Source organism: Pieris rapae, chromosome Z (assembly GCF_905147795.1).
Source record: "Pieris rapae chromosome Z, ilPieRapa1.1, whole genome shotgun sequence".
Classification (NCBI taxonomy): domain Eukaryota; kingdom Metazoa; phylum Arthropoda; class Insecta; order Lepidoptera; family Pieridae; genus Pieris; species Pieris rapae.
The window spans coordinates 765165-907834 of record NC_059534.1 but is presented as its reverse complement, the minus strand read 5'-3'; the positions used below and the strand labels follow the sequence as shown (position 1 = coordinate 907834).

The following is a 142670-nucleotide window of genomic DNA, read 5'->3' as shown; positions in this document are numbered from 1 at the left end:
ATCGATGCGTCTGAAAAATGAACACAATATTTAAATCTAACCTTTTCTGACAGTTTCGATAAACAAATAAAGATACTTATTTTTTTTCAGTCCAGTTTTTGCTTTCTCAATTAGAACATGAAGACCGTCGACGAGCCATTATCAGCCGAAGCTATTCTTCATCATCATCACCTATTTTATGTTTTTTCCGATGACGCAACATTTTACTCTCATCGGCGCATTTATTTGTGATAGCAGTTCTGAAAAGATAAAATTAATTTATGGTACTTATTATTATATTAATTTCTTGACAGTTTCGTTCGTAGAACTACCATGAGGCCATGAAAAGAACGGGCAAGATATACTCCATAACAATTTTTCAAATACTAATTTAGTATAGTTAAATCGCGTAAAGAATGTATGAAACACAAAGTTTACCTCACAATATTTTCTGCTACACCACACTTGTCCACGACAGTTTTTATGATGTCATTAACAAGCTTGGAGTCCAATTTCTCTTTCGCAGGTCTATTGGGGAACGCCGGAGACCGCTTCCCAGTAAGAGAATGTGTTGCCAGAATGCTGCAATATAAGGTAATATAAATTATCTCACGTCACTTTTTTAATTACATTTTATGCACAGATTATAAGTACTTACTGTCGAGGAAATACCGCTGCCAGTAGTTTTCTGGTTGCCATTGTGTATGATTCCCACTTTATGGATGTGTAAATTTCTAACGGGACATTGGCGTTTCCGTCGCCGATTCTCATCTAGAACATTATTATTTCAAAATATTTTAAGTTTTCATCCTTACACAAGCATAAATCAATTATTTATTGAATATTATCACCGAGTATATTCTGGCATTGATTTTACACCTACTAACCAAAGTAATGAAGAAAAATCGGAAATGTCAAATATTTAATAATAATTACCACATTATTTCCAGAGGTCTCCAGGGTCTGTAAAATCTCGTCACTGCTGCTCTGGTCTGATGATTCCTGATGTAAAGAGATTTAATGATATTTCAAAAAGCTTTCCTATTTAGTTTGCTCATGGTATACGAATATTTGAGTTATTTTTATGTGAAAAATTAAAGTAATTTTCGTAGCAAAGACTACTACTTAATATACCTACTCTATCATTGAATATATTAGTTATACTAGTATTATTATTAAACTTACTGAACTGCAACTGCGAGTCCTTTTACGACTCGTCGTTGGGCTCTCTTCCTCCATCGTCATTGATGAACTGCTCTCGTCCATTGTCTCCGAAGGAAGTCCCGATGACATACCCAGATCTTCCGTCTCCTGAAACATTCCTGGCATACCACCATTTTGAATTACTATTAGCAGGCATCGGGTTGTTGGAACACGGGGTACAGTTATAGAGAGTGAATTGTCTTGTCTAATGCGAGAGCTTTATTAACACCCGGCCAAGCGAATCAATTATATATTATGCGAAACTATAAGTCATTTACCAACAAACTGATTTCGATTCCAGTATGACCCAATAAGATATATAAAATGGAAATAAAAATATAATCATCACAGTAAGTACTTACGAGAACATTGATTCCCGGTTCCCCGAAGATGTAACAAGGCTTCTGCGGCGAGAATTTCGGCGATTCCCATCTCTACATTAAAATGATATTATTATATAATATATATATATAATATATTAAAAAGTTCTTGTATTTAAACTTGAGAATAGATATTTCTTTGCAACCTCCCGTAACTATTTCGTTTCGACATTTTAGAAAAACTTTTCAGTTAGTGCATAGATTTAAGTGAACTGGTATCATTGGTCTTCATCAACAGTTTGCCCATAGACTTACCACTCAAAGGAGACAAGCTCATCGATCCCTGCAGCGCCAACAGGCCTTGGATGGCGGCGATTTCAAGCGTTACCAGAGACATTCTAAGAAGACAAATAGTAAAATATTTGTAAATTTAGGAACACTAAATTAAAGATTATTACTGCAAAAACAGTTTGACATTTATAATATATAAATGATTATTAAAAATACTGTTGTTTATACATAGCCAATGTTGCTTATTTACAAGTAACACCGATCAATGAAATCGACTTAAAAAAATATTTAGGAAATTTGGACTATTCCCCAATTCTCTTTTAATCAAAATTATCTCCAACATAAAACATACATGTCAAAGTTAGCTTACCGCTTAGTTGGCATATATTGCTAATATTTTGTATTAAATAGAGAGTACTTTGGGACCTCATATGGTAAGCTACAACTATGTAAGATACAACAAATAAGTTACAAGTACGAGAAAAAATATGCGACTTTTGAAAAACACTATATTGTTAAAACTAAAAATTATAAAATTTCTTATAATTGTTAGTTTTAACAATATAGCGCTTAGAACTTTTTGTGAGAGTAACGTTTTTCATTTATGAGTTAAAATATAATTAAGTCCCGTGAATTTACTTCGAATAACCGAATATTTTCATATGATATCTTATAATAAAATTTTCAATCAAACGTTATAAAATACCTAAACTACTCTACACTATCATAAAATAATTAAACTTTATGAATACAAATTATTAATAAAAATATTTATTAATAAAATTCATATACTTACTTTAAAATGTAATCACACACAAACAACTGACTGACACAGATAATTTCGAGATCTTGCCACTCCAATAAGCTAAAAGCCACTGATCGAATTTGCAAAAATATTAAAATCCAAAACTATGTAACGGGGATGATCATAGTCAAATATAGCGTCTTTTGTATCTCCCCACCTCTTTTTTACCTGATAGAAAAGAGCGAGATGCAAGACATTATGATACCATTGTCTTTAATTCTTTGAAATGACTTAATCCCTCTTCCAATAAGCTTATTTTTCAAAAGCATTTCGTTTATTATTACAATTGAAAGTACCGTCTAATAGGAGGTTTATGACTCCAGATTGCATTGATGCCATTTCTATGAATTGGGATCTATTTAACTTTAGCCGTGGAATATTTTAAATTAACGATTACTTAGATATCTTTTTAACTCGAAAGAATATGATTGCAATTTGTTTTCAAAGAAAACATTGAGTCTATGTGTATCATGTATTATGACGAAAAATCCAAGTCAAAACATGGTTATCAAAAAAATTATCTACTATGCAACTTTACAGAAATTGGCTATATAAAGTAAATACAAAATTAACAAAAGGTTTTATGATCATAGACATGAATACAAATAATACAATTATTTCATTTCACCTTATCACTACTAAGATTATTACAGAATTTCATTTATTGTAATTGAATTTTTACTATCATTGTTATCGTTATAATTTATTTTTGTTATTATGACTAATGGTAACTGAGATATAATATACAATGCACCCTAGTATTTACCTAATTACATATATTAGGTAACACTGAAAATGTTTAGAAAATGAAAAACGGCTTAGTTACCAATACTTTTATTGTTTTTCGAAGTAATCTCCGTTCCTCTCACATCGTCGTATTCGATGGAACCACTGAGAAAAGCAGTGGGCTCATTCTTCCTAAGGGATCTCTTCTTATCATTTTCATTCGCTTTCACCGCATCTTAAGGGCTCTTAAAGCAAATACCTCGAATTTTACCTTTAGTTCTTGGGAATAAATAAAAGTAGCATCTCGACACCTGATGGTCAAATATTCAACAGTCCTGTTTGCGGAGTGCGCTAAAACATTCTCATGATGAAGATGGATCCTTCTATGAGGGCTCTGCTGTCGAATTTTATACAAGGCAAGAGGCAAACAGCGATTGACATACCAGTCTGCAGTAACTGTCCATCTTCCAGCACAACTGTCGCGTAATGACTTTTCCCACCTTTTTAATGGTACAATGAGCCTATCAACTCTTTTTCTTGACTGCTTCCTTTTAGGAATCACACTGAGCTGATTATTTCGTTTCGGGTTCCTAGCAATATATCCAGCTTTCATCACCTGTGACGTTGTCAAAAACATTTGAATTACCGCCGTTGAACTCATATCTTATTTAGCGAAACCAGTCCTCGGTCATCGGTTAAATATAGGGAACCCATCAGGTACTAAGCTACATAACGCCTAAATATTTGTATAATATTTTTTAATACAGTTGCTCAAAAAGTGGCATATTGCAGGGAGGTATAGCGTTCGGAAAGAGGGCTATTACACACTCGTGCTTTTTCTTTGCCAACTGTCAAAATAATGTGTATTAAAAAGAAAAAAACAACCACGAAGGTTTTATTAAAAAGATTCACAGAAGTTTTTATGATATATGATTTCTAAATATTATAATAATTGGATTCAATAAGTTTGGTTAGGTTTCTATTAATTTCATATCAATTAAAAAAATATTAAAAAGAATTTTATAATATATTATGCAAATACGTATTTCTAAAAAGTTTACTAAAAATTGGATTCAATAAGTTAGGTTAGGTTTCTTTTATTTCATATCAATAAAAAAATATTAAAAAGAAAAAACCAACCATGAAGGTTTTACTAAAAAAAATCACAGAAGTTTTTATGATTCATGCAAATATTTAAAAAGAAGCTACTAATTTGTTTCAATATCAGATTTAATGATTGGATTCATTGACTTCTTTCAATAAAAATAGTTTACTGAAGAATTGGCTGTATGGGAGAGTTCCCTTTGCCTACCCAGAATGGGTGAAGAAAAGAAAAAAAAGGATTGCTCATATTCTTTGACGGTTGGCGTCATTTTCCACAAATGTTCTTGCGAGTTGAGTTATTTGTTGCACAAAACGAGTAATTTCGACGATATTTTATTTGAATGAATACCACCCGAACTCAGTATAATTGCACAAAATGCTTCGGAGAACAATTTTCCGGAAACATACTACTGTCTACATATCTACGTGCAACAAATTTATTCCGTAGAGAGAAGAGAAAAAAAGCAATTAGTTTATTTAAATTGCTAATTTAGTTAAACAGTAAATAGTGGCACGAGATGGGGCTTCATTTATAATGTCAGCATAATGTCAGCAGTCTATCATAGCTGTGTTGTTGAGTAAGGCCTGAACGAAAGTTATAATAAATGTGTAACAAGAGTTTAAGATTTGCCGCCAATTCACAAAAACAAATGACAGAAGAATGCAATATACCTCATTAGGTTACCAAAGAGTTCTAAATTTGAAATTCAAAAAGTTTTCATTCGCAACGTTTCTCACTGGCCAGATATAAACATTTTCAGTGTTACACGTAGCTTCGAAATAAAAATTTCCAACGTTACATTAAAGTTGCCACAATAATAAAAAAAAAATAATAAAATATTATCCGCCATCATCGTGAATTTAGACGCAATTAGTTCCTGGACGCTACGCTGGGCGTAGTAAGAAGACTAAATTTGACAAAATCATTTAAACTGTTGAATTTGTGTTAGTGCACCTGAGTTTAAGTGCTAAGGTAAGTGAAAATATAAAAAAAGAACAGACTGTCTTTAATAGAGGCTATTAGTCACTTTAATATGATGAAATTTTTATAAATAAATTAGGATGAATTAATATTACTTGTTGGTTATAAGTTTGGCTTGTTCCATATTTGATTACAGACAAATTGTATAAAAATAAATCGAAAGAAATTAAAAGTAAGTTCTCTAGAAAACTTAAAGATTTTGATATCTTAATTTTGCGGGATTTATTAAAATTGTAATTTTAAGATATATACTATTTTAAGAAAGAATTTATGAAGGTTATGCAAAGAATAATTCATTTATCACGCCCTAACCTTTGTTTTACATGAATAGTTTATAACCAGCTGTTGGAAAGAAAGCTTTATTTTGCAACTGTACTAAGATAATGACGCCGCAGTTTTTATTACCTGATATCGGCAAGTTATAGGCATAGTTTAATTCTGTTTTATGATTTGGGCTTTCAATAATCATACAATCAATAGATATACAAAGAATAAGAAAAATACATATTTTTTCGAAACAGCTGATTTTAAACTATATACCATGGGTTAATTAATGAATTATAATTAGCGATACCTTCCCAGTCACAGTAATCTTAAACCTAAGTTATAACTACTAATTACATATGCAGTCAAAATGTGTTATAACGATATCAAAGGTGTGGTCGGAAATGCGTAGCAGCAGATAACGTTATTAAGAACCTTATACAATGGAATTCAGCCGCGGTCTTTCATTCTGGACAATATATGTTGATCTAAACAATGTTATAACGGGTTTTGACTGTGTTATGAACTAAAAAAATACATAAAATTTGAAGATCTAAATGACTAAGTTACACTTTTTACGACTTGTTGTTGCAAATTATGTATTTATATAAATCCTTATAATTAATGAGTATTTGATGGTTCAGTGGTATTTGGTGTTTTTTTTTATATAGAACACGGAAACTGGCAGGAGGCTCACCTGATGTTAAGTGATACCGCCGCCCATGGACACTCAATGCCAGAGGGCTCGCGAGTGCATACGGTTCGTTTGTTTAGTGGTATTCTTATCAAAAATGATCAATCTAACTGTTATCAGTATTTATGATTTGGGCTTACAATTACTGTCGGTAGACATTATGAAATAATTAAAGGAAATAAGATTTTGTTGTTAATGTTAATAATGTTTATATGTTTATTTGATAACAAAGTTCTGGTTTGGCTTTTTCGTCTTGAATAATACATGACTCACATTGGCTCAATGTTTCTTTTAAGACAAATTCTAGATTTCAACTTATAAATCTAAGTAACCGCCAATTTAAAATATTCCACGGCTTTGAATAAATCCCAATTCATAGAAAAAACATCGATGTAATCTGGAGTCATAAGCCCTTCTTCGTTATTATCAATTGTAATAATGAACAATGTTTTTATAAAAATAAGCTTATTGGAAGAGGGATTAAGTACTTCAAAGAATTAAAGACAATCTTATAATTATGTCTTGCATCTCGCTCTTTTCTATCAGGTAAGAAAGAGGTGAGGAGATACAAAAGAGGCTATATTATCATCCCTGTTACATAATTTTGGATTTTAATATTTTTGCGACTTCCATCAGTGGCGATTAGCTTATTGGAGTAGAAAGAACTCGAAATTACCTGTGTCAATTACCTGTGTTGTTTGTGTGTGTTTTAACATTTTAATGTAAATATTTGAATTGTTTAGAACAATTTTTCATAACGCTCTGGTATTCATATTGAATTTGGTAGTATTATATGGAATCCACTATATGCAATCCATTTGCAACGCGTTGGAAGCATTCAAAAATCTTTTACGCGACACCTAGCTTTCATAAGAGGTTTTTCACATAGACTCACATTCACTCACTCACATAGACTTCATATTATATACATACGGGTGTATCGTCAGCGACTTAAAAAATGTAATATGACATCATTGTACGATCGGAGAACTTCAGCCGGTGTCACCTTCTTACATAAATGACTAAATAATCATATCCAGAGCTGTAACCTCTTACATGTTTACGGGCGGCGGTATCACTTAACATCAGATGAGCCTCCTGCCCGTTTGCCCCCTGTTCTATAAAAAAAACAGGATGTTAATATTTTCGTCTCTTATTCATTCCTTAGGTCTAAAATCAGCCAATTTTTCCAAATTCCTACTGCCGAAACCATAAATTGGTTTTGGTCGGGTATATTAGAAGATTTTGTAAAATTATTCGTAGATGATGTCGTAAACTTTATAAATAAATAAATTAATTAGCAATATGTGCCAACTATGTGGTAAGCCAGCTTTGCGTTGAAAATTATTTTAAATAAAAGAGAATTGGGGAATAGTCCAAATTTCCTCAATACTTTTTTAAAGTCGATTTCATTGATCGGTGTTACTTGTAAATAAGCAACATTGGCTTTATATAAACAATACTATTTTTAATAATCTTTTATATATTAGATATAAGTAATGCAAGTCCAATTGTATTTGCAGTAATATATATCTTTAATTTAGTGTTCCTAAATTTACAAATATTTTTCTATTTGTCTTCTTAGAATGTCTCTGGTAACTCTTGAAATCGCCGCCGTCCAAGGCCTGTTGGCGCTGCAGGGATCGATGAGCTCGTCTCCGTTGAGTGGTAAGTCTATGGGCAAACTGTTGATGGAAAACACTGACCCCTTTTCACTTAAATCTGTGCACTGGCGGAAAAGTTTTTCTAAAATGTTGAAACGAAATAGTTACGGAAGGTTGCAAAGAAATATCTATTCTCATGTTTAAATACAAGAACTTTGTAATAGCTCTTTTTGGAAGAAGGAACTCATATTTATAATTTTAATGTAGAGATGGGAATCGCCGAAATTCTCGCCGCAGAAGCCTTGTTACATCTTCGGGGAACCGGGATTCAATGTCCTCCAAAGCCTCGTAAGTACTTACTGTGATTATTATATTTTTATTTCCATTTTATATATCTTATTGGGTCATACTGGAATCGAAATCAGTTTGTTGCTAAATGACTTATAGTTTCGCATAATATATAATTGATTCGCTTGGCCAGCTCTTAATAAACCTCTGGCTTTAGACAAGACAATACACTCTGTATAACTGTACCCCGTGTTCCAACAAACCGATGCCTGCTAATAGTAATTCAAAATGGTGGTATGCCAGGAATGTTTCAGGAGACGGAAGATCTGGGTATGTCATCGGGACTTCCTTCGGAGACAATGGACGAGAGCAGTTCATCAATGACGATGGAGGAAGAGAACCCAACGACGAGTCGTAAAAGGACTCGCAGTTGCAGTTCAGTAAGTTTAATAATAATACTAGTATAACTAAAATATTCAATGATAGAGTAGGTATATTAAGTATTAGTCTTTGCTAAGAAAATTATTTTAATTTTACACATAAAAATAACTCAAATATTCGTATACCATGAGCAAACTAAATAGGAAAGCTTTTTGAAATATCATTAAATCTCTTTACATCAGGAATCATCAGACGAGAGCAGCAGTGACGAGTTTTTACAGACCCTGAAGACCTCTGGAAAAAAAGTGGTAATTATTATTAAATATTTGAGATTTCCGATTTTTCTTCATTACTTTGTTAAGTAGGTGTAAAATCGATGTCAGAGTATACTCGGTGATAATATTCAATAATTAATAATATGATTTACGCTTGTGTAAGGATGAAACACTTTAAATGTATTTTGAAATAATAATGTTATAGAAGATCGGCGACGGAAACGCCAATGTCCCATTAGAAATTTACACATCCATAAAGTGGGTATCATACACAACGGCAACCAGGAAACTACTGACAGCCGTATTTCCTCGACGGTAAGTACTTATAATCTGTGCATAAGAATGTAATGAAAAAAGTAATGTGAGATAATTTGTATTACTTTTTATTTCAGCATTCTGGCAACACATTGTTTAAGTGGAAAACCATCCCCTGCGTTCCCCGGCAAAGTTCCCAAAGGGCAATTGGACCCCAAACTAGTCAACGACATCATAAAAACTGTTGTTCGGAAGTTTGGTGTACCGGAAAATGTCGTGAGGTAAATATTTTATTTATTCATTTCCCGGGTTCTCTCGCTTATACAATTTATTTATATTATTTATTACAATTATTCGAGTCATTATAATAAAAATTGACTTTAATCTAAGTTTATTCACATTAATTATAGTTTATATTTATTTCACTTACTTGTTATGCAGCTACTATTAAATACATTTATCTTTTCAGAAAAGCTATAACAACCAAATGCGCCGATGAGGGCAAAATGTTACGACATCGGAGAAAACATAAAATAGAAGATGATGAAGATTAGGCATTCGGTATGGCGAGCCCTTGTCAACGGTCGAAGGTATTTATTTATTTATTTATCCTTTATTGTCTTATACAAAAACACAAAAAAAACAGTTACAAAAGATATAAGGCATAGGGCGGCTAACTAATTGTGAAAGAAAAAACTAGTCGGAAAAAGTATCTTTGTTTGTTGAAACTGTTAAACAAATTAGATTCTTACAATGTGATAATTTTTCAGATGCATGGATTTAGCTCCGATTGGACTGTTCCGGCGATGGTAGATCTCTTCCCAAAAAGACAACGAGGGCTAACGGCTACTGTATGAGAATTAAAGAAATTGAGAAGCTCTTTGATTGAAGCTTTAAGAATGATTAATGAATGAATGCTTAGTACACCTTTGATTGAAAATGTATATAAACAAATCAAGAATTTGTATTGTGAAAACAATCTCGTTTCATCCATCAATATGAACAATTAACGAAATTTATATGATCTAAAATAAAATGAATATTATAACATAATTTAGTAATTTTCCATGAGTAATTATTAATCAACAAGATTTAACATGAAAATACATATTTTCTAACTTACTAGCTGCCCCTGCGCATTTTATTTCTCCTTAATGCCTAGCCTGCCTTTTTAGTACTTACCAACATAGAACATTCTGTCATAGCTTAGGAAAGCCTGATACATTGGTTTCCGTAAGAGACCCTAGCATCGAGAGTGTCCATGGGCGGCGGTATCACTTAACATCAGGTGAGCCTCCTGCCCGTTTGCCCCTTTTCTATAAAAAAAGAGACCCAGAAGTAGCTGATGGAGTATTTGTGGTTACATCAATCACTTTGATTTTAAGCAGCAGAAGTGGTAATTTGATTCTGACAATTAAGTCAATTAGTTAGTCTCAATCTTCGTTTATTCAGTCATGACATCTTTTTGAAACTAATAACTCGCCCGTATCAATGGGATAAATTCCAGTCCCTCTTAACCTGCTAAAATCTTTGCTTATGTTGGCTTTTTATAAGCATTTGTTTGTATGATCGATATTTAGGGGGCCCTTACTTCAAAATTCAAAATCATTTATTCACGTAGGTAACATAATGTACAGTTATGAACGTCAAAAAAAGAAATATATATTAAATGCTTCTAATTTTACATTAATTACTGCCTGTTCTCAAATCAAGGGCGTAGAACGAAATAGAAGAACTGGCAATAAACTCTCCGCCTCGCCAATTTTTTTTATTTCTTTTACACAACGCTTGTAAGGAGCTCCAACCATTACACCATGTTCCATAGGACATCTTGAGTAATAAACCATAATAAAAATAAAAACAAAAATTTGTCCTCCATCAGCAGGAGGCATGGTGAAATAGGAACACGCACTTACATACCTACTCGTGAGAACAACACGCAAATACGTAGTAGAAACAACTAATATCACCGCATACATGAATTCAAGTACAAACAGCCATAATATCAATCTTGTCAATTTTAATATTATTTTATCACTATATCTTATACATAAAATTCTCGTGTCGCGGTGTTTGTGATTAAACTCCTCCGCAACGGCTTTCCCGATTCTCATGAAATTTTGTGTGCATATTGGTTAGGTCTGAGAATCGGACATCTACTTTTCATCCCCCTAAATGTTAAGGGTAATCCACCCCTAATTTTTTTTTCAATTTTAGATTTAAAAAAAATTATATGATACAGCATTAGTAAATACATATAACCCTGAATTTTCAACCCTTTACAATCAACCCCTATTTTTTATTATAAATGATATACATGGCTCCCGTCTCCCCTTGCAAACGAATGTGTATTAGCGAGGAATACCGCCAGCGATGAGACTTTTTAAAATTGTTTTAATTTATTTTAAATAACTTCAATTACTTCTTTCTTCGAACATTGTTATTACTAATAAATGTCCTCCTTCGTTATACTCAGACGTATAAGTTTTTATCATACATAATTAATTTTGCAATCAACCTGCAATTATATTCACAATTAATAATATCAAACAATAGTTTAATTACCAGAGAAAGGCAATATATAGCAGGAAATTAATGTATAAATTCATTAAAAGATACATATTTTAATAACAATATATATTTAAAACCTAAAACTAAGATAGGGTCTCATGTACACAACACATATTGTGTTGCACTCCGAGCAACAAATCATGGATATTATATGAGAATTTTTTGGATTATTGATATCGTATCTTTTGCAATCTGCTACTCTGATATATTTATAATATATAAATGATACAATATTTCTTCTATTATCTCGTATCAAACAGGTCTTTGTGAAAATGTCATTTAATCTATAAGAATAGAAAATTGCTCCCAATTTACGCAACGAAATATTGAAAATAACAATAAAATATTAACAAATGTTTCATGGTGACATTTAGTCGCACCAAATTGTCTCGTCATCATGAGTACAACGTATCAGGGGTGAAACTCAAGCGGGAAACGTCTGTAAGAGACTTAGGAGTGCGAGTGGATGCCCAACTGAATTTCCGAGATCATGTAGTGGACATTTGCAAGAAAGCATACGCAAGGATGGGATTCGTGCTTCGAAGGGCAACTACGTTCACAAATATTAAAACCATCTCAAGCTTGTACAACGCTCTGGTTAGGAGTATATTGGAGTGTAACTCGTCTGTTTGAGCTCCGCATGAAGCTTAATACTGTCTTATGTTGGAGCGCATACAGAATAAATTTGCACGACTCCTCTATAACAGACTGTAGGGCGTCTTTCCTTACTATCCTTTAATGTACCCAACATTATTTGTATTAGGGATGGTGGGGTACAACAAATTGGAAACCAGATGTATTTTAATATTAATTTAATATTGTAATAAATAAATAAATAACTCCAGTACAAGGAACTTAACATACAGGCGTGTGGCCCATCACCTCTCATTCTAACGAAAGTTTTTGGCATGGAGTTTATATGACAATGATACTTTATAAGTGATATGAGATAATCTAGCACCTAATGAATAATTAAATCCGCATTGTGAACACACCATTACTTATGCAATTTGTATATAATTCGAGAATTTCTATAGTTTAAGCACACTCTGAAAAATGTCTCTGAGGAACTATTTCCTAGTTGGTTTCGTGCTTTGCGGAGCTCTTGGTAAGTATTTTTTAATTCATATTTATTTTAAATTAAATCTAAATTCAAATAATATAATTTAAAAAAAGGATCAGTCTCTATTGGGTAGCATAGCGAAATGTTCTATAATATATTCGTTATAAGCAACTACTAAAAAGATATGAAAAGAAAAATATTAAAGCGAAACACAGATTGCGGGGCAGCTACTTAGTAATAATTACCAGTCATATTCATATTCAATCATACTTTCGAGGAGAAAAATAATTCCCAATTTTCATTGTAAAGCCGCAGAAATATCAAAGAGCGATATTGATGAAAAATCGGGGAGGGACGGGGTAGGACGCGTCGTGGGTGGGAAAAATGCATCAGATGGGGATGTCCCATACCAAGTATCTCTACAGTTTACAAATCAAAACAACTTCGCCTTCTGTGGTGGTGCCATCATTGCTGACAGATGGATCCTCACTGCAGCACATTGCCTCCAAAAGTAAGCGTAGCAAAATGAAGATTGCTTAGCTACTGGATTTGTGTTGAACAGTTTCAGTAAATTCTTGATTAAACTGAAAAATCGACAATATTTCGAATTAATAATTATTCATATTTATAAAAATATTTTCAGTGAAAAGGCAAAAGACTTGAGTGTTTTGGCGGGAACTAACAACAAAAAGTCTGGAGGTACCAGATACAAAATTGACAAAATTGTAAATCATGAAAAATATACCCATAGACCGAATTTAAATGATATTGCTTTGTTGAGAACCAAAGAGAAGATTAAATTTACAGAAAAAGTTAAACCTATCGAAATAGCCACGGAAAAGCCCAAACCAGGGGATATGTGTAAATTATCCGGATGGGGATACACCACCGTAAGTTAAATCTAGGGAATAAAGAAGCATCGTAATTTCCCTCAACACATGACACAGATAATGTGCGATAAAGCCAGAATAAGTTGCATTATCTGACGTCGAGGCAGAAACGAAAACAGAAACCCGTATCACCTCGGAGTCTGTTCCAAATCTGAGCGTTTTGAAGGCAACTTTGCCGCACGTATTGAACTACAAACAATATATATATATATATATATATAATCCGGCAACGCACTCGCGAGCCCTCTAGCATCGAGAGTGTCCATGGGCGGCGGTATCATTAACATCAGGTGAGCAGGCAGCAGGGCAGGGGCCCGTTTTCCGCCTGTTCTATAAAAAAAAATAGATAAATATCCTTGAACCCAAAATAACAATTTACTATGGTAACAGCATGAATTACAGCTTCATGTCTTGATAATTTTTATCAATTTTTTCCAGCAAGATCAAAGAAACTTTCCCGACATATTGCAAGTGTTGGACGTAAAAGTTATATCGGAGAAAGAATGTAAAAATGATTATTTACGGCACTATGAAAAGAGTTTCCCAGTTACTGAAAACCACATCTGTACTTTTAACAAGCCGCAAGAAGGTACTTGCCAAGTAAGTATTATTCTTCTTAAAATAAAATTAATATGAAATACGTTTATTATGGAACATAGGATAGAAAGGTATCACTTAACCCGTACGCATCCCTTCTCATCGGCAAAGAAGACAGAGGGTGTAGGCCGAGAGAAAAAGCCGGCGTAAAAAAAACTCTCGGAACTCTTTTAAAAAAGCTTATCATCAAACAATAATTATTTTTAAACAAATATAGCAAATTAATTAGTAGGAGCCTGCCCAGCACTTAACTTTGTAGTAAGCCTTTTGTACTTTTATTAAAATTTAGCAATATATTAAAAGAGTCTCTGGGACTTTATTAAAGAAGAGTATCCTTTTTCCCAAAAACTCCTCAAACTTCTCTGGGGGCAGTGTTCCGAAGTCGCGCAAATAAGTACATTATCCTTTTCTTCAAACATAAACTTTTCGACTGTGTTGTGGGTGAAATTAGAATTATTAGCGTAACAGAGCAGATGTTGTATAAGCATGGTAGGTATATTTAAAATTAATTCAATTTAACAAGTATTTTAAGAATTAAAACTAGTCAAACTTCCTTAACTTTGTCATTCACTGGCAAAATCTCAATATGTACTCTTCTATCTTCAATACTCTTAGGCACTTCTAGCAGAAATCTAGCAGCCAGCTTCACATTTATAATTCAATTAGAGTTTGGTTTTTAAAACATGTATTCAGGGTCTATAAGAAGACTATAAGAAGTTATTAGGTTAGGTAATACGTACGTAATAACTAAAGACAGAAGGTCCCTGAGTAGGGACTAAATTAACATTGAATTAACTGACTGAGTTGGTATTACATAGACCTCACAACTGTTAAACAAAGATCTAACTGAACACGATTCCAGGGTGATTCCGGTGGAAGTTTGGCCTGCAACAACAAATCTTCTGGTATCGTCTCATGGAACATTCCGTGTGCTCGAGGACAACCTGATGTCTACACGAGTACCAGCAACTACTCCGAATGGATTAAGAAGAACATGGAGGCTAATAAGCCCTAATTAAGCCCCGACAATTGATGTTTTTCAAGAATTTCATAAACTTATTAAATATATGGGAGGCAATGTGTTTGTTATTTTTTAAGTTCGATCATGTTTTGATATCGATAAGTTTGATTTGATCACAGTCTTAGGTATTGGAACTGTGATAATAATATATTTCAATCAAATACGTTCTTAAATCTGACTTAGAATCGACGCAAAGAATATTCAATTTTTGACAGTTACATACAGAGACAGAGACATAGTCACGTCTCCATCTCTTATGCTGGCATTAAATTAATTGTCGATTTTTAAATGCTTGGGAAAATTCTCACGATTCTATTGGAGTTTTTTCTAAATGCTTTTAACAATGTCCATCACTTAATCCTAATTAAAAACCTTCAACACAATGGAACGACATCCTGGGGATCGCCTGTTACTGTGGGTGCACCGCAAGGCTCCATACTTGGTCCTTTCTTATTCCTCGTACTCTTTGCTTATGACACTTCGCTCACTTGAGAATGTAAACAGTGCCATCTCCAGTATAGGCCACTGGTTTGATACAAATAATCTTAAACTAAACGAAAAGAAGTCCAAGTATATAAATTTGTAACTACAAATGTAAAAAGTAATTGTTAAGTTATGCTCAAAAAATGATTAAAGATGAGGAAGTAGGCTTTGTTGATAATGCGGTGTTCTTGGCAATTGCTTTAGATAGTAATCTCCAGTGGGGACTAAACATTAAAGGTTTCTCGAATAGGAAAGTTTTACAATTGCAGAAAAAAAGATACATGTTTATCAATAGAGCAAAGCAGGGCTATAAGAGCGATCTGTGGATTATCTCCACGGGATTCAGTCCGGAGGAATCTTAAAGGGTTACATATTTTGACATTGGCAAGTTAATACATATATGGGAATATTTTTTATGCGCGTTGATATCTTTAAAAAGAATAGTAGGTTCCATAATTATAATACTTTTAAAAAAGACAAAATTAACGGAACAACCACGAGGCTGCACAAAACGAGTAATTCCCGATGAGCCCAGTTTAGCTTTAGGCCGGCCCACTCGTGCTTCCATCAAGTCCATCAAACAACAACAACAACAAAAAATCATTTATTTAAAGGTAACATAATGCACACTTATGAACGTCTAAAAAAAGAAATACACATTAAATTAAATGATTCTAATTTTACATTTACTGCCAGTTCTCAAATCAAGGGCGTAGAACGAAAGAGAAGAACTGGCAAAAATAAACCCTCCGCCACTCTTTTTAAGGGCCAATTTTTTTTTACACAATGTTTGTAAGGAGCTGCAACCATTACACCATGTTCCATATGACATCTTGAGTAATAAAGAATAATAAAATAAATTAAAAACAAAGATTTGTTCACTATCAGCAGGAGGCATGGTCAAGGATCACGGAGCACATCCTTTCCGCGATGAACAGCTCCCTGAAACCGAGAGTCACGGGTGCGCTCTTCTTCGACATAGCGAAAGCTTTCGACAAGGTGTGGCACAACGCTTTTGTTTACAAGCTCTACCACCTTCAAGTGCCACTAAGACTCGTGCGTATCGTACACGACTTCTTGTCCGACCGTTCAATGCGTTATCGCCCCCTTGACCAATCAGGGTCGGAGTCCTCTCGCCCCTTCTCTTCATGCTGTATACCGGCGACATACCCAGGATTCCCAATGTGTAGCTAGCCCTCTATGCCGATTACACCGCTCTCTATACCACTCACAAAGACAGAATTGTCATCGTGGACAGACTCCAGACCGCAACCACGTCGCTAGGCGAATGTAATAAAGCCATAAACAACAGATTAAAAAACCGCCTTCACCGGGGAATGCGAGGACCTTTCCTGCTTACTTCGCTCACTCCAGTGAGCTTCCGTCCTGCTCTTCAGGCGATTGACCATCCGCGACCAAGCCGAGGTTCGAGTCTCACAGGAGACGCCCTTGCGCGAGTCGCGGGAACCCCACCCATTCAGGCTGAGCTAAGCTGTAAAGGCCCTTAAGAATTCCTTTAAAAAACTAGTCTGTATTTAACGCAGTCTGTATTTGCTTCAACATAAGACAGTATTTACTTTCATGCGGTGCATGATCATAATCTAACTTATTAATAATAAAATCTTTATATACCATATATTAATAACATAATACTTAAAAATATACCAAATAACTAACCTTAAAATTTAATAATTGAAAAAAAAACACAGGAGACCGAAGAGCTAGCAGCTACCTCGCACAAAGAATTATTAATTACATCAGCTCTAGTTTAAAACGATGTAAGCCAGTTGAGATCCAGCTTCAACCATTGAGTTTCATTTAACATAATAATATAATATTTGAATATGTCTTGAGAGTTAGCTATTTTCAAGTTGTGTTTTTAATGGCATTAATTTTACTTTATAATCAAACATTTTTAGCCATTATCGCAATTTAGGTTAAGAATATTGTAAATACTTTATAATTAATGCATATTAATATTTATCTGTAAATTAAGTGTTTATAAAAATACATACGTAGAAGAAATGCTGCCAGCACATACTGCCAACACATGCAAACTTTTTGCATTTGTTATAATTGTAATTGACTTCTATTACTTCTAAGTATATTATATATTAAGAAAATTTGTAAATACTGTATATTTGATTCTTACGATTACTACTAAACGTAACAGAAGTAGGTTATATTATTAGTAACTATTTTATCATAATCTCAGCTCATCAGTTACAATGTAGGTATTATAGTATTACGTACAGTAACAGACCTATTTTTTATACAGGGCTTTACAGGGCATCTAGGCTCCGAAGATGATTTTGTCCTATTCGGTGTCGAGACCCTTGGTCCGTGGGGTCCTAGCGCATTAAAGCTTTTTAGTGAAATATCAAAAAGGTTAGTCGACATCACAGGAGACCGAAGAGCTGGCAGCTACCTCGCACAAAGAATTAGTCTAGCTATTCAAAGCGGGAACGCTGCCATTATCTTCGGAACCTTGCCTAAAAGGACTCCTATTAATTATATATTTTAGTTATTACATTTTCTGTAAAGCTATTATTTATTTTTTTGGGATGTTTCGAACAAAGAGAAAGAAGAAGTGTTAAATCAGAAGAGAACTAAGACCAGCTTCTCGTACACTGACTTACTGCGTAGAAAGGGACCACCAGTTAAGCTATTATATTAGAAACATTATATTCTTATAGAACAATAATTAAAACATAGTTTGTCCTTTATTTTTATTAGTGATTAATACATTTATTATATAATGTATTAATTAGGCAAAAAACCTGATATAGTTTTCATAATAAATAATTTAAAGCAATACACGTGCACAAGAAAATGAGAGGATTCAACTGGGTCAATGTTATATAATAATTATTTATATGAAAAATCATAACATAACTTTCAATTTTTTTTTGAGAAATCCTATATTATTGATAGCATTTATCGTTGTATACTGGTCCTAATACAATCTGCAACCTGCAATTTTGAAAATCCAAATCTTTACGTTGTGGTTGTCTGTCTTGTATCAACCGGGCTCTCTATTTAAGCAACTCTAGTTCAAGTAACTTGGTCTCTGTCTGTCTCTCTGGTCTGTGTCTCATCACCTCATATGCTAAAGAAAGTTACCGTCTGTGCTGCGAATTCTGAAACGATTCTGAATAACCCCCAGGAATTGCAAATATCGTAATAGAGAATTATACATATACTCTAATGTGCGATATAAGGTTACCAATAGCTAACAAACTATTTACTTTCAACAATTATAATTATTCTATCCTCATTGTGAACACACCTTTACTCATATAATTTGTATATAATTCGAGAATTTCCATAGTTTAAGCACATTCTGAAAAATGTCTCTGAGGAACTATTTCCTAGCTGGTATTCTGCTCTGCGGGGCCCTTGGTAAGTATCTTTTTAATAATTCTTCTAAATTAAATCTAATCAAAAGCGTCACTTTCGGGTGGCATAGCAAAATGTTCAATATTTTAGTATGAAGCTACCGAAAAGATAGAATAACAATAAAAAGTAATTAATGCGAAACACAGATCGCGGGGCAGCTACTAAGTAATAATTATAAGTCTTAAACTGTGCCTGTTTCCTCTGTATCATTACATCATCATGGTCATACCATGTTGGTCGGTTAAATCCTTCTAAAGTGTGATGCTATTATTAAAATTAAAATAATTATTAAAATATTTCACTATATTCATTTTAAAGCTGCAGAAATATCAAAGAGCGATGGGGACGCAGCCGAACGCGTCGTGGGTGGGACAGACGCCCCAGATGGGGCTTTGCCACACCAAGTATCTCTACAGCTTGCAAATTACAACAATGAGGCCTTCTGTGGTGGCGCCATCATTGCTGACAGGTGGATCCTCACTGCAGCACATTGCCTCCAAAAGTAAGCGTAGTAAAAAACATTGATTGCTTAGCGACTGGTTTTGTGTTAAATTTTTAAAGAATTTTTTATGAATCGTTTCAGTAAATTCTTGATTAAATGTTGGCAATATTTCGAATTAAATTATTTCTGTTGACGAAAAATATTTTCAGTGTAAAGTCAAAAGACGTGAGCGTTTTGGCGGGAACTAACAACAAAAAGTCTGGAGGTACCAGGTACAAAATTGACAAAATTGTGAAACATGAAAAATATAGCTATAAACCGAACGTAAATGATATTGCTCTGTTAAGAACCAAAGGGAAGATTAAATTTACAGAAAAAATTAAGGCCATCGAAATAGCCACGGAAGACCCTAATGTAGGGGACACGTGTAAATTATCTGGATGGGGATTCACCACCGTAAGTTAAAGCTCGGGGATGAATGAGCTTTAGCTTTTTAACTTTCTTAATTTCTTTCTTAGCATGAATCAGATAATTTAGATTTTCAAAAGTTCACCCGTATCACCTCGATGTCCATTCCACAAATGAGCGTTTTTAAGGTAGTTTTTGCCACGCACCACAACTATGTTCGAATCCATTGTGTTTTTACTACATACATTATGTTATTTTTGGTAAAAACGAACAAAAACTTGTGACCAAACGGCTTATACGTTATACTCGTTGAATTATATCCTAAATAATCACTTAACATCAGGTAATCCTTCTAGGATTTTCCCGCCTGATATAAAAAAAAAGATTTTGCAGCTTCAAGTCTATATATATATATATAATCTTAATATATATATTTCTTGTGTGCGTGTGTATGTGACTGAACTCCTCTTAAACGACTGGACCAATTTTGATGAAATTTTTTGTGTGTGTTCGTGGAGATTCGAGAATGGTTTAGATTCACAATTTTGTCCGCTGGACAATGTTTTTTTTAATTAATTAGTAGTTGTTGATTTTGGAATGTTTTACATTGGATCCGACAGACGGCGCTACCATCGCACTGTCAAATTTTAAATAATATTCGAATTTTAATTTTAGTCTGTCCCGACAGTTAGCGCTGCGATCAAATTAAAAAAAAGTTTTGTTATCATTGTGTTATTGTAGACCATGTGCTGGATCGTTAGATATTGTCATAACATTTGAATAATAATTTTCATCAAAATTGTCAAGAATGTTTTAGCTTATTAAAAAAAGTTTGAAATTTTCAAATTAAAGACGTATAGACAGGACAACGTCTGTCGGATTCGCTAGTATATATACATAAGTTCAAATCAATTTTTCCAGCAAAGTCAAACTAACAGTCCCGACAAATTGCAATGGTTGGATGTAAAAATTATATCCGAGAAAGCCTGTAAAACCGATTATATACAACGCTATGAAAAGTATTTCCCTATTACGAAAAACCACATCTGTACTTATAACAAGAGCGGCGAAGGTACGTGCCAAGTAAGTAATTATTCTTCTTGTCTGGGGCATTGTCCCCACCAACCTTCGTAGAAGCAAGACCAAAAAATAACCTTTTAACTTCGTAAGTATATTCTAAAATATCATTCAATTTGAACTAGTAGTTTATGAATTATAACTACTGAAACTTTCTTTAAAAAAAGAAAAGCGAATAGTATTATTATTAGTATTTCTTGAATATAAATAAAAATGTTCTGTGGTTTAATGAAACCACGGTAAAAGTGAATTTTTTTTTTCCCATTATAGACATTTAACTAAAAATTTTTGGAATAATATTCCATTTGGGTATAAAAACGCTTTATCAGACTTAATTTTATACTTGGAAAATTGGAATGATAATGGGACTAATAAAAGTAGACTAGAATAAGGCTCCAACTGATATTTTTATTAAATTATGTGTCTTAGTGAGTACGACATACATAATACTTAACAATATACTAAAATGTTTGAAACGATGTAATAAAAGTTTCACTTTAAAACATAAAAAACTGTTTATCTATATTAAAAATCTCTTTAATCGATGTATAAAACTTTACATATGTAAATCAAAGATAATCTTCTAAGAAAAATCTGTAATTATATTTGGAGTTTCCATCTTTAACTCTCTGTTAAACAAAGATCTAACTGAACACGATTTCAGGGTGATTCTGGTGGATCTTTGGTCTGCAACAACAAGTCTGCTGGTATCGTCTCATGGAATCTTCCGTGTGCTCGAGGACAACCTGATGCCTACACCAGGACCAGCAGCTACTCCAAGTGGATTAAGGAGAAAATGAAAGCTAATAAATAATCCCAAATTAAGCCCCAACAATTGATCCTATAGAACCATTTCTAACACTTATTAAGTATATAGAAGGCAATGTGTTTGTAATTTTTGAAGTTTATCACGATTTGGTATCGATTATGTATATCATATTAATCAATAAATTGTATATTTCTATATTTAAATAATTCTCTTCAAAAAATTTGGGGGTTTTACAAAAAATTTGATCAAAGCCGCTGTGCCTGAACTAATGTATAGTAAAACCGCGTGGTTCAAATTATACGGAACCAGTCGTTATTGCAGGTTGCTACGACTTAGAGGCTTTCAAGTCAAAGTTACGAAACCCTTCTTCAGTTACAGCTGTTGCCTTCAATTGAAGACACCCATAATAGCTGTCAAATCAGTTACAAACCCCCTGGTGTGTCGGTGAACTTTAAGTTTCCTTTGCCTCCAAAAAAATGTGCATCCATGCAATATGAGTATTTAGTAGTAAGCTGCAAAAGATAGCTAAAAGAGAGGGTGACGCCGAAAATAATTAACGGCTTGGAGGAATCTTCGCCATTTTGTGATGCAGCCTGAGAAATGAATAAGACAATATTCAAATTTGATTTACTGTTTTAAAGCTAACAAATACACGGGGGCCGAATTGAACAGAGTGTTCAAAATTAATAATTAATATATAATACTATTGCTTTCTTTGGGACAAATCAAGGCCGAAATAGTTTTAAGTATTCTTAAACTTTATTAACATGAATATTCTGAAACAGCCGCCGACCTTTACGACCAACATTTTTAACATAAATACATAGTGATCAAACCTACGACCGCAGGAATAAGAGACACTCGCGGAAGCCACTAGGCCAACACTGTAAAATAACTAATATAGATAAAAAATGGTATAGGGTAAATTACTCGTGTGATTTAGAAAAACACTTCTAATTATTCAAGTTTTATTAAATTCTTTATTAAAATTCTTAATAAAGAATTTTATAATAATAAACCTCACTTTATACTTAATACGAGTTTAAGAGTCTGTGTTTTTTTTTGTTTATTCATAAATACTGAAATTTGCTATATTCGTAAGGAGCACCAGTTTTAAATGGATTCGTAATTTATTTTTATAAATGTGTGCGTGCACTATAGTGTACACACGTAAGGGTGCGTCCACATCACATGTGCAGCTCGCGAGTCGTTTGTTCGCCGCTCCTTGCGAGGAACATCCTCCTTTTTTACAGCTCTATATTGTTGCATTCGCTCTGCAGCTGTTTTGTATAACCACGGTAGATTCAATTCAATTCAATTCTTTATATTAACGTACGTACATTATAAAAAATACGTAGGCCATTGATGCTATCAATATCTGACGCGCTCCAGGATGTCCATGCAACAGATTTTTTTTACATATTTAAAAATCTATACCCGCTTCCCCCACCGATGAAAAGGTATATATCATATAACATTTTCTTCTTCCTATCATCTAAGCTTTGCAACTCAGTAGGTTTCTACGACGCTCCAGTAAATCCCCCCCCCCCCCCCCGTGGGCTCCCCTACTATTAATATAGGCATATTGCTATAAAGGTGTTGTTTTAGCTTCCAAAAAGAAGCGTTATTACTCAAGTCTGTAGTAGTGATTTCATACTATTGACACAATTCAAGTTCGAATTTCAAGGATCGCGCTTAAATATCATTGCTTGTAGTGGTATCCCTGAGTCGTAGTCGGGTCGACCCTCTCCCTCAAATATGGCGAGGGGGGCGATGTCTGGCCATGCGTCATACTCGTGAACGGGTGCTTCTTGTGGTGACTGGTCGTACTTGAATTCATGTATGCGGTGATATTAGTTCTTTCCACTGCGTATTTGCGTGTTGTTTTCACGAGTATGTAATTGACAGGAGTTTCAAATACTACATCAAAATCACATATTATTAAAACGTAAATATTCATTATTTACTTGTATTAAAGTAAATAATGAATATTTAGCCCATCAACGTGGCGAAATATAACAGGGACAAATTTTATATTACGAATTTATTTTCAAATTACCTATGTATTTCTAATTTCATTTATCAGGGCAACCTTGAAGTTGAATTATATGAACACGTGCTTTAAAATACCTTAACCTTGGTTAAAAAATTATTTAAAAAGCAGTACAATTTTTCGTACGTGATGGATAATGTCGTAACTGAAAAACACTCTGCGATCACATACAAAGATATCAATAGTTTCAGAGTCATCATACATTAGAGAGCACCTGTGTTGGTCACCACTAACCACAATACTTAAGTATACAGTAGACCAACTGTAAGTCCCATCTTGTATCTAACGTTTGTATACAAATACTGTTGGCTACTTTAAAGGATAGTATGCCGTACAGTCCGTGATAAAGGAAACGTGTAAACTCTCTCTCTATATGCGCATCAACATAAGACAGTAGTTTTTTCTCGATAGTTTTAGATTTGCCGCCAATTCACAAAAACAAATGACAAATGAATGTTATATACTACATTGAGTGACCAAAGAGTTTTATATTGTAATTAAAAAAAAAGATTTCATTAGTAATGTTTCTAACTGGCCAGTTCTGAACTTTTTCAGAGGTACCCACATAACATATCATACATATAATGATTTTATTAGTAAATAAATCGATAAAACTATATTTTTATATATATATATATATATATATATATATATATATATATAGATTATAATTTCGAGAATATTGGTCAATGAATTTTTATGACTTTCTACTGGGCTTACTCAACATCAATGCTATGATAGGCTGCCTTTAGCATTTCTTAATGAAGCCCCATCTCGTACCACTATTTACATTTATATAAATACTTCATTTACAGATAAATAAATATTAATGCATTAACTAGATAGTATTTACAATATTCTTAACCTAAATTGTAAAATAAATTCCACTAACAAATAATAAATAGCAATCTCAGTGATGATCCCTGTGAGGCGTCCTTTAATAGCGACTACTGAAGATAGCATCAGTGCTGTGTGACGCATGATAGAGGAGATGAGAGAGTGACCTGTCAGCAGATACGGGCAAGTCTAGGCAATAGTATGAGTCAAATTCAAAAAATATTACATGAACATTTATATCAATCTGGAAGCTTTGTACCAGATGGATTCCCTATATTTTAAATGACGACCAGAAACACCTTCCCAAGGAGTGGTGTCACAAAATGTGAGATAAGTTCAACGGCGGTGACTCATACCGTATTTGACATCGTCACAGCTGATGACAGCTGGAAATATTGCTACGATACCGAAACCAAAAGACCATCAGCTCAGTGGGTGTTTTGTTTGTTTCCTTTCTAGGTTCGGCCAACTAAGAAAAGAAAGGAAGAAGGCAAGGAAAAGCATGATTACCTCATTCTTTGAGAGGAAAGGTCATTTCGCGACAGTTGTGCTGGAAGATGGATGAATAGCACAAATGCACTGTAACAACTGCACACTGGTTGTCAATCGCTGTTGTGTTGGAAAAATCAACAGTGCCCTCAAAGCAGGATCCTCCTTCAGCATGATAATGCGTCAGCAAAATCCGCTAAACGGACTGTTGAATATTTGACTATGGCGGATGACTGATTATTTCCATAGATAATGAGTCTTTCGCTGTACCGTCCTGGCCCTAGCGCTTTGCGGATTTCGGTATTTTTATAAAATACGAGGATTTTTTTCGGTGAAAGCGAACGAAAATGCGATAGAAGAGACCCCTAAGGAAGAATGGGCCCACTGCTTTTCTATGTGGTTCCATCGAATACGACGATGTGTAGAGAGGAACGGAGATTACTTCGAAAACCAATAAAAGTATTGGCATCTTCTTATATTAAGCCGTTTTCATTTTCTAATTATTTTCAGAGTTACCTAATGCATTTAAGTATTTTTAATAATCGCTGTTTTATAAGTTAAATAAAACTACACAACAGTTCTAACTGACTATATTATATTAATCTCTCTGATTAGTTACAATATATTAGAAGCGAGATATCGTTTTCCAAATTACTAATTTAACACAATACACGTAATAGGTAATTATTACAGAAAGACAATTAAATAGTAGAAAAAAAAAAGATAAGATTTTTAATTACAAAATTTTTCATGCTGTTATTATTTTTAAGCCTATTTATAACTAATATAGGGGCTTATGTACAACAGATTTTGTAAAACAAAAAAATTTATATTACGAATTTATTTTCAAATTACCTATGTATTTCTAATTTCATTTATCAGGGCAACCTTGAAGTTGAATTATATGAACACGTGCTTTAAAATACCTTAACCTTGGTTAAAAAATTATTTAAAAAGCAGTACAATTTTTCGTACGTGATGGATAATGTCGTAACTGAAAAACACTCTGCGATCACATACAAAGATATCAATAGTTTCAGAGTCATCATACATTAGAGAGCACCTGTGTTGGTCACCACTAACCACAATACTTAAGTATACAGTAGACCAACTGTAAGTCCCATCTTGTATCTAACGTTTGTATACAAATACTGTTGGCTACTTTAAAGGATAGTATGCCGTACAGTCCGTGATAAAGGAAACGTGTAAACTCTCTCTCTATATGCGCATCAACATAAGACAGTAGTTTTTTCTCGATAGTTTTAGATTTGCCGCCAATTCACAAAAACAAATGACAAATGAATGTTATATACTACATTGAGTGACCAAAGAGTTTTATATTGTAATTAAAAAAAAAGATTTCATTAGTAATGTTTCTAACTGGCCAGTTCTGAACTTTTTCAGAGGTACCCACATAACATATCATACATATAATGATTTTATTAGTAAATAAATCGATAAAACTATATTTATATATATATATATATATATATAGATTATAATTTCGAGAATATTGGTCAATGAATTTTTATGACTTTCTACTGGGCTTACTCAACATCAATGCTATGATAGGCTGCCTTTAGCATTTCTTAATGAAGCCCCATCTCGTACCACTATTTACATTTATATAAATACTTCATTTACAGATAAATAAATATTAATGCATTAACTAGATAGTATTTACAATATTCTTAACCTAAATTGTAAAATAAATTCCACTAACAAATAATAAATAGCAATCTCAGTGATGATCCCTGTGAGGCGTCCTTTAATAGCGACTACTGAAGATAGCATCAGTGCTGTGTGACGCATGATAGAGGAGATGAGAGAGTGACCTGTCAGCAGATACGGGCAAGTCTAGGCAATAGTATGAGTCAAATTCAAAAAATATTACATGAACATTTATATCAATCTGGAAGCGTTGTACCAGATGGATTCCCTATATTTTAAATGACGCCTTCCCAAGGAGTGGTGTCACAAAATGTGAGATAAGTTCAACGGCGGTGACTCATACCGTATTTGACATCGTCACAGCTGATGACAGCTGGAAATATTGCTACGATGCCGAAACCAAAAGACCATCAGCTCAGTGGGTGTTTTGTTTGTTTCCTTTCTAGGTTCGGCCAACTAAGAAAAGAAAGGAAGAAGGTAAGGAAAAGCATGATTACCTCATTCTTTGGTAGGAAAGGTCATTTGAGCGTCAAAACTTGAGCGTAGAATATGGGACACCTTAAATATCCCCAATTGATATTATCAATTACATTCAAACAACAAAACAGTGAGAGGATCCAACTTGGTTTACGTTTTTAAACATATTTTTTTTAATATGGCATTGCGTCTGGTGGATATCTTTTATATATTTTTATCGAAACAATATTTTTCTATTATCTTGTATCAAGCAGGTGTTTGTGAAAAGCTCGCATATAAATAACGAAAGCTTCCGCTCGTGCTTTAATACCTGAAACGATTCTAGACCCCTAGAAGTGCAAATGTTGTAATAGTAAAAATGATACAGTAATATGCAATATGAGATTAGCCATAGCTAACAAACTACATACTAACATACAATGATTAATTATATCCGCATTGTGAACGCACCATTACTTATGTAATTTGTATATAATTCGAGAATTTCTACAGTTTAAGCACACTCTGAAAAATGTCTCTGAGGAACTATTTCCTAGTTGGTTTCGTGCTTTGCGGAGCTCTTGGTAAGTATTTTTTAATTAATATTTATTTTAAATAAAATCTAAATACATATAATATAATTCAAAAAAAGGATCAGTCTCTATGGGGTAGCATAGCGAAATGCTCTATAATATATTCGTTTTAAGCTACTACTAAAAAGATAAGAAAAGAAAAATATTAAAGCGAAACACATATTGCGGGGGCAGCTACTTAGTAATAATTACCAGTCATATTCATATTCAATCATTCTTTCGAGGAGAAAAATAATTCCCAATTTTCATTGTAAAGCCGCAGAAATATCAAAGAGCGATATTAATGAAGAATCGCTGGGTAACAGCGATATTAATGAAGAATCGCTGGGTAACAGCGATATTAATGAAGAATCGCTGGGTAACAGCGATATTAATGAAGAATCGCTGGGTAACAGCGATATTAATGAAGAATCGCTGGGTAACAGCGATATTAATGAAGAATCGGCGGGTAACGCGGACGGACGCGTCGTGGGTGGAAAAGATGCACCAGATGGGGCTCTGCCATACCAAGTTTCTGTACAAAATCAAAATAAATTTCCCTTCTGTGGTGGTGCAATCATTGCTGACAGATGGATCCTCACTGCAGCACATTGCCTCACAAAGTAAGCGTAGCAAAATGAAAAGATTGCTTAGCTACTGGATTTGTGTTAATTATATTTTTAAATAAATTTATATAAACTGTTTTAGTAAATTCTTGATAAAACTGAATAATTGACAATATTTCGAACGAAATTATTTATATTTATGATAAATATTTTCAGTAAAAAGGCAAAAGACTTGAGTGTTTTGGCGGGAACTAACAACAAAAAGTCTGGAGGTACCAGATACAAAATTGATAAAATTGTAAAACATGAAAAATATACCGATAGACCGAATGTAAATGATATTGCTTTGTTAAGAACTAAAGAGAAGATTAAATTTACAAAAAAAGTTAAAGCCATCGAAGTAGCTACAAAAGACCCCAAAGTAGGGGAGAAGTGTAAATTATCCGGATGGGGATTCACTACCGTAAGTAACAGCTTGGGAGTGAGAAGCATCATAATTTCTCTCTTACCATGATCCAGATAATTTGCGATAAATTCAGAATAAGTTTCATCATTGGACATGGCGGCAGTATACGAAATTTTACCCGTTATCAACTCAGCGTCCCGTCTACAACTGAAAGTTTTGAAGCTACTTTTTTCCGCACACCATCTCCATGTTAAAATTTTTACTACATATAATATGTTATTTATAACAACAAATCTGACCAAACAAACAAACGGCTCATCATGATGATAAATATTGTTGAAATCTAACTAAAAATTTATTACGCTAACGGCATGAATAACATGGAACATCGATCCAGCTTCAAGTTTTAATAATTGTAATAAATTTTTTCCAGCAAAGTCAAAGTAACAGTCCCAACAAATTGCAATGGTTGGACGTAAAAGTTATATCGAATAAAGCCTGTAAAACTAATTATATACGACGCTATGAAAAGAGTTTCCCTGTTACGGAAAAGCACATCTGTACTTATAACAAGAGCGGCGAAGGAACTTGCCAAGTAAGTAATTATTCTTCTTGTCTGGGGCATCTTGTCACCACCAAGTCACTCACTCACTTACCGCCAATACTTGTATTAATTGTACTTTAGTGAATCAAAGAAGAACATAAATATTACGCAATTTTGGTTCTATTTTCTAAATACACCTTTAAAATTTAAATATGATATGGTCACTATAAGAAGTTATTATGTTAGCTAATACGCACGTTACCTATAACTTAAGACCCTTAAGACTGTTTTTGCTTTGTTTGTTTTACAAGTCACATTTTTTAAGGCATATTTATTAACTTAAAATTAATTTTACATACATTTGTCCCTACATAATTACCTGTTTCGACTTAATATTATAATCGGACGTTTCCTTCAAAATAGAACTTCGTAATAAGTATGTCTATAAAACTGTGTAGCGTTTTCCACCTTTCACTCTATATTAAACTAACTGAACACGATTTCAGGGTGATTCTGGTGGTTCTTTGGTCTGCAACAACAAGTCTGCTGGTATCGTCTCATGGAATCTTCCCTGTGCTCGAGGAGAACCTGATGCCTACACCAGAACCAGCAGCTACTCCAAGTGGATTAAGGAGAAAATGAAAGCTAATAAATAATCCCAAATTAAGCCCCGAAAATTGAGTTTTATATATATTATAGTTATATATATTTATACAACAATTTCTTACACTTATTAAATATATGGAAGGCAAGGTGTTTGTGTTTCTTTTAAGTTTGATCACAATTTGGTATCGATTGAGCTTTTATAATTTATCAACAAATGTTATGTAAGTATAATTTGATGACGGAAAAAGTGACACTTTAATTTTTACACTTATTAAGTATGTATATGACAAGTTTTAGGCAATAGTATCGAACCACTTGAGAAGGCAAAGCACATAAGTCTTAAAATAAACCACAGCTCTGATAAGTTAAACGCTACTTGGAAAATTATAAAGGAGGAGACTGGAAGAACCTCCAGAAACCGCCCTTTTATGATTCCAAAAAAAGATCTTTGGGGTGTATCTGTATTCATTTAAAAACCAGTTATCAATGATACCAGTTCAGTCACAGTACACACCAGACCAGTATTCAAAGCTTCTGACCCCACAAATTTTAGACCCATATCTGCCGGTAGAAATTTTGAAACCCTTAATCAATTATAGATACAATTTAATAATAATAAACTTATACATAGCCAACAGTATAGTTTTACAAGATATCACTCCAGAACCGATGCCGGCATTTATTTTATATATATTTATAAAATACATTTATGAGAATATTTTGTATGTAAGGAAAAATATAGATATATTTAAAAAGAATAGTAGCTTCCATAATTATGGTACTCGTAACTAAAACAACGACGTGCTGTCAATAAATAAATTTAAATCAAATAATAATAAAAATAAAAAATAAAATAAGTACATCTGCTTGCCTGGCATAATCAAGGCCTGAATATAATCAACATCTAAACGATCCTAGTGCTAAGATATGATTTCCTCCAGTATAAAGAGGTAACGCGACTGCCTCTGAGGCGATCGTTACATCCACGACTATTTCAATGTAAAGTGGGAATAAACCGTGATCCATGTGGTATCAAGTTGTTTCAGTATAATTCGTATTTTTATTATTTCTTATGTAGCCAAGTTCACATTTCAAGGATCGTCATGCTCGCTTAAATTGGCTGTTGTGGGTTGTCTTTCTCCCTAAAATATGGCAAGGGGGTCGATGGCTGGCCATGCGTCATACTCGTGAATATAACATTTTGGAAATAAAGTAATTAAACACTTTATTGCAGTGAGAATTAGCTAATACAGAAAATCAAAATAAAATAAACGTACAAGCAAGCAGTAAACTTACGTGAAAGTAACAGCTTTAATTTCTGACAAAATCTACGAAACGAACACACACGAAATTAGGTTTATTTCAATGTTAATTATTCTATAACTTTACCATAAAAAAGGAAATAATAGATAAATAAAAAAAACCATTTATTTATTTTCATCAAATTTGTAAAATAGGTGTAGTCTGTAATAATTAAGTTTTAACATCAATCTGTGGCTGTCAAAATGTTAAAGTGCTATTGTCAAATAATAAGCGCCAGGTAAGAAACGTCAAGATCACTAGTATTAAAATTCTTTTCGCTTTGATATTCTTGTGCACAACGTGCTTTTTGGTAATTTTACTTATAATAAAGACATTTAACTGTAAATCAATGTGATTGTGATTAACCATTGTTATTTATTTTAATTTCAGATAGTCAAAATGCAGAACGACGCTGGAGAATTCGTTGACTTGTACTGTCCCCGAAAATGGTTAGTACACGCATCTTTGAGGTTATATTTAATGTTACACTTTAACAACCGTGTTTCAACATCTTGTTAACTTTGTTTTAAAATATGCTTGCGTTCTATCTATCAATTTAATACGTGTATGCAATTGCAATGACAATTATCAAAATATATTGAAGCGGTATGGTGGCAGCTTAAAAACTGATATGGCATGTGTTCGTTCACTTCGATTTTATTGTGTTACTTCAAAATTTCACGCATAGAAATGAAAAATCACAGTTCTACACAAATTCGTGTTATTATTTTTCTAATTTTTGCTTTTAACGATATTTTGGTGGACGTGTTCATTTAAGAAGGAAGTGTTAAATTAATGAATCAACTAACTTGATTAAAAAAAATCCTAGACCAACACAAATTGAACAAAATGCGAAAACAATAATTTTAATCCAATATTAAAGAAACTTGTGATTGCTTAGTGTGTGCACATAGCTTTTATTATTGATTGATTAGCAAAAGATTGCTTAATATTGATATGTTAAACAAGTTATTTTTGTGGACTAAGTATACATTGAAGGATGTATCGTTGCCTAACAGTTAGATCTGTATCTTTACAGAATTTTTCTGTGGAATATTGTTTACCCTTGCAAAAGCCCTTGCACTTGATATTTAAATTATTGACCTATTTTTCTTGTTCTGGTTTCTTCATAAACTTAGTGCTCATGCTTAATATAGACAAGATAATAAGACTTCACAATTTTTATACATCAATTTTACGAGCCCCGATGCAAAATTATTTGTCTAGTGTGAAATTTACTAACTTCATTATTTTTATACATGTATCTATAAAATATTATGCTGTTCTACTATCACATGTCACATTACTTTTGCCATTTCTTAACTAACTATTTTAGGTTATATTTATAAATATCCTGTTTTAAATTCGAAGATGTTATAAGTTTTACTTAGTAGTTTGCCTAATTGTTAATTGATGTAAAAGAGTTCATCTATCTCTGATTTAAATAAGATTATTCCTTCTTTGTACAATTATGTTGCATTATTTAAATTATACATTCTGAATTCTGAAAATTTCAGTGGTTTTCATTAGTTTTCAAATAATATCATAACAAATATTTCAAATGTGCAAAAGGATAACTAAATAGAAACTGAACCCGCATAACACCTCTATAAATAAGAGTGAGTTGTGAAATAGAACACACACACCTTACTGTTTCCACAGAAGAGTATCGGGTGTGGTGACCCATATTAGTCTTAGTAGTTAGTACACCAAAATTGCAGAGTTTCTTCTCGGTTCTCCTTGTCTCCTTCTATCGTCATGGCTGGCCACGCATTGCACTCATGAAAGATGCTAATTGGAATTAGTTGAATTAGATTATAAATTGTGTTGGATATTTTTAATTGAATTTTGAATGTTAAACATATTCAGCTCGGCCAGCAACCGTCTCATCCACGCGAAAGACCACGCCTCCGTGCAGCTGGTGATCGCCGATGTGGACCCGGTCACGGGCAGAGCGGCCGACACTTCCAAAATGTACGTCATCTGCGGAGCCATCAGGCGGATGGGGGAGTCGGATGATTGTATCGTCAGACTCACCAAGAAAGATGGGATTCTCGTTAAGTAAGTCAGTTAATTAAAACGATCAGCGTTCGCATCACGCCGAAAAATCAATAAAAGTTATGAAATACAAACATAAACAATATACAGATAATTTATTTAATTAAATGAGTTGGGAGATGGTTCGGTGGCGCTTGACTATTTAATTAAGAAATAGAATAATCAATAGTAGTCTTGACAGAAAATAGAGGCGAGGCTTATTTTAATTTGTTTAATAATTAGACACATGGACTTCGTTTTAAGTCATTTTTTTCTGTTCCAGGAACTACTGATGTAGATGGAGCTATTTAAGGAAAAAATAAAAATCTACAAAAAAAGAAAAAGTTTTATTTAATATCCTAAAAACTATTCTGTACCTTTAAATTAAGTTTTTTTGATGACGCCCAACTTTGAATAATCTCAGTATTCTATTTAGTCCTAAACATTTATACATTGCATAGTTCGGCCATTACTATTCACTTTGAACACATTTTCATTGTAAACTAATTCTTAATTTTTGATATTGAGACCATATTAATCATAAGTTAACACTGATAGTGAGTTAAATCCTGTTCACGAGAACTTAAAGCTATTTTGAAGCAGGCGTATAAATAATTTTTCAATTGAATACATAACGTCACGCTCATTGCCTGTATTCTTTTTTGTAAAATTTCCTGTAAAAAGATTTTGATCTGAACATAAAAAGAGGCAAACTATTTCATTGGCGAGTCGAGCTGCCTGTCGATTCTTTAACTCAAATTCTCACAGCGGATTCCGCTCTCAAATCACTCTTGAAGGTGTCAGGTTACAATTTGGTATTCTGATAACAATAACTGCGACTAAAGTGCCGCTCAAATGAGATTGTTACCATTTCGAACTAAAATTTAAGACTAGCATCACGCTGAAATAGTCTTGGTATTTCGCATTCTGATGACACCTCATGTGAATTAAAATCGGCAGTGATGAGTGAACTCGATTTTTTCTACGTCAAATTAAAAGTTGCTTTTTTCCTAGGAGAAATCATAATTTACAAGTGAGTTAACCACTTTTAAACGAAGTTAAAGGTTGTTTTATCTGAAAATATTGTAATACGTATATGACAATCTATATACCTATATGTGGTACCTAAGTTTATAAATACAGCATTTTTTACGATAAATTTATATCTATAAGCATTAGGTTTAATAAAATAGAACTTGGTTATTGTTACAGAAGGCCCATTTCCGCTTTAAACCTATATTTCAATAAATAAATTATCTAAACAAGTAAAAAAATACTTAATACAATATCTATAGATGGCGAAGAAAAAAACATGAAACGACCAATAGGTTTCTCGGCGTTGGTTACTATCGCTTTTTTCCAATACCCAAGAGCTGCAAGATGCTGCTGAGATGAACGGACAGAGTAAATAGATAATCTAAGGTAAACATGTTTTATCTCAGAACCAATTTTTTATGCACACTTGATTATGTCTTGTCTCCAGTAGATTCATCCTATTTTATAAGTAGGTAAACTAAAATTATAAATGTAATATTTTCAGAGTCCAATGTTCAAAAACTCCTGGTTGTATATTTCTGCCTTTGAAGAAGATAATCACATTTGTATCAATGACAAGGACCCTGGATATAGAAAGACACAATAGTGCAGATATTTTTAATTAAATGAATTTCAACTATCCTTTAATTTAAAGTAAATGATATGACAGCCTGAACTACCAAAATTGGCAGTTATTATATCTTTATAATATTGATAGGTATATCATTAAGCTTTTGAATAAAAAAATTATTCTGCTTTACACAAGTATAAAATACCATCATGATGTACATGATAGTTTAAGTACTTATTAAGCTTTTTAACTTTTTTGTTCATAACAATTACTTTTTCTTAACTGATAACAAAATATATTAAAGTAAATAAATATATTTGTCTACAAAATAAAGTACTAATTGATTAGCTCTATGTGAGGCTGGGTTTGATTAGTTTTTATTATGTTTGAGTTTGTATTACTGAAAGTTATTTTGTAGTGTGTTAAAAGTTTATTATTGACATTAAATCAAGTTGTGTAAGTTATTATTGTTCTTTTATTAACCTATACAGAAACACAGCATATATATTTTTAATTTCTGCTTAGCCATGTATTTAAGGTTACTACGTTTTTATGAGGCAGTCATTAAATAAATAGTAGATTTATTTAATCATTTTATTAATATATTATTACATACAAAAAATATATTATAAAGTACACAATTATCTTCAACAGAGTCATACAATTTTTCATATAAAAACAATTGTTGATCTTCTTTTCAATCATCGGTCATTATCTTCCCTGTCTTGACGACTACCGCTGATGGCTGTAATACAATTGTTATCTGTTAATAAATATATTATTTTTACTATGATAGTTTTTATATTTATAAAATTGTTTTAATAGAATTCAGTTCTTATGAATGTTAGTCAAAATTAAGGTAATATTTTTTTTGTGTGTTAGACCTCTGAATCACTTAAAAAGGTTGCAATTGTAGTTTCATGCCATCTAAAAAGAACCACTTGCAGTGAACCAGATGAGGCTAAATATAATAAGGTAATAGGCTATAATTGGCAAGAAGTTTTTATATGTACACTACATTAAACAAGTGTATTAATCTATTTTTAATTTAATCTAGGTCACCCAAAACATGATTGATGTACGTATTCTATTTTTTATTTTTATCGAATAAAATAGTAAATATTATGTATTTTGTAAGACGAAAATTTTGACAATTAACTGTTTTGATAAATAAAATGGGTTAATTGTCAGTTGTCACGATATTCATAGAGAACAACTCACTTAGTCATCTACCAACTCCCTTCGCTCACAAAAACGAAAAATGAAATTGCTTAACAGAAAGCCGTGAGATTTTACTATTTAAAAAAGATTAATAAATAATCGTTTTTTTCCAAATTTTTAAAATCATTTCCATATAAACACCTTAAATATTTATGATTGTTTTATTAATTAAAAATAAACATAGATATTAGATAGATATTATAAACACAGATTAAAGTTTTAGAAAAATCGGAATTAAACTAATCTCGTTTTGATAGATTTTAGGAGAAATGATTATTATTATTGATAGATGCTGAGTATATGCATACTTAGTAGCATATTGCTTATTTTTTTAGTTTGTAACCTTGTGCTGAATAAATTTATTTGACTTTTAAATTATAGTGTTTTTTGAAAAAATTAACTGGTCGCAGATGAAAATCGACTATTTTTATAATTGAAAATCACTTATTAAAAAAAACGATTATTTTTTCACATCCCTAATAGAGATGTGGGGTACGCAATTATCATGAAGAGTAACAATTATAACATTTCTTTCTAAAAGAAAGATTGTTTTTTTGTTAAAAGAAAAATCTAAAAAATAAGAAACTTAATTTTTATTGTTTTTTGTGGTGTGAAATTAAATAATATATACAGTTAACAAATTTATTATATTTAAACTAACATTTTTCGTTTTTTATCGTCTTCAAATGTCAACTTTTAATTTCAATTTTAAATGATTGAGTTTCGTTTAAAGATCCTTAAACTACAATTTTTATTCTTAATCGTTTCGTAATTCGTAATCAGATGTCAACGCCCTCCACAACCAGGCCTGCCACCCGGTGGTGGGCGGCAGATCGTCTTCTTTTTGCAGCCATCCACCACGCCCATCACCAGCATCAGACACCACGTGGCCCAGATCAATACCTCCCACATCTATGGAACATAATTTTTCTCAATTCAATATTTTTGTTGAGCCAGGAACTCAGTCATTGTACCATCGGAATATGTGCCAAGGCCAAGGTTGTAGGAGCAAGGGCATAATGTGTTGCACAGATTAAAAAAAGACTGTGTACTTTTGTACACGCGTTAGAACTATATTGGCGTATGGAAAAAAACTAAAACGTTTCTTTTTCGTAATGTTTATTTTGTTTAATAAATATTTTGATTGATATATGTATGATCTCTAAATGTATATCATGTTTGCCTTTAAGTGCAAATATTATTTGTTTTTACCATGTATCAGTGGGCCGAGCGTTGCCAAGCTTCATCAATAAAAAAAAGTGGCCGAGTCGAATCGTTTGAGATGGTGCATCAATCACTACCACGATCACCACCGGAAAAAACTCCCAAAATTATATGTACTACCTCTGGGATCTATCACCAATACTTTGGCTTGCAGCCGCCTGGACAGCGCGGCGGACGACAAGATGATTTCCGCTTACAGGCCACTGCAGCCGCCACCTGCAACCAGAATCTGTCAGCGGAGGCGCAATTCTCAATCAAAACATAGTTTTTCATACGTTTTTTTTATACAACAGGGGGCAAACGGGCAGGAGGCTCCCCTAATGTTAAGTGATACCACCGCCCGTGAGTGCATTGCCGGCCTTTTAAGAATTTGTACGCTCTTTTCTTGAAGGACCCTAAGTCGAATTGGTTCGGAAATACTTCAGTGGGCAGCTGAAGTATTTCTTAACATACGTAGTCATGTTATTCTGTTTAAGCCGCAATTGCGTTGTCGGCAATTTCAGAATTCGTACGTTCCTACGTTCCTTAAAGAACCCTAAGCCAAATTAATTCTGAAGTACGTCAGTGGGTAACTGGTTCTATGAAGCCCAAACACTGCCTATAACCGCTCAGTTGTGGAAGGAATGTCAAGGTGAAGGAGGGGGAATTTCATAAGCCTCTTCTGATGATGAATCTCATCTGCACGTAATAATCTGAAATCCGTGGACCACACCAGAATGGCACGATTAGTTATGATAGAAACCTAGGGTTGCCGTCTGTCAAAAACGTGTTTACTTATTTAGCAAAATAGTTTGACTAGCAAACCCAAAGGAATATCTTGTTTCAGCAGCATCTTAATAATAGCAAGATACACAAATCAACGGTGGACAAAGGTGGATAGACGAAATAGAAGCGTCAGCAGGAAGCGAATGGAGAAAGAAAGCCATGGACATTGATATTTGGAAGCTTTACCCGTGAAGGGGTTCCAATGGTACTAAAGGAAAGAAGAGTTATTGTTTATAGATTGGCTTAAATTATTATTATCACATTAGAACTCCATGCCTTAGATAGCAGAGGAATACAGTGCTCTCTGCTGGAGGCTAAAATCCGAATCAACTGCATTATACGTCTATTAGTACGGCTGTGCATGTTGCCCGTACAAGAAGAGTAAGTGAGGAATGGTAAGAGTATGTTGCGACATTGTACTTGACCAGCGAAATGTTATAAAATAATATATTCTTTACAAGAAGTTTAAAGAATTTTAACTGGCCCAGTCAGCCCTAAAGAATGCATATCCAACAAGTAAGACTTACCTGGAAGAGAAGATATAAAAGACAAAATATTCCGTATCGGATCTTCTTCATATTTTCGTGTTCAAGTATTTCATAATGGTTCAATTTTTTTATTATTCCTCCATCGTTTCACTGTAAATTTTCTTTTGTTCTGTCAGTACATGTCAGAGGTTCGTCTTCTTTTTCTCGTCGGCCTATCTTCTGTCAAGTGATAATATTCTTTGACGTGAGCAAACTTTTTTAAATTATAGAATAAAAATGATAAGCGTCGGTCAACTTCTTAAAGAGTTGTTTGGAATGTCTATATTTCGATGAAACGAACAAGATGGCGTCTGTTTATCAGCTGCTGAACCGCTCTAGAACAAAACAGATAGAACAAAATAGATTACTATACTTAATTATTAATTATATAATATAGCTATAGTTTATGGTTGTTGCGATCTATTTCGACGGTACCAACGTATATAAAGCCATGTCGAATTGTCTATTATTAATTGGTGTTTCATAGTTATTTTGCATTAATAATATCACTATATTTCTCAGTGAAAAACACAACCCCACTATTGGATAGTGAGAAATTAAAATATCAGTTACATTTCGACAAAAAAACTAGCCAGAGAGATGGAAAACGTTGATAAAATAGTGGTATTTTTGTACTTGTTTGTAAGAATCAAACTTAAGATAGACTTGTGCAATCGCTTCTTTGTAAAGGGTCAGAGAGACACGCATACGAGACAGCTAGCGCACATGCGCTTAGAGAAATGAAGAAACCAAATCATGTATGTAAAATAAACCTAATGAATGGAATACGCAGTATAAATTGTTAATTATCAATCTAACCTCTTATCATTTCCTTACTAATTTCTTAATGTCACAGAAATTAAATAAAAAAAACATTTTAATACATTTATTCATACATTTTCGTTAATATAACTCGGCAAACATCGCCACAAAGAGCGCCAGTACGAGCGACAGAGCGAGCAAAGGGATGTCCTCCCTCTCTCTCGCACACTTGGGCCATTTTGTTTCGCTTGTGATAACTGAAATTTAATAAGTATATAGTTTTGCTGGTATTATTATTAAGATATGAAAACAAAATTAGAAAATGTATCTTTGTGCCCATAATTTACGTCCTCTTTTTTCACTTCCTTGTTTAAATTTAAAGTTTAGTTTATTTCTGAACAATCGTTCAGAAATAAACTAAACTTTAAACAGAAAAACGACACAAAAGATGTGTTGTTGCTGAAGATGTGCGATAAACCGACAGCTCACAAGAATAATATTACATATATCCATGTGTAGGTGTAAGTAGTACTTATGATGTTATTTTATAACAATAGATTTGACAGAATCTAATAAATTTGATAATCTAACAAATAAACTTCTCACTTCCTTTCAAAGTGGCGAAGTCTCCTTCATGACCTAATTACCGTAAGTTTTCTGGTCATCCTCCTATATTGAGCCTCTGATCCTAGCAGAAAATCGTCAGTTACCTCGGGTCTCAGACATCCCTTACCTATTTATGTGTTAGGGATATATACACACTACATATGCTCCTGATACCTAAACTCCACCTGTACAGCACAAATACTTTTGAATGCTATTTGAGTCCAATTGAATATATTTAACTGACCTGTTTTGGATCTTCTAAATCAATGGCGGAGCCAGAACAAACGGACGAGTGGTCACTCTCCACCAGACTATTGGATGAGAAGAATTATTCGGCTTAGTATTGAGTTTCTACTACGGTACTAACTTGCTGCGGATTCGGACCTCGCCTTGCCGCTTGGTTGAAGGCTTACAGGCTTTTAATTTGTCATTAGGTATTGTTATTGCATCATCCGGAATGCTGGGAAAATATACCAAACATTGGTGAGAGATTCGATTCCCACCTGTACACCAATGGACTTTCTATTTGCATTTAACACTAGCTCATATCAAGGATGGCATCATGAGAAAGTTTAAGAAATAGTATGCTCTTTTCTTGAAGAACCCTAAATTGAATTGGTTCATAAATACTTAAGTTCGAGTTCCAGTCTAGCCGAACGAACAGCAAACCCTGAAACTTCTAACGGCTGTCCAATGAAGAACAGAACATAAGAGAGAAGAAGAGAGCTTCTCGGGACTTGTGCGCACTTTAGCATACCTGTGCACGAGAACATTAGGCCGTTGCTTCGGCGCGATGTCCACTTCGTTGGTCCTGGTCACTTCCAGCATCCGCTTTTCACATCTCAACACTGTCTATGAGAAAATATATTGTTTATTCACTCTTAGGCCCTTGTTAGGTTTGTATTAGAACCAGCGTGGCCGAGGCAGTTTCGTAGCTGCAGGTAACGAAGTGCCCTAGGGCAAATTAAAAAATGGGGCCCCACTGCTATGTAAGGTGCAGATTAGGTTTCAATCAATGTGAATTGTAAAATCAAATAAAATTTAACTACTATATTGACCAGTACTCAACATTTTATTTTAGATTACTTACATTAGATTACTTACACCTGCATTAATTTTTTAACTATTCTCGAAAGAAAAATTAACTCCAATTCACAATAAATACGCATATCGATGAATAATACAACGCACATATCCATCAAATTGACAACAATACCAACCTACAGAAAGAAAGAATTTAGGGGAATTCCCTGCGCATAATTTTTGAATTTCTCTTAACTGAGTTGTCATGATTTAAAGTGGGGTTACAACCTGTCATATTTATTTTGTGAATGGTAGAAATTTCCAAAAGTTCAGTTCGATCAAGATTTCTGGTAAGGTTTCGAGGGCCCCCTGAGCTTGAGGGCCCCGGGGAACTGCCCCCTAGGTAGCTACGCCACTGAGCCGCCTGAGGGCCTCCCTAGATTAAAATTAGCGGGGACGTCACTAACACTTGTCAAAATCACCTGATTCCTCATCTCCGTATTAACAAGTTTGTCGCACATGGATACGCTCCCCGAAGAGGCAGGCGGCAATGGCCGACGAAAGACGCGACTCAAGTCGTCCAATTTCGTCATTATTATTTTGTAGGTTTTACACGATTCAGACTGAGAAACATTTTATTTGGTTATGGTTGTATGAACAGTGAAACAATCGTAATAAACTATGTACTAATTATATTAACTATTTACACTAAATACATAACATCAATTTCAATCGTTAATCGTGAAATAGGAAGAAAATAGCTTTCATTTGAATTGTAGATAGTTCAATAATATATAATGTTCGTAGAAATAGTAATCAGCATTGCCAGGGTGCGACTCCCATCCTTGAGTCTCAAGCTCCAACTGTAAATTAATAGATTTTCCATACCTCCGACCAAACGACGGCGAGTGTCAGGCACAGAAGGCTGATCACCTACTTGCCTATTAGACTGACAGACCTGAAAACGTCGTAGAGCCGTATTATTTATTACCAAATGCTTATCTTTGCGTTTGCGTCTACTGGTCGTAGTTGTCGACGAACTTAATTCACTCGAGTCGCTGCTATGAATCGATTTTTTCTTCACTGAAATATTTATTTATTTATAGAGAAATGTCAACGAGAAATATTCTAAACCTATTTTACAATTTGGCCGCCTTTACAAAATCCACAGAAAACCTTCTGCAATCCAGTAATCCACCCTTAAAGCCGAAGTTCAGGCCTATTGGAGGGCACGCCTGTCTAGCAAGCCTATTTAATAGTCTCATAAATGAACCCATATCAAACTGTAGAATTGTAACGGGGCCAGTTCCACTCCTTTGCTGCAAGATACGACGAATCATATCGTGCAGCTGCTCAACTAAAAAGTAGCAGCTGGGAAATTTCAAAATGCTTCAAAAAAATCTCGTGAAAGCAGTATACAATACAAGTATGTAATTTAGTGACAGTATTGCAATTATAAATACATAAATCGAGAACTGCAGAGCACAGCCCCTACCTAATAAGTAGCGAACCCACCCGGCGTTGCCCTGTACAAAAATATTAAATACAACATTTCAAACTGAACAAAAATCAAATTTAATTTGATCTGACTTTCGAATACACTTAAAGTCGTCAAAATCGGTCCAGCCATTTATTGCATTACGGCTTTATCGGGAGAGATTCGATCGGTGGTCGTGGCACTATTAATGATAATATGGCCATAAGCTAATGAACCGAGCGACTTCAAAACTTCTTATTATTGTCATTTGACAATAATAAGAAGTTTTGGTAAAGTATTTACTTTACCATAGATAACATAACGTTTATCTGTCAGTTGCGTTTTGTTTGTCTATGCCCGTCTACTGGTTTTATGCTACCTACCCACAATTTTTTTATATATAAGTAGTGGAACTAACGCGATTTCAACGTCAATTTCGATAACCTTTAGGTTCCAAGGAGCTCCCTTTGGGCGCGGCCAATCTCTCACACAGCTCCGTGACCTTGGCGATTTGCTCCCTCTGCTCTTTTAGCGTCTGCTCGCATATCACGCGAAACTCCTTCATTGACGACTGACGAGAATGGCATTTGCTACTGCAATCTGTCAGATGCCTGTCAAAGTGACGTTTCATTTTCTTTAAACTTAATAAGAACATTTGTTTGTAAGAAATACAGATACATTTACAAATACATACATTTTATTATTTCTATAAGTTACCCAAGGAACGCACTTTCGTCAGTAATTTCAACATTCAACATTCACTTACAATCTTAAACATCCTGTCAACCTGTCCTTTACTCAAAAAGTGTTCTACTTGTGCATTAAGGCTTGTGAACATTTAATTAAATGTGGGCCTGGTGCACTTTCTCTTTAAATCAATAACCTTTTATTAACGTGTGATAAGGTTTTGTTTCTAGAATTCATTATTCACATGGTGAGTAGGTACTTGTACCAAATTGTATCAATTCCCCTTATTTAAGTTGTTACCTACACTTTTAAACTTCAACATTGAATGATGGTTTATATTTTTCATCACTTTAAGTCCGTAATTGTGACACTGAGTATTGGCAGGTCTCAAATTCAAATTCATTTATTCATGTAGGTAACATAATATATATTATGTTACCTAAAATATAATAAATGTAAGTCAGAATGATTTATGAGAAGATTTATTTATACATATACCTATATACATTTATTATATGAATATTTATGAAAATATGTAATTCCTTCAACTTCCATCGGAGTGACTCCCGTGGGGACAAACCACAGATCGCTCTTACAGCTCGGTTTTGCACTACAAATATCGAATTTATGTCAGCGGCATTACCCCACAAAATAACACCATATGACATGATACTATGAAAATAGCTGATATAATCGAGCTTTGCTGTGTTCTCAGCGTTCAGTTTCCACCACAAACAATCTTTTTAAGTAAGAAAATATCCACGCATCTTCCATCCAAAAGTATTTTACCGAACTTATAATATAATTAAGCTAACGAAATTGTTACCTAACATAAAATATTTGAGCAGCAAATTACAATAGAAAAATCTCTAATCCTAATTAGAAGTCGATTTACAGTTTTTCAAATGTTAATTAACCGGCGATGTAGAAATATATAGTAATTATGTAGTTTCATTAATACAAGTGTCCCTAGTCCCAACTTTGGTTGATCAAAAAATAGTGAGTGGTGTGTACTTCCGCACATAAGACTATTTTCGTTCACTTATTATTTAATTTAGATTAGCCATATGAATTCTTGAATGGCTAAGGTGGACCACAACACACCCAAATCGCTTATATATGGATCACGTTTATCAGTACTTACCTATTACGCTTCCGTCTGACACGGCTGCCATCAGAGACGCCAGAGTCGTGTGAAAACCTCTTATGCGTGGCCACCTGGGGCCTGGGCTTACTGAAACTCTTCGGCCTTGAGTCAACCCCGTGGGAATGAACCGAATCATCAGAGTGAAGCGAACTCAACGATATTGGTTTTCGACCCACAGCACCAGCGTCCACCACGAGACGTTCGTTTCTAGAAATTTGGGTGATGCTTCAACTACCCTGAGACATTGCCAGACTATAAAATACTCCGTACGTATACTCAAGATAAATGCCCGGCCGCACAGGTTCACAGAGTGCAGGGCGTACTGGAGTAACAGTAATGGACCTGTCATCACTGGATTATGAATCCCTATACTCACTATGTACCATTCAATTGTGATTTTTATTATTAATTAATATGAACGTTATTTAAAGTGATTCGTATGCGTCTCCTATCATGTCTACCAACTATACCTGTGAGGTGGTGAAGGTCTGACGGAAGCTCGCATATAACGATCCAAGTCAATGATGTCTCCCACAGCACCACCAGACACGGATGACGACGACATCTAGAATTTTTTTTATTTTAATTCGTAAAAAGATTTTGAGAAATCGCCTAGCTTAGGAGTAAAAACTTTACGCATTCGTTCTTCTTGTCTGTTCACAGTTGGAAGCTTTGAAAAATAATTTCAAATCTAATAAATTCTATAAGTTACGATTTATTCAAAAAATATGACTACATATATTGAAAAAAATCACAAAAATGATATAATATACAGAATCAGTCACGCCTTCTTTAGAATTCGAAACGGTTTTATGGATACACTTGTTTTTTTTTGCGCACACGCGAATTGCGCGTTTTATCTATTGTTTAGTAACTTGAATCATCAGTAAGATAGGGGGATGAGCTAAGTGTGGTTTAGTAATTATAATAAAACGCATTCATTTATTCACATGATATAGAAGATATTAAATTAAACAAGAATATTTGTAATTTTAGATTGGAAGAACTTTTAAAAATCCCTAAAAGTATTCAATAATAATAATCAATAATAATTTATTTAATTTTTCCCTTTAACATTAAGAATAATAATTAATCATACAGTGACGGTATTGATCAATGTCTTACCTTAGACCTGGAGCGATTCTACCAGGTCTAAAACGTTGATTTCAAACCAACATTTTCCTTCCCGCGTCAGCGGCTCACGATGTCGAACGATCCGTCAAATACTGACATTAAGTTTACTTTTTAATTTTCTACAGATAAATAGAGTCGTAAAGATGCTAATTTGATATGTCATAGTCAATTGTCATTGTGACACAATTCTAATTTATTGCGGTTGTACACACTTTCGTCTTTCGATTCAATTCATATGGGATGTTCTGAGAAGAACAGTTTGTCATTGTCCTCGTAAGACACGGTAATGTGCAGCAGGATGACCTGCAATAGGCAGCGGTGGCGGAACGTCGTGAAGCGCATCACATCTGCGCCTTCTACTTCTACCGCATAGCGATCATGACCGCTCTGGCAAGAGCGTACCGAATGAGAAGAAGTGTTATCGTAAGGCTACGATATCGAAGTGTTCTGAGAAAAACACGTTCGGACGCTTCGACGGCAGCACAAATGACCAAATTTTTTAAAATTAGTTGATAAAAATATCGGAATATGTAATAATTTGTTCTGTTTCTTTTTAAAAACCAATTCACTGTATTTTATTTCAATGTCAATTATTAATGCAAAATTCACTGGGCTTTCGATTCGGACATCGATCATCCCTATATATATACCCCCAAATCCCGCCGCGCGAAATTACAATTATTTATTACTACTTATGTATGTTTAATTGTTGAATAACAGACATTGGTTTTTCAAGGCATCTGGTTAATAAGGCCACGCTTAGTGAAAAGTGATTTTGTCTGTTCTAGCACAGAACACAGATTTTCCTTCACAAATGTCAAGTATCAATATGGCAGCTCTCTCTCTACTCTATATTTTATTGGATAAGGGTTGATAGTGAAATGAAAACAATACCTCGGGCAAGTTATATCACTTTAATTTATTCTACATTATTTACATTTCATATTTTTAACATTAAAATATTAAATAGATAAGGCCGATTAATATTTTAAATAGATAACGCCTTTTATAGCCAAAACATATTTTGTATGGTATTTAATTTTGATAGTTTATTTATTAATTAATCGTGATTTATATGTGATGATATTTTTTGTATGGAGCAAACGAATACAATGTTTGATAAAAGGCACTTAATTCGGAATAACTGTTTTGGAGGGATTTAAGCACAGTTCTGCCTATGTTTATTCAAAAAGATAGAACCATTATTCTGTCCTTCTTTTTCAATGGTAGTGACATCAGCTGACGCATGGTCACTTAACCATTAGCACACAAATTTGACTTGCGTTTGGGGTTACAAATCAACCCGTAAAGCTATTGGCAAGATTCCGTGTCACGCATGGCCACGACACCATTGCGATACACATTGTTGAGATCCTTCAGGTAAATAAATAAATAAATAAAATAAATAAATAAAGCCAAGCAGTCTCAGTGCCTTGCAATTATAACCGATTCCCTTGTATAAGATACATATTCAATCTCCTTTAGGGTTTTTTTTAATACAAATTGTTTGAACTGGAGCAAATCAATCCCAAGGATTAGGATCATTTAAGTATTCGTCACATTTATAAAAGGCTTTATTAATTAATTTACATTTAACAAGGGCTTTGAATTTATTTAGTGACAGTTCTCTAATTTCGCTTGGGAGTTTGTTGTTATTACGAATACAATTTCCATATAAGGAGTGGTTTATCTTCTGGAGCCTGGTTGGTCGCACACTCCTACTGGTGAAAGTCACCATTTGTTTTAAAATCGTTTAAGTTTTTTTGTACATACAACAAGGCTTCAAGAATATATTGACCGGATAATCATAAATAAATATTCACTTTAATAAGCATGCAAAAAAAAAAAAATTCTAAGTTTACACATAATTTCAATCCGTTAAAAGTGTTTTAGTTTCAGTCAATGTAATTTAAAAATAAATATTCACTTTAATTAGCATGCAAAAAAAATAAAATAATAATAATAAGTTTACAATAATACATAATTTCAATCCGTTAAAAGTGTTTTAGTTTGAGTCAATGTAATTTAAAAATAAATATTCACTTTAATTAGCATGCAAAAAAAATAATAATAATAATAAGTTTACAATAATACATAATTTCAATCCGTTAAAAGTGTTTTAGTTTGAGTCAATGTAATTTAAAAATAAATATTCACTTTAATTAGCATGCAAAAAAAAAAATAATAATAATAAGTTTACAATAATACATAATTTCAATCCGTTAAAAGTGTTTTAGTTTGAGTCAATGTAATTTAAAAATAAATATTCACTTTAATTAGCATGCAAAAAAAAAAAAATAATAATAATAAGTTTACAATAATACATAATTTCAATCCGTTAAAAGTGTTTTAGTTTGAGTCAATGTAATTTAAAAATAAATATTCACTTTAATTAGCATGCAAAAAAAAAATAATAATAATAATAAGTTTACAATAATACATAATTACAATCCATTAAAATTATTTTAGTTTGAGTCAATTTGATTTAAAAATAAATATTCACTTTAAGCAAACAAATAAAATAAAAAAAATAAAAAGGTAAAAATCGAAACAATAAATAACAATTGCATTAAGTATCCTTTAGAGATTCAATTCATTTCATTTAATGATTTGTATACGTTGTGCATAATGCTAATTCGCTTGCTTTGGTTGGCAATTATTTCTTATTAAATAAATGTTTTAGTAAATAATATTAAAATATATATATTTTTGTGGTGTTTAGTAATGTCTGAAAATAAAAAAAATCTAATATGTATTGTTATTATTAATTTGCTTCATTTGAGTGTCAGCCGGGAAATGGCCATAGCTTTGTACCGATTCCATTGCAATTGTAACATTAATAATTGTCTTCGTGTCACTGGCTATTCGCCAACTCATCCATGCGACTTCTGAAAATTCAAGTTACGTAAAACTATTACTCATTTTCCCAAGAGATGGCGCTGTCTGTATATATTATGCTAATGACACTGAATGCCAGACGGCACGCGAGTGCGTCGTCGCCCTTTTAATAACAGTTCTATTCTTGGTTACTTGTTCGCCTCTAAAATGTGTGCATTAGTATGAAATAATAAGCCTATTTCTATATATTTGTTACATATTAAAGAACGCAATCAACAAAAAGGGAACGACGCAAAGTGTCATTCAAAGATAAGTTTTATAGATTGATATGTCAAAAGATTTAACTGATTTCTTTTTATAGAACAGAGGGCAAACAATGTCAAGTGATACAGCCGCCCATGGACACACTCAATGCTAGAGGGCTCGCGAGTGCGTTGGCGGCCTTTTAAGAATTGGTACGCTCTTTTCTTGAAGGCAACCAATTAAACCAAGAAAGACAGTTTTGTGATAGTACTCATGAACCTACCTGACAGCCATTTCCACGACCTCTAAGCTCGCGTAATCCAACTCTTTCACTAAACAGAGAACAGCTGATAGCAGATTCGAGTTCTGGAAATACAATTTATATTGTTAAATGTGATTCAATGAATCTCTACTCTTCGACGACGAATTTCAGAAGATTCGAGAAGTCAATATGATCTCACCATGGTGACGGGTCGCCTGGCTACGCCCCTCCGCCCGTCCATAACAGCGGAGGGGTACTCCCTCGTCCCGGGATTTATCCCTCTCTCTACCTCGCCTGTTTCGTCCCTCTCCCATTCCCGGAAGGAGTGTGTATCGCTTCTGGAATTATATGTTAAAATCAAAAAAAGGCCCGGGTTTAATATATAAAATGGAATATGACGTTTCCCGTTTGACAATGCTGAAATTCACCCATAGATAGTGGATGACGATGGATTGATATTATGTTTTCTTCCGTGATAATATATATAAATAATTATTTATACAAATATATGCTCCACAAAGTACTGAACACTATTGTGGAGCGCAAGATCTTTTTAAAAGCAATGCCTACCGCAACACACATTTAAAGAATCTGATCAGCAATCTTTTATAGGTGTATAAACACCTTTAATTACAATTATTCCCCAGATAGGGTTTTGTAAAAAACTATTTGCGTCGCGATTATTGCAAGACAGCGAATAACTGCCAAATAATTGAAGTATTTGAAAATGAAGCATTGTTTGGTGTGGAACAGAGAGAAAATTCGACTGAGGACTAAGTTTTTACACCAAGAGTAAAAGAAAAAAATGGTATAATTGAATATTGACGCAGTCTTACGTTTTAAAAGTCAGCGCATGCGCAGGCGCCGATCAAAGCTGACTTAATAAAATTTTCTTTAAAAAAAACCTTTTATTTTATTAAAATTATATTACTTTACAAAATGGAAATATATAACTCACCGATCACTCGCTCGCTCGTAACAGTCTTGCGCAGGCGCATCGTACTGTCTCCAATCGCCAGTGCTCGACGAGCATGAGAAGTCCTGAAACATTAAGCGTACACGTTCCGATATGCTACTCTCGAGAACTCTCGGCAACGTCTACGTACGTCTACGGGCGGCGGTATCACTCGATATGGCCCTTCAAAAAAAGGGCGTACCGATTCTAAAATACTACGAGTCTATACTACAGTCTAAGAGTGGTGTCACTCAACGTCTGTGTCTGCGTCTGTGTGTGATCTCTCAAAGAAATATGTGGACCAAAATACGAGCACTTTGGATCAGACTATATCATCGTTAGTCCGTTTCGCGAGTTAATGAATCTCACTCGCCTCGGCGTCGCCGCTAAAGAAGATGATGAGCGTAAAGTTGGGACGAGGCGGGAAGACTTTCGGAGAGTGGAGCAGAGCGAGCGGGAAGCGGGCCAAGCGGAAAGTTGACGTGTCATTCTAGGAGAACTTGAAGATCCAGATTCGGTTTCATAAAACGGATCAGAAGACGGGAGGAATGAAAGAAAATGTCCAAATCCTCGGACCCACCTTGATGCTGTTGGTCGACACCGAACGCTTCAGCGACGGCGCCTCCGTAGACCTCGTAGTCCTCGGCTGAAACAAATTAAAAACATTGTTCGAGGAAATAAAAATAAATACGTAAGCTGAAAGATTTTAGGCAAAAAATAATTTTTTCATGCAGCCCATGTTTAGTGTTATTATCGTGAACTTACCTCGTAATGGGAAGTGGTCATCGCTGGGTGCAAGTACCTCTCGTTTACTGGCGACGCGACTCGGCGATGTGACGGCGGGAACTGCCAAACAATCAAACAGTTATAGGGATACCTCGTTGCGTCATAATGGCTCCATCTTTTATATAAAATTCTTGTGTCACGGGGTTAATAACCGAACTCCTCCGGACAAAATTTCATGAGAATCGGCTCGACCGATTCTCATGAAATTTTGTGTGCGTATTGGGTAGGTCTGAGAATCGAACAACATCTATTTTTCATCCCCCTAAATGTTAAGGGTGGTCCGCCCCTAAATTTTTTTATTTATTTTTTAGACAAAATTTTTCGTTTTTATTTTTTTACGATACACCATACAAAAATACATGCAACCCCAAATTTTCACCCCTCTACAATCAACCCTTATGTTTTTTTTGTTAATTATAAACTTTTTGGCACAAAAACATGGCAAAACAACGTTTGCCGGGTCAGCTAGTACTTAATAAAATATTCAATATTTTGGTTTCATATGACAGACAAATGTATAATATATTTTATTGCAATGGGGCCATGCACTCAGCCGGAAGGCGCACAAGTACGTTGCCGGACTTTAAGATAATAATTTTATATACTTACCGTGGGCGCAACCGGAGATCTGGGTTCCGAGCTTTCTTCGACGGAGCCATCGCTTTCCTAACACACACACACACACATATTAGTATGAACGTACACAACCCAACAGCCACGCATGCGACGAATACAATGTTTTACGAGAGGCCTCAGCTGAGCTGAGAGGTTTTTTCCTGTCGACCTGATGGTCCTCAATGGCACGACTCAGATCTGTTGAGCGATTACTGTGCATACAGTGGGTCGATTCGAAACGGGACGGAGGCTCACCAGAGTGAGTGAAATGAGCTGTCGTATCGTCGATAGCCTGAGCGGCAGGATGGGAGCGAACTCGGCGATGCACGAAGTAAAGATTCCACGCCTTCCCCGGTGATATCCTCAATTAACTTAATCGGCGGAGGGAGCTTTTGACTTTGGGAAATGGAATGCTTCATCAAAGGGTCTTTACAGCCCAGCTTTTCACCCCGGGATGGGATTGTCGATAACTTTCATTGGAAAGTATTTTTTTTAATCTCGCTGTTGGCCTCAAGGGCCTTTACAGCTTAGCTCGGCCTGAATGGGCGGGGTTCCCGCGACTCGCAGAAGGGCGTCTCCTGTGAGACTCGAACCTCGGCTTGGGCCGTCGCGGGGTGGTCAATCGCCTGAAGGGCAGGACGGAAACTCACTGGAGTTAGCGAAGTACGAAGTAAAGCTCCTCGCCTCAAGAAAGCAGTGTTTCACCCTAATCTGTTGTTTATGGCTACTATTAATGGCCGGGCGGCTTTTAATTTGTCGTTAGCTATTGTGATTGAAACATCTGGATGCGAAAGTACGTGTCGGGGCCTCCTGCGAGCTTTTTTAGTCGAGAAGAGGTAATCGGGAAGGGGTAATCGGAAACTAACTACTAAATTCAATACATAATAATATATATCTACGTTACTTTGCTACCGAGATTTAATTTTGTATACCGCATTCTAATGAGCGTAGTTAGTGAACTATGACTATTATATTACTCGTTGCATATCATGTTTAGTATTAAAAACACACATTGTTAGTAAAAATTAACCACTGCATGCTAAATCTTTATCCGATTTAATTCAAATGATGTTTGATATATATATATTTTAATACCAGCTCCCCTGCGTACTGCGGTTGCCGTACTCTCTCGGGGCTCGACTCGAATGAACGCGCGGTGAGGTACCGATTATGTCTTTGCTGAAACATAACATTAGACATTTAAGGGACCACTTCCCTTTTTCATTTCTTAATCAGCTCATATCGCGCGTTTTAACCCCGAATGTAATGACATCAAGGGTATGGTGAGACACAACAACTGCTTGTACTTATATATGAAAAAGAAAATTTATGCAACATCAAATACCTACAATAAGTGTCGCCTCTAAAACCCTATAATGTATATATATTTTTTATTTTTTTTGTGTTTGGTTAGTAATAAATGTTATGTCTGACTGTCTATATGTAATCACTTTTTTTATATATAAAATTCTCGTGTCGCGGTGTTTGTGGTTAAACTCCTCCGAAACGGCTATCCCGATTCTCATGAAATTTTGTGTGCATATTGTGTATGTCTGAGAACTGGACAACATCCATTTTTCATCCCCTAAATGTTAAGGGTAGTCCACCCCTAAATATTTTTTTTAAATTATTAGATACATTTTTATTTTTTTATCCACTGTATCAGCAGCATTAAAAAATACATACAACCCTAAATTTTCAACCCTCTACAATCAACCCCTATTTTTTATTATAAATGATATACATGGCAAAACGACGTTTGCCAGGTCAGCTAGTATTCCTATAAGTTTTCAAGAATATTGATAGACCATAGAAGATAGACCTTCCTCCATCATCACACACTTTAAAAGTCGGTTAAAAATGAGACTTACCTCCTGAGGACACACTTCATCATCAGATCCAGATTCTGGTATAAGAATGCCACGTTTCATCGCCTCTTGGACCTGCAAATACACGTGAGGATCTCTTCGTATATTTAGTTCACCAAATTTGTATAAAAACGACCCCGTCTTCTCAAGAGCAACCCATAAACCTTATCGGGAAGGGAACCACCTCAAGAACATATTCCCCATCGTCAAAGGCATTGGTAAGAAACTGCAGATCCGTCTAACACGACAGTCTTTTCATTAGTGATCAACCCATGTCAGAAATAACGTCGCTTCCAAGGAGAAAATCCAGCATTAAAGGAAACAGGAAGCATTTTTAAATTCTTTATTAAACAATTTGTAATAAATAATCGTACATACCTCTTCTGGTGTAACGGGAACATTATCTAACTTCTCCAGATTCGGAAGATTACGAAGTACTGTCATTCTGTACCTAATAACGACGAATATTATTTCAGCAGTAATTTTTGTTTTAAATGTCTCAGGTACCAAATAGCTTTGGAATTAAAGTTCAATTCAAATTATTACCAGCAAACGTAATTAATTAATTAATCACACCACATTTTAGGTCTTGGATTTCATCAGACTCCTGTGCAGTACCAGGACAACATAAGCACAAAGCTACTCACTCAGCATGACTGGCACACGGGTTCTCGTCCAGCCAGAGATTTGTCAGATTAGGAAGATGCTTGAGGTGCCTGATCTCGGCCAAATCCTGTATATCGTTTTTTCTAACTGAGAGCTTACGTAGCTGATGGCAACACGAAAAATCCACCAGCGTACGGATCTTGTTTAAGCTGAAAAATACCAATTTTATTTTAACCTCATCTATTAGGTACATAATAATCATAATAGCCTCTTATTTCCGATACTTTCAAACACAAATACATTTATAGTTAATTCTAAGTATGTGTTGTGTGCCCCGTTATGGCAATGGCGTCAAAAGTCTCTGCCTTCACTGTACCTATCAGCTGTTTCCTTGGTCTACCCACCTTCTAAATTTTCATCATATTACGCAATTATCGTACCTTGGGCACCACTTGAATACCTCCTCCACTATTCTGTTCTTCCTCTTTATTACATAACACTCGTCATTTTCCGAGATACAAGGCCTAAGCAAATCAGAGGGTACTACTCTACGGTAATTGAACAATCAGCGAATTTGCATTAGCCAATAACCGACGATCAATAACGATAAATGACGATCCATTTTTGAATTTCAAACTTTGCGGAATGGCAACCTTATGTCACTTTGACATCTGACACAACATAAACTAAAGCAGGCGTACACTTATCTAATAAAAAAATCACAAAATACGAAGTGATAACTCATTAGAGCGAAAAAAACTAAGTTTACGGACTCGCTAACGTCCACGTCTTATGCCCGAGTTACTGTTACTGTCCTGGCTTGGAACTTGCTAGTTCTGTTTACCTGAAGCTAGGATGATTTTAAGCTAGTTATTGCAGTGACTGAGGTGACCACACGTATAAAATGAGCTGCATACGAAAAAAAAACTATTGGACTGAATAATTTACGAAAGCAGTGCCAATTCATACTAGACGAACGAGAAGAAGAGTTACAAAAGCTGTCTATCTGTCCCTGTCTCTAATTCGACACATTTTTTTATAGTGCTGAATCACGTTTAGATTTGTCTTTTATCTTGGAAGGGTGGCGCGTTCAGACATATACAGTACGGTTGTACAAACTTTAAATTAATATCCATACTTAATTTGGGCATCATAAAATCTCAGAAACACGTCACGGTGATAAAAATAAACAAAACGCGTGGATCCCGCTTACTAGCCAACTGAAAACTAGCTTCGCCGGTCACATAAAGGTAGTACACAGGCCAGGATAGGAAAATCAGTGGCGGGGAGCGCTATCCTAAAAAATAGAATTAAAAACTCATTTCAACTCAACCCATCCTATTAAAAACTATCCTGGCTTGTAAACGAGCTTATTAGTTCAGAAATGAATAGTTATGTCTACACGAAGCCAGAACTACTAGCTTGTTAGCTTACTGACACTAGCATGCTATCCTAGCTTGAAAAACTAGCCTCGTGTAACTCGGGTAATACAGCTGACAGCGGGCACGCGATACTTTCATTCAATGTCTACAGTGAAAAGATGGTCCGGTGGTCAACCGGCAAAAAGATACTTAGGAAAACCACAAAAGTGATGGGCTGACGACATCCTAAAGGTTCCTGGGGAGATTTGAAGGAAGCAATCCAAATGGAAAGTTCAAGAGGAGACCATTACCCATAACCAATAATTTCATGAACCCGCCAAAACGCTTCAAGTGTCACTTGTCATTCTTAAATTCTTAAAATCTGCTATTAAGAGTGTCCATGGGCTATATCTATTAACATCAGGGGTGAAACCTGTATATACTTCTAAACCGATACTCTCCTTTCATCTTTGTGAACCCAATTTGAGACTAAGAGAAGAGTATGAGCCAATGGGTGTCGAAGGATTTTGTATGTTATCATATAGTAGTCTAAAAGACATATATAGTTAATAATAATCGAAAAGGTTAACTTATCGACTATAGCACATTTAAAACAATACCTGAGCGCTAGAACTTCCACATTGGGCATCTTCCTCAACACGCTGACATCTCCGACATCGGCGCCCCTGATAAACAAAATATTTCAATTTAAATTTCAAAACGCTGGCAACACACTTGCGAGCCTTCCGGCAATATAAGTGTTCATGGGGTTATCACTAAACAGCAGGTGAGCCTCCTGTCTGTTTGCAATTGCTCCTGTGACACGAGATAATAAAATATAAACATTTCCCATGAAACCCGGAAGCCCCAAAACTATTTATTTACATAAATCATTAAAATAGATCAAACATGCTAACAAACAAGCAAAAACTATTTAAATGTAAACTTTTGATTCGTTGCGCACGCGCCAGTCACGCGATTCATCGGCATATAAGCAATTGTTTAATATTAATTATTATCTATAACTCGTTTCGTGTTTTGGAAAGATATTAACCTGCTTCGACAATAAGGCGGTTTATTTAACACGTAATCAGCCTGCTAACATGAATCCTGGACAAGTTAAAAGGAAGAATTTGTCAGACAACTTCGTCCTTCGTTAAGTGGGTATGTTTCCGGCCTTTAAATTTACTCTTTCTATAAACAGTTGGAGGTCGTATCTCGAAAGACCTCCACCGGGAGTCGTTTCCACAGTTTCTTAATTCGCAGAAGAAAATGTCATGTGAACCGTGAAAGACTTCCAGCGAAGGTGATGCGGATGCAATTTGGAGTTAAAACGGCTCGTACGAAGAGGCAGGAGGGATCAACCTAAAGGACACTCTCCATAGTAGAACACGCATAGAGACACAATGTCCCTGAGTAGAGAGAGGACCAAGTCGATCAGTTCGATACATTGGAGATGACAATTCGACAAGCCATTTCGCTGACTTTGGAGGAAACAGCTGGTATTTGAGAGTACCGATCCTGATATGTGAGCAATACCGCTCGGACTTAAGCCTTGTGCATGCACATTCGTCTCTGACGTCACTTTCAATTTCAATGACTCGTTATTAAGTCTCATAACGGGATTTTGGATGTGTGGATAAACGAACAAATACTTTAAATTGCTCGTTTCACATCTACAGTACAATGGCGTAGGCGTGCGTGACCTTCCCCGTTCTCCTGGACAATACACAATGACTCATCGTAATCATGACTCCGACTGCATGACAAATTCGTTTACTTGGAGCACTTTCTCGACCCATATAACGGCGCCAGGCTGACTGTTGGATTACAGCCAGCAAAGTCAAAATGTCTTGTATTCACTTTTAAAGGTACAAAATGAAAGAAATCATTAATCACCACTGATTTTAATTCCTTTACCATTAGAACCCTACTGCGGTGAAAGTGTAGGCTATGTATTTTAATAAAGTCGAACAAAGGAAGATAGTTAAATCCAAATTAAAAGACCAGTAATTATTATATATATATCCTAAATGCTAGAGCCATGTATTAGTTTATAACAAGGACGACATCAATTTCTACAAAAAAACTAGCAGGACAACTGCTTCTTGTAAGGAAACAACAAAAAAAAGAAATATGATGGGACTCCGAGAAGAGCATAACCAACTCATAAAAAATATATAATCCAACCAAGCTTAATTTAAAATAATAAATAAACTAAAAATCTAGTCAAACGGATTCATCAATTGCAAAGCAATACAAAAGAATTAGGAATACAAGAATTTTATGTAGTCAAACTCAAAAAACACGGAATTTATTGGTTATTTCAGCAATATCTAGAATGGTTTATGAGAAAGGTAGTAGTATTCAAGGTTAAAAAGGCGCTAGAAATAGAAAATAATTTCATGTTTTGTAACAAAAAAAACTCAATTTTAAAAATTCTTAGCATTTCTTCTTCAGCCACACATTAACAAGAACCTAGCAATATTACAAAAACCTTTTAAGTAATTAAAAACGAAAATCAGACTGATCATAAATTCTATTCCTACATGCTATGCCTACAGGTTCAAATTTAATGACGTGGAATAAGTGATACCTGTATATCTTATGTGGCATAATAAACTAAAATTTATTTATAACTCCAAAATGCTACACAATTCTGCGCATATAACTCTTAACCAATGATCCATACAATAAATCTGTAATGTATAGGCTATTGTTTCAATGTGGGAAGTGAGTGAGTAATGACATTGAAATTATACGCAAAAGTTGTACCCACATAAGTATATACTATCTCTATGGAACTCACAACTAGCACTACATGTCAAATCGGGTAATATCTTGTTATTTGTTTCAGTAATAAGGAACACAAAAATATCTTACATAAAAGATTTCATGCTAGAGTTATGTAACTACTTAAGTTACATATATATTTAAGTTAATCATTAGAAGTGCAAACCAAATGTTAGCAATCATATACTTTAAGCCAATAAATTATAAAACACTAGCTGCTTCCGCGAACTTCGTTTCTCCTTAATGCCTAGCCTACCTTTTTAGGACATGCCAACATGGAACATTTTGCTATGCTACCCCCTTTTTTTATTTTTTGGTTGATTTTATACACCTTGTGTCCGAAAAACCCTAATATCTTACGGAACCCTATTTTTGTTCAAAATTCAATATGGCCTATATTACTCATGGATAACGTAGCTTTCAAATGGTGAAAGAATTTTTAAAATCGGTCCAGCAGTTTATGAGCCTATTCATTACAAACAAACAAAGTTTTCCTCTTTATAATATTAGTGTAGATGACTTGTGGTGGTAATAAGTGAGCTTTTTATTTTTCATACAATCATGAATTGTAAAATAACATTCTTGTTTCCAATTGGTTTATAGGTAACAGATTTGTCACTGAGTTTTAAGAACCCATAAATAAGTCAAATTACAGTTTTTTGTTAGTCCAGAATCACAACTCCACTCACACCCCTTATTAATGTCTTAAGACCTTGTTTTAAATGATTAAATCTAAAGTGTTACATTTATTATTGGAGTGACTTCAGCATGCAATGCTCCCGAGGTCAGAGTTTCAAACTGGAATAATGAGAATGGAAATAGGCCAGAAAGACAACTTGACCTGCACAGAAGACTGATGACCTACTTGCCTTTTATAAAAAACAAATGATCAAAAATAGATACAGAAATCTCTAAGAATTTCTATCTGATTTCACTAACGATCAAAGATTCCATGTAAAGATTACTTTAAATATACTGTTAAATGTTTAATTAATGAAATAAGCATTGGTTATCCTATTATAATTCAAATTATTATAAATAATTTATTAAATTATTTATAATAATTTGAAGAAATTGGCAAAAGTAGCTAAAGTACCTTAATTGGGTGGGTGGACCACATTAAATAATGTATTGAGCTTATAACTTTCTTAAAAACGTCATATTTGCTGGTGTTAACAATTTAATCTTTTTGTATTTTTCATGATTCCTATTTATCTTAGATATCGTTTTTTCTTCCATGGCCCTCCCAAAACTACTTGCTTTGAAGGGCATATAAATCCCACTATTATTGAATTATATGTATGATATCATTTCTATTTTATGTGCAAAAGCACAAGTAATTAATATAATTATTGATACATATAGTCATTATAGTAATTAAGATAAGCCTAGTGCTGCTAATATAACATTACAATTAAATAGCATGCATCGAACGCCACAACTCATTGACTGCACTTTAACCAGCATTTAACACTAAGCTTGATGTGTTTACACATCCAACACACAAAATACACACTGCATGTGAAAAGCAAGTATCCGATAACTAACTATCTCCAAGACCAACTTGTTACGAGCTAGGGGATTGGATAGATAATGCTGTAGATCACTTCAAGGGTTTATTCCTTGATAAATCAATGAAGAACCCAAATTTATTCCAGAAATGCACTCATTACACAATATACCGTCAATAATTACATCCATTACACACACTTCACACGGTATTTTATCACTCGTCTGCACTTTATTCGCACATTACCTTACCTCTCTCTCGCATATCATTCAGTCCTTGTTCCACACCTAGAAAATTCCTTCATTATAGGCATAACTAGCCCTGATACGCCTGAAAATGGGTTTACTGAAAACTATACCACTTGAAACTATATTTCAGGCTCCTGAAAACAAGGGTCATCTTCTAAAATGGCCACAATAAATCACGTTTTAGTAAGTTATAATACCTTACTAAAACGTTTTTAACTTGTGCAAATGTATTGAAATTGACTTAAGTTAACCTGTCTTTGTAACAATATCATAAAATCCCAATTTTTAGGAATATTTTAATATTGGCATGACATTTTGGCATGTTGCAAGTGTTATATTTGACAAGGGGCCGTTCAAGTATTACAGCAGATTTACTGCAATTTATTCCCCAAAGCTGTCGAAAGTAAAAGTATATAAACATATTCATTTTTGTAGAAATCATCAAAAATGCATTTAACTTTTAAGCATAGACACAATAATTACTGTTCACTATTCATATAATCAGCAATTAAGAAAATGAAAGACAACTCCCCACCATCTTTATATACCTAATATTTTAACGCCCCTCTAGCTATGACTCGCAAACAAATTACAATTTGTAGTAATGTTTTATAGCCTATAAGCATTAAATAAAGAGGTCTAATTCTAAGTTTTGTCCAATTCATTACAGTGAAATAATTAAGATTTAAATTTAGTTACAAGTTTTTGGAGTTTGGTGAAATATGAAATATATTCTAAAACCTCACAATTAATTTTTGCAAAGCAAATATTGACATAAGGGCCACTGTCGTCAACTTTGAACAGTGAATTGTGTGGTTTTCAACTTATACAAGCTTCTAACAAGATGCAATTATTTACAAGAAGAAAAAAGTACAAATCTGATTTACATAATACAGCTATTTGTTATCAGGGTAAAATTGTAGGAAATGAAAATTAATAAATGTATTTGGAAAAACAAGTGTTCTATCCTATTATATATCCTAATTTTCTATCCAGAGAGCAATAACAAAGATTTTTAAGTTATTTGACAATTCAACGGTTTAGCTGAACACACTACTAGTTTTAAATCCTATATATATAAACAATGTTAATAACTACTCTACAATTGTATCTAGTCCATACGGGCTGTCAGGAGCAAGACTGAAGCATGAGCAAGCTGAAGAAGAATTTTTTTCAAAAGACATTCTATTTACTTTTTTAGGGTACATAAAATGAATTTCTAGAACTACAAAAAGTATAATTAATAAATTAATATTATTTAATTAAATAAATTTTAGGCTTATTATGGCTTTAAGGCTGCAATATTCAAGTAAGTTCCTGTATATGGAACTACTAGGCATCATAAACCAATATAAAAATATTTGTATCTGTAAATATGATTTAGTATACCTAATTTCGGAATATAAATCAAGGCAAAGAATCGTATAGTATGCTATTGCTTAAATTGACGAGAGGTGGCAATTAGTAAATTTGGACGCTACCTACGTTGCGTCCAAATTAATAATAGATAAATTAATATAAACGTAGGTAGATAAAGAATATTTCATAACGGTCAAATTTATATACGGTAAACTTCACGCAATTTCGATCAGCTGTTATACCATTGTTTGATCAACCATGCTGTACATTTGTAGAATGTGTAATCTAGAAGATTTATTAAATCTAGAAGATTTATTTAAGGGTTCAGAAGGTGAATGAACGCAAGTTCACTAGCGGAACGAACCACGAAAGCCCTGGGTTCCGTACTTAGTAGGTACTTACCAGCAGTTTAGATGTTTTATTGCGGTCAAATCAGAAAACTTAGAGCGAGCAATTACCATGTGCTCCGTTAATCGACAACCCATTTTCAATGTAACACAAAAGCCAACCGCGAACAGTAACTAAACTGAGTACTATGCAAATTGCCGTTAAAAACTGTGAATCATTTGACATTATGATTTGTGACAGTAAAAATTGACAAATGTTAACTGACAATTACGATTCAGAGTTGCTCAATAAAACAAACAAAATATAAATATATTTCATAAAATAAAATTAGTACAGTACTCTATAAGTCGAACATCAAGGGAGATGCCAAAGTTTCGAGTTATAGAGTTTTCAATTTATGGAGGTTTATTACACCTGACACCAAGCAAGCAAACACGTGTTTACGTGAGTCATAAATTTATTATCGTATACTCCTAAAATGTTTTCTAAGAAACAATAGTGTACTCTCATTGTCGGCAAGTTCTTAAAGTCGGTTAACTTATTTTTCTTCGAACAATAGAGGTAATAAAGTCCAAATGATCAAGTTGTAAAGGTTGTAAAATAAAACGTTGCTATGTTCGAGATACAGAGGTCAAATTTAATTTTTTGAGTTATACAGTGAAAATATGTACCAAAATGGCTTGGAGGGACCCGGTGATTATTTCGACTAACAGAGGATCAAGATTTCCAGAAATGGCGGTTTTGGTGTTTGAAGGGAAGGGAACAAAACATTTTTTCGAGATTTGGAGGTTTTTTACTTAACGAGGTTCTACTGTATTATTGTGTACTATCCTCGCAAATTGCTAATGCGCATGAACTTAAGAACCACGTGACTTCATTCGGAATAGAAAAGTACAGCTTGCAAAAAAAGAAATGCAATTGTAAATTTAATAGGTTAATTATTAAGTTTGACAGATTTGAAATGACATTCATTGTAAGATTACATTTTAGGAAAAAAACTGATATTTGATGACATTTAATTAATCTCACACCTTGGAAATAGGTATCTATCTAAGAAATGAAAAATGTTCGTGTGATTTTCAATATTTATTAGAAGAGACTTATAAGTAATATATTAATAATATTAAATAATTAAGATTTTGATTCAATTTAATAAAAATCTAGCCTAATTCTTCAATTCCACTCATACAATCTAATCTAAATATTTTCTTACTCATTGAAACAAAACTATAACAATATAACAAAACTTTATGGGATCCTATCACGTCGGGGTCACCATTTATGGGATCCTATCACGTCGGGGTCACCATTTATGGGTGTTCTATATTTTTATAAATCACAACCCATTTTTATCTTTGTTAAGTAAATATATCAATTTACTTAACAAACAACGGTAATTAATTTATATTCTTATAGAAAAGTTCACAGGAAAAAATACATGCTCACTCATCTTAAAAGTCTGTTCTGAGTGACGTCTGTTTTATTCTTTTCTTAGTGTCCTGTATTTATGTTGACACATACATCAAAATCGTATAGAAAATACTACACCAAACAGTATGTACATTTTTAGTGCGTATCTACGATACGCTACAACTTAATACTGATAACAAATAACAACAAAGAAAAGAACAACAAGATAACAATCAAACCAAAACGCGTAGGTACTAGTCCGTCGCAATTCGCATCAGCCAGAATAATGCTAACGGTACAGTGTCTAATGTCAATATATTAATAATATTAAATAATTAAGATTTTGATTCAATTTAATAAAAATCTAGCCTAATTCTTCAATTCCACTCATACAATCTAATCTAAATATTTTCTTACTCATTGAAACAAAACTATAACAATATAACAAAACTTTATGGGATCCTATCACGTCGGGGTCACCATTTATGGGATCCTATCACGTCGGGGTCACCATTTATGGGTGTTCTATATTTTTATAAATCACAACCCATTTTTATCTTTGTTAAGTAAATATATCAATTTACTTAACAAACAACGGTAATTAATTTATATTCTTATAGAAAAGTTCACAGGAAAAAATACATGCTCACTCATCTTAAAAGTCTGTTCTGAGTGACGTCTGTTTTATTCTTTTCTTAGTGTCCTGTATTTATGTTGACACATACATCAAAATCGTATAGAAAATACTACACCAAACAGTATGTACATTTTTAGTGCGTATCTACGATACGCTACAACTTAATACTGATAACAAATAACAACAAAGAAAAGAACAACAAGATAACAATCAAACCAAAACGCGTAGGTACTAGTCCGTCGCAATTCGCATCAGCCAGAATAATGCTAACGGTACAGTGTCTAATGTCAATGGCAACAAAATACGTCACCAAAATGGCGGCCAGGCGCATTAACAATTTGCGGGGATAATACACTATCGTATTAATATTATCTCATATTGCATTGTTGATATTATTGTGTACTCTATCGTATTATTAGTATTAACAAAATATTAAATCAGGGAAACTCCGTCAGTATGGCATCAAGAATTCTGCACTGGATGCTCAGATTATTAATGGTATGGGATGTTCTATATTTTTATAAATCACAACCCATTTTTATCTTTGTTAAATTGATATATTACTTCACAAACAACGGTAATTAATTTATATTCTTATAGGAACGCTCATAGGAAAAAATACATGCTCACTCTGCTTAAAAGTCTGTTCTGAGTCTTTTTTTCTAAGTGTCCTGTATTTATATTGCCACATACATCAAAATCGTATAGAAAATACTACACCATATAGTATGTACATTTTACTTCGTATCTACGAAACGCTACAATGGATTCCATTATTTTGGCGAAGAAGTAGAGGTTTCGTCTACTTGTAGGTCTTTCTTTATTTCAGTTTTTACATTGATTTTGATTTAGATATACGTTATATAATTTTAAGCATTGTTTGAAACGAATGTGTAAATTATATTAAATTAGGCAATTTATTGACACCTAACAGATGATAACTGACACTTAGCAACTGACAAGCTTTGATATTAAGATGACATGTATTATATTTTAATAATGTCGGTTTCCTTTTATCTATATAAATATTGATGTTTAAAGAATTTTAGCTAGTTTCATTTCTCATAACAATATAAAATTATAACCTATGTTTTATGAATATACGTACTTATAATAAAATTTATCTGATCCTTTTCCAAATTCCGTACAAATAAATCTAATAAATAATAATGCACTTCCTAACTTTAGTACATGGTTGACGCACAAACCGTGCAGGCCAAGAAAGGGAAAAAAAATTTCGGTTTTTGTTTTGTAATGACCATTGGATTTTTGTGTTTTCGATGAACATTTGCTCTAACAGTCAATAGAATGGATACAAATGAAGCGTTGGACGAAAAAGATAGTGGTCCCGAGGTTCAATTACACTTTCCCTCCTCAGTGATGAGTAGAATTGAGGAATTAATGGGCGGAAGTGAACATTTTGACAGCGACGAAGTAAGTTTAAGTGATTTTAAATATTTTGTGTATTTTTGTATATTTATTGAATACAAGATGAAGTTCATTGTATTGATTATATATAACAAAACAACTCTTGAATTCGAACTCATTGGTGTCCCTCAACACTTAACAAATCAAAGGGTTAAAGATTGTAAGTACATTTTACAACAAATTTAAACTTGTAATCACATTCATGAGCCTTTGATTTTCTTATGATTGAGATGAGAATGATACATGAGATCCTTTGGCAGAGGTGTCAGTTAACAAAGCAAGATCCTCATTTCATTTACAAAATTTCTGCCATTTCAGGCACTTTTTCTCTTAAAAAAAGGTATTGTTAAGCAGCAATGTGCTTTGAAGCAAACCAGTATTACACAGTTCTTTTGAAAGATTAATTAATTCACTTTATGAATACATGCATGTCTAAAGTTTTCACATTGTTATAAAATAATAGTTAATAAATAATAATTGATATACTTAATATTATTCAGTGTTATTTATTATTATTATTTCTCCCAAATATTTCAAACAATTTAATATTTTAACACTTGATAATCCTTATTGAGTTCCACAAGTTTTGAATCAATGAGTCCCACAATTTTAGAATTAACGAGAGTTGACTGTATTAACATAATTATTATTTTAGTCAAACTGGTTCTCTAACATTTGTGGCTGATCTGTTTTTGTACTTGTAGATCTGTTTCTGTACCTTTATCTAAGTTTATTCAAAATTATTTCTCCCATATGGCAAAATCCATAGCTCACATAGGTTTTTGTATTCAGACACCGTTAAACTTGGACTTACATAGTTGGCAAATTAACTTGAAGTAATTTCTCCTTAGTTTCTTTTAATATTAATTAATTTTAAATTATTATTTTTAAAAAAGCCGCTTTTCATTTTCTAAACGTTTTCAGTATTATCTAGGTACACCATAGAATAATCGTTACGACATTTGATTATACTGCAGTGGTAAAGGTGTAATATGCATATTTTTGTAACAGTACAAGGAAAATCTAATCTTCTAAATCGAGAGAATCTTTCAAAAAATCAGCGCAATATCATAAGAATCAAATGATTCTATTAAAAGTTAATTGTTGTAATTTCAGTTTGATGCAGTAGCCTATATCAATCGAGTGTTTCCAACGGAACAGTCACTATCAGGGGTTGAGGCGGCAGCCTCTAGATGTGAATTCCGTTTAGCAGCTGTTCAACATGACATCCGGAGGTTGGTACAGGCTCAACACGATCAAAGGAAAGCCGGCCATCAGGCACTGCTGGAAGCCCAGAAGTGCATCTCGGAGTTGTCATTACAGGTAAGAAGAAGAGATATTGGTTTTGTTTTTATTTCACCTCTACTTCATATCACTGACATGTAGACTATATTCCAAATGATACTAAACCATCTGCTGTCGTGCAAAACTGTTTCATTTTCATTTCTTTCTGGAAGTTGTTGAATTGTCTGTTCACATTGATCCTCTAAATACATTGTGTTTTTGGGGTTTGTCATTCACATGCTGATTAGGTTACATTTCTGCCATGTATTTCGTAACCAATTCGACTTAGGGGCTTTGAAGAAAATAGCGTACTAATTCTAAATAGGCAATTATTCATGCAATTTTTGAATCCACACCTAAGCTTTCTGCCACCTTTTCTAACCATTTTGGAACTATTAGGCTTCCTCATACATGGGTGTACTTCTGTCACATAGCAACACGTTATGCCTAGAACGCCCATGAAAGTTGGTTCATATCTTAGGTAGCGGATATAAACAAGAAATCAGAACGCAGTGAAGGTATGGTTCGCGAGATCACATCTGAAATAAAGCAATTGGATTGTGCGAAGTGGAATTTGACGGCAGCCATCACGGCGCTGAACCATCTTCATATGTTGGCCGGTGGAGCCGCATCTTTGAGGACATTGGCACAGAATCGACAGTATAAAGAACTCGTCTTGCCGTTGCAAGCCATTATGGAGGTTTGTGTTTCATTTTTAGTAGTTCATAGATGTGCTCTGCGGTTCCACCTGCAGCAGCAGCCTAAAAAGCTTTGCAGATTCTTACCAAAATTTACGCAGCGTATAGACTATACGTACGTATTTACTTAAAGGGAAGTAGTTAAGGGAAGTAGTACTTATTTTCTTAAAGGGAAGTAGGTGATCAGCCTGAAGGTCGTGGGTCAAAGGCTCATTTTATATAACTAAAGTTTTTGGTGCATTTTCTTTTTTAATAAATTAATGAATGGATTGTCCCGCTTGAGGGGAATTATTATTTGGTGACACGGCAATGTGAATTCAAAGCAGTTCGACTGTTTTCGTTCTGGATAAGGCACTTCTAGCAGACGTACAAGCTTCAAGAAATCAAGTAGTGTATAATATTGATATGGGCATTATTATGTGACCAGGTGAGAAGGTCCTTTAAGTAGGGAATCAATAATCCGGTAACGGTAGAAGAGATGAGTTGCGAGTTCATTGGCTGATGCATGATGGCTTCATTTTTCAGGTGCTCCAACATTTAGAGAATTATCGCGATATTCGCGAATTGAACGCTCTAAGAGAAGAAGTGCACTCGATTCGTGCGAATCTCGCTGAACAAATATTGGCGGATTTTAGACAGGCCTTCACTGGTAAGTGCTTTAATTTTGGTCTTTGGATGAGTTAACACCGTTGGTTATGTAATCTATTTGGTAGATGGTTACCCCAAGTCTATAAACTTATTTAGGAACACTTTTAGCCCAGAAAAGATGTCAGGTGGTCTGGTGGCACTTGGCGGAAAGAAAGTTGGATGGAATGGATTCTATAATGTGTCCTCATGTCATAGTTAGTTATGCGCCCCTAGAGTTTAACATGAATTAGCTTTTTTTTTATTATAGAATAGGGGGCAAACGGGCAGGAGGCTCACCTGATGTTAAGTGATACCGCCGCCCATGGACACTCTCAATGCCAGAGGGCTCGCGAGTGCGTTGCCGGCCTTTTAAGAATTGGTACGCTCTTTTCTTGAGGGCCCTTAGTTGAATTGGTTCAAATATACCCATCGCCTGTGGACACTAAATGTACTTAGTTTTCTTTTATAAAACTATATATCATCTATGTATCAATTAATCAGTCGAAGTTGCATAGTACCGATGCTGTATCCTTAATGGTAATGGATGAACTGTTCAGGTGGAAGTAAAAGCACCATTTCCCAACGTACATTGAGTGAGGCCTGCGGAGTCGTCGATGCGTTGGAGCCCAAAGTGCGGCAAGATCTGCTCAAATGGTTCATAGGACTGGAATTACAGGTGAGTAGCGACCGTTTTAATGTAACAGACGGGCAGGTGGCTCACGCGATGTTATGTGACACCGGACATGGACACCATGTCCATGAAGACTCCAACACCACCCCAGAAGGCCTTTTAAGATATGGTACTCTCTTTTCTTCAGGGCCCTTAGTTGAATTGGTTCAATAATACCCATCGCCCGTGGACACTGAATGCCAGAGCGCTGGCAACTCTTCAAACGTCCGCCGTTCCACAATTTTTCCAGGCAGTTTTTGCCGCTCACCACCACTTTGTGGAACCAGCTGCCGACTGAAGTATTTCCGAACCAATTCGACTTAGGGTCCTTCAAGAAAAGAGCGTAGCCCTCTGGCATTGAGTGTCTATGGGCGGCGGTATCACTTAACATCAGATGAGCCTCCTGCCCGTTTGCCCCCTGTTCTATAAAAAACTCTGATATATACTTGATACATATATTTAAGGAGTATGAACACCTGTTTTCCCCTGAACAAGAATGCGCGTGGTTGCCCCAAATAGCGAAGCGATACTCCTGGCTCAAGAAGCACCTGCTGGCCGTCGAGCAGACCAAAGGTGCTATATTCCCAGCGGCATGGCGGCTCAGCGAGAGGATCGCTCATCACTTTTGCATGGTAGGTGGACGAAAGAGGATTCATATGAAGTGCCAGAATGTATACCCATGATATGCCTCCTGATAGAGGACAAATCAAATTATTCTTGATTACTCAAGATGTCATATGGAACATGGTGTAGTGGTTGCAGCTCCTTACAAGCGTTGTGTAAAAAAAAACTGGCGATTAAAAAGAGTGGCGAAGAGTTTATTGCCAGTTCTTCTCTTCCGTTCTACGCCCTTGATTTGAGAACTGGCAGTAAATGTAAGATGAGAAGCATTTAATGTAAATTTTTCTTTTATTGACGTTAATAAAAAAAAGAGTGACGGAGAGTTTATTGCCAGTTCTTCTCTTCCGTTCTACGCCCTTGATTTGAGAACTGGCAGTAAATGTAAAATTAGAAGCATTTAATATTTCTTTTCTTTTTTTGATGTTCATAAGTGTATATTATTACGTTACCCTCTATAGGATTATTCACTTCTATAGTGATGTTTAATTTTTTTAGATAACCCGGGAAAGTCTAACTTCCCTAATGTCGTCCCGTAGGAATGAAATCGACTGCAAATTATTGCTTTATGCGATACAACAGACGCACAATTTCGAATTATTACTTCATAAACGTTTTATTGGTGAGTTAATAGCTAATACATAAATTTATTGGTTAAAGGTTTACACGTATGAGACCGATTTCTCAAAATGTTTTTCATATGTGAGCGATGCAAGAAAAAAAAAAATGTATATATATATGAGCGAGTATTAAATTCGCATGTGCAAAAGTGCATCGGTCCTTATAAAACCATCCAAGTTTCTTATATTGTGAATATTTTATGTTACGTCAAGTTTCAAAACATAAACATTTTCAAACATATAAGATCACTTATTCCACGTCATTAGATTTGAATCTGTTGGCACTCCTACTCATCGGCAAAAAAGACAGAGGGTGTTGGCCGAGAGAAAAAGCCGGAGTAAAAAACTCTCGGTACTCTTTTAAAAAATCAAATCATCAAACAATACTTATTACTGTACATAGTAACTTGCACATTTACTTTTACTTACAAAATTCTTTGAGAAATAAAGTATCTTTGAACCGAAATACTTTTTATTGCCTTAATACGTCAAGACAGAGAAGAAAGATGATTTATTATTTTTCTCCTAACTTCAGGCACAGAGTTGGGACCAGAAGCGGAAGCTAATTCGGAAGTCATCTCCTTTGATGATTATATTGAGGTAAGCCATCAATTACTGCTAATTGAATACCCCATAGGTGGAGTTTTACTTAATACAATGCATTGTGAACTATTTTAGAATCTCGAAGATGTGACGTCACACAGGAGTCCATGGGTGGGTGTGGTCGGAGGATGCTTTGAAGAGCATCTCTCCCTTTACATAAGCAGTCTTGATAATAATCTCCGGTCGCTCATGGATCGGTTTATTCAGGTACTTATACTTTTGTAATGTAATAGCAGTAATTAAATGGTAATGTTAGAATAATTACAGTTATTTGATGGTAATATTGATTACCAATATTGTCTTAATGAAAGGTAAAAAGGTTTGAGATATTGTTGTTCTAGGATATGTATAGAAAGTCAGCCATAACAAAATAGGTATTAAGGTGTTATATATGTATATGTTATATATATATATATAACACCTTAATACCTATTTTGTTATGGCTGACTTTCTTTGCAAATAAACAATGTATAGTACAGTAATATTACGCAACGGAAATTAATGGTAATTCAGTAATTATGGTAATATTTTCCTATGAAAATATCATCTAAATGGGCTACCCACTGACGTATTTCGGAATCAATTCGGCAATGAGCGAGCTTTCTGACATTATTAGTGTCAATATTTTATTCAAAACAAATAACATAATACATAAAAATATACCTAATAACTATACTTAAAATTTAATTATTAAAAAATATTATTAAAAGGAGTCCCTTTAGGCAAGGTTCCGAAGATACTAGCAGCGTTTCCCCTTTGAATAGCTAGACTATTTCTCTTTATCCGAGGTAGCTGCCAGCTCTTCGTTCTCCTGTGATGTCGACTAACCTTTTTGATAATTCCCTAAAAAGCCTTAATGCGCTAGGACCCCACGGACCAAGGGTCTCGACACCGAATGGGACAAATTCATATTCAAAGCCTAGACCCCTGTATTTGCAGGCTTTAGCTTTTTCTTTAACCATTTGTGTCAATTGTCATTAATGGTTTGATTTTATTAATTTACGGTAAATTCGCTTTAACAAGAGTGAATTGTTTTTTTAATAATATTAACAGTGTATAGTTAAATTCAGCCCATATTTATACTCGTAGGAAGCTAAGAATATAGAAATTGGCGACTGCGAGGGAAGTGGATCGGGAGGAGTGTTGGCAAGTTGTGCGGATCTCTTTCTCTTTTATAAGAAATGCCTCGCACAATGCGCCACTCTGTCTACGAGGGAACCGATGTTAGGTGAGTCGAGGGTTGGCTTATACGAATTTAATTATTTATTTAAAATAGGTCAGCTAATTGGTTTTTATGTACATATCTTAACAAACTTTCTTCTGTAAGATATAGGTAGACCTTATTGCATGATTATGGCTGATAGCTTGCGCTGTGTAACTCCTTTAGCTGACACCGGCATTAACGTGTCAGATGTATTTCAAGTTAAATACTAAGGTCTCATGAAAACAGCATGAAAGACAAAAAGGTTAATTTATAAAAGAAAGAAAAATGCTAGAAATTTTCTACACTTCGAAGTTTTTATTATTATCTGGTGGAAAGATCATACAGATCTAAATGTCTTTCTAGAATTGTCGGCCGTGTTCGGGAAATATCTCCGCGAGTACGCGGGCTCGGTCCTCCAGAATGCATTACCGAGGAATAATTCGAACACAGTCAACAATATTGTCACGAACATACACACATTTCTGAAGGACGAGAGTGCTGTGAGGTAATTTTCAAAATTATTTATTATTTGTTAAAGACAGCTCATAGGCAATAAAAAATAATTTTCAATTCTTAACTGTCAGTCGACTTTGGCATTTACTTAGGGAAATGCCAAATTTGTCAAATCAACTAGGTTTTTTTAACGTAGGCTTCAAAACAGTTAAATACAAAACCATTGCTAGCTCTTTGGTCTGGGATCAATTGCTAGTCAACAAAATCCTGGAAACATTGGAGCGTCATAGACTTGATCATGATCGTTTCCCTTCCCAGATATACGAAGCAGGAAATCTCGAAGATCACAAGCGTAATAACAACGTCGGAGTACTGTTTGGAGACGACTGTTCATCTCGAGCAAAAGTTGAAGGAAAAGATTCACCCGAGTCTGTCCAATAAAATCGATTTGGGCCCGGAACAGGATTTATTTCACAAAATGATCAGCACCTGCATTCAAATCCTAGTCCAAGATCTGGAGTTGGCCTGCGAGCCGGCCCTGTCCTCCATGACCAAAATATCCTGGCTCCACTTCGACACGGTCGGCGACCAGAGTTCGTACGTCACTCAGGCCATCATGCATTTGAAGAACTCGATCCCGATCCTGAGAGACAATCTCGCCTCGTCCCGAAAGTATTTCACCCAGTTCTGCATCAGATTCGCCAATTCCTTCATACCGAAATTCATTCAGAACATCTACAAGTGCAAGCCGATCTCCACCGTCGGCTCCGAGCAGTTGCTGCTCGACACGCACATGCTGAAGACGGTGCTCCTGGAACTGCCCTCCCTCGGCTCGGACGTCAAACGCCAAGCGCCGACGACCTACACGAAAGTCGTCATCAAACTGATGACGAAAGCCGAGATGATTCTGAAGCTGGTCATGGCGCCGTTGGATAATAACTTGGAGGGTTTTGTGGCCCAGTTCCTGCAATTGTTGCCGGATAGCACGCTGGTGGAGTTCCATAAAGTGCTGGATATGAAGGGAGCCAAATTGAGTAAGAGCCAGTTGAGCAGTTTGGACGCTCTTTTTAAGGAGACATCGAGGAGTTATAGTGAGACTGTGAAATAAAGATTTAACTTTAAGAGCGGATTCAAAATGGCGGACATAGAGGTGGTGATGGGTTTTACTGTAACATTCAAAGGGATTTGCCGAAAAACCGACAGCCGAGTGGAGTGGAACTGCTGACATGCCGAATATACATCGAGCGAATATCGCCCTTAAGAGTAAGTCTTACTTATGTACTGTTATAAATATATTGACATTATATTAGATATAATATCTTTTAATATACCTAGCAATCATAAAGTTCGATAAATCAATTTGCAAGGAATAAAAATGAATACATTTGTTAGAAGTTTGTAAATAGTCAAATGTTTTATTGCAAAATTGTACAAACTTAAAATGCACCGTTTATGTAAGCTTTAATTCTAATAATTTTGTTTTATTCAATTTGCTAACATTGGACATGTAAAGCTGCCATTATACATTGCTTCCTCATATCGTATGTAAATGTTTAAATCAACATTCAACGAAGAGCAAGCTAACTTGACGGACTGTCGATATTATGCATTAGGGTATTTAAGGCCCAAAAGAAATGTATTAAAGCAAATTGTATTTAAAAAACTTAAAATTTTATCTCTTCCGTGTATTCATATTTTAGAAATATCCCTATTCGTACACAGAAATATACATATTTTTAAATCTAATGTAGAAGTCGAAGTAAGAAATAGACATGGGGAGAAATTTTGTATGGCAATTAAAGTTTGCAATAGATTACCGAAAGAATTAAAAGACGTTCCGACTAGAGTCTTTAAAAAGCGACTTAGTGCATTATTTTTGGAAAAATGTACTATTCAATAAATTATTATTTGTGTGAGACATTGTAATTTATACAAATTTAATGAAGTATGATATATATGATACAGATAATATAATAATTGTCTCTAACTGATAATGTAAAATGTAAATTAAGATAAATTTGCGCGCCACTGTGTGTGGCAGAATATGCGAACGACTTACGATTGTACCACCTAAACATTTTGTACCATATTCTTGCAATAAATAAATTATTATTATTGGTATAATTGTTTATTGGAAATAAAATTATAGATGTATATGGCTTTTGTTTCACTCTTTACGAAGTCTCTCGTTCAAATGTTCAACAAAAAGAAAAATCTGTAGAAATATCTGAAAAAAAAGCGACTAACGCAACAACGACCTTCTAGCCAATATCTGTAGACACACACGCTGAACCACGCGTTTTGGTCATTCCTAAGGGAAACGGTGAAGAAAGACAAGAAGCTGATCTCCTACTTGCCTATTAGATTTACAATGAAACAGATACAGAAATCTATAGCCCAGACCTAAACCCGCTTTTTTTATAGAACAGGGGGCAAACGGGCAGGAGGTTCACCTGATGTTAAATGATACCGCCGCCCATGGACATTCAATGTCTTATGTGATTAAATGAAATAAAAAACTAACATATTTGTCATATTTTCCAATTTTACATATATGAATACCATTTTTGCTGGATTTATTTCGTAGAAATGATTTGTTGAAGTAATAATATATAAAATTCTCGTGTCACAATATTAGTTAGTATACTCCTCCGCTTGACCGATTTTTATCAAATTTTATATGCATAGCAAATTTTATATGTAGGTCTGAAAATCGGCTATTATCTATTTTGCATACCCCTAAGCGATATCGTGCGTCCACCGAAGTGCGAATTTTTTTATATTTTTGACGAAATTTTTCGTTTTTTTTATGATATAACTTATGTTATATCATAAAAAAACGAAAAATTGTATTGAGGGTTGTATGTAATTGTATAGTATTATTACTATACAGTTACATACAACCCTTAGGGCCTGTTTCACAATGTATGGATAAGTTCCAATTTAGTGGTAGCAAAATGTTCCATGTTGGTGTGTACTAAGATCCAAACTAGGCATTAAGGAGAAACGAAGTTCGCGCGGGCAGCTACTATGTGTATATAACTATATATTTAAAATAATTCGTCTGAACTCTAAACCCGACCGAAAACCTTAACCAAAACTATCCAAGAATGTCATCAAATACCTTCGGCAGAGTCAAAGTTTAGCGATAGTAAATTGTTTGGAAAATTTGTGTAATGTTTGCCTATTTAATGCAGCATAGTTGATTATTATTGTTTAAATTTAATCTTAAGTTCGTGTGTTATTAAAAAGAAAACATTTATGGATTGTTTGTTTTCACATTGATTTCCGGTCATAAAATAATTGTAAACACTAAACGTCACTAATCAAAAAATGTCAGTGTCAACTGTCAAAATCCATAACGCGTTGTGAGTGGACGCGTCGTTCACGTATTTACAAAATATGAAATTGCCGGTGAGAAAGTGTTATTATGTGGCAAAAATTAGTTTCTTCTTAATTTTCGTTTGTTTAATACTAAGTTTGTTCGAACATTATCGAGGTGGTAAAAGAACTGTTAAAGCGCAGACTGAAGAGCAAAATGAATTTGAAAAGCAGATTCTGGAAGACGAGACCAGAATTATTCCTGATTTGGGAGAAGGTGGTGTTGCAGCACATTTGTTCGGTGATGCGAAACGACTTGGAGAACAATCTGAGAAGCAACTGGCGATCAATGTGTATTTGAGCGACCGAATCCCGTACAATCGCTCTCTAGAGGGTAAGGAACAGTTATAATATATTCATTATCCGCTTGCCGGCACAGTTCTGTTATTCACATCAGCATATGCGAGTTTTCTTCTTGATTTCTTTAAATAAAATGTCTTCTATATGATTTTATCCATCAGCAGTTTTTAAGATATATTATTATTAAATGAGTTCTGGTCCTTGTCAAAGAACTTAACACTGTTTTAACTGTTGAGCTTATTCATAAGTAGAGTTTGTACTATGGCTCAAGCTACTTGAATGCCTAAAACTCTGCCAACAAGACTGTATAACAAGTTAAGTAGTATTATTTTCACCCAGTAATTAAGAAAGCCGTTTAGTTTATGAGGTGGGTGGTTAACTGTGTTAGAAGAATTGGGTATCATAGTAGCCAACTAAAGTTGTTTCAATGATAATGTGCACCATAAATACAAAAGCCTTTTTATTTTGCCTTCATTGGGCAAAAAGGCTTTCATTTTGTAGGTTTGAGATAAAAATATACAAGCACTTTAAGTAGCTATCTGACAGTCAGTAATGGTGCTTTCCTTTGAGTTGTATGTTCCTTCTTCAAGAGTCATTTTATTTGTTATGAAGTATCAATTTTTATTATGAAATTTTAGATCATCGTAATCCTGCATGTAAGCGTGTATTATATGATGCTGAGTTACCATCAGCATCTGTGATAATTATCTTTCACAATGAGCCATATTCAGTTGTTGTAAGAACTATATGGAGTGTTGTGAACAGTGCAAGAAGAAACCAGCCCTGGTACAGAAGGGTAAACTATGTTGATAGGCATACAGGGGCCAAAATGACAATGGGTGAGTTATTGATTATGACTTAGGCTATATCAAGATAATTATTTGTTTATAAATTAATTGGGACTACTTTATTAAGTTTTTAAAACATCTTCAGCAAATAATTTACCTTTATAAATACAAAAAAATATATTATGCTCTCAGAAGAAAGAGTTGATATCTAGTTTTAAGTACAGTCAAAACCGTTTATGACAACATTGTTTATAAGTAAATACTGGTTATATTGACCAAAATTAATGGTCCCGGATAAATTTTATTCTATTAGGTATGTACTTATAACAATGTCATTGGCTGTTATAACTATCGGGCTTATACAACCAAATGTGAGTAGTTGTAAACTTCTTGTTTGCACAAATAAATGTTGTTTTCTTTCTTCTATTATTTTAGGGTATCCCGGCCAAGACCCATCATCACCATTTGTATATTTAAAAGAAATAATATTAGTTGATGATAACTCCACATTGCCTGAACTAAAAGGTAAACTTAGTCATTACATACGAACCAGGATACCACCAGATCTGATCAAGATATTACGGTTGCCTGATCGGTGAGTTTATTTCATACTAGCTGACCTGGCAAACGTCGTCTTGCCAAACTACTACCTTTAACTCAGCGCCATCTGTTAGAATTGTATCAAATAATAAACAAATGTTAATGTTATCGTAATTTTAGTAAGGATGCCTATTTTTTTGAAAATGAAATATAGCCTATGTCACTCAGGAATGATGTAGCTTTCCAACAGTGAAAGAATTTTTCAAATCTGCCAAGTAGTTTCGGAGCCTATTCAATTCATACAAACAAACAGACAAAAAATCAAACCTTTCCTCTTTATAATATTAGTATAGATATATATATTTTTTTGTAATATAATAATGAAACAGATATCTAGTTTTATTATTCAGAGGGGTCCTAGTCCCTGTGTGTTCTATCTTCTGTTCTTATGTTCATCTAGACTTCAATAATAATTTCAATGAATTAATATGAAATTCAATTTTATATGAAAATAATGTAGGGTAGGAGTTACGCGTGCTCGTTTCGAGGGTAGTCGCAAAGCTACTAGTGACGTCATGATATTCCTTGACTCGCATTGCGAAGCAATGGCCGACTGGCTTAGACCGCTACTTCAGAGGATTAAAGAGAAGCACACAGCCGTTCTAACGCCCATCATTGATATGATACATCAATCAACGTTTGAGTATGAGACGGGGAAAGATTTTGAGGTTATATTTAATGAGGGTACTTTGTGTTTGGTTTTAATAGAAATCAAATTATGGTATGTAGACTAGTTTGTAATGAAAATGAGGGTAGTTTTAGTATATTTTCAAGTTTTAAAAAGCTTTGCTTTAGTTAGTTTACTATTCGAGTGTTTCATTATAAATTTGATTTTGAGAGTGGGGTAGAATATTCATAGGTTATAGAGTAGATAGCAAATGTCTGGGTTGAATTTTAACAGGTACGTCACTGCGATGACGTCATACCTTAAAATGCGGTATCGAAGTATTTTCAACTAAGCATATACAACTACAATTTCTCCAATTAGATTTTTAATCACTGGTACCTTGAAGCCAGTCAGCGATTAGGCAGGTCGAAGATTCGTCCTATGGTTTGAAGGAACAGTCTCTCACCCTTACAGTGGCACATTAGTTTCAACGGTCTTCCTCACCTTGCTTTCGCTTCTAACGAAGTCGTTTCATACAGTGTCGGCCTAACACGAGCACGTCTCGCGGGAGCTCGTTACGCGACTGGCGATACGTTGGTCTTCTTGGACGCACATTGCGAAACGCAAACCGACTGGCTTAGGCCCTTACTCCAACGGGTCAAGGATGCCCCTCATGCTGTTGTGGTACCCATCATAGATGTGATAGAGGCGGACACGTTTTACTACAGCGTTCAAGACCCGGCTGTGTTTCAGGTTAGGTTTTGGGAACTTTTGGGGTTTATCCATCGATCGGCACGTCCTCGAATAGTAATAATACGTTCGATACGCGGTATCGTTTCAAATATTTAAGTCTTATATCGATTAGGACTCGATATTTAAGTATCATATCGAAATCGTATTCTAAATATGCATCATATCGTACATGAATTCAATTTAATAGAGCGAAACCTGATTAAGAGAGGAACCTATCACTTGATTTGTTTTCGACACGTTTGTTTACAAACATTTAAATTTCTTTTGCATGTAATTTTGTACGTAGTCATTATTTATTAATTAAGGGTACTCGATATTTGATATTTCAATATCAGATACGTTTACGATATGATACGCGTATATCTAGTGCCGTATCGGGTACTAATCGATATATGTTACGTCTTGAGCGGGTCGCTTAAGTTTCATTTTGTACAGCACATTTTGTTGTCACGTATTTTTGGCACTTTGCACATTTCTGCCTTGATAGGCCTAAAAGGCCGGCAATGCACTCTGGCATTGACAGTATATACCTAACCCTGTTCTATAAAAATAGGCGGCAAACGGGCAGAAGGTTTATCAGATGTTAAGCGATACCGCCGTCGTGGACAGCCCACTGAAGTATTTCCGAACCAATTCGACTGAGGGTCCTTCAATAAAAGAGCATACCAATTCCTAAAAGGCCGGCAACGCTCTCATTAGCCCTCTGGCAAGGGTGTCTGTAAGCAACAGGTATTTCCGACACAAGTCGAGTTCAAGCACAGCAATTCATAAAAGGCCAGTTCTCTGGCATTGAGTGCCTCCTGCCCGTTTGTTCCATTTAAAACTCAGTGTTCTATTTATAAAGAAAACTATAACAAACATATTTTGGTTAGCGCATTCAAAGGAGGCACAACTGATGTTTAGTGCAGGTAAGCCAATGCTTAACCTAACATCAGGCAAGGCATATTCAGAATTGGTACGCTTAAAGTATTCTACCGCTTAAGCTCAAACATCAAGTCTTCCGTAGGCAAGGTCTCATGAGGGCACGAATGCGTGGCGCGCGTAAAGCCAGAGGTGATGTGTTAATATTTCTGGACGCGCACTGCGAAGCCGCTCCCGATTGGATGAGGCCACTGTTGCAAAGAATCTCGCACAAACGGGACGCGGTCGTGACACCGTTGATAGATGTCATAGATCAGACCACCTTTCAACTTGAGGCCGCTGAGCAGTTTCAGGTTATATGCAATGCATGCATGCCTTAAAGTTACACTTTAGCCTTTAAACGGCAGCTTTTTGAACATGCGGCTTTGATGGCTTATCTGGCCCTGAAAATGGCATATTTGAACTTAAAATAGCAACTTTGGACTTTCAATTGAGCATCGGAATGCGTTTATAATATATAGCTTATTTATAATAGCATGTGCCAAAAGCAGATAATTAATGCCGACAAAACAATAGCCGACAATAATTTGAGAACTGGCAGTTAATGTAATTTAAGATACATATTGATTTATTAATTGTCTAATTTTCCATGGACTTGGTTAGCCGACTTTAATACAGTCTAAGTATAGTACAATATCACCCAGGTAATGTAGAAGAAGAGAAAATTAAATGAAAATTATCAGTTAGCCTAGTTTGTTAAACTTGAACCATTGAATGAAGTTTGCTGCAATTCCTTCCTTCCTATACCTCTAACTCTTTTCATCATAACGTAAATACAATTTGTCAGAAAGAGTCGGTAATTGGCTTTATTGATTATCTTGTAAATAGTAATGCATGCGGTGTTTGTTAAGGTTGGCAGAAAAGTTTATTATTATTTTTATTAACACTTCGTTGCATTACATAAAAGAAAAAAATATTGAACATAATTTAATTAAAAGCAACTTGCTGCCTTATCGCTTTCGAGCGATTTCTTTCAGGCAACCACTGTGAGTAAACGAAAAAACACATGTAGTGAACTTTTCAGCCCACCGAATACTAACGTAGTTTTAGCTTAACGTTGGTTTAATATAATGGTTTAGACAAGATGACAGTTGATTTTAACTAAAGAAAGTGACTAAGGGTAAAGTTCATAAAAGAGCAAGTGTCCATCACGTATTGTATTCACAAATCAACTCAAACTTTGACTTAGTCTGTGCCAAGTGGTAAAGTGGCAAGTGGAAGAAGATCTGGCAGCAGACGCACGTCTTGGTAGAGTTGGATTCCTTTACTATTATGACACATGAATGGAGCGTCCTGAATATACCTTCTGGATACCCAAGCCCTCAAACCAATAATAAAAGATTTTAAATAAAATAAGAATGGTGCAGGTTGTATAAACAACACTGGCTGCTGCAAATTGACCAACAAAATGTATTGATAAAAAAATCTGCAAAACCAAGCCAAGATGCACAAACATATACACATTGTTTTGGTATAAATAAAACTGTTTTTAATATAAAAAGGTACTGAATTGCCTGTCTTGAAGTGAGATATATTATTGCAATGTTCAAGGCTCCTTTCTAAATTGTACCCTTAGTCCAGTTCCAGGGGGAGCGCTCTTGTCCATATCGAAAACATTAAAGTCTCGACTCTGAACGCTATCCACAAATTGTATTGAATTAACTTCATTTGTCAGCACTATGACAGTCTGTGGTATTTATTTTCGATAAATTTCTAGGTGGGAGGATTCACGTTCATGGGCCATTTCACGTGGATTGATGTTCCCGAATGGGAGAAAAAGCGGCGCGGATCAGACATTGCCCCAACATGGTAAGGATTTATGGACTAAGAGATTGCTTGGAAATATGTATGCAATCCAACTTAGCGAGCGAAGGTTTCCAAGATCTACCTATTTGTTTGTTTGTAATTAACGATAGTGGAGACAGAATTCAGTTGCAACGTTTTTGCTACAACTTGGTCTCACAACCTCGGCCAACTGTATGTCTCGTAAGATTTAGATTAATAAATATGTTTTATGGAAGCATAATCACAATATCTGTTTAATTGTGTTTGGCATCTTTCTGGAAAGCCGGATGACATTGAGAGCATCCATGTATAACTGATTATCAGGTAATCCTACTGTTCTATATATTATGTTATTGTATTTTAAATTTTGTTTACAACCAGTGGTGTTACAAATCATCCTTCTGTACCCGATACGTCGTCTAAGGCTTCTTTTAGCCTTAGAGCCTTTACGACCTCAGGGATAGAAAGAGCACGCTGATTTTTCTCTAGCTAACATTTGTAGTAGTATACATAGATAATAGAAGAATATCAAAACCGACAAATTTTGGAAATTATAGATATGTCCTTGAAATACCAGGTCTCCAACAATGGCGGGTGGTCTTTTCGCGATAAATCGTCAGTATTATTGGGAATTGGGAGCCTATGATGAGCAGATGGCTGGATGGGGTGGTGAAAACCTGGAAATGTCCTTTAGGATTTGGCAGTGTAAGTAGATTTTAATCTATTTGTATTAACAAAATAAATTATTAAATATTTAATACGTTTTAGTATTTTTATTTTATTTGACATTAAACAGATTTATAATTTCCTAGGTGGCGGTACTCTCGAAACAATTCCGTGTTCACGGGTCGGCCATGTGTTTCGATCGTTCCATCCATATGGCCTACCTGCACACACCGACACACACGGTAACTTTATATTGTATAAGGGTTTTGCAAACTACCGCCATTTTTATAACCTTAATTTTTTATTGATTTAAGAATTGTTAGTATTAATAGATAATTTCAGTTGCAGTTCTTTTTGCGCAGTGTTGGAATAGTGGCTTTATTTCTCATCCCTGAGGTGGTAAGCTGTGCACCAATGGTCTTCAGTTTAACACTTCCTGTTATGGAGGAAAACATCATGAGGAAATTGGTCTTAGACCCTAAAAATCGACGGCTTGGCACATAAGGCTGAGGAGTCCCACAACAAACGTGCTAAATGTCAAAAGGCCATCAACGGGCGAGGCTTGAGGCAGCGAGTCCATGGGTGGTATTTAACATCAGATCAGCCTCTTGCCGTTTGCCTCCTGTCCTATCAAAGCTGATCTTTCTCGTTATTGTCATCTCTTTTCCGTACGTATGTGGGATGAATATGGAAATAGTGAGGGTAAAAGAGTTAATACTTGGAAATATTTCAGGAATAAACACAGCCCGAATGGCCGATGTGTGGATGGATGAATATGCCGAATTATTTTATCTCCATCGACCAGATTTGAGGGTAAGACAAATATCGATAATAAAAAAATGCGATTACAAACATTACTACTAAACTGTCAGACAACTTCCCTGTTACATGCATACGCGCATGCTATGGAGCCGTTTTTGTGGGGTGCGTTTAAAATATAATTTGTTTATTCTATATACTGTTAATGACACTTCATTCATTTATTTCAAAGGTCGGCAACACACCCTCTAGCCTACTTTTTTGAAAACTATCACTTAACATCCGGTGAGCGGCTTGCAAATTTGCCTTCACTTCTATAACAAAAAATCCGCCTCGGTTTGATGAATTTCAGCCATAAGCTTTTCACAATTTTATAATATTAGACCCAAATTCGGATACAAATTCTGGTTTTCAAGATCAGACTTACGGAATCCTTGCATATGATAATGGACAGTCCTCAATCTTAGAAAAAATCTGTCAAGTTAAAGGTTCCCCAATAGCAATTAACAAACACATGTTTGCCATCAGAACAGGCGTAACGATCCGCATTACGTCTCTTTCTCTGAAATTCACTTGGCGCTGTGATCAAAAGAGATAAAGTACAAAGTGTTTATAGTGAATATAAAATTTCTCCTTTTCCTTCTAGAACAATCCAAAAATCGGAGACGTGACACATAGAAAGGTTCTCCGGGAGAAGCTCAAATGCAAGAGCTTCGCGTGGTACCTCCAACATGTTTATAAGGATAAATTTGTGCCCGTCAGAGACGTTTTTGGATTCGGCAGGTATGGGCCATGGAGCTGAACTAATTTCTTTCTTAAGAACGAAGGAAAATATCGCGATAGAACAAAAGTGGAACCCATTAATCAATAAGAAACAAACCTAGGTCATCTCTTTTAGAAGAGAAGGAACCGCCTTTGTTTTGTTTTCCTTAATACGAGCAGGTGTTAAACGCGGTGGAACGTCCTTCATTAGTTTGCTTAAGGTTCTACGTTTTACTACCTTAGCGATAAGAAATCCTGAAGCCAATACCAACACTGCTCCTCATAAAAAGTAAAGTCCTTCTTAAACTGTACTGAATTTTCTGAGAAGGTTGGGGTCCTAAATATATGAATGGATCTTGACAAGTGGGAGTAATTACAGGTTCCGCAATCCGTCCGGTCTCTGCCTGGACAGCCTCCAACGAGAAGGCGAAGGGTCTCCTCTCGGCTCTTACCCTTGTCATAACACTCTCGAAGCCACTCAGTACTTCGCTCTTTCACTGAAAGGAGAACTCAGGGACGAGGAAAGATGCGCCGAATTGCAATATATCAGGTAAGAACTGCTCTATGTTTTATTTAGTAAACCCGGCAAAACGTTACACAAGATGGCGTCGCACTATGACGTAACATGCTTATCGCATGCACATTACGATCCCTAAATAAAAATATAAAAGTTAAGATTCTAGTTTTTAAATGATTTATAGGAATTTGTAGTTAAATATCTTGCAATATTTTTTATTAAACCAATTGTCTCTCGTCTCTTTCTGCCACATTGTGTTTACGCTGTGAAGAAGAAGAGGTACCATATTATTAATATCACCACTTATTACTGTTTGGTCTCTTCTTCCAAAAGATGTTCAAATTTAAACTGTTGTTTTAGACGTGCTCCGGACGAAAATGAAGCCAGTAGTCGGCGTGTGCTCATGGTCACCTGTCACGGAAAGTTGAGAGGACAGGTGAGTTGGATTTCAGAATTCAATATGCCAGGTGATTTTTTCCTGTAACCTGTAAATCGCCTCAGCGATTAATTTGCAAGAATATGGTTCTGCAATTAAAGTTCCAGGTGGAATTTGAAGGTATATAATATATTATTTTTAGGCCGGAAACGCACTTGCGAGCTCTCTCGCAACTTGTATGTACGAAGTGTCCAAGCGAATATTCTTTAGGTGAAGGGTAAATCGCTGTTTTGAGATTTCTTTCAGGCACCAACTTTCTCCTTCTCATGTTGATACTGCTCCTCGAGTTGTTCATTCTTGTCTTCTTATCAGCGATGGCGCTACCTGCCGTCCAAACAGCTTCAGCACATTGAGACTAGCCTGTGTCTGACATCGCCGAGGGAAGCGGGCGGTGACGTCACGGCGGCCAAGTGTGTGTCTGGTGTGGAGCAGAAATGGTCCATAGACTATACTGAAGAGAATGACTTTAGACTTGACAGTGAGTTTAATTTTAAATTATTCATAAAAGAATTATTTCTAATTTGTTGTGTTAAATAAACATATTTAAATTAAAAAAAAACAATTCTAGTGATACTATCTTTTGCTACGTTATTTATTATTAAATAAAATAATGTCTTCATCGCTTACAGATTAAAATTATTTTGTAATTTGATTTAAACATAAAATTGCAGATAAAGGTGAACCGAGTGAACAAGAACTCAGATTGCAGAAATTGAGAGGACAGAGGTATATATTATATTTTTCTCGGTTATATGTCTGGCAAAACTATGCCTCGTATTTCCTTAAATGTATACTCAGAAAATATTGCACTCTTCTCTATTTTTAATTAGCGTTTTTTAGAAAAATAATAAATTAAAAACACCCAAATATAAGAGAAGTCCATTATTAAAAGTTGGCAACACTGGTATTTTCACAGACGCATCTCCCGTTCTCTATTATCGGTGAACGAAACAGATCAACGCCGACACAAAAAGAGCAAAAAGAAGAGGAAGAAGGACAAGTTTATACTGAAATTAGTGAGAAGAAACAGCAGCGAGGAGCATCTGGAGGTGGATATTTATTGCAAACATCGAACCCTGTACCCGAATAATAGCTTCGTGAGAGACATCGTCAGCGCACTCAACGAAAGGGATATTACTGTGAGCTTTTTCATTTCTATATTAAGTTTTTTTGCAGATGATACGTCCTTGATTTTTAAAATCAAACGACAAATAACAAATTTCCAAAATACCATTACTTCAACCTTCTGAGTTCCACCGTGTAAGTAGGAAGTCAGAAGATTAGTCTCGTGTTGGACACAATCGAATGCTTTGGATAAGTCGCAGAAAACACCTAAGGCGTCATGCGACTCCTAAACCTTAACTATATATCTATATAACTCAATACCGGCATCGGCAGTCGAGCGACCCTTGGTAAAACCGAACTGATTATGATGTAATAATTTGTTTACGTTAAAATGACTTTACTACACTGACAAAGATTTTACTACAAGTAGATAGTACGGAAATTGGTAAAGTTACTGGGGTCCGACACACTACCTGCCTTTAATAATGTATTAATTTACTATGTTTTATTAGATCGGGAAACATATATCGGGAATAATTTCGAACATAGGGAGTAAATTCTTCATTATGATTATATGACTTTTCAGCGTAAAGGTCATACAACCGTTGTCTACTTTTACAAATTCCCGCTGTCGCCCAATCACTAAACGATTTACACTGCGAATTAGAGACTTTCTTTGGGGTAAAAATGGTGTTGAACTCATTATTAATACAATCACTTAGATTGTTGTATTTTGTATCAACGGTAATAGAGATAGGTTACCTATATTGTGTCTAAATGTCACCATGTTTTTTACCTGTTTCACTACTTTACATTTTAGCGCAAACTGTCCACAATGATCTCAATGTCTGATCTAAGATTTGTTGTAATTGAGGTTTGCATTGCCTCTGCATCTGTATAATTTTTAATGTTTTCGCAGGTGATCAACAATGGGCGTGTGTTTGAGAAACATCGAGTCACACCACTGCACACGCATACACACACACACAAACACAAAGTGGTGAGCAAAATTATGTTATTAGACCATAGGAGGTAGCTTTTTCAAATGTAACTTTTGGAGCGAGCTTTTTATCATCAGTTATTTACACTTAAACATATGCATATTTCTGTAATCACATAAATTCCTTGGTATCAGTGTGCCCTTTTTTGGCACAGGCCTCCTCCAGATCCTGTTACTCCTGCTGCTCTTGGAGGCTCTTCACTCTCTGCCATTTATCAGCTGTTTTCTAGGTCTATCTATATTCTAAATTGTCTGCGTATTTTGTACCTCTGTTGTTGTTCTTCTTAAAGCTGTATCTTTTATTTTGTTCTTTCTTTCCTTTCATCTCTCCATCGATCATATGACACATCATATAAGATAGAGGGTAGTTTGTTTGTGTCCATTTGTAGGTTTCTCTTTCATATCGTTTAAAACGAAAGGGATAGCCTAGATATTTTATAATAATTTGCAGCACGAAGAAATCCAGCCGAAGGAAGTGAAACCAGATGTTCAAGTGATAAAAACGAGTGTTCCCGAGAAACCGGTTAAGACTGAACCGGGCGTGGTGCGGTTGAAGCAGGATAACGAGAAGAAGATTATAATTGAGGATTTCGTGGAGATCACACCGAAACCCACTCTCCAGCCTAAGGTATTCTTAACTATCTTCGGCGCAGCGCCATCCCTTGGGCAAAAGTTGAAAACATATTTAGAAAAAAATAATGGTATTCGCTCATTTTGAAATATTTTGGTTTCAGAGAAAACGAAAACATCACAAAAAAATACTACCGATGATTAAGTAAGAATTTTTTTAATCTATATAATGTATATTTTTTTTCGTTCGTTTGTGTGTGTATTTAAAAACTAATAAATACTTGACCGATTTTGATTAAATTTTGTTTGGGTATTCGGGTTCGTGAGTGGTGAAAACAAGAATAGCGTGAACTGAAATCGTAAATAATGTTACAAGATTTAAAAAAACAATTTTTGTTTTTTATTAATCACATCAGAGCCCTTAAATTAGTAAATTATTGCCTTAATAAACTCAAAACATTTTCAAGAACCCACCAAAACCAAGATGACATCGCAGACCCTGTGACGTAACATGCCTGTAAACACAATCAAACATTTTCTTACTGTCAAATGAGTATCTGTAATCTGTATGACAATGTATAATATATATGATTATTATGAAATAAAACAAAAATATAACTCAAGATATTCATCATTCCTTTAAAAGAGTTTTTAAAATTCGGAACGAAATGGTCGGTTCAAAGTTCTTATGGCAAGCAATTTTTACACTTAGTTATGTGTTCTAGTGTTATTTTGGCATAGTGTAGTGCAAATAATAAAATAAAGTTTAATTTACTCTTGCAGTAACGATGTGTTAAAACCAATATCGATTGAGGACTCGCCCTTAGAAGAAACAATGACGTTGCCACGGACGCATTCAGGTAGTTTTTCATCTATTATCGAATTCAAATTTAGAATATTGTTTCGAAGAAAAATGTTGCTATTGTGTAATTCAGGTAACTTTTTTTGGGACTGTGGAAGAGGCTTTTCGACCAATTGGCGAATTTTGAAATTAGAATATATTATAAGCCCTTAATATATGAGAATTCTTCAGTACCCATTTAAACTAATGTTAATTTACCAGATCTAGAACAACCGGATGAAATTTATAAACGTTATGATGAGAGCAGTGATGAAGACAAACCGACGGACGGCGTTCGTAAAGACTTCCAGAGCGTTGATGTATACGGAACAGATCTAGGTAAAGCCTCGGAGCGAACGTCAAAATCGACGGACGTGACAGATGACAGTTTGCGGTTGAAGCCGGATGCGGAAGTGACAGATAACAGTCTGACAGGTGTGAGATATGTCAAAGGTGACAGGAAAAGATACAAATTAATGAGTGCTGATGATGATTTAGTGAAAATTGATGAACGACTACACAGTGAGGAGAGTTTCGCTAAGGGGTCGCAGAAACAGGTATTTCAAAAGTTGTATTACCATGGAAACGGGTTAACTTGGGTTCTTAGAGGGGACTACATTTTATAAGGTTGGCAACGCATTTGACTTCTAGTATTTGGAGGGTCTATGGTATCATTCAACATGAGATTCGCCTCTGGTTCTAGAAAAAACTGAGTATCTTCCTTTATAATGCTGTGAATAGTTTGATACACCATAATATTGGGGCATGGGGCAGAGATTTTTACTTAATTACATATGACCTGACCCAATTTAACATAAAATGTGTAAAAATAGTGTGTAGGTAGTTACAAAAATTGTGTGTGGGTAGGTGGAAATGTACTAACCTCGGCTTCATACAAAGTCGGTATCGGTAGAACATTAAATTTGCCTTTTATCTGTCACCTGCGCTGTTGCGTTGCAGTGTTATAGAACCTATTTCATGTTTAAAAAATTAAGGTTTTGACCCGAGACTTACTTGAACCCATGCAAATTTCATAAAAATCGGTCCAGCGCTTTAGCCTGACTTTATGAAGTTATTGTTGTTAAGTAGTTGTTATATAAAGTATTATTTCAGTCGAACGACGGTCGTCCCGTACGCCTGGTGATGAGATCGAATCTGACTTTCAACATCGGTGATGAATTCTTCAACTGGAAGTTGGACGCTGATGATGTCGCGTGAGTAGACCTTAAAGGTCGCAGCTCAATCGCAGTATTACTTTAAACTCTTATTGGGTTATTTTTTTTAGTAATCTTCTCGGCGAGTTAACAATGCCGAATAAAACTACGGAACGCACACCAACCACCAGAACTGCTCAGCTGGACTCGTCTTCCGAGAGTTCCAGCCAAGAGGAGTGAACGGGTTTTTTTTCGCCAAAATATCTGTTGTATTAAACATAGGTCGTCTTGTCTCTTATCTTTGTATAGAGAATTATATTGTTGTCCTTGTCATGAATTATTCAGCCTTAAGGGTGCTCGTAAGACTGTGTAGTACTTAAAATATATATTTAATTATTGTTTATAGGCGAATTTTTATAAAACATTAAATTGCATTAGTAACTTGATGACAGCGCCCTCTATCGAAATTAATTAAAAGTGTGCTAGTAATTTTGTAAGTTGATTAAAGCGCCATCTGTCGTCGAATTGTTAAAGGATAATAGCAATTTAATCTTAATATTTGTTAGCTTTTTTTGTGTGCTTATTACTTGAGGAATGAAAGTACTTGTAAGTCTACCACATAACATTTTTGTTAATTTAACTAAAACAAAAGTAATAATTAAACTATATTTAAAAACAGTTATATGATTTACATAAGTGCAATCCAGTTGATTTTCTAAAGGGAACTTTAGAAAGTCAACTGGATTCCTTTATTACAATAAAGCTCGTTCGTCGTTACTATGACCCGTACATATTAAGAGTCGTAGATTAATCTTAAAATAATATTGAAACCATGTGCACTTATCAGGTCGGTAGTGTTTTAAGTTTTTATAATTGACTCGAAATGTATCAGTTTAAATTTTTTGTCTCTCTTACACCTATGCTATTATAAGCGAGACAGCATTATTTTTTCACTTGTAATAAAAAATACCTATTTCATTTCTAATAGGTATTTATTTTTATGTGTAATTTTAAGGTTTAATTTAAAAAAATTAATTCCGTCCTTTAAACCTAATGTATTGACATCTATTTTTGTGTCCACATTTACTCACTAGATGGCGTTGTACTAAAATTGTCAATTGTATTAAATATATTTTATCATAGTTAAATAGCTGGTTTATTTTGTTACCTAATAGCTTACCTCCTGTGATATATAACTTATAATGAATGTGCAGTAAAATGTCTTTGTAGGAGTAGTCTTTTTTTAAACAATACTAACAATAATAACAATTCAAAAACTTGGACACAATTTAAAAAAGTTTTAGTTTAATACTAATAGGGAATATATATATATATATATTTAAGATTGTATATCTTATTTTATATGGAATTGATAAATCGAAATAAACAATTGTGTTTCTCTGAAAATAATGATATTTATTTTAGTACTTACACATTATACTAATTACATTATCTTTAACTTAAATAACAATATCCTACCTGAAAATAAAGAAACGACATTAAAAGTCTATTTTTTATAATTATCAATCCCTTTTTACAATAACCTCAAAACTAAACAATATTGATTTCAATCACACTGACTTTTTACTTCTGTCAAACTTTCAACCGCGACGGCTGCAAACGCCACCTAGCATACAATAAAGAAACATGCAAGTTTCTTTACATCTCCCCCCCAAAAAAGTAAATTTTTACAAAAAATTTCGCTTATCTAGACTTAAGTAACTTAAACTAAATATAAAATTGACAATATTAAAATATCAAAGTTTACAAAATTTAATCTGTCTTATCTATGTTTTATGTAGGTATTGGTAGAAGTTTTGTGACATGAAAGAGATTTGACTCTAACATTTTATGACCCGTATTAATTCTATATATTGAATTTGATAACTTTTCAATAATTTTAAAAGGACCCATCCCATCCCATTCTCTACATATACCATATCCCCTGTATTGAAATTAAATTGTGTTCTATTTTGATCAAATATTTGTTTATTGTAGTTGTGTGATTTTAATGTATTCTCTAATGCTGTTTTCCTATCTTTAATCCATTCCATTTCTGATTTATCTCTTTTTAGTTCCTTTGGCAATAAAGATACATCTGTACCGTCCATCAGGTATTTTGGTGCAAATCCAGTAACTGTATGTTCTGTATTATTATATTAAGGTAAGGTAAGGTAGGTGGGCTCAGTTTCCGCAACTAGACTCGAAATTGGTCCGTTTTGCGTAAAGCCCTGGCTACTTAAGCCAGCCCAGCTCCTTCCAGAAGCACAGAAGTCTCCTGGGCACTTCACAGGCTTCTCGGAGAAACCTCACTGTTCCGAGGATTTCTTTACGTTGTTTAGCCACAGCCTCGCATTCCAGGACTACGTGGGTGACTGATTCCTCTGCACTGAAACAGCCTCTGCACATGGGGCTGTCTGTCGCGCCTAGGACAAATAGATGTTTATTAAGGAGACAATGGCCCGTTATTGTCCCTATCATTGTTTTGAGATCGGTTCTGTTTAGGTTTAGAAGTCGCTTAGTCAGTTGTGGGTTCACTGCTGGCAGAGCCATTTTGGACTGCCTGCAGTCTGCACTATGCGACCATCGTTGATTCTGGATTTCGACGGATTTCCGGATAATCCACGTTCGAACTAGCGAGAAGGGCAAGGGAAGGAGCGGATACGGGCCATCCGGCGTCATTCCGGAGCCTCTTCTCGCAAGTTCGTCGGCAGCATCATTGCCGAGAGAGCCACTGTGTCCTTTTATCCACTGCAAGGTAACCCTATTGGTTAGTGTTAAAGCCTCCAGTGCTTCATGACACTCCAGTATTAGTTTGCTGTTTATCTTTTTGTTTCCGAGCGCCATCAGCACGGATGCACTGTCGGATACGAGCTTAATGCAAAAGTCATTAACTCCTAACCGCTGCACGGCTCTGGCTGCCTCCGTTAAGGCGACACATTCACATTGAAAGATCGAGCTCTGTGTGCCTAGGGGTAGGTGTATGTTGATGTTGAGATCAAGAGAGAATATACCAGCGCCAGAGCCACACCCTGTCTTTGAACCATCTGTATATATACGTAGCTCATTCAGGGTAGACTGATCACGTTCCTCTTCTCTCAATTGTATGTGATAGTTCCTGTTGAAAATAAGTTGATTAGTGATTCTGTCACATGGTGCAGCTATAAGAGGTTGGTACTCTATTGCCTTGTTCAGAATCGCTGTGTGTGTGCACTATAGTGATTCTTTCCCCACAGGTCCAATACCATAAGCCTGATGGCAGCTAGTGCCTCCTGCTGTATGTGTAGGTCCAGAGGCACGATTCCTAGGGCTATCTCCATTGCTGCAGTTGGTGTAGTTCTCATGCAACCGCTAGCAGCGGACAAGGCAAGCCTTTGGAAGCGTCTGAGTTTCGTGATTGCCGTTTGAAGCTCTGTTCTTGGCCACCAAACTAGGGCTCCATAGACCAGCATTGGCCTGATAATGGCAGTGTATAGCCATATAGTTATCTTCGGCGATAAGCCCCATTTCACGCCCATCATCTTTTTGCATTGATAAAAGGCGATCGTTGCTTTGTTAAGTTTGTGTTCTAGGTGTTTGTTCCAGAGCAGTTTACTATCCAGAATCACACCTAGGTACTTGATTTCATTCTTTAGTATGAGTTCTGTGTTGAAGAGTTTTGGTAGTCTGTACGGTCCAAGAACTCTTTTGTTTGTGAAGAGTATTAATTCTGTTTTTGAGGGGTTGACGGAAAGCTCGTGCTTGTTGCACCATCTCTCAATCACTTTGAAAGCCTTTCTCATGAGGTCGCATAAGGTGCTTTCAAAGGTACCCGATATTAGAATAGCTATATCATCCGCATAACCCACTGTATAAAGATTGTCAGCATTTAGTTCCGTAATAAGTTCGTTTACAACTAGGTTCCACAATAGCGGCGACAGGACTCCGCCTTGTGGACACCCTCTGCCGACAATGCCTCGTGTTGTGGAGTTAACGGTGAACTGTATAGCTCGTTGTTTTAACATGTTGTTTGTCCATTCTATCAGGGTTGATGGTACTCCACATTTACCCAGTGCTCTGGTTATACTCGTAAAGTTAGTTTTGTCAAAGGCGCCTTCGATGTCAATAAATGCACCAAGGGTTGACTGCTTTAGCTTTAGAGAGTTGCCAATGCGAGACACGACGTTGTGGAGTGATGAGTCTGTTGATTTACCTGAGCTGTAGGCATGTTGATTCGGGTGTAGGAATTTGGATAGCGATACCTGGCTGCGTATCTCCAGGTCTCCTAGCCTCTCCATCGTTTTTAAGAAGAAGGAGGTGAGGCTTATTGGCCTGAAGGATTTCGCTTGGGTATAGTCCTCCTTACCCGGCTTCGGAATGAATATGATCTTTACTTCCCTCCATTGCAAGGGTATGTACCGATGTGCAATACAGGCTCGGAAGATAGAGACAAGATAGTCTACTATTGCGTTCCCACTCCATCTTAGTAGACCTGGGAAGATGCCGTCCAAGCCATACTGTGATAAGTAATATGTTAAATCTCCTAATTCTTCATCTGTCCTAGACTTTATATTATTTCCAATGGTTTATGGTCTGTATATACTGTAAACGACTTACCTATTAGCCAATATTGCCAGTATCTTATCACTTCTTTAATAGCTAAACATTCTAAATAAACTGCCTTTTTTTTCTTCTGCACTTGATTTAATTTTTTTGAAAAGTATGCCACTGGCTTATTTTTTCCATTTGGTTGTGTTTGCTTTAACACTGCCCCAATACCTTCTAAAGATGCATCTGTGTGAATATTAATTGGCAAATTTTGATCAAATATTTCTAAGATTGGCTGTGAGTATGGTATATACTCATGATAGAAGTTAATTTTACCTAAAAATTGCCTAATATTTTTTTGAGTCTTTGGTATGGGGAAATCTTTTATTGATACTAAATTATCCCTTACTGGCCGTATTGTATTATTATGTATTATATGACCAAGATATTTTACTGAATCTGAAGCAAATGTGCATTTCGTAAATTTTAGTCTAAAACCCTCCTTTTTTATAGCCTCTAACAATTGTGTTAGATGATTAATATGCTCTGAAAAATTCTTAGAAAAAATTAAGATATCATCTATGTAGTTTACTGCAAAATCAGTAAGATTATACTTTCTTAAAATGTTGCTCAGTATCCTTTGGAAAATCGCTGGTGAAGTCTTCAATCCAAAAGGTAAACATGTCCATTGATTATTGTTGTCATTGTCAATGTGTTTGTTTACTTCCAATAACAGTCTTTCCTTTTTGGTTGCATATTCCAGTAACAAACCACCTTGAAATCTAAACGTAAATGCACATTTAACTTGGGACCAACCTTAATTTCTATATGTTTCACAAAAGTTATTTCTCCATACCACCCATTCAGAATTCACCGTCAATTTTATTAACATACTACTACAACCAACCAATCTAGGCACTGTTTTTCTAGCAGATGTTTTAAAATCTCAATTTTCTCTTCACTCTGTATAATTTCATATCTCCCACATTCACTCTCGAACTCATTAATCCATTGGTCAGCATTCATTGTTTTATTTGAAAATTTTTCTAATAAAAATCTATCAGCAATTTTTCCAATATTTTTTTGCTCTGGTGCATTGTTATTAGAGTTGTTGTTTGAGGACATTGCCTCTCCTTTAATCTCATCTAAATACTGTTCACCAAATTGTATATTTTCACCTTCATCCATATATATTTCTTTCAACTCAATATTTAGAGAAAGATCCAGACTGAGCGTGACTGATGTCTTTTTTTAAGTGAATTTTTGATCTTCGTATATACATTGGAAGATAATATAGCAGTGTGCTTACTTACAGGCTTTAACTCATCTGGCATCTCAAATACACGTCCATCTGGTGTCTCAATAGAGGTTATGCATATCACATTTGTTTTTCCATCCGTTGACCCCAATACTATAAATTTAAATAGTAGTTTCTCCATGTTTCTCGATTTAACTAGAAATGTCGTTTTATAAGATTGTATATCTTATTTTATATGGAATTGATAAATCGAAATAAACAATTTTGTTTCTCTGAAAATAAAGATATTTATTTTAGTACTTACACATTATACTAATTACATTATCTTTAACTTAAATAACAATATCCTACCTGAAAATAAAGAAACGACATTAAAAGTCTATTTTTTATAATTATCAATCCCTTTTTACAATAACCTCAAAACTAAACAATATTGATTTCAATCACACTGACTTTTTACTTCTGTCAAACTTTCAACCGCGACGGCTGCAAACGCCACCTAGCATACAATAAAGAAACATGCAAGTTTCTTTACATATATATGTGCAGGTGTTATATTTGTAATAAATAATACAATTCAGTATTGCTTGTTCGCAAAATAAATTCATGAAAGGAATTGCAAATAGTGATTGCTTAAAAATAATATTAAGTTGTGTAAGCTCTATGCCCTTGATGCTTTTTGAAACATCTATCCAATATCCAAGAAGCTATATATACAATAATTAATTGACATGGATTATTGGGTTTTTTTAAATGGAATCTCGTTTTCTGCCTTAAGTGCCTTTGCAGCTAGCGCAAGGGCATCTCCTGTGATATCTAACACCCGAAGGATAGGAAATAAAGAGTGAAAAGATCCCAACATTCATATAGTCTTGATAACGTATTTCGCAAGAACTATTTACTAAATTTTCCGACGAATAGCGCCATCCATTAGTATGTAGAGGAATTATTGTGATTTTGTGTTACAAATTGTCTCTGCGCTTATAGTGTAAAAAAAATAATTATAATAAAAGATTTTATAAATAAAACAACAGTTTGCAAAAAAACTTTATAAAAATCAAAACTTATACTTACTTTGAGATCAACTTGACCTTTTTATAGAAATTTTTGTAATTAATTTTACAAAAGGAACGTATTAACAATGTACCGTCAGCAAAACAAACTTATAAAAAGTAAATATGTAGAATATAAAAAAAATTGGCAATTTTATTATTTAGATTAATTAGATATATATCTAATTAATCTAATTTTTTTATTTATTATTTAATTATTTATTTTATACACAAGGTATTATCATATCTAATCATATAACACAAGGTTTTTTGGAGTTTGTTCAAAAAAGTAAATTTCAAATTAAAAAGTTACTATTAAAAAAAATCACAAAATCATTTATGCTGACCGTACTTTAAAATAATCAGTCTAAATATGTATACTACTAACAAAGAAGAAATAGCAAAAATCTATTATATTTCTACATTTTAAAACGAAATCCAATCAAATGGAATTAATAACATACTGTCTCTCTTTATCTTACTTATATTGGTTATAAGAGACAGAGACAGCAAATTATAACTTAAATAAAAAATAACTAAAAAAATAAAAAAAATAAATAACTAAAAAAATAAATAACAAAAACATTTCCGAGGTAGTATTTAACTGGATGTTGAACCGCATTGGAGGTGGACATATAAGGCATTGTTGCGGAAGGAGCCAGCTACGAACTCCGCAACGGGTGCTTCATCAGCGTTGATGAGGGATTGGCGTAACTTCTATTTGGATTCATGAAACAAATCAATGCACTGCATAAATACAATTACTCGGCTCGGAGGATAACCTCTTCATCATGATGAACGAACATACCGTTCTTTCGTTAGTTTCTCTCAGCAATGAGGCCAGGGCTCTAGCGTGCATTTGTATTTTCTTGGTAAGTTCAGTCGACGTCATCTGAGCGATCGTATTTGCATCGAGTACCTTTGCTGAAACACCATTTGGGGATTCCTTATCTTGGGGCTTCCCCATCAACAATCGACACTCGACATCGATACTCACGTTCATTGAATGACAACTCCAACTCCGAGCAGTGGGGTTTGAGGTGTGCCTCGCGACAGAAGGCACTGTAGCTGTCCACTGATTTGTCTTCCTAAACAATTTATTATTCAAAATAAAAACAGATACAGTAGCCAAAAGAAAAAAAAACAGATACAGGATTATATATTTTTTTCTGGGGTCCACAACTACGGCCTACCTCCAAAAAGTCGTCATCGAGAGCTACCGCATACCCCTCATTGGCCTCTTCAAAGGTACCTGATAATTCGTTATTTATTAAAACTCGGTTACCTTACAAATTGGGATTTCAATTAACTAAACTGTTAAAAACTGTGTCAATTTAATTCATTATCTGTTTTTTAATGACAATTGTCTATGACCACTTGCCATAGACTAAGCCAAAGTTTTCGAGCGTATACTCTCCACCTTGACGTTTGGCTTTTTCACAACACCTCTGTGTGGAACCAGCTTAGGGGCCTTCAAAGAGCGTACCGTTGGCAACACTGGTACCTCCCAGCGTTCCAGGTGCCCATGGGCGTCGTTTTTAGTTACCGCCCGGCCGTTTGGCCTATAAAAATTGAACGTAAAAAAAATCATATACAAAATAAATCATACCCAAATAAGCATAATACTCCACGTTGTCACCTTGATCAAATTCATAGTTCTGAATTTGCAATGGATCCACCAATGCTACGGAATTGGTGTTCAGCTGAAATTTATTATAATTCTTTTGTAAATTAAAAATAAATTAGATAAAAATAATCACAACTGCAGTAGATCGCTACACGTTTCCACAGCGCAAGTTATAAGGATTTTTTTGATTGACCTCTTTGGAGGTTAAGTAAGAATCCCCAATGTTTTTGAAAATACATATATTATTGCCTATTTATCAGGGATAACGTAGGGTTCTTTTGGTGTAAGAATCATTTAAATTGATCCAGTAGTTTCGAACCAATTATGCAATAATTGTATTGTATTATTTATATATACACACTATATTTTACCGTGAACAGTGACTCAGCTTCGCTCTGTCCTTCTCTATCACATAATATAATATCCTCGTTCTCCATCTGTCCCATTAATAAAGCAATTTGAGTATTTTCAGTGTCAGCAGGGCCGATATTGACACTCTCCGTGCATTGTAAGGACAGGTTCGGTACCCAGAGAGGTGCATTTGTGACAGGCGCCTTTTCAGAACCTAAAAAAAATTTAGTCTTATACGAAATTGTCTTACACCTGCTTGTGAGGCGACCTTTTGGTGGTTCTGCACTTTCTAAATTAGATTTTTTTCTAGAACAAACGGGCAGAACGCTCACCTGATTTTATGTGATACCGCACATGGACACTCACATTGCTAGAAGGCAAGTGCGTTGCTTTCAAGAATTGCTGTCTCCAGGAATTGGTTCCTCTTTGGAGAACTTAATTCGAATTACTTCAAATTATAAGTTAATTATTTAGAAAAAGTTGGTTTAAACGCTACGAATCACAAAATGTTTAGTAATAATATTTTTCAGAAGAAGAAATGTGGTTTAATATAGCTGGTGACAATTTCAAATATAAATGAAACTCTTTGTTATATTCTGCGGCTCAAAATTGTCGCGCGGTTTCTTAAAGAGGCAATTTTGCGTCCCGCTGTTCATTTCGGGGGCACCGGGACTCGTAATTGGATAAAGGGACAGTCCCGTTATCTATGATATATAGTGCATTTTAGATATGTTAGGATTATTTGGTGTAATGACAAAATAGATACATACCACAGCCTGCAAATATTGTCTCAATAAGTCCATCGTTTAAATCATCTTCTTCATCCACTTCAAATGTTGTGTTTAGTTTCTGTCTGAAATTTGTTTTATTTTATAAGTGATAAGTGATGATCATCAAGCAGTCATAATGGCTGATGTAGCAAGGTTGCATACGTCACTGACTTTAGTGCAGATTGAAGATGTCACGAATATATTTGAAGGAGAGCTTATATATGAATTACGATGAATTAAAACGAAAGTACTCTTCTATAAATATTGTCTAGATCATTGTGATAATGTATGTTGTAATGAAATCTTTCTGGATCAGTGTTGACATAAGTGAGTGACATTAAACCCTATCGCTTTTCAATATATTAAATATTCTCAGAAGGAAACCCAATAAGACTTGCCTATTAGAAAATATCACAAAACAGAAATCTGAGTTTTCCTTGAATAGTTTACTACTGTGTAATATAACAAAAACCTTAACCATAGCAAGGATTGGCCGAGTCTGTTAGTATACTATATAAAGAGATTTTACAATATGTTGCAGTAATATGTATGTGTTTTTCAACTAATAATGGTTGATTGATGTTTTAAAAGAGTGGCTTAGTTCATATATTTGTATTCATGTAATTTGTAAAATTTTAGTCTACTTCTATGATATATATGAAACACTGAAACCCATATATGTTATATTTTCTAATAAGATGTATATTAGAATTTATTGTTTGAAGGCATTATGCTGTGGTATTAAATTCAGGACATAATGTAAATAGTCAGCATTCTACCAAAACTAGATTATTTAGTCAAAATAATTTTTACAATAGGACATAATATTTAAAAATAAATTATTTCCTTATTATATTTATATTTCCTTATTATATTTATATTAAATTAAGTAAGAATTCTGGGTTTAAAAGATTAAATTCCAACGGTTTTTTATCTTTACATTTAATTTCTCTTATTGAAATACTTTATGCAATGAAGGTGAACGCATTGAGAATTCCTCGTTTTTATTTAATACATAATTTTCGGGAAATGAAGACTTAAAGAAACGTTTATATTTAATTTTATCTAGAAGAAATCATCACACATCAACAAGTTTAAATTTTGAATACAAGTGTGTGCTTACTTTTTTCTACTTTCGCTCGTCTCATCGTCATATTGCCTCCAGCTCTTTCTGTTTTTGTATAATTCAGTGCTATGTATCTCGACAAATAATGTTGGTGAAGGAATATCCCTCGAGTCCATTTTCACAAAGAAAGCTATTAGGTTATGTTACGACGTTAAACGTTTGAAGACAATTAAATTTAGGGACTTAGGATTTATTAGGGTACTTTACTTTTCCAAATTGTAAGTACCTACCTTCCTTTACATTTTTAGTATCAATTTTAAAATTTCGTGATCAAACCAGTGTGACCAGAATTTATCTGACGAATCTACTGCAGGTTAAAAACTACTGAAATCTACAGAAACGAACGAGAAATTACCAAAAATCTACGTGTTTCAACGTAAGACGTGATGTTTTCTTTAAATAAGAAAGAGAGAAAGAAAGAAAGAAAGATTAAATAAGAAAATAATAAAATGGTTGAAAAGCAGCGAGTTCAAAGGCAAACAATATGCTGAAATTCAACACAGGATCAATTTGGTATTTTAAATTTATCTAATCTCTCTTATTATTTTTAATGAAATATTTGATGAAATATTTTTTGATAAAGTTAAGAACATTGCCAAAGAGTTTTTAGATTAGAGAAATAAGATTTTTATATAGAACTGGACAGGCGTTCGGCCACAATCCCACATGATGTTTAGTATAATGCGGCCAATTGGAGCGCAAATATGTCCAGATTTCTATTTTACTGATTGAGGGGAGCAAGGAGTTCCTCTCCACTCCTTTGCTGCTTTTACATGAGACAAAGGGGTACTCGGGGATGTCAACAACAAAGGGGTGAACCTTCACATTTTTAGATGAGCATTATTTGCACGTCTGGTTAATGAAAAAAATCGAATCTAACCGTCTGATTTCTATTGAATTTTATATATATATTTATTTAAAATTATTTTTCAATTGAATGCATATTATATGTTATCATATAATCACCACACAACTTTTACAGTATGCATAATCTAGGACATTTTACTAAACTGTGGTTATAAATTTAGTACTGTCACTGATAGTGGTGATAAAATTGTGATGTTTTGTGTTTGACATACAGTCTTGACGTGACACTGGACACATTAGGTTGTAAGTTGTAACTTGAAGGCCCATGTTGAGCACTCCGCGGTTAAAATGATTTCTCTTAGTATAAATTTCTTATTGTGTTCAATTGTGTGCATCTTAGTGAATTCAAGTTTGCAACAAACAGTTCATAGACGTTTCGAATACAAGTATTCTTTCAAACCACCGTACTTAGCACAAAAAGATGGGTCGGTGCCGTTTTGGGAGTATGGCGGAAGTAAGTGTTGTTTTCTCTATATTTTGGCCTTTTGCCTTCCTATTTTATATTGAAATGTATAATATATAAATAAATTTACATAGACTTATTCGCTATTTCAAATTGTTGTTTCAATATTCGTGTAATTAACGCCGTGTTGTTACACGTCAGTGATTTGTGTCAAACGAGACAGAGATAGCGCAATTGGATTTTGCTTTAGTGCAAGAGAGAGGTTGTTTGTCAAATCTTGTTACGTTCCACGACGGCAAAAATTAGTTTTGTTTCCAGTTTTTTGTAAAGGTTTTTATGAATTAAAATGTTATTGCCCCTTATTTAAAATGACTTTGAACGGATGCAAATTTTTGAGCAAATATCTCCATATTTGAACAAATTTTTTACAATAACACTTGACGATAGGATCTATAATGGACCAAATCGAAATTACTTGCATGTTGAATTATAGAGTATTAAAAATTTAAGTTTTTCGTCAAACTAGTTTTAATATAGGTGACGCCTTCATAATCGATTTTAAATACGCCATGAAAATAACAGAACCGACACGGTATACAACCATAATAGATGTTGAAAAATAGTTATAAAACAACTACTGTTTGAGAATTTTCCATGTTTTGTTTCAAAGATGCTTTATTTATTCTTTAAATAACAGAACCTGTACTAAAACAAGTGGAAAGTGAACCCAAAAGGTTTTATACAAATTACAGATATTTAATTAAGTATAATTCTTAAAACAATCTTTATGTAAAAAATATACATACATAAATTATATTAGAACATGGAAGTAGAAGGAACAGTATTAATACATTTATTATACAGAATGCAACTTATAAGAACAATTTCATTTTAATCTGCTGATTTAGGTTTTATTTGAAGGAGTATTAATTTTTTGTTCAATGGATTCAGCAAACATTCAGTTAATTAATACAAGTTTATATACCTTAGGTTGTAGAATTACAAAATAATTAGGTTCCAATTCCATTTACAATAAATATGGAGTGTAGAACAATATACAGTCAAAATCTGTCATAACTTCATCAAGGACTACTAATATTTGGTTGTAAAAAATCTAAGTCTTAACAGATGATGACATTGTAATGGTATTTAAGAACCTAATACTGTAGAATTCAGTTGGTAGTTTTAATTTTGGTCAATATAATAGGTATGTTGTTCTAAATGATATCGTAAACGGTTCTGACTGTAAAACACATTTTTAATTGAAAATTTCTAGTTATCAAATATACAGTATTTATAAAACAGGCTTGGCACCCGAGACACCTACATAATCAGTATCATAAATTTTGGGAGAATGTAAATCTAAATCCAACTGCTAATGTGTCCACACAAGTAGCATCTCATACAAAAGTCCATCCCATCTTCCAAGGGAACATCGACATTCCATTGGACATATGAGGTCCTGAAGCTCTGCGCGGCGAGAAAAACAACCTGCACTCTTTTGGTAAAGGAGGCTATGGTGTTCAAGGCTTAATTATTCCAATGCTTCAAAGGGACAATTATGGTAAGTACATATGGGCACTCCTAAGCGGGAGCTGATGGCATTGCGAAGTGATTGAATGTCCAAAAGGCGCCAGCGTTTAGTGAAGGATAAGTATTAAGCCAATGACAAGCTTTGCTAGACCCCATAGCCAACAACCTTGCATGGTCTGTTATTGAGTAGGACCTCATAGGTTTTGGAATTCAGATTTGCTAAGAGGATAAGAAGAGCTACACTTGTTATTGGTTGTTTGCATACCTCTAATCGGCTAAAGTGAATTGGGACCAATGCTTGATTCCAAGGTGTTTCAATATGGACATCTAAATAGATTTCAAAAAAGTTTTTAAAAGATTATCCAAATCACCTAATAGAACTGAATGATTCCATAGAGGGCTACAGCAGATATAGAAGTTAAATTGGGCAAAAAACTTTGACTCAATTAACACAACCAGAGATTTGATACTTGATTCAAGTGCTAATTGCGATCCAATTGGCACCTGCAACACTAAGAGGCAAGTTTGTTGCCGACCCCAGAGTCTTATACTTTGTCTTGACACCGTCTATGTTGTATTTATTAATAAATATTTGGTGTTATTTCGAAGTTGGTCTTAGTTGGTTGTATGTTTTACAACAACTATGCCTTACCAATACCTTTATTGCGTTATAACATTATGTCTGTGGCAAGCATCCATCCCCTTCTTGTTCACAGTGAACAAGAAAGACAAGTGCACAGAAAATTCATCACATCAACATATTTTGATAAATTGATAATTTGAATAGGTTGTAAAACAAGAAATACTGTCTGTGTATAATGGCTACTTGGAGATATCAAATTATTATCATATTTTAAAATTATCTACACTTTAACTACTGTGGCATATCTTTAGATTATATTTTTATTATGCGAATGTTAACACATCTATATAAATAATTGTATGCCTTTGGTATAAAATAGAGCAGTGTTGGGCGTGGCGGTGGTGGCTAAGCTGTGTAGTGGTAGGTTGTAAAGACAATTTTCTATTTCTTTAACTATCAATTATTTTTCTGACTATGTGCGTATTTAACACTAGCCAGTGTGGTTGGTCATTCACATCCTTACGTATATCGCCAGCTGGGCCTGAAGTATTTCTGGACCTATTCCACTTAGGGAAGAGCAGTGTTGGCCTAGTGGCTAACTCTCATACCTGAGGTCGTAGGTTCGATCCCGGGCTGTGCACCAATGGACTTTCTTTCTATGTGCGCATTTAACATTTGCTCGAACGCTGAAGGTAAACATCGTGAGGAAACCGACATGTCTTAGACCCAAAAAGTCAACGACGTGTGTCAGGCACTAGAGGCTGATCACCTACTTGGCTATTAGATTTAAAAAATGATCATGAAACAGATTCCAAAATCTGAGGCCAGGGCCTAAAGAGGTTGTAGCGCCACTGATTTATTTTATTTTATTTCGACTTAGGGACCTTTATGATAAGAGCGTAGCAATTCTTAATAGGCCGGCATAAGATTTGAGAGTCTTCTTGTTATTGATCTTGACTTTCGTAATTCTTGAAAGATTACATAAATAAAACGTGTGATTTTTTTAACATGAAATTATTTGACCCCAGGATGGGGCAAATAATCTTTCCGGTTCTCTTTTTCTCTTCTGCTGTACGACGACAATTTTGCTTGGCAGCCACGCGTACGCTTTCTTTGCCGGTTCCAAACAAGCGCCTGCTTGGGGAATATAATTGGAATCTCTTCCGAGCCTATGGCCTTTCCACTGTTACTTACGTCTCTCGATCTTCTGGCCAATCGAGGTTTCTCGGCGTTATTAATAATTACTTAAAGAATTATATTAATTTTGTAATTCTTAAATACTTAAAGTATTATTAATAAATTATGTCTTCACAATGTTAGTGATAACCTAATGAACTTGTCAGGTGCGTCGGTGTCATCAAAGAAATAATTTTCCTTAAGTTTGCATTTAGATAAGTGCATTTGTGAAAAACATCTTTTAGTATAATTAAGTAGAATGTTTTTGTTTTTTTAAATATGGTTAAAAAGGTGTAAGTTTAGTGGCCTCATCATAGAAAGTGTATCTGATCATCCACTAGCCTATTAGACCATGAAACAGATATCTGAGACCCAAGCCTAAATGGTCCATGCAGGTCCGCCACAGGTTTTATAAAGGGAAGAGTTCATACAGTATTTTTCCTTTCAGATGCAATAGCGTCGGGTGAGAGCGTGCGTCTTGCACCATCACTGCGCAGTCAAAAAGGAGCGATATGGACGAAGCAACCTATCAACTTTGATTGGTGGGAGGTGGATGTCATGTTCAAGATCACTGGTCGAGGGCGCATAGGGGCTGATGGATTGGTAAGAAGCTAGATTTTGATATACGTAACGCTTAAGGGTAGAATCGGGCTATTTTCCGGGCTAATGATGTTGACAAAATGGGTCTGACAAGATTATAAAAATCAAGGTCTCTAGAACCTATACAATCGTTTCAAGAACCTGTCAAAACTCAGCTTCTCTTCTAGGCGTCGCACCAGTCACTGACTAATGACGTTCGTCTATGGGTTTAATGGACAACTTACCGTAACTTTGATTTGCAGGCTCTTAATGTGGTTTAGTTTGTTTCTTACTGTTATTTTTTATCTTTTAGTTTTAGTAATTGTTAATTTTGTTTGGTTTTTCATTTATATTATATACATATATTGCTTAAGTTCTAACGTAATTGATGTGGAAGTGTAAATGTGTGTTTTTGTGATGTCATATTTTCGTGTAATAAATAAATAAAAAAAATAAAAAAATGCGAAGCCATTTGAAATTATGAATTTTTGATGGTATTGTATTAATATTTGAATAGGTCGTTAACTTTTTTTAATTTCCCTCCAATTTTTTTATGATTTGGCACTTATATCCTCAAACGATATTATTACTGCTACAACTTTTATATTTAACGTTTTTTAAAACACAGGGCGGAACAGGCAGAAGGCTCTACTTCTGTAGACACGATGGCATCTGTCACTGTGACATGTGACGTCAGTCTATGTACGACGCCATCTTGTGTTTTGGCGTACGGGTTCTTGAAGTTATGCATGTTTATTTTTCATATTTAAAGCATAAATATTAATTTCTCTGCTACATCTGACCAGCAGCATTATATGACTGTATCACATCCGCCGAGAAGCATTTTAGAATCGCGCAAGAGATAAACAACTTGAATGGCAGGGCCATTCAAGTTGTTTATATCCAACCTTTCTCTTTATCTTCTGGTGCCTCTTGTTCATTAATACGTAATGCTGAATATTGGTTTTCAGGCATTCTGGTATACGACCCAGCGCGGCGATTACACGGGTGACGTTTTCGGTTCATCTGACAGGTGGAATGGTTTAGCTGTCATTTTCGACTCGTTTGACAATGACAATAAACACAATAACCCCTATATAATGGCGGTTTTGAATGACGGAACGAAAAACTTCGATCATAAGAGGTGAATATTAGCGTTTCTTTCTTTAGAAATAAGTTTTTATAATGTTTGAGGTGGAAATGCGTTGCTCATCCCCTGCCTACCAGATTAATTCTGCCCCCACCAGAATATCTGCTATTCAGGGTATAGGTTTCGGGTCGCTCTAGGTCTATTTTCTCCCGATTTTTTTAATGATTTGACATTAGCAGAAGACTCACCTGATGTTAAGTGATATAAACCACTAATAGACTCGCATTGCCAGAGGGCTTGCAAGATTCTTTAATACGTACTGAATTTGGTCCAAGGTTTTACAATCCACGGTTATACATCATGTGCTATTTTTTTAGTGATGGCTCAACCCAGCTGCTCTCGGGATGTCTTCGCGACTTCAGAAATAAGCCGTTCCCCACCAGGGCGAGAATTGAGTTCTATATGAACACGTTAACTGTCTACTTCCACAATGGTGAGTGGCTAGGATTATTAAATCTGTGATGTGGATGTGGATATAGGGGTCGTCTCTGGATCTGGTATTTTGTGCTATGGGCTGAACACAAATGAAGAGACTGCTGCGCTAGTTGAATCTACAGTTAAATACGAACGCTGGCTGAAGACAGCCACCTCTAGAAAATACCTGTCATCATGAATGTTCAGGTATGTTCTAGAGGTGGGGCTTGATAATGCCTGCTAAAGTCCAGCCTAACTTTTATTTAGTTAAACTGAAAAGTTCTGGACGGAATCTATTGCAGTTTGTAGCAATATACAGAATGGTTTACGAGATAATATAATAGTTATGGTGATTTATTTTGCTAAACAAAACAGCTTCTAACAAAGCTTTTAGCTTTTACAGAATAAGGGTTTAAAACATTTACAAAGCTATCTTCCATACGAGATTATTCGTTTTCCGGCTCGAAGGACCAAGGTAGTTTCCGGGATTATTAGATATTTTTATTCTTTATATTAATCAATTGGTTTAATTGGCGATAGGAATTGTGTGAAACCGATTTCGGGACGCATTCAAGTTAATATTTTAACGTCCTTTGGTTTGAAAACGTTTCAAAACAAAACATGATACTTATGAAACGACGTCACTATCACCAAACGACGGTGGTGTGTGTGATATTTGGTACCCCTTAAGAGTTTTAAACCTGTGTCATGTGTACTAGGCCTAACAAACAACGAGGAGGACTACGAGCTCTGTTTCCGAGCGGAAAACGTGCAGTTACCGCGCGGAGGTTTCTTCGGTTTGTCAGCGGCCACCGGCGGATTGGCGGATGACCACGATGTGATACACCTGCTGACCAGCTCGCTTCACAGTGCGCAGCAAGGTAAGCTTAATAGTTTGGCACAATAGATGGCGCTGTGTATACGTGATATCTAAAATATTCATTCTTCATGTTTCCAGGCGGTCAACAGATAAGCAACGATGAGCAGCAGAAACTCTCTCAAGAGTACCAGGAATATCAGAAGAAGTTGGAACAGCAGAAAGAAGACTATAGGAAAGAGCATCCCGATGAGGTAAGATATAGGATGTATGTATTATAATTGACATATAAATAGAATGTTCTAGAAAATACTCCAAAAAAATTATTTCAGATGCGAGAAAAGGACGAGATGGAGGATTGGTTCGAGTCGGACGGTCAGAGGGAGTTGAGGCAGATCTTCCAGTCTCTGTCTCATATACAGGATGTCACGAGGGAGTTGCATAAGAAAGTTGATGAGGTGAGTTGCGAAGTTATTAGGGAAGTGTTATTATTTGATTTTGCCTAATCTCTGGCACACAGCAACCATTTCATATCTAAATAAGGTGCACTATAATCCAAATTTAATGACGTGATTTATTTTGATATTAGGAACTTAATTTCATAATCAAATAAGTTTTACTATACTAACAACATATGAACTTATTAATTGGTCTGAAATAAATGATTTTATTTTTATTTTATTATTTCATAATCAGGTGATCGGCAAGCAGATGAACTCTCTCTCGATGCTGTCGGCTGTTTACACCCAGTCTCAGGGACAGCCCCCACAGGCGCAACCCGGACAGGCTGTGCAGGTAATGTGAAACGGCTCATCATTACTGTTACGACTATTTTTATGTACACTAATATTATAAAGAGGAAAACTTTGTTTGTTTGATTGTAATGAATAGGCTCATAAACTACTGGACCGATTTTAAAAAATTCTTTCACCATTCGAAAGCTACATTATCCAATATAATATAGGCTATTTTAATTTTGAACAAAAATAGGGTTCCGTAAGATATTAGGGTTTTTCGGACACAAGATGTAAAAAATCAACAAAAAAAGTTACTTATTTTGCGTACCCTGCCTAAGCTATTAAAGATAGAACCATAAAATGTTCTAAGTAATTGTAGATCTTATAAATATCTACAAAAAAGTCCGCGACACACTATACCTATCTATGTCGAGTGAGGCACAATAACCATAAATGATATATGTACATGGCAAAACGACGTTTGCCATGTCAGCTAGTATAATATAAAAAGCGATGACGTTTAAAAAATTATAATATGTTTTAATTGATGGTCCAGATGCCCCAATTCCCAATTACGCGCCACGACTGGGAGGTCTTCACATCGAACAACCAATTGATGATTCAAACTGTATCGGAGCTTAAGTAAGTACGGTTTATAAATATATATATAGTATATTTTTTATAGTAGACTGAAGTTCATTAAATTAATCGGGTTTTTTTTCTCGGAAAAAATCGAAAAATCAGAAATTCAGATCACGCAATTGGCAAGAAATCGATAAATAAAATTCGTGCTATCTAATATATAAAATCCTCGTGAAACGGCTTGACCGATTCTCATGAAATTTTGTGTGCGTATTGGGTAGGTCTGAGAATCTGACAACATCTATTTTTTATCCCCCTAAATGTTAATACACCCCTAAGTTTATTTTTTCAATTTTAATTCATTTTTTATGATACAGCATTTAAAAATACATACGACTCCTAATTTTAACCCCTCTACGATCAACCCCTATTTTTGAAGTGAAACTTCTTTAGAATCGTTGTGATTTCAAACCGGATGCAACGAAAAAGCGACAGTAAAAAGAGACAGAAACATTAATTCATATGATTTAACGTGGGAGAAAATGAGATAGATAAACTTCTTTCGAATCGTCGTGATTTCAAACCGGATGCAGCGGTAAAGAGAGACAGAAACATCAATTCATCATATGATTTAACGTGGGAGAAAATGAGATAGGAGGCATTATACAGCCTCTCTTTACTGCCGCTTATTTTTTGATCGAATTTCAAACTTTCGTTGTTTTAGTTTTTGTCAAATTAAAGATTTATATTAAACTTATAAATTAAAATGTATAATTAAAATATACTGTTTTTAAAGAACACACACATTTAGATAGTGGAAAATGATTAATTTATATTTGTTTTTGAAGGTTTCACTTCTACCATGTGTGAATTGCACAAATGTTTTTTTATTATGGATGATATAAATGGCAAAACGACGTTTGCCAGGTCAGAATGATAAAAATCTGTGATTGGATTTCGATTCAGAGCACAGCACGAGATGATAAATTTAAACGTATAAGTAACGTTTCAGGTCATTCGTAGTAGAAGTGAATCGCAAAACCGACACCCTACTGACGACTGGGGGCGGTGGTGGGGGCAACGGGGTCAACCCCCAATTCCTCAACGAACTCCGGGACAACGTCCATCAAGTCAAGAACAGTCTGGCAGGAGTCGCACAAAGGTCCGTTTTTTTTACAACTATATTTATTTTATATTTTCATAAAAAAACAATATAATAATAAAAAAAATATAATAAAATTCACCCTCATTTCTTTCCGGGTTTCAGTAATCATAAAAAAAATGTTGCGTTTTTATTCCAACATATTTTTTTTATCTGTGCAATAATTATTAATTAATCACTGTACAAATCGCTTAAAGAAGTTAGTGTTTTTATAATTAGTATAATTGTAATTATATTAACATTTTTTCTTCAATTATAGAATGTCATCTCCAAATCCATCCCAAAACTGTCCGTCTGTCACATGTGTCTCGACGGGAATGCTGCTATTCGTCATAAGTGGCCAACTTTTGGTCTTGTTCCTATATCAGTGGTACAAGTGAGTTGATTTTTATACTAGAAATGTGTAGCCGACTTATTTTAATAGATATCTATTTAAGATGAGATGTATGTTTGTCAACAAATTACTCGGGAACTGAAAGATTAATTTTACTAGCGGTAGTCAATTGTCAACGTCGAGTGAATGACTGGTTTTTTATTTTTTCAGGGAAAGGAAAGAAGCCCAAGCAAAGAAGTTCTTCTAAGTGTTTTTGAGTTTTGGTTATAAAAGTTTTGTTAAAAATTTACAAATTCAGAGTGAGTTGAGATGTAAGATAATGTATGGTTTTATATTTTTTAGATTTAAATGTATAAATAAAATTAATATTTTTACTCACTGTTTTATTTTTTAATTTAAAGGGAGAGATTTCTATATATTTGTAATACAGAAGTAGTATCAAGTTAATATTGGTACTAACACTGATAGATTGTCCGATTGCCAAGGAATAGGCTGTAGGGTCAGGGGGCAGGAGGCCGGCAGGCAGGCAGTAAAAGGGGGTAAGGGAACAGGTAACAGAAGTGTGCTACAAACAAAAAAATGTGTTTATGTACTATTATTTTGAGAGCTTTTTCGCTTTTACTGACAAGAGGAATAATAATAAACTTAAAAAATGGTTAGAATTAAGAACCTGACAATCCCAAGCCCTAATGTGATGGAATGTCGACACCAAGAGACCTAAGTTAAAATAATAGATTTCATAGATTAATAGACTGTCCTCTCGAAGGGATAAAATGGATGCTCCAGCCATTTATATTGAGGTATTGTTCTGTAGTTTTTGTCATAGCTTTTAAGTAGTTGTTTATCCTCATCGGAGAGAGAAAAATCAAATATGTCAATGTTCTGTTCGATGCGAGACTTTGTTAGGGACTTCGGGAGCGGGACCACGCCCAACTCCACCTGAAAAAGAAAGTGAGCATAGTCATAGTCATAATATTTTTATTCATTTAGGTAAACATGTACACTTATGAACGTCAAGGAAAACAAATTAAATTAATCGTAAATTTTACATTTACCACCAGTTCGCAAGTGAAGGGCGTAGAGCAGGTAAGAAGAACTGGCAAGAAACTTTCCGCCACTCTTTTCAATCGCCAAGTTTTTAATACAAATTGTTTGAGCTTGCTTAATCCATACATTTTCCACTCACGACGGCTATTCTATAACTAATAGTACTCACCAAATATCTTAACACAACTTGAGGCACAGTCTTGTTATATCTCATAGCCATGGCAACCACCGCGGTATCATCTACCCGTGGTGGAGGCGAGGATTCTTTCGCCTTCGAGGGAAAAATGGAGCCGAAGGGAGTATAGGCCATGACTGTTATGTTCTTTTGTTTGCAATAACTTAGAAGAGCTGGTTGTTGGAGGTTGAGATTCAACTAAAAATATATATAAATATATAGTAGTTAGTATCTCACATACATATATATATATATTAATGTGAGGTACTAACACTAAATAAATTTGTATGGATGTCAATCCCATACAAAACCAATATCGAATCGTGTTAATAGCTGAATTTAATTATGATTAAAGAGATTATATGTGTGAAGCTCTTTACTTAGATATTAAAACGCTCTTAATTTTCTAAAGTAAACTTCATACGCCATAATTTATTAATTTATATATGGATTGCACCATATAATTCTGAAGCGTGATACTACATTCTGTTAAGTACATGACCCTAAGAGACGAAGAAACGACGGAAGAATGTGTTATTATCTGTCATCTTGTGTTATGTAAGGTTGGCAGGTTCACATATTTTTATTTATGGTGAAAATTGTCGCAGTTTAAGGTGTGGTGGTAAATGTGACAAGAATGTCAATAACAAATATTGGGCCTTAACCGAGACAACGTACGACTTAATAACCTGATGTAACTTCAATACCTCAACTTGTAAAGCTACTGGCTTCTCGAGTCCATTCTCCAGGATCCTATCAATCATCTGCTGGTTGAAGTTGGAAACACCGATAGATCTCGCGAGACCTGCGTTCTTCGCATCTATGAGACCACGCCATGTTTCTAAATAATCAGTCGAGTCATAGGATCCGTTTAGCTGAAAAATTATTTTTCAATCAACAAAAATAAAAATACAGAAAATTGAATCGTGTTAAACATAAAAATAAATTTAATTAAGACAACCATATACTTGGTTAATGTTCTCTAATTTTTACTTAACAATTTTTGTGATGATCTCCAATCGTTCTCCAAAATAGAATACTCACCCGGACCTCGGACGTAAGCTAGTCAAGAAAAATCAACCAATCATGGGTCTTGTCAAAACATTTGTTATTTACAAAACCACTTTAAAATATATACATGCCTTTTATTCATATTGAGTACTCATAATTTTAGATATAAATAATACAAATCATATATCTACTAAATTACCTGATATATAACTGATTATAACAAACTTGTATCTATTGTAAAAATCGCCGGACATGTTGTATAATGTATCACAGACTAAGCAGTTTCTGAGATTGGCTAGCGTTTTGGCGGGAAATATTGAGGAAAATCGTCAGGCTTACCATAAAAGTGTTATTTGTATTCTAATTAATTAATGCAATAAGTATGTATTCACTATATCGATGAAACTAAACATAAATATTAATTATAATAGTAATGTATTCCTTATAACTACGCTGCGATCATGAAATCACATACTTCGGGTACGCGCTTACAAAGTATTTTTAACTAAGCATATAATATGTTAGCTACTTGACTTTAGCCACTGGGAGCACCAGGGTCAAACCCTGTCAGTGGCCAAACTTGTCCAGGCCTTCTTTTAGGTTGGAGGATGAATTCACCACCACTCCTCCACATTTGTCAGGCAAGGCTGATCACCTACCTACCTTTTAAATACAGGAAAACAGATGAGATTTTTTTCCTATCCAGCTCATTGTCTGAATACTTACGAATTGTCCCACGGGCCAATGTATCAAATATAGATCCACGTATGTAGTTTGTAGGTTCTCTAACGATTCTCTTAACGCTGGTATGACTGATGATCGGGCGTGCTTGTCGTTCCACAACTGTAATGATACAAATTTCACAGCCTTAAATATAAAAAAATTAAAATCCTTGCATGCAAAAACTGCATGACAAGGCCTGTTTAAAGCATAGGGTGGGGGCAACAGGGGCAGTTGTGTAATGGACACCCATTTTGGTGGGTCTTTGGTATACTTTGAGGGAGAAGTATGCTCTTTTTATTAACAATGGGAGGTCCTAACTAGCAGGGAAGTCAACTCCACAGTTAACTAGTTAGCAAAAGAAAATGTCCTGTGAGTGCTTGGTGAACAAGCTCTTCGCTGTAATCCAACACGAGGAAGTAGCAGTTATTTGGCATCATTAGCTAGGTCTAGACTGGTTAGTAAGGGAGAGAATATGATCTAGGTAGCCTATGAGGTCCCGATAGTATGTGAAAGCGAGAATCTTTTTGTGGTCGTGTTGGGGGTAAGGTATTCCCACAAAAACCCCTCATAAGAGAAACAGAGTTCCTGGAGTGAGTAGGGTGCTGCAATGTTTCGTATAAAAAAGTCCTTTGACCATGGGTGAAAGTGGCAGTGTATATATTATATTATAGGTAATATCGCTAAAATATAACCGTCTCTATTCGTTGTAATATTTTAATGTACATATGATAACGTGTACAATATACATGGATTTAAATAATGTTAAGATAAAAATCAATGTTAAGAAAACTTTATTTGAGTTTTTGTTCATTTAGTTACTATTTATAAATTAGTACTTTTTTTTTCTTCGTCTCATTATTTTTTACTTAGACCAATTTTATTAAACTCAGTTAACTTTCTTTGTTTTCTTCGAATACAAATGTCGTTTCAAATTCTAATTCAGATATAAATACTCGAAACTTTGCTATTAATACATTCATAATTTCATATTGTTAACGTACCTTTGTTGTAATAAAAACATTTTCCCTTTTAAATTTCTTCAGGGCTCGACCAACTTGATCTTCTACTTTGTATATCCAGGCCGTGTCTACATGTGTGTAGCCCGACTCTATCGCCCAAGTCACTGCCTTCTCCACGTTATCGGTAGAGGGCTCCACGTGAAAAAAAAGTTTTTATAATTGGCTGTAGATATACATTCTTACAGTAAAAATTGATAAATGGAAATTTAAAAAAATGTAAAAACTTTGGTCCCTGTTTCTTTCTCAATTGCAGAGAGCACAAGTTTCCGCTAATTCAACTTCCCTTCTATTTCTGACTTGTGACGAGCGTGAAGTTAAAAAAATTATTAGTTCTCTTAAGCCACATTCTGCCCCAGGTGATAATATTAGTAATCGAGTGGTAATTTCATTAAAAAACATTATTGCTGCACCAATTTCTCATATCTGCAATCTTAGTATTGAGCAGTGTTATATTAGCTATTTTCCATAATCCCTGAATTATGAAAAATAGCTAAAAAATCTATCTATAAATCAGGCAATAAAATAGAAATTTCAAACTACCGTCCTATATCTCTTCTCCCAATCCTGATACTATACTGATACAGAAATTATTCTTATTGTACAAAAATAGTATAAATATAAATGTGTACTGTAGAAATAATTTAAGCAATACTGTTAGGATTTGAAAAGGAAGAGACTGGCTGCCCACAACACAGGAAATCCTAGTGTGGGGGCGAGTGCACTCTAATTTATCTAAATATTCCTGTATATTGGTATCTAAAAAAGTTCTTTCTTTCTTTCATTAATAGTACCTTGGTGTTGTTGCCAAGCCAAGTACCCAGGGCTATAGCTGGTATACTAAAACCGTCGTTCATTTTATACGAAGGTACCACTGCGCCATGCTGAAACAAAATTTAAACCTGAATGATACAATTTTCTCACTGAAGTATTCTTTCGTTGTGTCTCCATGGAAAAATCAGATAAGCTGCCAGTTTTTGTGTTTTAATGAATTGTTACGCCATGGCTATCCAACTATTTCATCAGCTTCCCAGAAGGTTTAAATCACTGCCGTGTATAAAGCATTTTCTTTTAAGGGGGAGGTGATTCGATTCCCAAATGCAAGATGCATTTATTGTTATTATTATGTCATTTAAATGCATATTTTTACATGGCTTTTTTGGCGTTATTTTATAATATAATTATTCAATCTGTAACTTTCCTTGCCATTACTGCGGTTTACTTTAGGCCCCAAGCAAAATGCTTGAATAATATGAGATGAATTAATTTAATATGGAATAAATTTGGAGGGTGGGACGGGCTTAGGTATGGGATGGAACTGGTGTGGGCACATTTGCCCCGTCTCACCTCTGAGCAGGCGAAAAATAAACGGCTCGAAAATAAGAATCCTACAACTTTAATTTTGGTCCCTTTGGAACAGGACTAGACTCTTGAGCCGTGGAGTTCCATTTCAGATGTAGAAGGATGTAAGTTGGCTTTGTGCTCACGTTGCTGTTGCCAATAAGTGCTGAAGATGTGCGGTACACCGACAGCTCACGAGTATAATGTATATGTGAATAGGTGTAAGTAGTATTTAAGATAATTATTATTTAAGTGGTAAAAACTAAAGCAGATTTGATTGCTCTGTCTTATTCGTTTCTCGCTTCCTCTCAAAGTGGAGAAGACAGCCCTTCATTATCGTGGTGGTGATAGCTTTGGAAAAACTGCCACCTTAAAGCACTGATAATACCAGGGCTCCGTCAGTGACCTTAGGTCTCTTGGCAGACATCTTTAGTACTATATTCACTATTTATGTGATATATAGGGTGCATATTGCGTTACATATATATAAATAGTATGAAATGTTTAAAAAAGGCTTACCGCACACAAAATAAAACACAAAACACAAAACATCTTGCTTTGAAATCAGCTCGCGTCTGACCTGTTGATAAACTCGTTTTAGTAACTTGTTGATTTACAAACATGCCTTTGTTATATTATAGACTCTATTGATTGGTGTATATATGTATTTCTACTTTTATGTATTTTATATAACATTTTCTTTATTAAAACCTTTTATTAACTTACTTATTAAAAAAATATTAAAATTGATATAAAGAATTTTAAAACAAATTTAAAAATAGTCGCTGTGGTAGATTAGACCATGTTTGTGTTGTGAAAATTTTTGTATTTTTATAACTCTAACCAAGTTATATATTTGATTCTGTTTAGCTCTTGGGGCGTAGGATTAAGTGTACTAAAGAAAAAGCCAGCAATAATATTAAAGAGAGATGAGACCAGTCTCTCACATACACTTCCAAATTTTATAATCTTAGTTTAATTATCATAACCTTGTATGTGTTACCTATATGTGACGGAAGAAATAAAGATTATTATTATTAAAAGTGTACTATTCTTATGAATTTTTAATTATTATTATGTATGTGTCTAGTAATTTAATAAATAAAATATCATTTCAAAAATGGTTTTGAAAGCTCATAAAACGAGACGAACGTGTTCTCCCAACGGTTTTAAGCTGACACCTCTGATATTATAACAAAAAACTACTCAACCGATTCGATAATAGTCAAAGTTTGCATCAAACCTTTTTCAAGGTGAACCAGTGCCATAGATTAGAGAATTCGTAGAACTGGCCTCAACAGTACGGTTAATATTTAAGGTAATTTTATTGTTAAAGTCTTTTATAAAGTGTTCGTTATTAATTTAGACATTATTATTTTGCATGAGAGTTGAGACTATTCCTGATTATCATCAAATAATCAACAAAAAAACAATAAATAGAAACGTGTTAATTAGCTTTTTTAACAGGGTTAACGTGTGGGGTTAACCTGAAGTAGGAGGGGTATGGACCAAAAGGCAGGAGGCTCATCTCTCATCATCTGATGTTAAGTGACACCGTCCATGATTTTCATGGGACTTTTAATGGGACATGGTCACTTGCAGTGAAGTATTTACCGCCGCCTATCGATACCCGCGATACCAGGAGATTTACCAGTGTCTTTTAAAACCACACCAGAAAAACATCGTGAGGAATCATGCCGTAGACTTAAATTCTGCGTGTGAAAGCGCAGGAGGCTGATCACCCACTTGCCTATTAGATTGACATGTAATGATGAAACAGAAATAGAAATCTGCGGCCCAGACCGAAAGCGCCACTGAAATCATCCAATTCATCTTATTCTTTGACACAATATTCTTCATCTTCATTCTTCGCCTTCAGTGATCACTGATCAGTCAGCTTTGTGTTCTGTAACAGGTAACACATTTGTTTGAATGCTCGTGTAATATGTTGTATTTAATTTTATTATTGTGTTTGCGAAGTGCTTGGTGTGTGGTAAGCTCTTTTTAATTATTTAAACGATTTGTTTTATTATTTAGTAGTCTTCCACTCGCATTTAATCAGTAGGACGATGTAATATTATATATATAATATTAATACAAAAATAATATTTTTACGGTTAAAGCGATAACGGTCGCGCCATAGACACCTGCAGCGTCCGGGGCTGCCGTGTTGTCTTCATGGAATGCTTCGCTCTTTATAAACCCCTAAGTCATACCGGTCAGGAAATACATCTATTGCCTGTAGGTAGGGTCTTTAATAGTTTGGCATATTGTGTTTTTATTTTATTTTTAAATTTAGTTTTCTTACAACAATTTTCAGGTATGTGCCTCAGATGGGTATCTATTTGATGATCTTCTTAGAGTCAAATAGGTGATCGGCCTCCTTTGACACAACGCCGTCGTATTGGGTCTAGGGCACGATTCCTCACGATGTTCACCTTCGTACGAGCGAATCTAATGCGCGCATTTTTTTATAGAACACGGGGCATACGGGCTCACCTGATGTTAAGTGATACCGCCGCCCATGGACACTCTCAATGCCAGAAGACTCGCGAGTGCGTTGCGGCCTTTTAAGAATTGGTACGCCCTTTTCTTGAAGGACCTTAAGTCGAATTGGTTCGGAAATACTTCAGTGGGCAGCTGGTTCCACAAAGTGGTGGTGCGCGGGAAAATTTGCCAAGAAAAACGCGCAGTTGTGGAACGGCGGACGTCGAGGTGATACGAGATACATAGAGTTCATTGGTGCCCGGCCGGGGATCTACGACCTCTGGGATGATAAACGCTGGACCCACTTTGTCAACTGCTCAATTTTATATAAATATATTTAAAAATTTATAATACATTATATCTACAATCAAATCTCATGACTGCTATTTTGCGAAGATTTTTTAATTTAATACTTATAAATGTTTTAGGCGACCGGCTCTCCAGGTCTGGCTCCAGCGGTTAAGCTAAATGATGGGTATCTTATGCCCACATTTGGACTTGGTACATGGCTTGGTGTTACTCCAGAAGTAAGTTAGTTATAGTAGTATATGTACGATATATGTTTTTGACACATGAAAGCTTAAAGCTGCCACGCTTACTCAGTATGGCTCCCACATTGAAGTCATGTGAATGTGGGTTTGTGGGTTGACCACCCGCGGCAACCCAAGGTCGAGTCGGGTCCCGAGTTTCTCAGGAGACGCCAAAAAGAAGCAGTGATGACTCTTAGGCCTAACAGCCAGATTCAATACCAAAAAGGAAAGTACCAGTTCTGGGATCACAGGTGCCAACACGATTCTTAAATGATGCCCATGGCCCAAGACTCTAAAGAGAAAACAGCTGGAGGAAAGATTGACATTAAAACATTCTTTGATACAGAGCGAAATTATTTTATTTTTTGACAGGGACAATTAGCTGAAGTGCAAGATGACTCCATAGAGAAGGCTGTTGAAGACGCCATAGATGTTGGATACCGACACATAGACACTGCTGCTCTCTACAACACCGAGCCACAGGTATAGACAATAAATTGCACTAAAATATAGATTAGAAATGTATCAAACTATAATTATGTTGGTCCCTACGCGTAGGATCATAGTTTCAAGGTGGGTGGGAAGTGAACAATAAATAATAATTCATAATATTAATAAGATACAGTAATAAAATCTGAATATGAAAATATATTTATATAGAATAATACTACTTTGTCCGGGAGAAGGCGTCCTCCAACTTTTTCCACACTTTTTTAATGCTCTGTAACTTGTAAATAATCATTAAGGTGAGTTGGGACTTGGGGGAAGATTGAACAGTTTTTGATGAGATGAACGGAGTTGTATTTGAACCTCTGGCAGAACAATATATATTAACCTTTACTAATTGATGGCTTTGATTAGTAAAGAACAAGGTTTTAAGTCCATGGCTTTTAGTGTCTTGAAAAGTGACATCTGACTTTTGTGAAAAAATATCTGCTTATTTTTTATATATCAATCTTCAATCACAGAAGAAACAGAAGTTCTCAAACTTTTGCCATCTTAGTTTTGAGCCAGAATTTAGTGAACCAATCTGGTCCTGGAACACCATCCTTGAGGCAACAGTGTTACACGAAAAAATTTATTCAAAATTAAATATAAAAATTACCTATTTCCCAGATAGCCCATTTTTCAAAACTTCAAGGCCATTTGCTAATCTTATTTGCATTTCATAAGGAAAGACAGAAGGGTGGCCTTATGTAATACTTTAAACTTCGTTTTTTTCCTTCAAACGATACGTAAAGATTAGCAATGGTTACTTCATAAATTTTAGTTGCTCAAAATGTCAAAATCTTTTATTTCCTTTTTCCATGGCTTCGGACAAGATTTTAATCAAACAAGAAATTTAATTTAATCACTTATCTTTGCATATTTATATTTACCCCGTAATTTAGAATTCAGGAATTAGATAACAATTTTTATAGGTTCTATAATATATCTATAACAAAAGCGTTATATTTTCGATTCTTCGATTTTTACATTTAAATACATTGCCATGTGCCCCATTCTTTCATTACTCATCGGTTTTTTTATATTTTGTAAAGGCCAAATTTAAAACGAAGTAAGCGTTAAATGCTCTTAAATTCTAATCTAAATAATTCATCTGCGTAAATGATATTAAACGAGGCGTCATTTGAAACATATTTGTTAAATTTGATATTTCCGCTACATGGCCATATAATTTCAATACAATGACCGCCAAAATAATTCTCACCCATTCATGCGCTGGACTTTAGATAAGTAATGTCCATCACACATGTAATGCTTTGGCAAGAGGCCCACCTGATATTAAATACCGCCCATGGGCACTCAATCAGTCTATCAATCAACTTAATCCTACTACTTTTGAGAAAATGTATTATTTAATCGTCAAATAACATATTAATTTGATAACGTATGATATGATATGTATGATACAAATAATATAAGAATTCATTATGTGGTATGACTCATACCTAATGTAAAATGTAAAATTCCTTTCAAGACAAATTTGCACGCCATTGTGTGGCAGAATATGCGAACCTACGATTGTACCACCATATCATTTTTGTACCATAATTTTGCAATAGATTATAAATATTATTATTATAATAATGTTATGTAACGCCGCCATAGACACTCACAATGCCAGATGGAAACTGCGTTGCCGGATTTTTAGGGTTAGTGCGCTCTTTTCTTGGCGGATCACGTAAATGCGCGGCCATGGACATTCACACCGCCGGAGGCCTCACGAATGCGTTGCCGGCCTTTGAAGAATTGGTACGCTCTCGGAGGAAATACTTCAAGTGACTGGATTCAAGTTGAGACGGACCTGCGGCTGATTCACCTTGACACCTATTCTACAACACAGCAAACCAGCTGCCAGTAGATATTTCCGAACCGACCTAGGGGCCTTTAGAGTGCTTAGGTCTGCTTATTTTGCGCCTGTCCCATAAAAAAACAACTCTGCGTATATAAACTCAGAGAGCTCATCATCATCAAACTGAATATGAAGAAGCAACGATTTAGGGGTTAATTCAGCTCGCTGGCCCATCCACACCTGGACAGCCAAATATTGAAGACGCGCACAAGCGAATTGTGTGAAGACCTATATATTTTTATTTGCAGGTTGGTCGAGGGATTCATAAGAAAATAGCTGACGGGGCCCTCACAAGGGAGGAGATTTTTGTCACCACGAAGGTATGTTATAAGTATTGAACCTGCTCAGAGGCCCTGTCTACCTCGTTTCAACACCGTACGAGTCGTGTTAATTCATCAGCATCACCTCAATGGCTGGATGTCTTCAGCAGCCTACTTCACTGGACACTCTTGCGAACTGGCGCACTGAGGAATCAAATCCCAGTGTCTTGCACCTACTTAAATTAGATATTGTAGGGGCTGCGATGCCTGCAATTTTTTGGACGTCACGTAGGCTAGTTAGCCACACCACCTCTCTTTCTCTCTCTAAAATCTCTAAGTACTTATATATATATTTCTATAGGTAAAAGTAGCTAAAGAATCTGTGCCTGACACTCGCATTTTTATTGAATCGAATATAATTAGGATTAATATAGCACGCTTTATTAAACATTTTATTCATAGTAATGCATTTTAGATACTTTTACACTTAACAATGTTTATATTTCCATCTCATTCTTTAAAGATACGTATGCCGTTTGGCTAAGCGCTACTCCAAATCCCGCCATTGTAGATAAAATATGGCAACGTCAGAGGAACCTGTTTAAAAAACTAAAATAATTGTTTTTCCTACCAATTAATTTGGTACACTCGCAAAAAACTCCGGGATATTGATTGATTGCTGGAGCCCATGACCAACGGCTCCACAATCACGTGAATATCGCGGCTATTCAACTTGACACCACGGGCAGAAGACTGAAAAGGACATATAAATATGAATTAGTGTTTGTGACAAAGAAAGCTGCGATAATTTATAAAAAATTGATTTCAGCTGTGGAACGACCAGCATGCAAAGGAAAAAGTGGTGCCAGCTCTGAAGAAGTCGCTTCAGCAGCTCAACATGACCTATGTCGACCTGTATCTCATACATTTCCCGATTGGAACTGTTGTAAGTATTACTTTTGACTGACTAACTACCAAGGGGATATGTGCCAAGGACAAGGTTGTGAGACCAAAGGCCAGAATCTGTGGCACAGATTTAACAAATACGCTGCTACTGAATGTTGGCTCCACTATCGGCATATTATATATTTATAGTATTCGTTACCTTAGTGCTGTTGTTACAGAGGAACTTTATACCAGATTTAACGGACTACCTGGAGACGTGGAACGGAATGATTGATGCCCAAAAACAGGGGCTTACGAGATCAATCGGAGTCTCCAATTTCAATCAAGACATGATCCAGAGACTCATCAGAGAGACTGGTGTTGTTCCGGCAGTCTTACAAGTTGAGGTATTTATTAGAGCTCATTTTTTTTAATGTACAGTAACGTAACAGGAAGCAAACAGACAGGAATGATGAAAGTGATGGCGCCGCCGATGGACTCTGACATAGCTAGAAGGTGCGTTGCCGGCTTTGTTATGTACGTTGTATATGAAGGTGTATGTAAACACATTCAAATACATTCACTAAAATCTTAAACGTTTAACATCTTGTCAACATGTCCTATGTACAGAAAATATGCTTATTGTGCAAAAGTAGTTTAGTTATAAATTGTGTAATCTAAAAATAATTATAATCAAGTAAAGTTTACATGTTAAATGGAAGGTACTAGCTGCCATTTATTTTACTTAAATATCATGTTATTGTGCAGGTATTGAAAAATTTTTCTTCTCTTTTTAAATGAAATTGTTTTGTGTTTATATAAAGCCTGCTTGGTTAGGCTTCTACTTTTATCTAGAACGATTTAGACTAGTTATAGGGACTGCCGTGACCAATATTGTCTGTATTGACCCGTACACAAATTTTTGAGAATATAAAACACAAACAAAACTTTTGAAAGAATAACAGATAGTTTTTTGTATATTCTATTACAAACCCTAACCTATATTCGGGACCGACATACGTGCTAACCTTCACAGATACACCTAAACCTTCAACAACCATCACTTCTGGAGTTCTGTCGCCAGCGTGGTATAGCTGTCATGGGCTATACGCCATTCGGGTCCCTATTCCCCAGTAAGGCCAGCCCAGATGCCCCACCGCCACGCGTTGATGATCCTGCCCTGGTAGAATTGGCTCGGAAGTATAAGAAAACTGTACCCCAAGTTGTATTAAGATATCTGGTGAGTTGAACGCGCTGTTTTGCATATTTGCCGCATCCAGGGCGCGTACATACGTTGACTGCATCCTAAATGGGACTCCGATCACGTCCGTATTTTTGATCAGTTCTTTTTCATAGACAAGATGGTGACCCTTCTGGTCCTTCTGTGCTGTTTTTTTCCTTTATACGAGCAACATGTTGAATGCACAAAGGAAGTCCATGGACAGCCGGTTCTAGGACCTCAGGGATGAGAGTAGCTGAAGCCACTACAGGCCAACACTGCTTTTAGTAATAGTATTAGAGTGATAAGTTACAATACACTGGCTATATAGAAGGGCAAACTGAGTATAATATCGCTTTTTCAGTATGAACTGGGCGTGGTACCAATACCGAAGTCAGTAAAACGCTCCCGCATACAACAGAACATCGAGATATTCGACTTCGCAATACAGGAGGCGGATAAACAACTCCTGCGCAGCTATGACGTAAACTATCGCCTAACGTCTATGCCGTTTTGGAAGAACCATCCTTACTACCCATTTCACTCGTAAAATATGTTTTTAAATTAAATAAAACATTTACAATACAATTAAATCTTTTTTTAAGCATTTGAGCAGCCTCGCAGTTTTGTCTAGTGTGTCCTGAGCCACGTAGGCCTCTTCTGACTACCTCCACACATGCCGTGGTCTACTGATCAACACTTCGTCGTCTTACCTGTCCCATCTGAAGACTTCCATTCAGTAGTGTCATTCTTAATTTGTCTGCCTTTATTTTTCATAACTTAGCCTTATCCAACACGCTTTTTCAATTCTTCTTTATTATCTATATAACACTTTATAAAAATTATATAACTATTAATGAAATAAAAGGCAGAAAATTTATTTATTTATTTTTGATAGACATGATCAGCCATATAATTATGTCTGAACGTAGCATAACAGCACCATTACACCAACTTCCAGTGCAAACGCAGGCGTGGAATCTTGCGAACAGCGATACGCCTCTCGAAAGTGGGACCAAAGTGGCCATGGGGCTCACGATACAGCCGTTTTCCACGCTCTGAAAAATAGAAATCGCAAAATGCTGATACGGTAGAGCCATGTCATACTAAAATGATAACGAAATGAATCCAAGAAAATATAGTTTTTTTAATTCTCGAATATAAGAAACCTTTTAAAGTTGCTAATCGGATAAATTAAAAGTTATGATGTTTTCCGTGATGAAACATTGTTTTTGAAGTGAAACTTCTTTAGAATCGTTGTGATTTCAAACCGGGTGCAACGGAAAAGCGACAGTAAAAAGAGACAGAAACATTAATTCATATGATTTAACGTGGGAGAAAATGAGATAGATAAACTTCTTTAGAATCGTCGTGATTTCAAACCGGATGCAGCGGTAAAGAGAGACAGAAACATCAATTCATAAGATTTAACGTGGGAGAAAATGAGATAGGAGGCATTATACAGCCTCTCTTTACTGCCGCTTTTTCATTTGATCGAATTTCAAACTTTCGCTGTTTTAGTTTTTGCCAAATTAAAGATTTATATTAAACTTATAAATTAAAATGTATCATTAAAATATACTGTTTTTAAAGAACACACACATTTAGATAGTGGAAAATGATTAATTTATATTTGATTAATTATAAAAACTTTGTTTTTGAAGGTTTCACTTCCACAATGTGTGAATTGCACATATGTTTTTTATTTAAGTGTAAATAGCTAAAAAATAACCGCTAAAATAACATTACCGTAATTTATTACGTACATTACGACGGTAATATTCAATTCAATTTAAAAAATTCTTTTTTATGTTCAATAATTAAGAGTGCTAAATGTCCAGTGTACATTAATTTCCTGGAATGTAACAAACTTGTATACAAAATACAAAATGTAACAACAAACAAACTAAACACGATTTTTTAAAGCCGTATTACTTTTTTAAAAACTTATAAAAAACAGATTAAAACTAAAGTTATAATCTTTAGAAGGGTTTATCATTAACGAACTAATTTAATAATGAGGTAAACTTCCAGGGAACTATGCAATCTTTGGATGAGATTTATAGACGGTAATATTGATTATATGGTATATATGAACGTAAAAATTTATCTATTACCACTTTTTTTACATGGAAATATATCTTGGTTCTCGTTGACTGTTGGAGTATCGGTGTATACGTTGGGAAAAATTAATGAAAAATTAATTTTTGTAATATTGCACGATTGTTGCTGAGTGATTAACAGAATTTGTCAATATATTATCTTAACATTAGTATTTTAAATTTGGACACTATTCAATGATTTTAAATAAAATACATTAATTAAGCTCAAGATAAAACTGTCTTAAAACTTCTTTATGACCTTATTTTTCGAAAAATGATCTACTACCTATCAGCAACATTACAGAAATTGGTTGAATAAAGTTAAATTAGATTAAAGTTTAACAAAAGGCTTTTATTATCATAGACATACATACAAATAATACGATTTTTTCATTTGACCTAATTACTACTAATTGTAATAGAACTATTACTAGCTTTGTTATCGTTATTATATACATATTGGTGTTATTAATGGCTAAACAAGAAAATATTGCGCGTATCGCAGTGATGGTAAGTTTTGTTCAACACCGATAAAGTTTCACTTCAAAAATGTAACACATTTATTAATCGACCAGAAGAAAAAATATATTTAAATTTAAAAGGATGGCTAGCGGCCGCATGCGTTGTCGTTCATCCTATGGAAGATGGAACAGGCTTTGGTATGAAATAGGTGGTGGAGGAGGTGTATAGACCAAGGAAACTGCTCTTTATTGGAATGGGTATATATGTATGTATAACGGGGATGAAGTGGGGTGAATGGTGATCCTTCTCATCAGCAGGTATATTATTACAAAATATTATGTTTTTTTTACAGTTCATAATATATGCAAAAATAATAATAATTATTATTTATTTATTGCAAGAATATGGTACAAAATGTTAAGGTGGTACAATCGTAAGTCGTTCGCATATTCTGCCACACACAGTCGCGCGCAAATTTATCTTAATTTACATTTTACATTATTAGTTAGAGACAATTATTATATTATCTGTTTCGTATATATCATACTTTATTAAATTTGTACAAATTACATTGTCTCACACAAATAATCATTTATTGAATGGTACATTTTTTGCAAAAGTAATGCACTAAGTCCCTTTTTAAAGACTCTAGTCGGAAAGTCTTTTAATTCTTTCGGTAATCTATTGTAAACTTTAATTGCCATACAAACATAATATGTTAATAATAATGTACATGATAAATGGAGGAATTTTTAGAAACGGTTAGTAGTGTTAGATTTATCAAGCAAACATAAAGTCTTACAAAACACCTCTTAACAATATTTAAATTTCATTTCTGTGTTCTTGTGTAATGTATCTTATGTCAAGATATTAATCGTAATAAATATCTCGACAAATAAGTTTGTTAACAACCACAAAGTTAGAAAAGTCTAAAAAATTACCTAGTTCTTAGCTTGCGCAATAGATGGGGTGATTCCAATTTATTCGCACGCGTTAGAATTTAAATCATAATTATTGTCAAGTTATTACTTATGGCCAACATTTGTAGACTTATTGAAGTTCGTTATGCGACCGAATGAGAGCGCAAATTAATTTTAAGTTCAGTTCAGTTGTTTAATAAATGGCGCTAAATGAAGTTAGCTCATTTCGACTTAAACAAACATTAGATATTAATTAATTTTTAAATAATATATTTAACATTTCTATATAATTTTCAAATTGTAGTTTATACTAGGTTAAGAATATAAATTTATATTTGTGTGTTGGAAATAAATGTTTTAGATTCAGCAGATAGCGCTCGTATGTTAGATTTGAAGTTTAATTAAATTGACTACACCTTTTGCGTTGGGTTATGAAAACTGTTTTATGCTATTTAATAGATTTCCTAAAATTTTATATATCGCTTGCCTCGGAAAAACAAAGTTGTGGTAGACTTTTTTCATGGTTTCTCATTTTTGACTTTTTTTTATCTTCTTGGACTTCCTTGGGTGAGGAGGATATCTTTATTCTACGGATTTTTTTTGTGCACAATGTTAGTAATACTTTTACTGAATTAGATCACAACAACCATACAAATATTTTTAGTTTAGATTGTGAACCAAATAATCACTAAATAAATAAATAAATAAACGAACTCGCGAGCCCTCTGGCATTGAGAGTGTCCATGAGCGGCGGTATCACTTAATATCAGGTGAGCCTCCTGCACGTTTGCCCCCTGTTCTATAAAAAAAAATCATAAAATTCAAAACATATATAGAGTGGAAATAATATACCTTAGTATTATTATGGATGTTTGGGGAAGGAATTGGAGAAAGAAAGCTAGGGATAAAGAACTTTCGAGAAGACTGAAGGAGGCTTTCACTTGAAGAGGTTCCGATCTAAATAGTACTGAAGGAAGTAAGCATAAATAACAAGTAAAAAAACTGTATGTATATTCAAAGTAAGGATTTTAGGTGTTTTATTATTATTAATCAATTTAATAGTTGAGGTCAAAAGCGTAATATTTATATAATAATAAAATAATGTTATGTGTGTTAATAAAATAAGTAATGAGTACAAAATAATGTTGCATACTCGTCTGTACAGATATATGTTAAACACATTGAAAATCAATGGATACCAACCAGTAACCAGAAACCAAAACATTTAATGGCGAATTATGATTAAGTAAATATGAATGTTTGAAAATATGTATATTATTATTTTTATTAAAAAAACATATTAAAAAACTACAACGGATCCGAGCTGTCGGCATAACAGTCTGTGGCCCTGAATACTCCGATCCGAGGTCTAGGGATAGCAATGGTTTAAATAAGTGAACGCGACACTCGCACGTATCTAGTGGGTGGCACCGCTATCATGGCCACGCTACACTCGGATCCGAGAAAATAGCACGTGTTAATGAACTGAAATAAACACTTATATAGGCAAGTTAGAAATATGTTAAGCTAGCGTCGCAAACCCCACTATCTCTAATGTTATCTTAGTTATAGGCTCATTTAACAATTAAAGACAGTAGTAGTAGTAGCTTCAAACAAAGTATTTCATTTAGTATATATCTGAACATATCCATACAACAACCGCCACCGGACTTAACTCGCCACTGATTTATTTTATTATCTTAAGTACACCAATGAGAAATTTTATTACAACAATGTAATCTAATCAAAACTGATTAAAAATAGATTGAAACTCAAATATTAAGCGTTTCATTTGATACAGTGCACTAACAATGATACCTCTAGCGTTTGTTTGTTTAATATCTTTTGCCCATGGGCAAATTGATAGTAATAACATCATCACGACACCATCGAACTGCCTTCCACCTAAACAGTTGATTAACGGAATCTGTCGGGACGTCTGGCGTCTGGGACAAGAGTGAGTAATTTATGCTTTCGTGTAACATATCTCTGGCGATGTTGAAACTATAATAATGTTGATGTACTTGTTCAGTTTAACTGGATATCGTGAAGAGGAAGGTTTAGGTTATATAACATTCCTAGTTTTGAGGTAGCTGTCACAACTATGTGGAACGTCGTTCAAAGAGCGTACTAATTTTTTACTCTGGCATTATGAGCGTCCATGGGCGATATCACTTAGCCTCCAGCCTGTTGGCCCTTTGTTATAGATATTAAAAAACACGAATGTGCTACAATTGATACAATTTATTATTATTTCAATTAAAACGACATCAATTTTTGGCTCATTTAGTTTACGGGTTTTACCTTCGAGATTGTCAAAGGCTAAGAAGAGAAGAGAAATCCCCTTTAAGGACTAAACATTTGCTCTAGAAGCTATATTCTTGCCTGCGCTAGAATTCTGAAACAACTGCTATCGCTCTGAATCACTGTCGAGTACACTTTATACTTATGTAACAACATTTTCTATTCAGCTTTAAAATTGTCCAATGAAACGAATGTTAACAAATAGTAACAAATGCCGATAGGCAGAAGACTTAATATGTTGAAACAAACACCGACCTCATCACATAATACAACATAAACATACACAACATTCTGTGTAAACCAAACACAGAAGAAACACAGAAGAAACGCTCTTTCTTCGCCCAACGCTTTTCCACCTTCAGGGGCTCTGTTTATAACCACCTTCTTGATTTATACATTCACTAACAATATTAAACATTTTCTCATACTGTCCTTTGTTCAAACTGAATTATTCTTATATAAAATTGCAAGTGTTATGTAGAATTTGTTAAGTTAAATAATATGTCAAATGTTAGAGACTAGCTGCCCATGACGCTTGTAATGGCGAACTTTCTTTTTAACTGTACATTTTTTTTATTGGCAAAAAATGCCCATTATTCGAACGTATGGCATTTTTTATATAACCGGAGGCAAACGGGCAGGAAGCTCACCCGATTTTGAGAGATACCGCCCATGGACACTGAATTGGGACACTTTACGCTCTTTGGGGGACCCTAAGTACTGTTGCGACGTCCACGTGGAATATTATATTCTGCCCCGACATCTAATAAAAGTCAGTTGCAGTAACAACAACGAGCCAAAGTCATATTTTTTTTGTTTCGTTTTGTTTTTCCTCTCTTTGTTGCAACTTCTCTTGCAACAAAAATTCCCCTTTTATGACGTTTTTGCTTATCACATTGCAATAATTGTGTGTGATAATGGTAAGTATTTTATCGCATACTTAATATTTTAGTATTATTATTTTCACGTCTATATATGTCTATATATATATATATATATATATATATATATATATTGACAAATCACTTCGGACGTTGTCGTTTTACTACCCAAATGCTTTTGTTGTTCATTGGGTTTGAGTTTCATGAATTTGAAATGCATCAAATACAATCAAGTCGTATAAAATTTTGTTCTCGAAGTATTTTCCATCAGTATTTTGTTGTATTTTAATTGTTCACAGAGCCGACCAACAAAATGTCATAACCGTTCCGCCCAACTGTAAAGAAGGCCAAGTATTGGTTAACGGGGAGTGCCGAGATATTTGGAAGTACGTGAACCCACTTAAACCAGCGTTAGTATATATATAGTTTATAAAATAGCAGTGGTTCAGGGCCTCAGATTTCTGTATCTGTGCGTTTAGAGGCTGTTTTTGCCGCGCACCACCACCATGTGGAACCAGCTACCCACTGGAGTATTTCCGAACCAATTCCACGTAGGGTCCAACAAAAAAATAGCGTACCTATAAAAGGTCGGCAACGCACCCGCGAGCATCCTACCTGTATGTTTTACATAAAAAAGTATTTTTAAACAATTTCCTACTCTTCAGTATAACAATGAAACTATTGAAATTGTAAATCTTTCAGAGGTGACCAACACAACATCATTACAGTTCCACCCAATTGCAAAGAAGGCCAAATATTGGTTAACGGCGTGTGCCGGGATATTTGGAGGACCCTGGCTTCAGCACTACGAGCAGTGTTAGTATAATGTTCTTTATTATTTATACTAGCGACCCGCCCCGGCTTCGCACGGGTGCAATGCTGATACTAAATACACTACAGAAAATCTGTGAACGTTGTATATAAAAATGTGGGTTATCCATAAGAGATAGACATATACCATCACGGACTTTACAGTAGACCTTTTCAATGTGTAGTAATTAATTTAATTTCAATACTTAGTACATTATTTTGATAAAACTCGTAGCCTGCGTTTGCAATGTAAGCGGAAAAAATGTAATAATTCTTCAGTATTTAATTGATGTTTTTATACATATAAACCATCCTCTTGAATCTCTCTATCTATTATAAAAAACCGCATCAAAATCCGTTGCGTAGTTTCAAAGATTTAAGCATACAAAGGGACATAGGGACAGAGAAAGCGACTTTGTTTTATACTATGTAGTGATAATCACTTTTTTATAAAGAGCGGGATAGACGTTTGACTGCACACAAGAAACGTGGGGTTTCTGGGGATGTCCACAACGGAGTGGTGGGACTCCCAGGTTTTTAGGACTGGGCCTCACGTGTTTGTTTCATGATTTCTCAATGTTGGGTTGGAAAAAGATAGAATAGTTTTAAAACCCTAACTAAGCGTAAGAACGTATTGCATAATTAAATAGACAGGATTAGTTATATGGATACATGATTATAACACACACATATCATCGAAACAAAACACTCATGGCTTTGAATTTTTTTTCTTGCTAAACATTACATTATTATTATTATTAATGCTGTATTAATCATACAATAATTGAATAGTTTACATTCCTTAATATATTATATTAGTATTAGTTAAGTTAGTTTTAGTTTAAGTTAGTACAACATTTAAATTAAATATATGGTCTAGTTGTAGTAAGGCCCTTTTTAGGGTAAAAACCTCCTCCATATCTCTGTGTATCGATCACTAGTCACTAGATGTCTCGTTTTCCCCGCTAGTTCTATAATGTCATTTGTCCATATTTTCTTTTGTCGTCCTATACATCTCTTTCTGGTAGGTCCAGTCCATTGCGTTATTTCCATATTCCATTTAAGCCTTAGCGTGTTTAGCGAATTAATTAAATGCTGTGCGTTAAATGTTTTGTTTGCATTTTTACCGTTTAAGGACTAGCCTTCCACCTATTCCTGCACTAAGAAGCGTTTAAAGAAGTGTTTATCTTCTAGAATTCCTGAGGATCACAAAGACAAAAACACAATTGTGGTACCACCAAATTGCAAGGAAGGACAGCAACTAATCAATGGTGTGTGTCGCGATATCTGGCTCAGGTATGTTAGTAAGTAAAACATCACCTACAATGTACTATTTAACTGTATAATATAAAGTTGTAACACCCCTGTATCGATATTTTCCAATAACCGAAAAACCTTAAGTCTATGGTTTGAGCCTTAGGTTTGTGTCTGTGTTTTAAGTAAATGCCTACACGTAGGTCTACGAGCTCATACGGAGTTCACCGTACGAGCTAGTGTTGTGAAACTAGTGATGCTCCGTGAACACTGGGGTTCCTACATGACATAAAAAACACTGCCAATAAAGATAACGATAAAAATCGTAATAATATCAATTCGCAAAACTCATATCTACCTTTCTTTTGTGTTTTTTTACTATAATTGGAAAAAGATAATATCTAAGATAGTGAAATGTATTATTATATAATAATTAATAATATATATACGTACATATAAATTAAATATAGCCTCGGGTTTGGTTGCCACAACCACGCGTGCGTGCTAAGCGCAAGTATATTTATACAACTATTTTCATTTCTTTTTGTGTTCTCAATAAAGTAGTGATAATAATTAAGCAGTTAATATATTGTGTATTTTGTTTTTATTTTCATAAGTTTAGGTGATTGGTAACACGATATTTATTGTATATACAGGTGTGTCTAAAAGAATTATTTTCGGGCCAAATTCCTATTTAAAACTTTTTTAACGATTTTAATAATTATAATATAATAAATCATTGGAATTACAACCTTTTTAGGTATGGGGCTCAAATTTCAGTATCTGTTTCGTGATCTTTGACTTATAGGCAAGTAGGCGATCAGCCTCCTGTGCCTGACACATGGCGTCAGGTTGGGTCAAACGCAATCCGGTTTCCTCACGATGTTTTCCTTCGTTCGAGCGAGTATTAAATGCACACTTAGAAAGTCCATGGTGCATAGTCTCTACGATATCAAGGATGAGAGACACCCTGAAGCCACTAGGTCAATACAGCTCGATAATGAGTTTCACTAAGTCTCTCTTTTTATAAGGCTATTCATGGCATTCTTCGGCCAATGATAAAATTGTATTTCTTTCGTTTCAGACACGGCCCGTCCCTTGCTGATGAAGATGATATAAATGTACTTATAAAAAACATTATAGATGTCCCAAATCAATGCCCAAAAGGATATAGGCCCGATGCCAACGGAGTATGTCGTCCCATACTGAAAATGGTCTAAAAAAACATCATCATAGCGCGCATAAAATGACACTTGACACATTACATATTATAACAGTTGACATTTATGGATTGTGTGAATTTATTATTAAAAAACCCGTTTTCAATCTATCAAATTATATGCTCCAGCTACATACATATATGTAAATGTGAACTGTTTTATTCATTAGACTAGACATACTACAATGTATGTATGTATATTAATTAAAGAATTATATGCAGTTCTCGTTTTATTCCACGCAAAATTAAATATGCATTCTGCAACCTGCCTTCGGCTCAAAGATACTTTATTTCTGAAAGAACTACATTCACATAGAATTTTAGAAGTAAGCATTGTACATCGTTTTGAAACTACATATTTAAATAAGAAAATTATAGACAATATTATTATGTGTGGGGTTTTTTTTAAATAAATAATTATACATATGATTCATTTCTTTTAAACTGGAAGGCAATTTATTAAATATATGTTTGCTTGGATATATTATTTCTATATTTTTTGTTGGGATTTATCTTGGTTCCATAAAATATTTCGATTGTTAATGGCTGAAATTATATTTTTATTTACTCAATACCTATGTAATTGAAAGTTCCATGTGAGTGTCCATGGGCGGCGGTATCACTTGACATCAGGTGAGCGTCCTGCCCGTTTGCCTCTTATTACATTGAAAAAAAAAACATACACTGTTTAATAAATAAAATACAAAAACTATTTTGTTGTGTACATGTATTTAGTGAAATACAGTTATTCTATAGTTTTGAGGATAATTCATTTTTATTTATAAACCCAGTAAAATCGCTACCGTACAACAGACTTACCATGAGCGCCATCTCCAACCTGGCCATCCTCTTACTGCCAAAATGCTTGCCCATGATGGCCTGGTACCGGCTCCTGCACGTCCTCTGAGTATAGATGCCGCTTAAATCAATCCATCTCACTGCACAACCACCAGTCCACCGTCCAAAGATGGCTCGAGGCTGGGAGCTATTGTACTTATACCCACGTCTGAAATATCAGAGCATGGCTACAGTTTTACCACCACAATGGGATGATTGAGAGAGTGATCAGACTTGTTCGGATGAATACCTGCATCAGACTTTCATCAGACATCGAGACATAAAATTCCACCCGTAGCACTTCGGTCCGAAGGTTTTAAAGACAGTTTAAGGGTAGCACCACTTTGTGGAACCAGCCTAGCGAAGTATATATATAATATATATATAGAGTTGGAACGCTCTTCTTTTATTTCGTTAGGAAAAGGCAGCAGCCCATGTTACTCCGATATTATTGGCTAACCTTTAGGAGATCAATACGCTTTTCTTTTTAAATTTGCAAGACGTCCGTGGAAAGGCCTCTAATGAAAGCCAAATTTACAGTTCACCAGTTCACAAAAAGAAATACCATAGAACCATATAGCACCATGTAGAACCAAAGTGGTGCACCTAAAACCTAGAATGATTGCCAACTAATTATTATCGGCTAGTAAACCAGCAACTATCCCAAACCGTTCATTAGAACACTCTCGACAGTAAAAAAAGAATAATTATAGTCTGTATTCAAGATCGTATATTAATTAAGTACATGACTTGTCTCATCTTCGCTAGTATTTTCCAATCTTTCCTCGCATGCTCTTTTATTTAATCGTTCCAGGTTTCTTCACACACTTTGTTAAATCTGCACAGAATCAGAGAGGATGATCATTTCCTGGAGTCTGACTGGACCTCTTTTGGCCTCATTTGGTCAAAAGGAAGAAGCTCTTTGTTTCTTCTCGGTATTGTTAATATTTTATTGCTATTAATATGACTACATTGTAGTTTTTTCATCTTCCACTATCTAAAACTAGACTAAAACTGTAGAAGACATTTCAGAGCTCCAACATACTATGTGGCAGATTTACTTGCTGCTGCCACTTATTATATTCAACAATCATGCTATGATTGGCCAATCAATACTGTTCGAGTGGTTTTGTTATGAAATAGCTGTTGGCCTAGTGGCTTCAGCGTGCATCTCTCATGCCTGAGTTTCAAACCCCAACTGCACCAAGGACTTTTAAGGCGCATTAAACAATCGCTCTTATGAAGGAAATCATAGTGAGGAAAAGAGGATCAGATCAAAAAAATAAATTGTGTGTAGAACTGGAGGGTGATTGGAACATGGTGTAATTGTTGCAGCTCCTTACAAACATTGTGTAAAAAAAACTTGGCGATTAAAAAGAGTGGCGGAGAGTTTATTGCTAGTTCTTCTCTTCCGTTCTACGCCCTTGATTTGAGAACTGGCAGTCAATGTTAAATTAGAATCATTTAAAATATATTTTGACGTTCATAAGTTCATAAGTTCATAAGTACATTATGTTACCTATATGAATAAATGAAATTTGATTTGATTGGCTCTTAAATTAACAAATTATCTTGATTTACTACTTACGTATTCTGATACTTGCAATACTTTCTAAACTTTGATATCTGAGCTCGCGCCGTTGGGTCAACTGGTACCATGGGAAGAAAGTCACCAGCAAACGCATCGGCACACGGCGCTGACGCAGGCACTCCAGTTTCCTCTAGTCCACATACGAAGCACTATCAAAATAAATGTAGGTAAATTATCTTCTAATTAAATTAATAGTAAAGAAAGATAAATACTGCCAGTTCTTTAATACTCAGCGCCATTTTTACAAGCAACCTAAATAAATTCTTAACATATAAACGGAATAAATAAAAAAACATTTTTACTTTTATCAAGCATTTTTCCCGAAGGGGAAGGCAGAGAACACGGATCTCCACTTGCTACGGTCCTGACATACCTCTTCTTAAACTCATGACATTCACCACGCGTTGGTAATGCGTACTTCTCTAGTAACTCCTAGATCCTTTTTTATGTAATGGAAGGTAAACGGACAGCGGCTCACCTGATGTTTAGTGATTCGCCCAGGATACTCCCATTGCCGGAAGGTTCTCAAGCGCGTTATCGGGCTTTTAAGATTAGGTAAGGTTTGAAACCACATAGTGGTGGAGCGCGGTAAAAACTGCTTAAAACCGCTGTGTAACAACGTATGTCGACGTGATATGGATGGTATTTTGTAGTCTGTCCGATAATGAAACTCAAGTGCAGGTATTAGTCCGAACACTCCCCATGGTAAAAACGATAAAAGAAAAGAGACCCCACATCTCTTCGCAACGCTATGGAGTCATGCCGCCAGAGAGTCTAGAGAGTGACGGGTCGTTGACGCTTCGAACGATTCGACGACGTTGAATACGGAAGTGACATGTTGCGGAAGGTCATGTCAACAACAATGTTTACATCGTCAAATAGGAAAAATAGCTTTCATTATTATATGAGTAATTTTGTATTATTCCTGAAAGAACATTATGACCCCAATTACCTTAGCGATAACACTGCCAGTTGCGTTGGCGTCATATTCCGATGTTGTATGCCTTACAGTGGTAAACGTCTCACATGTCGGTATGGACATGAGTGCAAGTGATTCGTTCAGTTTTTGCGTGAGGTTCGTCTCATAATCCTCTGCAAGAGCTGCAATGAGCTCTAGAAGAGCTGGCACATCGATTGGATATCTGTATATATTAACACATAAATAAGGAAGCGATGTCAGCACCACCTTCGTTTTTTGCTTTTCTAAAAGCTATCATCGACAGAGCAATCAAATGCGATGTTTTGTTATAAAACATCATAAATATTAGTGACATAATATTACTCTTGTGAGCCGTTGGTGTAACAGATGAAGATTAAAGTATAGAACAGCCACAGTCAATGGTCGAATGAAATCTGAACTGAACTTGAAAGATTAATAGTAACATCATACTTGGCTGTAGGTATAGTTGACACTGTACTCTCCGTAATATCCGTTGGGTCTGTTGCATCCGTGGTTAATTCTTCTCTTCTTATTCTCAGAAAGCGTAAAATGTTTACATCCGTTTGATTCTCAGAGGATGTGATAGCATTCACGTTGCTCAACAGTTGCTTTAATGCATCTAAAACGATTTTTTTTAGAGCACGCGAAAAAAGGGCAGGGGTCTCACCTGATGATAAGTGATGCCCATGGACACTCTCGATGCCAGAAGTCTCGCGAGTAGGTTGCCGGAGTTTACATGGCCCGGGATATTTATTCCGTGTCAAAGGAGTCCTAAACCGAACGTGATCAGCCTGTCCCTGACATGTTTGGGTCTAAGGTTTCATGGGCATTTAGTATACTTGGGCGGAAAAAAATCCGACCCAATTTGACTTAGGGTCCTTCAAGTAATGATCGTGTCAATTTTTAAAACGCCGGCGATGCACTCGTGAACGGGCATTTAAAGTGTCCATGAGCAGTATTTCTTAACATCTGATCAGCCTCTTCACCTCCTGTTCTATAAAAGGCAAATTTCTGCAAACCAAAAAGATTCACCAAAATTTTTTTTTAAATTTAAAAGGATTTAATGTTTAATATATTTTGATTTTAACAATTTTGATGCAGAACGTATTTTATGGCTTCATATAAGCGTGAAAGGTCTACCTTCAACATCAAGCAACTCCTGACTGTTAAGCGTCTTCAGTGTCACCTTCGTGTTCATCGCCTTAGTGGTGGGGTAAGGAATTTCTGTAACATATATAACATGGGGTCGTGGAAGACTATTTGCCAAACGTTAGTTATTAAGGTTTCAATTACATAAACCATCACATAATACTTTGTGCAAAATAATTATAATAACTGGGGGCCTTATTTACGCATTTATAAGAAAGATTATTTAGGTTAGCAGTTGTAGAGGAATAGAAAGTACAGACAAAACTTCATTAAAATCGGTCATAATGTTTCGGGGGTTTGCTTAAATAAGTACAAGGGAATTTTATGAGAACTTGATATCGATACTATATTTTGTATACTTGGTATATAAAAGAATTCGATTTATCAGTTTTACCAGGCAATTCTTTTGACTACGGTTGAGAAAAAGTAATTATATGTTACCATCATATGAATTTTCGTATTCATATCCACAACATGTAAAAAACAGCACCGATAATTTTAAAAATAACATAATTTTCACGCATTTAATTTATAATAAAAAATATATCAAATCGACATTAAGAATTAGACATGATATTTTTTTAAATTGTAGCATAGACGTAATACATAGCCTGTAAACTCTATCTATACTATTCGCCAAATTTTTATAATCTGTGTAATATGAAGTAATATGGACGAGATCTTTTATTGTCTTATATATTATCTTATGATATTTCTCCACATTGTCGTATTGGCTGTAAAGATAATGTGTGAATTACTGAAATAAATAAATAAAAAATAAAATAAATAAATGATATAACTTTTGCTAATAAATAAAATAAAAAAGAATTACATTCGTTCGTTAAAGATTACATTTTAAATATTTGAGACTATTATAGATTGAATGCTATAAACAAAATCAAACAAATATATATTTTGACAGTTTTATTAGAAAAAATCAAACATGCTTTAGTGAGAATAAAAGTGTGTTAAAAAATTAGACAATTCATCGAGTCGCTTTAGAAGCCTTGCTGTGATAATTATTTTCTTTATTCCTACATAATTAAGTATTTAAATTATATATTATCGGATGCTTAGCGGGTCCATGCCACTTCGACACAAAAAAAATCCATCGGGAGTAAGTTAGGATATTTCGTTCGTGTTGTAATTTTCACACGTCTATATTATGTGTAACTAGATAGTGGGTCTTGTTTATAATTTATTGTAACCTACCATTCCTAAGAACAATGTATATAATATATCTAACATATACACTGTTTGATTATCGTTAAACATATATCATGTCTATGAGCATAAATAAAATAAGTTTGTTTTTGGAGATAAGTATATCCTTGTGTGTCTGGCACATAGCATACTCCTCCCTCAAAGAACGGCACCCACTACCCATTTCCTAGGACCCAGACCCAATACTGATTAGGACACCCGTCCTAATGGGTATATAAGGTAAATATGCTATAAAAAATTTAATATTGAATTGGCGCCTGGTATAGCGAACGCAGAGTTTAATAAGTATCGCGATAAAATGCGACCCAACTTTTTAAATTTTGTCTTGAGTGTTGGCTTCAGTGTGCGTGTTTGAGGTCGTAAAAACCCGGCTGTGCACCAATGGAATTTTAATGCACATTTAACATACGCTCGAAAAGTGAAGGAAAACATCGTGAAGAATTGTGATGAAATCACCAATTTCATCACAATTCTTCATTTAATACAAAATGAAATCAAAAATCTATTAAAAAAAACCTGCTTGCCTATTAGATTGAAATATATTATAACAGATACAGAAATTTGAGGCTAAGACTTAAAAGGTTGAAGCGCCACTGGCTTTTTTATCCGTTTTAATTATTACTATGGTAAATACTTAACTTCCATATATACACACATATATATATATGTTCTAAGTATTTGTCTTGTAAATAACAATGCTACATTTTCCTGCCCTTTTAGTGTAAACAAACAATTGTCAAGCTTATTCCACTCGCAAAAGATATTATTTCAAACAGAACAAAGGCCAGACACTTGGCGCCACCCAGACAGTTATTCCCGGAAAATCTATATATTATCCCCAATTGAAAATGGGTTTTAACGGATAGGGAATAGAGTACAATTTCCCATTCTTCTTAGATAGTGCTTAGTGGACGGCGATAGAAGTGAAAATCTTTTAACATTACGTAACAATAGTGTGTATGGTGACTATGCGTTGTTGGAAAATGGAATTTTCTCTTGTTTTTTCACAATATTTTATTTACTTGGTGTAGCGTGAGTTTCTTATGTAATTAATTTGTTTTTAATTAGAACTCTCAATTATCATAAACATGTCAGGGCAAAATACAAATATTTTTAAGAGAAAATGTATAATACAGCTTCTACGTAACAAAAATTAAAAAAAGTTGACATCAATATCTACATAAACAGTTCAATTTAATTTTCAATACACGTTGTTAACCATTTAGTATATATTAAACTAGTGTTGCACAGTAATAATACAGTTTATGCAAAGGACAGGTTGAGAAGATGTTTAAGATGTGGTTAAAGACCTTTATTTCCGAGAAAGGGTTAGAGGTCTGAAGGAGAACAAGCCTTGGGCGAAGAAAGAGGGTTTCTTGGCTAGATTGGTTGGCGTTGTTTGATGTAGTGTGGTCGGTGTTTGTTTCCAATGTCTGCAGTATGTACAGTCAACAGATAAATGTTTCGTTTTCATTGCAAAATTATGAAGTTTTAATGTATTTAAGTCAAATTCTTCGCTGCCACAAGGAAAAATTCATTTAATTTACAAACCTATCCGTTGTTAAGTTTACTTTTTATTTAGGTTTTCTATAGGTACCTACGCAATAAAATTTCCAAGAAACTCCACAGCATAGTCATCCTACTAAGGCGCCAGCCAGTCGGGCTTCATTCGCCAGCTTCCGCATACAGCCTATTATTGTAAATTTATGTTTATCGCCAAACTTCGACTAATCGAAATAAGGGGATTTTTTTTCTCCAACTTTTACTACTGTGATTAATGGTTGAGGACGATTTTGATGTTATCTCAATGTTTTGTTGTAAACTAGCTGTGATAGCGGTTCTGGCCGTATTCATTCGGAAGCACGATGCAATTCTTTATTATTCATGGAAATATTGATGTCTTTTATAAAACTGTTGAAATGCTCTGTTGTCAATAGTTTCCGCGGCAGATGGAAGCATTATTGGTTCTCACACTTTGGGTTACACTTTCGCAATATATAGCTTATGTTCATCAGGGATTTATTATACTAATAGTGAAATAATTCCAAACTGTGCTGTTGAATCTGCATTAATTCGGTAGCACTATATTGTAGCCTAAAGCTTTCAATAAATTATTTGCGTTACAACCTTTTTAGGTCTGATTTCTGCATGGGTTTCATTTCTCTAATAGACAAGTAGGTGATCAGTCTCCTGCCGCTGACACACGCCGTCTTGTTGGGGGTTGTAGGTTCTTTTGCTAAAAAAATTATCAAATAGATACACCATTACAAACTAATCATATTTTATTTATAATTAAAAGATTTAGAAAGCGAAAGGAAGAAATCCAGAATAAAAAAATTTTTGGCTTCAGAAAGGCCAACTTAGAATAAATTAACTTGATTAATAATTTCCGCTGATCAAAGAGCGCTGCTGTTTTCCACGAATGAGTATCACAAAACAGCGAATAAATTCCAGCTTTTATTTATTGATTATGAATGGATAAAATAATTAATAATTTGATTTACTGTTTTGTATATCTAGATTTTCTATAATAATATAAAAGGGGGCAAAATAGAAGCCTCATTTGTTGTTAAATCAATGCCTGAACGCTCTTTTTAAGGATTGGTACATAGTTGAGAATTAGTCGTCGCAAAGATTTTAGCGGTTTTCCTATTTGCATAAAATTTCATCATTTTAGTAAAAACTAATTCTTGAAAACAATATAAAAAATCGCAAAATGTAACAAGAAACTGTAGCATTTCGAGTAATTTATTTATATCTTTGAGGAAGATTTTTATGGAGAGAAACATTGTTTGTTATTCCGGAAAAGCGAACAGTACCTATGGGGTGGCACAGAATAATGTTGCATATATATGTATTGGCATATACTTAAGAGGTAGGCTTAGTAATTTTATTAAGGCGAAACGAAGTTCGTGGGGGCTGGCGAGTGGCGAGTGGCGACATATTACCGGGATCAGATAGATATTTATCTTTAAATAAAAATATTCATACGTTTTTGTTAAGCAATTTGTCGAAAACTTTGGTTAGGTTATTTGCAAAGAAAATGGTCCATCAAATTGATTAATTATAAAAAACTCGCACAATTACAAGCCAAATAAAAATGCAAATGTCATAAGAACAGTTAAGTTATTTATATTTGTCTAATGTTATGGTCTTTAATCTAAATACTCTCCTATGAAATTGACTTTTTGCCTTATCAACAGCAATATACAATTTAAAATTGGTCTGAATTAAAGGTACTCAAGGAAGGGGCTTGGAAAACAAAATGGCGGATACCTGCCCACCTGTGGAGCTCACCTCTCATTGGTTGTTTAAAATATTGATTTTGAGTTTAGGTATTCCCGTAGTGGCTGATCAATAAATAAAAGTAAGTACCTATTTGGTAACAAATATGTACAATATATGTATATGTGGTGAACTTTAATATATATATATATATAGTAATAATAGAACTTTATAATGGAAAAATAATACTTTTCTGTAAAGTTCGCGAGGATCACCTGATGTTAAGTCACTCGCCCATGGGCACTCAATGTTAAAGAGCTCGCAAGTGCGTTGCTGGTTAAGAATTCGTTCAGAAATATTTCAATAGGCTGGTTCTTAGTGGCGAATAAATGATTATTTTTTTAAATACGTAGGTAACAATGAAAATGTTTAAAACTGGCCAGTTAGAAACATTTCTAATGAAAACTGTTTTCAAATTTCAATTTTAAAACTCTTTAATAACCTAATGTTCATTCTTGCATTCAAAAAAGGTTTACTATAAAGTTAGTCATCTAGTTAGTTATCTAGTTGATAGAAGGACTAGTGCTCGGCAGGCTACTTCTACTTATTTTGCTATATTTGTTTTAAATATTGTAGAATAGTTTGATGATTTGCTTTTTTTTAGTACCGAGTACCGAGAGTTTTTTACGCCGGCTTTTTCTCTCGGCCAACACCCTCTGTCTTCTTTGCCGATGAGTAGGGATGCCAACAGGTTCGAATTTAATGACGTGGAATGTGTGATACTTTGATGATCTTATGTTCCAAAATAAAGGTTTTTTTTTTAAATTTGTCATTTGTTTTTTGTGAATTGGCGGCAAATCTAAAAAGAGAAAATTTTCGACGACCAGAAAAACCTTTGCTACGAATCCGAAACCAAAACATAATCAGATTAGTGGTGGTTTCCTTTCCAGGATGGGCCAACTAAGGTAAAGAAAGGAAGAAGTCAAGGAAAAAAGATGATCGCTTCATTCTTTGGTCGGAAAAGTCATTTCAGGACAGTTGTGCTAGAAGATGAAAGGACAGTTACCTATTGCAGACTGGCATGACAATCGCGGTT

At 34.8% G+C, this 142670-nt stretch overlaps 13 protein-coding genes and 1 long non-coding RNA gene across 22 annotated transcripts; 8 read left to right on the top strand and 6 right to left on the bottom strand.

The window, feature by feature from the left end:
* Positions 1-12798: 12798 nt before the first annotated feature.
* Positions 12799-15370, top strand: LOC123690587 (chymotrypsin-2-like). The gene is made up of 5 exons (XM_045634264.1): positions 12799-12850; positions 13115-13316; positions 13449-13695; positions 14134-14295; positions 15155-15370. The coding sequence occupies exons 1-5, from the start codon at positions 12799-12801 to the stop codon at positions 15305-15307; spliced, it is 816 nt and encodes a 271-aa protein (XP_045490220.1). The 3' UTR covers positions 15308-15370.
* A 12558-nt stretch (positions 15371-27928) lies between these two features.
* On the top strand, positions 27929-30230 carry LOC110993441 (chymotrypsin-2). The gene is made up of 5 exons (XM_045634263.1): positions 27929-27981; positions 28247-28592; positions 28752-28998; positions 29375-29536; positions 29992-30230. Exons 1-5 carry the CDS (start codon positions 27930-27932, stop codon positions 30139-30141), a joined length of 957 nt encoding a protein of 318 aa, XP_045490219.1. The 5' UTR covers position 27929; the 3' UTR covers positions 30142-30230.
* A 1391-nt stretch (positions 30231-31621) lies between these two features.
* On the top strand, positions 31622-33743 carry LOC110993398 (40S ribosomal protein S21). The gene is made up of 4 exons (XM_022259655.2): positions 31622-31703; positions 31784-31842; positions 33263-33454; positions 33714-33743. Exons 2-4 carry the CDS (start codon positions 31793-31795, stop codon positions 33721-33723), a joined length of 252 nt encoding a protein of 83 aa, XP_022115347.1. The 5' UTR covers positions 31622-31703; positions 31784-31792; the 3' UTR covers positions 33724-33743.
* Positions 33744-36886: 3143 nt separating this feature from the next.
* LOC123690563 lies at positions 36887-39107 on the bottom strand. Its single transcript, XR_006751183.1, has 3 exons — positions 38774-39107; positions 37602-37697; positions 36887-37169 (listed from the first exon to the last, which is right to left on the bottom strand). It is a non-coding gene; the product is annotated as an uncharacterized LOC123690563 (long non-coding RNA).
* Positions 39108-39663: 556 nt separating this feature from the next.
* On the bottom strand, positions 39664-45681 carry LOC110993379. Its single transcript, XM_022259631.2, has 9 exons — positions 45601-45681; positions 44946-45040; positions 44473-44682; positions 43086-43252; positions 42156-42247; positions 41647-41787; positions 40899-40993; positions 40386-40452; positions 39664-39792 (listed from the first exon to the last, which is right to left on the bottom strand). The coding sequence occupies exons 2-9, from the start codon at positions 45038-45040 to the stop codon at positions 39664-39666; spliced, it is 996 nt and encodes a 331-aa protein (XP_022115323.2). The 5' UTR covers positions 45601-45681.
* A 2423-nt stretch (positions 45682-48104) lies between these two features.
* LOC110993440 (cilia- and flagella-associated protein 410) lies at positions 48105-61595 on the bottom strand. Of its 3 annotated transcripts, XM_045634244.1 has the most exons (14): positions 61456-61515; positions 59698-59828; positions 55764-55829; positions 53824-53991; positions 53555-53627; positions 53180-53251; positions 52404-52487; positions 51303-51359; positions 50673-50753; positions 50488-50553; positions 49911-49993; positions 49152-49290; positions 48974-49056; positions 48105-48497 (listed from the first exon to the last, which is right to left on the bottom strand). In XM_045634244.1, the coding sequence occupies exons 3-14, from the start codon at positions 55790-55792 to the stop codon at positions 48464-48466; spliced, it is 969 nt and encodes a 322-aa protein (XP_045490200.1). In that variant the 5' UTR covers positions 55793-55829; positions 59698-59828; positions 61456-61515; the 3' UTR covers positions 48105-48463. The 3 variants fall into 3 exon arrangements, with proteins under 3 accessions (XP_045490200.1, XP_022115399.2, XP_022115400.2); XM_022259707.2 differs by lacking the exon at positions 59698-59828 and having other exon boundaries at positions 48106-48497; positions 61456-61595; XM_022259708.2 differs by lacking the exons at positions 51303-51359; positions 59698-59828 and having other exon boundaries at positions 48106-48497; positions 61456-61595.
* Positions 61596-64527: 2932 nt separating this feature from the next.
* LOC110993414 (vacuolar protein sorting-associated protein 53 homolog) lies at positions 64528-73611 on the top strand. The gene is made up of 12 exons (XM_045634179.1): positions 64528-64882; positions 65993-66199; positions 66642-66860; positions 67384-67507; positions 68043-68161; positions 68620-68787; positions 69272-69395; positions 69929-69993; positions 70072-70203; positions 71086-71224; positions 71564-71705; positions 71972-73611. The coding sequence occupies exons 1-12, from the start codon at positions 64757-64759 to the stop codon at positions 72759-72761; spliced, it is 2355 nt and encodes a 784-aa protein (XP_045490135.1). The 5' UTR covers positions 64528-64756; the 3' UTR covers positions 72762-73611.
* Positions 73612-75011: 1400 nt separating this feature from the next.
* On the top strand, positions 75012-89777 carry LOC110993428 (polypeptide N-acetylgalactosaminyltransferase 1). 2 transcript variants are annotated; one of them, XM_045634209.1, is made up of 21 exons: positions 75012-75368; positions 75973-76173; positions 76558-76717; positions 79089-79296; positions 80721-80812; positions 81366-81493; positions 81601-81696; positions 82188-82267; positions 82860-82996; positions 83355-83525; positions 83853-83928; positions 84241-84406; positions 84600-84654; positions 84845-85067; positions 85913-85993; positions 86445-86621; positions 86728-86768; positions 87347-87423; positions 87627-87961; positions 88518-88618; positions 88690-89777. In XM_045634209.1, the coding sequence occupies exons 1-21, from the start codon at positions 75056-75058 to the stop codon at positions 88796-88798; spliced, it is 3027 nt and encodes a 1008-aa protein (XP_045490165.1). In that variant the 5' UTR covers positions 75012-75055; the 3' UTR covers positions 88799-89777. The 2 variants fall into 2 exon arrangements, with proteins under 2 accessions (XP_045490165.1, XP_045490164.1); XM_045634208.1 differs by lacking the exon at positions 79089-79296 and adding an exon at positions 77869-78082 and having other exon boundaries at positions 88690-89776.
* Positions 89778-95462: 5685 nt separating this feature from the next.
* On the bottom strand, positions 95463-99578 carry LOC110993418. Its single transcript, XM_045634276.1, has 8 exons — positions 99267-99578; positions 98144-98226; positions 97394-97587; positions 97005-97098; positions 96589-96647; positions 96393-96483; positions 96204-96319; positions 95463-96112 (listed from the first exon to the last, which is right to left on the bottom strand). The coding sequence occupies exons 1-8, from the start codon at positions 99383-99385 to the stop codon at positions 95996-95998; spliced, it is 873 nt and encodes a 290-aa protein (XP_045490232.1). The 5' UTR covers positions 99386-99578; the 3' UTR covers positions 95463-95995.
* A 763-nt stretch (positions 99579-100341) lies between these two features.
* On the top strand, positions 100342-109980 carry LOC110993394 (protein ERGIC-53). 2 transcript variants are annotated; one of them, XM_022259649.2, is made up of 12 exons: positions 100342-100590; positions 104280-104434; positions 105382-105554; positions 105878-105993; positions 106694-106855; positions 106933-107045; positions 107124-107249; positions 107488-107586; positions 108085-108170; positions 109123-109272; positions 109532-109648; positions 109817-109980. In XM_022259649.2, the coding sequence occupies exons 1-12, from the start codon at positions 100425-100427 to the stop codon at positions 109851-109853; spliced, it is 1500 nt and encodes a 499-aa protein (XP_022115341.2). In that variant the 5' UTR covers positions 100342-100424; the 3' UTR covers positions 109854-109980. The 2 variants fall into 2 exon arrangements, with proteins under 2 accessions (XP_022115341.2, XP_022115342.2); XM_022259650.2 differs by lacking the exon at positions 100342-100590 and adding an exon at positions 102976-103075.
* LOC110993395 (aldo-keto reductase AKR2E4) lies at positions 109974-115529 on the bottom strand. Its single transcript, XM_022259652.2, has 7 exons — positions 115439-115529; positions 114373-114462; positions 113564-113713; positions 112566-112682; positions 111536-111703; positions 110823-111026; positions 109974-110545 (listed from the first exon to the last, which is right to left on the bottom strand). Exons 1-7 carry the CDS (start codon positions 115469-115471, stop codon positions 110351-110353), a joined length of 957 nt encoding a protein of 318 aa, XP_022115344.2. The 5' UTR covers positions 115472-115529; the 3' UTR covers positions 109974-110350.
* Positions 115530-116798: 1269 nt separating this feature from the next.
* LOC110993406 (aldo-keto reductase AKR2E4) lies at positions 116799-123238 on the top strand. Of its 2 annotated transcripts, none has more exons than XM_022259663.2 (8): positions 116799-116912; positions 117835-117933; positions 118309-118419; positions 120541-120612; positions 121382-121498; positions 121677-121844; positions 122474-122677; positions 123021-123238. In XM_022259663.2, exons 1-8 carry the CDS (start codon positions 116865-116867, stop codon positions 123204-123206), a joined length of 1005 nt encoding a protein of 334 aa, XP_022115355.2. In that variant the 5' UTR covers positions 116799-116864; the 3' UTR covers positions 123207-123238. The 2 variants fall into 2 exon arrangements, with proteins under 2 accessions (XP_022115355.2, XP_022115356.2); XM_022259664.2 differs by having other exon boundaries at positions 116811-116834.
* Positions 123239-123537: 299 nt separating this feature from the next.
* Positions 123538-137675, bottom strand: LOC110993381. Its single transcript, XM_022259633.2, has 7 exons — positions 137567-137675; positions 137117-137200; positions 136427-136595; positions 135989-136178; positions 135034-135185; positions 133428-133614; positions 123538-123714 (listed from the first exon to the last, which is right to left on the bottom strand). The coding sequence occupies exons 1-7, from the start codon at positions 137634-137636 to the stop codon at positions 123538-123540; spliced, it is 1029 nt and encodes a 342-aa protein (XP_022115325.2). The 5' UTR covers positions 137637-137675.
* Positions 127903-132829, top strand: LOC110993419. Of its 4 annotated transcripts, none has more exons than XM_022259679.2 (5): positions 127905-128097; positions 129625-129711; positions 130028-130141; positions 131330-131431; positions 132474-132829. In XM_022259679.2, the coding sequence occupies exons 1-5, from the start codon at positions 127952-127954 to the stop codon at positions 132607-132609; spliced, it is 585 nt and encodes a 194-aa protein (XP_022115371.2). In that variant the 5' UTR covers positions 127905-127951; the 3' UTR covers positions 132610-132829. The 4 variants fall into 4 exon arrangements, with proteins under 4 accessions (XP_045490178.1, XP_022115371.2, XP_022115372.2 ...); XM_022259680.2 differs by having other exon boundaries at positions 129625-129735; positions 131330-131439; XM_022259678.2 differs by having other exon boundaries at positions 127906-128097; positions 129625-129735.
* Positions 137676-142670: the final 4995 nt, after the last annotated feature.

Excerpts from the sequence above, each read along its gene's own strand:
- LOC110993395 (XM_022259652.2), bottom strand. The coding sequence starts at position 115,471 with ATGTTTTGTGTTTTGTGTTTTATTTTGTGTGCG. Across the intron at positions 112,683-113,563 it reads ATGTTTTTATTACAACAAAG|TTGTGGAACGACAAGCACGC; the intron begins GTACGTTAACAA and ends GTATCATTACAG. Across the intron at positions 111,027-111,535 it reads CAGTAGCTTTACAAGTTGAG|TTGAATCTCAACCTCCAACA; the intron begins GTATTGAAGTTA and ends ATATATTTTTAG.
- LOC110993414 (XM_045634179.1), top strand. The coding sequence starts at position 64,757 with ATGGATACAAATGAAGCGTTGGACGAAAAAGATAGTGGTCCCGAGGTT. Across the intron at positions 70,204-71,085 it reads TCATGGATCGGTTTATTCAG|GAAGCTAAGAATATAGAAAT; the intron begins GTACTTATACTT and ends TTATACTCGTAG. Across the intron at positions 71,225-71,563 it reads TACGAGGGAACCGATGTTAG|AATTGTCGGCCGTGTTCGGG; the intron begins GTGAGTCGAGGG and ends ATGTCTTTCTAG.
- LOC110993440 (XM_022259707.2), bottom strand. The coding sequence starts at position 61,538 with ATGGGTTGTCGATTAACGGAGCACATGGTAATTGCTCGCTCTAAGTTT. Across the intron at positions 49,994-50,487 it reads TGTCGACCAACAGCATCAAG|GACTTCTCATGCTCGTCGAG; the intron begins GTGGGTCCGAGG and ends TTAATGTTTCAG. Across the intron at positions 49,057-49,151 it reads CCAGGCGACCCGTCACCATG|AACTCGAATCTGCTATCAGC; the intron begins GTGAGATCATAT and ends TTGTATTTCCAG.
- LOC110993394 (XM_022259649.2), top strand. The coding sequence starts at position 100,425 with ATGATTTCTCTTAGTATAAATTTCTTATTGTGTTCAATTGTGTGCATC. Across the intron at positions 100,591-104,279 it reads GTTTTGGGAGTATGGCGGAA|ATGCAATAGCGTCGGGTGAG; the intron begins GTAAGTGTTGTT and ends TTTTCCTTTCAG. Across the intron at positions 109,273-109,531 it reads CTGGCAGGAGTCGCACAAAG|AATGTCATCTCCAAATCCAT; the intron begins GTCCGTTTTTTT and ends CTTCAATTATAG.
- LOC110993418 (XM_045634276.1), bottom strand. The coding sequence starts at position 99,385 with ATGGACTCGAGGGATATTCCTTCACCAACATTATTTGTCGAGATACAT. Across the intron at positions 97,099-97,393 it reads AAGCTGAGTCACTGTTCACG|CTGAACACCAATTCCGTAGC; the intron begins GTAAAATATAGT and ends AATAAATTTCAG. Across the intron at positions 96,484-96,588 it reads TCGATGACGACTTTTTGGAG|GAAGACAAATCAGTGGACAG; the intron begins GTAGGCCGTAGT and ends TAAATTGTTTAG.
- LOC123690587 (XM_045634264.1), top strand. The coding sequence starts at position 12,799 with ATGTCTCTGAGGAACTATTTCCTAGTTGGTTTCGTGCTTTGCGGAGCT. Across the intron at positions 13,317-13,448 it reads GCAGCACATTGCCTCCAAAA|TGAAAAGGCAAAAGACTTGA; the intron begins GTAAGCGTAGCA and ends AAATATTTTCAG. Across the intron at positions 14,296-15,154 it reads CGCAAGAAGGTACTTGCCAA|GGTGATTCCGGTGGAAGTTT; the intron begins GTAAGTATTATT and ends ACACGATTCCAG.
- LOC110993419 (XM_022259678.2), top strand. The coding sequence starts at position 127,952 with ATGATACCTCTAGCGTTTGTTTGTTTAATATCTTTTGCCCATGGGCAA. Across the intron at positions 128,098-129,624 it reads GTCTGGCGTCTGGGACAAGA|AGCCGACCAACAAAATGTCA; the intron begins GTGAGTAATTTA and ends AATTGTTCACAG. Across the intron at positions 131,432-132,473 it reads TGTCGCGATATCTGGCTCAG|ACACGGCCCGTCCCTTGCTG; the intron begins GTATGTTAGTAA and ends CTTTCGTTTCAG.
- LOC110993441 (XM_045634263.1), top strand. The coding sequence starts at position 27,930 with ATGTCTCTGAGGAACTATTTCCTAGTTGGTTTCGTGCTTTGCGGAGCT. Across the intron at positions 28,999-29,374 it reads CCGGATGGGGATTCACTACC|CAAAGTCAAAGTAACAGTCC; the intron begins GTAAGTAACAGC and ends AATTTTTTCCAG. Across the intron at positions 29,537-29,991 it reads GCGGCGAAGGAACTTGCCAA|GGTGATTCTGGTGGTTCTTT; the intron begins GTAAGTAATTAT and ends ACACGATTTCAG.
- LOC110993428 (XM_045634208.1), top strand. The coding sequence starts at position 75,056 with ATGAAATTGCCGGTGAGAAAGTGTTATTATGTGGCAAAAATTAGTTTC. Across the intron at positions 81,494-81,600 it reads GTCCTTTAGGATTTGGCAGT|GTGGCGGTACTCTCGAAACA; the intron begins GTAAGTAGATTT and ends ATAATTTCCTAG. Across the intron at positions 85,994-86,444 it reads ACACACACAAACACAAAGTG|CACGAAGAAATCCAGCCGAA; the intron begins GTGAGCAAAATT and ends AATAATTTGCAG.
- LOC110993379 (XM_022259631.2), bottom strand. The coding sequence starts at position 45,040 with ATGTCGTCGTCATCCGTGTCTGGTGGTGCTGTGGGAGACATCATTGAC. Across the intron at positions 40,994-41,646 it reads ATACGGAGATGAGGAATCAG|ACAGTGTTGAGATGTGAAAA; the intron begins GTGATTTTGACA and ends ATTTTCTCATAG. Across the intron at positions 40,453-40,898 it reads CCTAATGTTCTCGTGCACAG|TCTGGTGGAGAGTGACCACT; the intron begins GTATGCTAAAGT and ends CTCATCCAATAG.
- LOC110993381 (XM_022259633.2), bottom strand. The coding sequence starts at position 137,636 with ATGTTATTTTTAAAATTATCGGTGCTGTTTTTTACATGTTGTGGATAT. Across the intron at positions 136,596-137,116 it reads GGAGTTGCTTGATGTTGAAG|ATGCATTAAAGCAACTGTTG; the intron begins GTAGACCTTTCA and ends AAATCGTTTTAG. Across the intron at positions 136,179-136,426 it reads TCAACTATACCTACAGCCAA|ATATCCAATCGATGTGCCAG; the intron begins GTATGATGTTAC and ends TAATATATACAG.
- LOC110993398 (XM_022259655.2), top strand. The coding sequence starts at position 31,793 with ATGCAGAACGACGCTGGAGAATTCGTTGACTTGTACTGTCCCCGAAAA. Across the intron at positions 31,843-33,262 it reads TTGTACTGTCCCCGAAAATG|CTCGGCCAGCAACCGTCTCA; the intron begins GTTAGTACACGC and ends AAACATATTCAG.
- LOC110993406 (XM_022259663.2), top strand. The coding sequence starts at position 116,865 with ATGTTGTATTTAATTTTATTATTGTGTTTGCGAAGTGCTTGGTGTGTG. Across the intron at positions 121,499-121,676 it reads ATTTCCCGATTGGAACTGTT|AGGAACTTTATACCAGATTT; the intron begins GTAAGTATTACT and ends CTGTTGTTACAG. Across the intron at positions 122,678-123,020 it reads AAGTTGTATTAAGATATCTG|TATGAACTGGGCGTGGTACC; the intron begins GTGAGTTGAACG and ends TCGCTTTTTCAG.